The sequence below is a fragment of the Enhydra lutris genome, unplaced genomic scaffold, assembly GCF_002288905.1.
Source record: "Enhydra lutris kenyoni isolate GAN:26980312 unplaced genomic scaffold, ASM228890v2 scaffoldscaffold19, whole genome shotgun sequence".
Taxonomy (NCBI): Eukaryota; Metazoa; Chordata; class Mammalia; order Carnivora; family Mustelidae; genus Enhydra; species Enhydra lutris.
Window position 1 is genome coordinate 13403537 of NW_019154103.1, and position 144179 is coordinate 13547715.

At 37.8% G+C, this 144179-nt stretch overlaps 1 protein-coding gene, 1 non-coding gene and 1 pseudogene across 2 annotated transcripts; 2 read left to right on the forward strand and 1 right to left on the reverse strand.

Annotated features, from left to right (window-relative positions):
* Window positions 1-16876: 16876 nt before the first annotated feature.
* On the forward strand, window positions 16877-16949 carry TRNAK-CUU. The gene has a single exon. It is a non-coding gene; the product is annotated as a tRNA-Lys (tRNA).
* Window positions 16950-49849: 32900 nt separating this feature from the next.
* LOC111148249 lies at window positions 49850-110307 on the forward strand (annotated as a pseudogene).
* Window positions 110308-124918: 14611 nt separating this feature from the next.
* Window positions 124919-132464, reverse strand: LOC111148250. The gene is made up of 5 exons (XM_022504705.1): window positions 132459-132464; window positions 132146-132324; window positions 130826-130953; window positions 128907-128956; window positions 124919-125408 (listed from the first exon to the last, which is right to left on the reverse strand). The coding sequence occupies exons 1-5, from the start codon at window positions 132462-132464 to the stop codon at window positions 125346-125348; spliced, it is 426 nt and encodes a 141-aa protein (XP_022360413.1). The 3' UTR covers window positions 124919-125345.
* Between the last annotated feature and the right edge of the window lie 11715 nt (window positions 132465-144179).

Consider the following 144179-nt stretch of genomic DNA (forward strand, 5'->3'; position numbering starts at 1 on the left):
GAGGCTGTAATGCTTGCCTTATCTTTATCCTCTACCAAATCCCACTTCCTTCCCCTTCCTTCCAGATGTTGATTTGAAGCAGAATCTGCATCCCAGAAATTAACCTATAGCACAGAATGAGTCAAGGAGGGGTAGAAACAACTAAACTTAGAGGCCAATTAGATGTGGAGTTGAGGGAAATGAAAGAATCTCAGAGAACTCCAAGAATTCAAGTTGGTGCTGGGTGGAATATGGTAAAGCCAACTCACAAGGATTACATCCAAAGATGATAAGACTTTAGGTTCTTCACAAAGATCATATTGACACTTTTGTAAAATTTATTCATTATACATTTGGCTAGCAGAGGATGGGTGAGAATGAGGCTAAAGAGAAAACCTTTAGGGCCACAAAACACAAGCAGTAGCTACAGGAACAGATGAGTTTGAGAAGAATATGTACAATAAGGTAAGAAAATGAAGGGAAAAAGATTTATAAACAGGTCTGAATTCTTCAGTCATTCCAGCTGCAGCTCAATCTCCAAGTAACTATGTAATGATGGTTGTTCACTTTTTCTTGATGATATTCTTATTTGATGTGACCATCTTTACTGGAATATAAAGTTATTAAAGGAAGGGGCTGATTTTATTTATATTTTTAACCCAAAATACCTTAAATGAAATAGGGACTATTACTGAATGGATATGGTACAAATATTAAAATGGAGTATGACCCAACTGAAAATTGGAGCCTTCAATGCCCTCTGGGCTGAAGATGGTCGCTTTGAAGACTTCCAGGCCTGTGTGATACCCATTTCACTGCTCAATCTGTTTTAGCATTTCTTATATCAAAATATCAGGTAATGGTAGAATTTTGTGCCAAATTTCTGCTTAATGTCCAGTGACTGCCTTTATTTTATTCTGGCTCTTTAGAAAGTCTTCTTTTCATTTTGTATGTATCTTCCATTTCAAAGTCATCAGCATACAGTAGTCCCAAATGACTCTCTCAACAACTTTCAAGGATTCTCACAGCCAGAAGAACCTCTCAGAGGATCAGAAGCACAGCTAATACCAGCTTACAGATTCCTTATTACATCCTTACACATGAATAAAACAAGCTAGACCTATTATACAGCTGTTTTCTCTCCATTAGTGACTGGGAACTGATCTAAAAAAAATTATGTAAACCCAACACTCTACCTTATATAACCTTCTCTTGGCAGCTAAATTAGTCAAGTTACAGCAACTATACCATTCTCTTGTCCAAGACACCCTCACAATTCTAGGACTACATAGTGGGCAAAATTAGAATGTAGTCAATCCACAGTATCCCTGACAAGTACTGGGCAAGAGCAATTCAAAGTCTAGACTAGTTGTTTCAGTCAGGAGATTAACTGGCTTATCTCAACCCCAAGGGCAACCTTTGGCTCACATCCAGGAAGTCAGCAGTTTTCAGGTTAGCCCTAGTCTGATCAAGCCATCAGCTGCTTGCCTAATCCCAGCATCATAGAATTATAGAACAAGACTTTTTCCACACAATTTAGGGTCTGAGCTGACTATTTCTTTAAGGTTTAGCATGCCATCTTTTGAATTTTTTTTCCGCAACTAAATACTATCTGGAAATTTCATTGAAATGGTGTGTTCTTTGATAACACTACAGCAATTCTTTACCTAGAAAGGAAACTATACAAATAAATTAATGTTAAAATATCATAATTAATATAAATATCAATAATATTAACAATATTATTATGCTATTAATTTTATATTAATAATTAATATAAATAATAACATATTATAATTTATATATAATATCTTCTGGATATGACCTTATCTCTGTAAGCACTGCTTACAAAGTTCAACTGACTGTACAGATGCCTGGGTGGCTCAGTCGGTTAAGGTGCTGCCTTCAGCTCAGGTCATGATCCCAGAGTCCTGGGATCGAGTCCCGCTTTGGGCTCCTTGCTCAGTGGGGACCCTGCTTCTCTCTCTGACTCTGCCTGTTTGTGTGCTCTCTCTCTCTCTCTTTCTCTAACAAATAAATAAATAAATAAAATCTTAAAAAAATAAAATAAAAAACCCAAAGTTTAACTGACTGTAAAAAACCAAAATATTCTCTTGTATATCTTTATCATTTACAGCATTTTTCTTCAATGTCGTCTTCCTTTCTTAAATGGGCCATAGTGATTATTAAAAATACTGAGCCCTCTCAGTTTTGAGGACCAGTATGATGCAATGGAATGAATGTGATAAGTAGAATTGAAATTCAGACTCAGTTGAACTTGCACAAACCAATGATCCACTTCTGGGCTTTAGTTTTCTCCTTACAAAAGGTGGTAGGGTAAGTGGGGATGTCCTAGAGATGAGTCTTCAGCTCCCGCCCTCCAGTTCTAAACATTCTATCACCTTAAGGGAGCACAGCCCAGGGCAGAGGTAGTTAAAGAGGGTGTCAGAGAAAGTGTGAGTAAATGACTATGATGGACATACTTCATAATGTCATTGTTATGTGTGTCAAAAAATCAAAATTTCCAGAAAAAATAATTTTTACTTTTACTTTTTTACTCTTATTTTCATTGAGCCAAACCTCTGCATGTTTGTAAAACGTCAAGAGATAGTTTTTAAACATGCATTTAACCTCTTTGTGTTCAATAAATAAAGTTATTAAATCAAAAGATCAATGCTGAATAAAACTGCTACTATGATGGTCATTAATTATAGTTAATATGCTTGACCGCTTACTCTTTGCGGGGTATTGTGTTAAGAGCTTACTTAAATTAAAGTGCTTGGGTGGCTCAGTGGGTTAAGCCTCTGCCTTTTGCGCAGGTCATGAGCCCAGGGTCCTGGGATCAAGCCCCTCATTGGGCTCTCTGCTTGGCAGGAAGCCTGCTTCCCCCTCTCTCTTTCTGCCTGCCTCTCTGCCTACTGTGGTCTCTGTCTGTCAAATAAATAAATAAAATCTTTGAAAAAAAAAGAGTTTACTTAAATTATTTTGTTTAACTGATAAATATTAGTTCGTTAATGCTACCTTGGTGATAGTTATTATTTATATCCCTACTTTAGAGGGAGAAAAAAGAATTTAGAACTTAGAAAGGCTAACTTGCCTAAAAGATAACTTGCCCAAAGTCACACAGTAGCAAATGTGAAATTGTACCTCAAGTCTGTCCAGCTCCAGAATATAGGCTCTTAACCGTGGTATTTAATATTGCTAATATCCAATATTGCTAAATTCAAAAATTTATAAAATTATATACAATGGTTCTTTTTTAAAACAGAATGAAACCTATAAAACATTCATCAAATTGTAATGCTACCTTATGGGACTTTTATTGAGACTAGCTAAGGGTCTTTATGGACTCAAAAACTGAAAACTAACGACTGCAATTAGTTGTTCAGAATAAAAGCCAGGCTTGAAAGTCCTCCTTTGCATTGAATTTCAAATGTTCCACTTTGAATGAAACAGATGTTGAACTTTAGATTAGTTCAATCTGCATTAGGTTTATCCTGTGCACACAGTAAGATAGTACTAACATGGGCACTTGCGCTACTTTCTCTTTAGGGACACCTTTCCCCAGACCAGCTTCATCTGCAATTTAAAAGAGGTCTTTTCAAAGAAACAGAGGATTTTACTTAAAAGCACAAGAATTAGTCTAGTGGGTCTGAACTATGGTCCATCCAATATTCTGCCTCTTCTAGGAGCATACAGGGGAATGTCATGTGATAGTGGTCCTCTATCATGTGAAACTCAAAAGGTTAGGGATACACCCGGAGACTTCTTGATATTTTTCTGACATGTGTGAATTCAGATTAACCTTTCTGGAAGCCTATATTTTAGGTTTTCATGATATAAAATTTCTATGTAACCACTACCTTTTGAGTAAACTAACATAGGAAAGAAACATCTTTGATTTGTGGATTCCAGATTCTCTCACATGAGTTCAGTTGACTCCTGTTCTCCCTTTAAGGCTAGTCAAACCTATCCCAGTCTATTATAGATTCAGTTGTTTACTGAACTCCTATTCTCTATTAAAAGGGAAGTTAGCAAGTGTTAGGTGTTAAAGACAGATGAACACCAAACTGAGAGGCATAATCAGAAGGACAAAAGTAGAAACTTAAAAAGGATTAGCTCTGGAAGTCAGCAGTTATTGGAAGTATTTTATGTAGTGTGCAGTGCCTCTCCAAATGACTGAGCATAGTGTGGAGAAGTACATCAACAGGCTGGTGTGCTCCTAAATTCCCAAAGAAATCTATCAAATTGTCCAAGTATATTAAATCATCCATGCTAATTGGAAAATACAAATCACAATTCTGTTTGTTCTCTGAGCATAAAACAGAGACATTCATATACAGGTAGAAAATGGGAACATATCACTATGCCCCAAAACTTAGGCACCTTCTCAAAATAATCAGGAAAGAAGGTGTACAGTTATCAGACTTAAACCTATCTGGTTCCAGCTTTAAGAGTTTCCACCTATTTCTCACATGTCTGGATTCAGTGTACAGTCTATATTTACTTTATATCCTTTATGACTGCGTGAGCTTCAGCCATATAACCCCTTAGCCTTTGCCTCTCCAGTCTGTAAAAACGCTATTTTAGTCTCTCTTCATTTCTTTTTTTTTTTTTAAAGATTTTATTTATTTATTTCACAGACAAAGATCACAAGTAGGCAGAGAGGCAGGCAGAGAGAGAGGAAGGGAAGCAGGCTCCCTGCCAAGCAGAGAGCCCGATGCGGGACTTGATCCCAGGACCCTGGGACCATGACCAGAGCTGAAGGCAGAGGCTTAAACCACTGAGCCACCCAGGCACCCGCATTTCTTTGTTCTTTCCATTACAATCTGAATAGGAAATTTGGTCATTTAAAAATTTTCACGTTGCATAAATTTTCTTAGTAGGTTCTAACCGGCATTGGGAATATGAGGAAGTCCAGCGGGAACTGAGTTCCTTCCCTCAACCTAAAATCAATACACTATTGCATTGGTTCTGCCCAAACAACACACATCTAAATTCTCTAGGCTTCCCTCCAGAAATTTCTGTTTTTAGGTCTTGTCTCACCTCTATGCTAACCCTCTGGGGCTTGAGGCAAATACCAAAAGCAGTCCTATAGACAATAACATTTCCAACACTGCATGATGATACTGAGGTGGAGCCTGTGAATTTTCACTTGTCCAGGCACACAGCTCTAGGGGTCGTTTTTAGATAGATATCATAACACTTGAATATCCCCAGGCTATTCTCCAGATTGCAGCAGCATCTTCCTATCTAATCTACACATCTTATCTGCACTCCCCTTCTACAAACCTCTCAAATACTCCATTAATATTTAATTATTTTAAAGATACATTCACTTCTTTTTTGCCAGCCCAATTGTATATATAACCTACTATAAGATTGACATATATAATAGTATTTCAATGTGTTCAATTATTTGTGATATAATCTGTTGTATTTTGGTCATATTAACCTTTTTATTGTTAACATCGTGATGTGGCAGAGACTGGTTGACTGTTCCTTAAACACACCTCACCTTCTTTTTGGGCATGCACTTGGACTCCATTCCTGATCTTGCCTTGCATTTAGATGCAACCATGCTGATGGAGTTCTAGCTGGTAAAATGTGTTTGGTGGATTGCTCTTCCAGATAAGGCCCATGGTAATCTTTCAAGTACCTTCTTCCATGTTTTTTTCATTATGCTGCATTTATATAAATAAGCAAGACATCCTCAAAAGTCATACCTTGAGAATGGAGGAGCCCAAGAGATGAAAGGTGTCTGGATCCCTGAGTAACCTAGCCTATCAAGAGGAAAACCTATTTTTAACTTACATGAGTAAGAAATAAATGTCTACATAGTGTATGAACCATCATATATTTAGACTACATTACATATTCTTTATGAATTTTAGATTGAGTGTCTTTTGGCATGATTAAACAAAGTTTTGTTCAGTTTTTGAGTAAATATTTAATAAAAATAAGTATTATGATAAAAATATAATTAATATTTATTATTTATTTATTTATTAGTATTTATTCATTGGCAATGACCAATCAGTGATTACTCTAGGCACTTCACATAGCATAGCATGTTTAATTCCCTCACTACCCTTTCAATTAGACACAACCAGTGTGTTCTCCAGGATGAGCAAACCAATGACCAAAAGAGTTATTACCCAAAGTTACCAAAGTGGTGAGCTGAGATCGCCACCTGTTTGTCTAGCTTCTAACCTGTATTCTCCCCCACTACACCATGATCTTTTTCCCCAAGTTTTCTTTTTTTTTTTTTTTTTTACCCTTCTTCACTTAAGGTCCCAAATTATGCCATGTCCTTAAAATGAAAAGATGCCTTAAAGTATTTCTTGAGTCATGAGCAAGGAGAAGGAGGAGGAGGAGGAGGAGAAGAAAGTAGAGAAGGGGGAAGAGGAGGAGGGGGAAGGGGAGGAGAAGGAAATATACTTTTACATCTGTGCTTGCTTTTCCACTGGTCAGGACAACAATTTGCAGAAAACTACACTAACCAACTCCATGATGGAGTCCTCAGAATTAGTAAATAAAATGAGTCTATTATAAATGTTACTGACAATCCAAAAAGTACATAACATTATCCTAGAAAAGAATAAAAGATGGGTTAGAGCACTGATTATTCACTACATCTACCATGATTTTGCTAAAAATAAATAAAAATAACTACTAAGGTAAGACTTGCAGTTGTGTGACATATCTGAAGCATTACAAAACCTCTTCTGGTCTCCACAAAGATTCTCTTGAGTTTCTCTTTAAAGGATGTAACACATTTCTGCTGGTTGGCAAAAATCAGTTTGAAGTGTGATTTTTAACTTTTGTTACAGCTTTGGTGCAATGAGTAGTCAAAACAATTATTTTTAGTGATCTGGAATAATCATTTTATATTCAGTACTACTGTAGAAGGGCTCTAACTCTGTTTCCATTTGAAAATCTTTCCATTTCCTCTCTCAATTCTCCAGGAATGCATACATACCCAGTTTACCCACCCAGAGCTCTTTGTGGCCTAGGAAACAATGCTAAAATCCCAACTCCTTTTTTTAAAGGATTAGTTTTCAAAGAACGGTCCTCCCTTAACTACTTGTTTTTTTTTTTCCTCCTCAATTATCACTAACAATAGAAATAATCATAGCAGAAACAGCCTAAGTTTTCTACTGCACTACTGTAAGCCGAGTTGACTTCTCTTGCACAAAGTAAACATTCTGTTTTGGGCATCTAAAATCTTGCAACTCTTATCCTGAAAAATTCCATGAAAATGAAAAATCTTAATCAGTAGTAGCAAATAGGGGGTTGAAAGAGTTCTGAAATATAAGTACAAAGATATTTGGCCATTCCAGACCACCTTGTAGGTAACGCGTGTGACTGCAGTATTTCTTGGCCAGAGGTCATCTATTTTTTAGAATGCATTCCCTACTTTGTAAGAAACTGATAAATCTTGAGGGTGTCCTATTAAAGTTTAAAGAGGATAGAGTCAATCTTTTTGGTATTTCTTTTATAAACTATATAACGGTTTAAAAAGTAATCCTACACCTACAATTGAGTATTCTTTAGAAAATGAAAAACCCCCTCTCATTTATACATTTTATCCTCCCTCAATACACAAACAAAATCTGCAGTTTTCCTAGCTAACTGATTGAAGGTGGTCATGCAAAATAACAGTATTCATGCCCAATCAAGATAGTTCAGTACTCTCTCAAAAAAGTGAAGTATCTCACCAAAAATACCGGGCATGAAAAATTTTACAAATTTTATTGGTGGGTATTAACGTGAGCTAGGCAACATCATCAATATACACGAAATTCTTTCTAGATGTTTACATCTCTTACTCATCTTTCAGTGTCGCAACTGTATCTCTGACTCCTTCTCTGTGGGTGTGTGACACGAAAGCTTGTCTAAATTTATTCAGATGGCAAGGTTACTTGTCTGGGGAGCACCCTTAATACAAAAGAATAAGAACCCAAGGACAGAAAAATCTACATTCCAGACTATAGTGTTGTGGTTTGTCTCCACAACATTGATTCCTTCTACATCCACTTATTGGAATATTTTCCCCTCCTCTCCTCTGGTTCCATGTGGCCTAGAAGGAGTTTTGCCACTCTGATTCTGTGACTAGGGCCCATAGCCCCGGTGCAGTCAAGGATTTCCCTACCCAAGAGGCACCTGGGTGGCATAGCTGGTTAAGTGTCCAAATCTTGGTTTTGGCTCAGGTCATGATCTCAGGGGGGTAAGATGGAACCCTAGGTCAGGCTGTGGGCTCAGCACAGAATCTGCTCCAGATCTTCTCTTTCTCCCTCTTCTCCACTGTCCCTCTCACCATGCGTGCTCTTTCCCCACCTCAAATAAATAAACTTTAAAAATCTTAAAAAAAAAATTTCTCTAACTACAATGTTGATTCAGTAATGGACATCAGAATTAAGCCAAATGCTAAGAGTTTGAAAGGAAATAGGGTACACACCACCTATGAATACAGCTAAGAGAGGATAAAACCTAAGGAAAGAGAAATAGGATCTTAATGAGATCTTTTTGATCCTTATATACAGTTATATCTGCAGCCAGAATAATTCTGGAATTTTGTATCATGTGACTCAGGCTGAAGGCAGGTTTTCCATCCCATCATATGCTACCTAAATGATCTTAACTGACTCCTTTCCATAGCCTTTGTTTATTTCCTTAATGTTTTTAAATGACAGCACAGGAAAAATTTAAATGGCCTCCCTCTATCCAATGCAAATGATCAGAACAACAACAATACTAAATCTACCAGGTTTTCCACACCTGAAATGATTTCTGCCAATCCTTCAGGCTAGCAATTGCATGGTTGGTGGCTTCCCATAGGTTAAAGGCCCTTTCCACCAGAATCATGCTGGGTAGGGGACAGGCACAACATTCTCAAGACATCACTCATTCAAGTTGACAATTAATAGGGTTTAAAATGTGGTGTTACTGACCCCACATGTGCTGAAAATGTTAGCACTTCCACCTTCAAACTACTACTCTTAACTTGGGAATGAGATACTAAAAAAGAATAAAAAGAAATGCAACAAAAATGTGACATAAACACAAGACATAACCACTCAGCTTATGTACAAAGATGCGGTCAAATTCCATGTGATATACTATTTGTAGAAAAAATTTTGAAAGTATGTCATTTTTTTCAAATTTTTGATAAAAAGTTATTTTCTCTTTGAAAATGAAAATTGGTTTTATGTTCTTCTACTTGTCAAAGCCATTTAAGTAGATCAGGTTAGAGGTCCTAATTACAAGTTGTTGGCAGCCTATGTTTATTCTGAGATACAGTCTGACAGGTTATACTGTTTGTTTGTTTTAATTTAAAGATAATTTACTACCCATAAAAGGTAAAAGATTAATGGTCCTAGAAATTGAAATCAGTTCCTTACTCACCAAGTAGAGAGTGTCTAAGGAAATCTATGTTTCTATACCAATTTGTGTCACAGGTGAAAATGTATTATATATCCACAATAATTCAATCCTTGATCTTTTCTCTTGAGATTGCCCACAAGGGTGCTAATTGTATTGGCGACTTTTGTTACACACATTAAGAATTATTCTTAGTTCTCAACATCACTTTGTATAATATGACAGCTGGCAGACAGCAATGACTTTTTATCAATATTGCTGATACTACCATTTTTAAACCAGAACACTCTATAATCCATCGCCAATTCTACAACCACCATTTCTTCTTTCAACACAAAACTATAATTGTTTTACATTTACCTCTAAAGAATTTCGTCTATGCATGGATTGGTGCCTTCAATTAAATCTTCCAGTATAAAGATATTTATGTAGACACTGTTGAGCAATTTAGAAAAGTCTTCAAATTGCATTGGTATCATTATTACAAATAGACTTTAGTTAGCCAAAAGATTTTAGTGGTTTTACATGTATAACCTCTATAAGTAACCATTATTGTGAAGTAATAAATGTTTAAACTGAAAAAACAAAATTATAAAAAATAAGGCAGACATCTCAATAAGAAAAAGTGTGCAAAGAACATGAACAGGTAATTCCCAAAAAAAGACATACAAAGGTTCAGTTAGCATATGAACAAGTAGTTAATGTCATTAGTAATAAATGAAATACTTTCATATCTAGTATTAGTAAAACGACAGTGACAAATCATTTCTTCATCCCATCAGATTACCAAAGGCTGAAAAGAGCAATGATACCTAACACTAACACTAATATAGTGCTGGTGAAAATGTAAAATGTCAAAATAATTTTATAGGAGAATTTAACAGTATTTATAAAATTACTTTTTTAAAAGGATTTTTCATTTTTAGAAATTTATCCAAAGAAAACAATTAAAAATGGTGCAAAAATATTTGGACAAAAATGTTCATGACTACTTTAATAGGCCCTTATGCCATAAAGGGAACTGCCACTACACACAAACTGTGTTTGTGTATGTATGTTTTATCACCTTTGTATCTTCAGTGCCAAATGCAGTGTCTGGCATACCAGGGGGATTCAATATTTGTTTAATTAATTTAACTAAAGATTTACATTGTGAAAAAATTTTACTCCATCTAAATATCCAGCATTAAGGCATTGGGAAAAGAAATTATGATATGGTTTTACAATTAAATATTATGCATCTTTAGAGAATAATGTTAGTCAATATTTATTAACATGGAATGACAATTATAATAAATTATCAGTTTACAAAATAATATGGTTTAATTTTATAAAAATAAATTTTAGGGGCGCCTGGGTGGCTCAGTGGGTTAAGCCTCTGCTTTTGGTTCAGGTCATGATCCCAGGGTCCTGGGATGGAGCTCTCTGCTCAGCAGGGAGCCTGCTTCCCCACCCCTCCCCCTCCATCCACACCCCCACCTGCCTCTCTGCCTACTTGTGATCTCTGTCAAATAAATAAATAAAATCTTTTTAAAAAATAAAAAATAAATAAATTTTTAAATATTTCCAGAACATATTCTACACTGTAATGTTAAGAGTGATATGCATGAATTATGAGATTCACCTTTTTAAATTAATTCATCTGCATTTTCAAAACTTTCTACAAAGACTATGTATTAAAATCCTAGAGGAAGCTAAATGAATTTTTATAAATCATAAAGTAAGGGAAGTTTTTTTCTAAGAATAACAAAAGTAAAAACCTTAAAGAAAAAGATTGAAGTTATATAAAAATTGAAATTTTTCTGTTTTATATTAAACTATTACTTTAGTTTTAAGACTATGTGGGAAAGGAAAAGTCTTCTGAAAATATGTCAACTATATAAGGGCTCTTGGGTGGGGCGGTCAGGTAAGCCTCTGACTCTTAGTTTCAACTAAGGTCATGGTCTCAGGGCCCAGGGTTGTGAGATCAAGCTCTGGACTGGGCTCCTTGCTCAGCATGGAGTCTGCTTAAGACTCTCTCTTCTTCTTACCCACCCTTCCAACCCCTATACACTCTCTTTTTCTCTCTAAAATAAATAAATTTTTAAAAAATTTTAAATAAAAAATAAAAATATGTCAACTATATTTCAATAAAAAGTATAAAAAATGGAGGGACAGTCTCTCTTTTTAAAATTTATTATTATTATTATTTTTAAAGATTTTATTTATTTATTTGACAGATGGAGATCACAAGCAGGTGGAGAAGCAGGCAGAGAGAGAGGAGGAAGCAGGCTCCCCGCCAAGCAGAGAGCCGGATGCAGGGCTCGATCCCAGGACCCTGGGATCATGACTGGAGCCGAAGGCAGAGGCTTTAACCCACTGAGCCACCCAGGCACCCCCAGTCTCTGTTTTTTAGAGATATACTTTGAAATATTTGCAGATTAAATGATACAATGTAGGGGTGTTCTTCCACATAATCAGGAGTTGGGAAGAGGTAAAATAGAGGAATTGAGTGTAGGGAAGTTAAACATGATTAGGCACGGGTTGATTAACTGCCTATGAATATAGCTAAAAGAGGACAAAAGCCAAGAAAAGAGAAATAGGATCTTAGTGAGATCTTTCTGACCCTTATATCCAGTTGTACCTGCTGGGTACCCAGTTGAGTTGGGTGATGCACACATGAATGTATATAAATGTGTTATCTCTCGTTTCTTGTATATGACTTAAAGTTTAGTCACATGGAAATTTTAAAACAATGAACAAAAGTTACAGAGAAACCATGAACTGTGGAAAATATTTACAAAATGAATATCAAGAAATTAAACAAATTCTAAGTATATAATGAACTTATAGATAGATCCAAAATATTAAATTGGTAAGCATAGGAACTTAATTAACCAAAGGAAAAGAAGAAATGACAATGACCAGTAAGCATATGAAAATAATTACATACTTAAATAATATTAGATGTATCTAACAGTCAAAAAGAAATTTTATTTAAAATAGGATAAAATTTCTCAACTAATAATACTGTTTTAAAATGACAAAACCCTATTTCTGACTTGAGTAAAGTGGCAATTTGAAATATCATTGATGAGCATGGAAGTTGTCACAAAGTTTCTGGTAATACTTATTTAAAATCTTAACATTTACTTATCTTTAGCCCAGCAATTTTACTTCTAGGAACATAAACTAAGAAAAAAAATCACAGATGTGCACAAAAATTTATCCAGAGAAATACATCAAAGTCATATTTATAATAACAAAAGGGATATAAATAACCAAATATATAAAAATAGGGGCATTAACTCACTATGGTGGACTTATCAACAGAATTTTCTTTATCCTTTCCTTCATTTATTTATTCATTTCTTTTGAAAAATATTTAACCAAGTGTCAGGCACTGGTTAGGCACTAGGAGTACAATAATGAATAAAGACACATTTCATGCTTCACATGATAGAAAAAAGCTGGGGGTGGGGAGTTGTGGCCACTTGGGGTGGTAATCAAGGAAGCCTCACTCAGGAGGAGATGAAAAAGGGGAGACATAAAGAATAAGAAGAAATCAACCATGCAATGACTCAAGGAAAGATGATTCTGATCATTAAAATAATTCCATATTTAAAACATTGGAAAATGTTCATGTTAAATTAATGGGGAATAAGCAAGTGTCAAAGTTATATGTAATATAGTAATAATATCTATAAATATGTACATCACATATATGATTGGAAGGTTAGATACCAAAACTTTAGTGGCTATTTTGGAGTGGAAAAAACTTGAGTGATTTTATTTACAAATTTTCTATAATAAGAAAACAACATTTTCTACAATATGTATTGCTTTGTAATGAGGACGCAATAACTAAAAAAGAGTAATAAGAATCTTTGCATTTATGAAGTTATGGTTTCAAACACAGGTACTCCACAGTTGAAGGTATGTCAAGTATTGAAGCCAGAGGACATGTGTGACTCACCTTTCCTTAAATATTGAATATATTAGAATATTTGGAGAAACAATACAGTAATTCAGATAACTATGTAAATTTCTAGGGAGCTCACACTAAGATAAACAGACACATTATTTGTGTGATATCTACAGGAATACTGAGACCCATTCACTGAGCACACACTATATTGCCAAGGCACTTTGCTAAGTAGTAGACATCAAGAGAAAATACAACACAGGACTTCTAGGTTCATAAAATTTATATTCCGACATTTATCATCAAAGGATGATCTATTTATTATATTTTAAGTCAATTTTATTAATATTCATTCAGTAAATATCTACGGAGTGTCTACCATGTCAGACAATGCACTAGGTAATGCGGATATAGTAGGGAACAAATACTCCATATTTACTAAAAGTTAGACAAGTCCCAAATAAGGGAAAAAAATAACTTAAACCTAATAAATAGAACTACTCTCTAACTGCCTGAATTTCAAAACTTAAACTGTTCATAATATGTAATGTTATGCAATATATAAGAAAGTGATTTCCATATTTCTTTATATCTATTAAGCCTCAGCTAAATATAAGTGAAAATATTTTCCATCTTACTGATTTCTAAAATAATAGTATGGACCAGTATAGGATAAGAGGATAGTAATATTCTTTTTCACAAAAAAGACACTGGAAAAACATTCAAGTTGAAATGTTAAAAGAAAGCAAAAATCACCTGCTGCATGTTTTCCTTATTGTGATTCCCTGGGTAAGCCTCATTCTCCTGAGGGCTGCCAAGGAATACAACTAATAAAGCTAAGTGACTTGCAGAATGTTGAAAATGCTAGATGGTGATTGACTGGAGAAGCCATGATGTATAATTTATCCAAGTGGCAAGCAGCTGGAGCAAGGTCTAATGTAATTTTGGGCTTAATTATTTGGAAAAAAAGGTAAATGGTACATGAATGAAATCCATAAACGATACAAACCTGGGAGTTATAAATGCCAATGAGAAGAGGAAATAGTGCAGAGGTGTGGGGAAGAAACACGTATCAGGAGGCAATAGCCCAGAGAAGCTCCACGTGGAAATAGGCAGGAGATATGGAAGACTAACGCTGTATACTAGGCCTGTCAACTGGAAAACTATTTGCAAAGGTTTGCAAACCACAAACTCACTCTTGTACATATGTTACCCCACTGTTTATACTTTCAGGGTCAAGGTTTGTTATCTTCCGATATGGTTCCTGTTTAGAGTGTAGAGATGAATAGATTTTAATAGTCCAACAGATATATTTATTGAAGTAGGACCCTGAAACAAATAAATGGGGACTCAAAAGGGGAATTGGAGAGCAATACAAGGGAATCACTGTATTTTACATTTTAAGCATGCAAATATAGTGATTATGACATATGCTTATCTCTGATCATGGTTCAAACCTGTTTCTAAAATTCTGGATCTCCATCACCTTCCTAAAGAAAGTCTCACACAGCAACAGGTCTCCCAAATCCTTCACTGTCTTTAAGTTTAATTCTCTCACAAAGGGTTTTGTTTTGTTTTGTTTCTCAAATTGCAAGTCAAATTTTACAAGTATGCTAACTTAAATTCTTTCTCTCCATCATATGCCACCCTGTGTAGGACTGGATTTACTCCTGAGGCCACTGATTTCTTAATAGGCAGCATAGAACACCTCACAAGCTGGTGAGTACTGCTTCTCCCATTATGGTCTACCATAGGGGTGATTTAAGGATTTAGAGTAAATATTTTTTTCCAGTTTTCTCTATTAAAAATTGCTTTTCCCCCCTAAAATAGTGACATAAAAACCTTAATGTTTATTAATATGCACATCATATTTTAAAGAAGTTTTAAACAAAATGAAATATTAAAAACGGACTAGCACCTAGTTACAATGAATGTTATTCCATATCCTTCAACTCTTAGCTTCAGTATTTAACACTTATTCTTCTATCTTCACATCAAACTACCTGGTACATTTCCTGGTGTTACAACCTCCCAAGACAGGCCTTTGGGGTCTTCAGGATCAAACTTCTCTTTCATCTGTACAATCCTTCCCATACAGAAGCTTCAGGCTGGCCTCTGTCATGCTTCTGGAACTAATAGTGGTGAGAACTCCCACTACCTCATTGGCCATTATTTCCCTCTTTCCTCTCTTGGAGAAGTCAGGAAGTCACATTTTTGTCCCACAGAGTATGTATGTGTGTGTGTATATATATATGTATATGTATATATACATACATGTATATATGTATATATACACACACATACATATATTTGCACATATCTGTGATAAATACTTTCTTGATACTGATTACCTGCTTCTCTTCCTTCCCAGGAGCTCTTTCTTACCATCTCTCATTTCGCATTGGCCTCACCTACAAATAGTTCATCACCTTTCCAAACCAGTTCCAACTCTGAGAAACCTACTGAAATTGATTTGTATCCAAAGACTTGAAAGTTTAAGCAGGGTTGTGCTGATAAATTTTTAACAGTCTGTTCTGGGATGAAGCAGGCAGGGTAGAGGGAGGCCTGACATGTAGCTTTTGCCACTTCTATAGTATAAGTACTTCCACTCTGGCTGGAGTTGGAAAGAGGTGATAACATTTGGCCCATGCAAGTCACAACAGGTAGGCTCCAGCACAACCCTAGACCACTCGGCTTACTAGACTCAAACCAAAGATATTTCCACTATATAATTGCACTATATAGATTTTGTTCTCTAGATCTAACACAATTAGCTACTATCAAATCTATCACCTCTCAACATGATTCCATTACGCAGCACCCCTGTTTATCCATTAGCTGTATTACAATTGTCCCATTGCTAAGATTATTTCAAATTAAAGCAGACAAAGTGTTTGAAAAATATACATTCAGGTTTAACCCTGAGTTGAAGGAAGTAAATAAATTGTGGGAGGGAAATGGCTTGACTAGCAAATAATGGCTCTCAGGTTATATTTCCTCATGCTTAATATTAATGGATTAATCATGCACAATAAATTTTTCTTTGAGACTAAATGAAGTAACAAAAAAATCATTCAAACGTTGATTTTCATAACTTAGCATTTATAGCTCAAATTCTTCCTCTTCCATGAAGACATTCTACCACATCCTACCACAAAAAAGGTTTTATTTCACCACCCAGGTGATATATGCTTCGTGGTCATGGCAAGCTAGATATCTTTTGTATTCTCATCAAAATCCAACACGCAGTAGTTTGTTGACTGATAACCGATGTTAGCTAAATATGAGTGGTGTTGACTGAAACCAATGGTTCTCTTAATTTGTAGATAAGGTTTCTCTATTTTTTCTAAACCAAAAGTAGGACATACATGGTAACAAATAATTCTTTCTGATGTGCAAATTTTTCTTTTAAATGGAAAGTTGTAAAAATGTATGAAACACAAATCACACTTAGTCATCTGTTAACACAAAACAATCTTTCCTGAAAAAAAAAACGGAAGTTATACTGTTAACATGGAAAATATAGGATAGGTAGCATTCTAGTCATTTATTGCTGTGTAACAAATCATCCCAAAATGTAATGTTGTAAAGCGACAACACTCCTGGGGGGCCTGGCTGGCTCAGTTGGTAGAGCATGTGACTCTTGATCTTAGGGTCATGAGTTCAAGCCCCATGTTGGGCTCAGAGCTTACTTAAAAACAACAAGAAAAAGTAACAACACTCCTTTATTATGTTTCAGCATTCGGCTGGATAGTTCTGGTTTGGGATCTCTCTCTAGCTACAAGCACAGGATGGCCACAGCTGATAGCTTGACAGAGGGATGCTGCCTGAGGAGCTCTTTATCTGTTTCTACTCTCAGGTCCTTCCTCTCCGTGTGGTCTCACCAGGAGGTCTCTCCAGCAGAGCGGAATCAGGGTAGCCTTATTTCCCACATGATGTCTCAGTAAATACCTTAGGTTGAGCACCCTGAAATAAATTGGGAGAAGCTGCATGGCCTTTCCTTACCTAATTTTAGAGACCACACAACTTCAAGTCCACCATATTCACTTAGTTAAGGTAATCTCAAAGGGGGAGTGGAATAGACTCTCCCTCTATTGTTATGCTTTTTTTTTATATGAAGAATGACTGACATGCAATAAACTGAAGTGAATTTTTGTTTTGACAAATGCATAAACCCATAAAATAATTACCACCACCAATGTAATGAACTTATCCATCACTACTACAAGATTTCTCATATCATTTGGCAATCCCCCCCTCCCATCTCTTCCCCTCCAGTCCCAGGCACCTACTAGTAATCTGCTTTCTGTCAGTGTTGATTAGTTTGCATTTTCTGAATTTTATATACATTGAACCCTACAAGATGTGCTCTTTGTCTGGCTTATTTTCCTCAGCATAATCACCTTGAGATTCATTCACATTGTTATAGATATCAATAGCTCACAACAATGTTGTGCATAACAATAGTTATTCCCTTGTATGAATATTCCAGAATTCATTTATCCATTCAGATGTTATAGATGTTTGGGGTGTTTCCAATCTGGGGTTTAACAAACAAAGCTGTTATGAACATGTGTATATAGGTTTTGATGTACATTTTCATTACTCTGGGATAAATGCCCAGGTGTATGATAGCTGGGTCCTATGATAAGTATAAGTTTATCTTTTTAAAAACTGCCACTGTACCAGTTTACATTCTCACTAGCAGTATATGGATGATCTAGTTTCTCTATATCCTTGCCAGCATTTGATGCTATTACTATTTTTTTAATTTTAGGCATTCTGATAGATGTGCTCATTGTGGTTTTAATTTGCCTTTCCCTTAATAATGTTAACATCTTTTCATGTGCCTGTTGCCATCTCTAGATCTTCTTCCATGGAATGTCTATTTATATCTTCTGCACATTTTCTAATAGAATTTTTAGCATCTATCAGTCAGTTTCCAGGTTTAAATTATCTTTAAAATAAATAATATAAAACAAAATCTTCATGAAATAGCCATTTCCAGTGCTTTTCATTTCCATGTGGTCTTACTTTCTTTCTTCCTTAAGTAATTTCTTTATCATATCTTGTAGTGTGGGTCTGTGAGTCATTTTGTGTCTCTGAAAAACTTTATCTTTTAAAGTTATTTTTGTTGGGTATAGAATTTTAGGTTGACAGACCTTCCCCCCTTCTTTCCTTCCCATTTTTTTTTTTGTCTTTCACACTGAAAAGATGTTGCTTCCCTGTTTTCTTTCATGCATTGCTTCCAAAGAGAAAACTATTATCATCCTCACCTTCTTTCCTCTATGTAAAATACCTTTTTTTCTCTGCCTGTTTTAAGAATTTTTTTCTTACCACTGGTTTTGAGCAATTTGATTATGATATGCTTTAGTGTGGTGAGTCACATGCCCATTTCTAATCCAAATCCTGGCAAAGGAGAACAGAATTATGATGAAAAATTTAGAACAACTATGACTTATCTCATGGGGATATGCTCACTCTCTCTGAGCCTTTTTTTCCATGATAATGGGAAAAGAAACCAGGAAAAGAAGCCAGTTTTATTAACAAATAAAAGAAGGAAAGAGAAATTTGGAAAAGCAGAGTAGAGACTGAAAATCTTCATTATATCAAAGAACAAGACAGAAATCAATTAAGAGATCTTATATGTCTTGGGTGCATCGGTGGTATAGTAGGTTAAGCATCTGATTTTTGGTTTGGTTCAGGTCATGATCTCAGGGTCACAGGATTGAGCCCCATGTTGGGCTCCACACTCAGTGATGAGTCAGCTTGGGTTTCTCTCTCTCTTTCCCTCTGTCCCCTGTGTGCATGCACACTCACTCTCTCTCAAAATGAATAAATAAATCTTTAAAAAAGAGAGAGAGAGAGAACTTGTATTTCTAAATGTACATACCAGGTACTAAGAAATAATCACCCCGGGATAGGGAAGGAAAACTGAAACAAGATGGGATCAGGAGGGAGACAAACCATAAGGGACTCTTAATCTTACAAAACAAACTGAGGGTTGCTGGGGGGAGGAGGGTAGGGGGAGAGAGGGTATTGGGTTATGGACATTGGGGAGGGTATGTGATATGGTGAGTGCTGTGAAGTGTGTAAGCCTGACAATTCACAAACCTGTACCCCTGGGGCAAATAATATATTATATGTTAATAAAAATAATTTTTTTAAAAAAGAAAGAAATAATCACTGTGGATATGATGTATTTGTTTAGCTGACTTGGGATTAGAGTCAAGATAGTATATGCACATAAAGTAAATATTTTAGGCATCCAGGAAGAATCAGGCCTGGGTAGGAAAAAAGTCGGCTCTGTCTGTGTAAAGACAGCAGGCCTCAGTTTACATATTTTGTATAAAGAGATTTTTCTACTGTAAGAGAAGTGCTATATGACCTTCAAAAACAAGGAGAGCAAAGCAAGGGGCAGCATTATAATCTCAAATCAAAGTTCTAAAGAGGCACCCTGACCTTTAGTTCCTCAAATGGTGCCAGTACACAAGATGAGAAGAGTGTGTCCTTCTGTGTGTCCCTAGCAATTTATCAACCTCAGGGATGAAGAAGGAACTTATCTGAGAGTCCTATAGGCAATTGCATTTATAAATTTTGTCTTAGCCAGCAAAAAACAAAGTCCTTTATGATGTGGGAATTTCATAGCCAGATTGAATACCATAATCTAAACAAAACTGATGGTTCTTATCAAAGTCTTAATTATACTTCCTCAGAATGGTAAAATTATGAGAAAATGAAGACATAAGAGTACATCACAAAACATCATTCATGTACTCCATTCACTTCATTTCTGAAAGAATTATCTAAAAGGGGAGGAAAACACACTTAAAAGACTGGATAGGCCAAAATCTAGTTGAGGATGATGGTTTTACAGAAGGACTGTGCTTCTGTGAAAACAGAAAACAAACAAAAAAACTTAAAGTCATAATTCTTATGTGCATATCCTTCTGGTATTTGACTAGGGGCTGTGGTTTGATGCAACGTGAGAAATTTCAGGTTCTTACTAAAGTTATTCCGACACCAGCATTTCAGGAGTCCATTTATTTCACATACTTTCAGAAATAAACAACACATATGAACGTCCTCAGTGGCCCAGTCAGGAGGGATTTCTCTGCCCACAGATGATATTACACATCTCTCTGTTAACTCTGAAATCCAAATGCAAAATCCAGCCTTTAGGAAGATTACCATATGGATTTGTAACACCCTCTGAGACACTGGTTCTACAACCAAAAGACTAGAAGACACTTCCCTGTATGAGATTTTGGATGAAAAATACAGTATAGATATACAATGTCACTTTCACATGTTACTTTTCTTATGAGAAGACATAAGCACTAGAGTGAGAATGATGAACAGAATACCTCCTATCAATTTGACATATTCTTCATTTAACCATTTGAAGACACCAAAGCAAGAGAAAGGTCATTATCAAAAACATGGCATAGTATTTTTATCTGACCAGTGAACTGTGTTGCTCTGGTTCACACTGAGAACCGTGACCCAGCTAAAGGAGAGTGTCACACTTAAAATCTGGTTTGCAATGTGTCTTTCATTTCAGCAAATGACCTCCTTTCTGCTACATATCAAAGAAGCTGTATAGGGTTAGCTGACCTCTTAAAAGTGGGCGAGACAAAAGTCAGAGCTGCTACATCGGCAGCAGGGTTTTCAAGCGAGACTCTTTCCCCTCAACTGCAATAGGGTAAATCAGTCCACGGCACGTAGGTAAGAGACCAGCTTTTTGCTGGACAGTTTTAATAGCCAAAAGGTATGGGTTTTGCAAACTGCTTGAATCAAATTGAGAGTAAAGGCGAGCACGGCTAATAGTTACATGAGAACAAGAGACATAGATGAGGTGTGCCCTGAGCAAACAGGGGCATATGGTCACCCTACTCCCCCTCATCGAGATGAGGGCAGAATTATAGGAAATGTAAGCAAATACACAAAGCACAACCACTAACATTCTGCCTTGGTGGTCATTATACTGGCACAGACACAAAACTGAGTTTACATGTAGAAATCCCCGCCCAAGACAGCACTGGCTGATGTCATTTTTGTCATTATCACAGGAGGTAGAAAGTGTAGATGGGAGAGAGCAAGTCTACAAGTAGCACAGCACCTTCTGTAAATAATTATAACCGGAGATTACCATGGGGTAAAATGATACCTAAGGACAGAGCAGGTTTGGAGGCTTTCATTTGCTGCCTTCCACTTTGGTTACTTGTTCATTTTTTAACGGCTCCCAACACAGAGGGGGAAGAAACAATCTGTCCAGAGCAAGGGATTCTGTCCTTGTTCCAACTGTGAGTCTCTCGTGGGAATGAGAGCTCCTGAAACTCCCCTAACCAAACGGGGCATCCTTAGGGGGCTCCCATCAGAGTTATTTCAGTGAGCTCCTACTTTTTATAACCAAAACCATTTCCAAGGAAGAAGAAATCCAGGAGTTAATTCTTGTCTTAAACCCTTTAAATGTACAACACAAATGAAGACTAACTGAGAAACGCATTTAGCAAATATTTGGGGAAGAAAGAACACATCGTTTTTTATTGTTGTTATTGTTGTTGTTGAAATGTTTCCCACTACTCGCCCCCTCAAAAAAAAGAGGGGTGCGGGTGTGGAGGCAGAACAGAGGAAAGGAGAAAAGTGGCTTCAGCTCAGTGAAACACTAAAAAATGCACATGAATCAATTATGAAAAAGAGAAGGTCCCTTTGAATGAGGAAAAGCTGATTGGAATTAAGATAGGCTTTGTTCCTATCTGCAAGGTACAAGGAGGGGACTTTTCAGCGGAACAGAAAAGGGGGATTTGGGACTGTTTGGCTGCTTAATGCCATAGTGCTTCAGAGTCCATGTGAAAATTTGCTGCTGGCTATTAATCATCATTGTGCCCCTGCAAAGAAGCTGTTACAATGATGACTATATGTCATTATATTCCCACTGTAAGTAACGAATCAGAGAGCTGGGAAAGTTGGATAAGAGCGGCTGGCAAACTTTTAAGCGGTCGAATCTATTTAAATAAATTTACATCACATTTGCTACTTTCTCTGGTATGGGAATCATACTTTAAAATGAAACAATATGCTGTGTTCATGGGGCCTGGTCTTTTATTCCCCTGTCTCTGAGCCTACTTTCCAGGTCAGCCTTTGCCAGCGCTGACAGCACGCTTTTCTCATAGCCTCTCCTTCTCATAGCCTTTGGTTGCTTTCAAGTTCAATTTAGCACAATAAAGTTGTTATGCATGACAGTTTGGAGAGCAGAATAGGTGGTGTCTGAGCCCGCTGTGTCGCTACAAAGTGGGTCCATTCTCTGTGGGCCGGCTCAGTTACTGGAGCCTTACTGGTGGGATACAGCCATGGACTTCCAGACGTTCCCATCCTGACGAAAACAATTAGCTTCAAACTGCACGAAGCCGTGGGGTCAGCCTGTCTTTGACTGAGACTGCGCCATTTAATATGCTGCAGTGGATTTCAAATTTATGTTGATTTATCCTGTTGTGCTCCCCTTTTATGTGCTTTATTTACAGATGTGTAAAGAACAGGGAAAGTTGGAGTCCCACATGCTTCCAGAGTTTTATTAGAAATCGAAACCATTGTTTTATGTTTATTTTATAAAGAAATAGAGTTGAAACGTGTCAGGCTTAATTCCATTAGGCTGAACTGCCCAGAACAGAGCCCTGGGGTTTGGGAGACAGGATCTGAAAGGAAGTGTCTCCTTGGCTAAGCATCATCAACAAGCCAAACAACAAACAACCCTAAAACGCCACCATTGTCAGGATAGTTTTCTATTGTGGGAGATTACCCCTCCAAAATCCCTCTCTGACCTAAAAGTGACAGATCTTTCAATGGAAGCAAAAGGTACTTTTTCAACCATCACAGGCCACCATGTGTATTTGTGTATGTACATACGGATGTATCAGATCAATTAGTGTTTAGTATTCATTGACAGTCCACCCAAGTGCTTACTGTCCTTAGAAATATGATGCAATGTTCTGCTGTCAGGAAACAAATATTATTTGATTCTGACACTGCAGAATTGTCCTCATGCAGAGAACATCACCTCTCCTCCTATCCCTCTGAAGAGAATCATGTAACAAAGCAGACTTAGGTGTATTTTGAATTTTACCAGCAGACGGGTCTAGGCCAGATGTCTTCAGTCTCTGAGCTCTCCTAGTAAAATAAATCACAGTTGTCTTGATTACTGATCTCACTAATTATAGGGTACAACCACCAAATAAGCCTCCTTCGAGATTAGAAATTAACTGAAAGCGTATCTTAAAAGCATATTTCACTTTCTTAAAAGAGTTTATTATTTTTCTTTAAGCTATTTGTGAGACTTAAATTTTTTCTCACCAGAAAGGGCGGAAATCCTGATAGTAACCATGCTACATAATATTTTTCCTAACTATGTATTAGCAGAGAAGAGTAAAAATAAAAATTACACATGGAGAGATTCCCCAAAATAATTGTTTTTTAATATGCAATTTAATATAATTTCAAAATGTTCTTGACCAAAGGACAACATTAAAAGTAAAAATATATATGTGGTTTTAGCAAAGTTTGAAAATAAAAGTCAAGCGTCCTGGTCATCGCCCTCCTTCCACTATTATTTGAATATTATTTGGTGTCATTTTGGTAATAAGGTCCCATTTCAGATAGTTTGTGGAAATAGACCTGGAAAAAAACAAGAAAAACAACAAAAACGCATTATGAGAGAAAGTAAATGTGTCTGTGAGAAAAGCACTATATCCTGTATAATTTTCAAATGAAGTAATTTCTTTGCCATTTGAATGAGTGAATACTCAAACAAATGACCCAGATATTTTAGTGAGAACTTTGCATTTAAGCAGTCTTATTTTTCTTGAAGAAATATGTTGTAAGCATATTAAAAATTCTTTCATACAAGAGTAGTGAAAATAGAGGATGGTTAGATATTAGACTGGTAAGATACGCCTGGAAGTTTACACACACACACACACACACACACACACACACACAAACAAAATATGCAAAAGTGTACTGTGGTACAGGTTATAACACTTAACCTACATGTCTTCATCTGGATTTTGAAAATACAGGGTAACTTACTACAAAAGTTTGTTTCCTCATCTCAGAAGAAATTTCCTAGAAAAAAACTTGTTAAATTAACAAAAATCAATGAGAGATAGTTCTGGAGGGAAGCTTAAATGATTATAACATATCATAATGATTTTATATAATATTTACAGAGACCCAGAATTTTGGACTGACAGATTTCTCCTGATAAGCTTTACTTGAGGAAAAAGATCCAGTAGAAAAAGTTGTGAATAGGCTGACCATCATCACTTGTTAGCGAAGTTGCTTCTATTAAGCTGATATGGAAGGTGTCTCATAAGGAAGATGATCAATCTTCAGTGTTCGCTAGAGCAAAGGAAAGACAGGAAAAGAAAGGCAAAATGAAGAGCTCATTATAGGGAGTGGATCTGGGAGAAAAAAACAAAACAAAACACTGAGGCAGAAAGAGAGAAGACAGTATTCACCCTAACTGGCATCAGCAAATCAGCCAGATTTTACCAAAGTGCTTTGGCTGAAGTAAGTATTCATACAGTTTAAGCTTCAGGAGAATATGACCTTGAGTTTACTTATTTGCTTTGTAGCCTCAGCTAAGTTTTAAAAGATTTTTTAAAAATCTTCTTCATACTCATAAAATAAAATAAAATAATAAAATCATCATCATCATCATCATCCCCAAACACACAGGTTGTGGTGCAGACTACACAACATAGGTTAAGTGCCCAACACAACACCTGTCGTGTAGTAGATATCCTATAAATATTGCTTCCCTTTATCTTTTCAATTTTTTGACATAGCTCTTGTAATTCCCATCCTTAAATTCCTCTACTGATCAATAGTAAGTCAAAATTCCTGACCTAAAATCTTACAGAAATAGAGATATTCTTTGTAACAAATATTAACATAATGGATTCCTGATGGTTTGGATTTGAGAAAAGCTGCGCCTACATATCACTCATTTTTACTTGGTTGTATTTAGACTTTGCTCATCCTAGTTTGATCACTGAATAATTAACAAAGACCTGAAGAAAGGTTGCTCAATATCATGGCAATGGTTTCCTCCCTTATATGGACATGGGTTTAAAGAGACGACTTTCTGATAACTACAAGATAATCTCTGGAAAAAGTCTCCCAGGGCCTTAAATAGAAATCTGAGGTGCCCAGAGTAAAAAAGACACATGGCATTTTGAGAAAGAATTCTGCTTAGTGGTTAGTCCTGTTGCCCAAAAATAGTATGCTTTGGAGGAATAATGCTTTAGTGTTCACAATAAAAATGAGTGAATTCATTGACCTAAAATTCATTTATTTATAAAACAAATTCTCAGAGACAGAGAATCATGCTTTCCAAGTAACAAACTTCATTCTTGTTAAAAAAGTCATGGAACCAGGATAAGGTTGATGGTGAGGGGTGGGACGTGAGGAGAATAAGGACCTTTTCTCATTTATTGTTTGAGCTTTGTTTCACCAACACAACACTTAAAAACATTTGGAAAACTTAGGGCAATACTTTCAGAAGAATATATTCTATTTCTACTTATTATACGGTGGAAGTTTTCCAGATACTAGCAATGATCTTGACCAAGTGATTGGCCAAAATTATTTTTTCCCGTAAACTGCTGCTTAATTGAATCCTTATTTTAATACCAGCCTTATTTGAGACACTGCAATGTATTCTGTAGCATTAAATAGGCATATGTAATTTCACATTATATCGAATTGTAGAAATGGACTCAATTCTATGTTAGAGATACCATGTATGGTGGACGCATGATAAACATTTTTTATTAAATGCAGTATATGGACATAGTGATCCTTTTTTCCAAAGTCTATTATTTTTAATGTCAGTTGATCACACTACTTAATGAGTGTAATCCTTTGCATATTTAAAATATGCAAAACATGAAATAGCATTCTAACTTGACTTTTAAGCCCATCTTTCTTTACAAATATTAGTAGAAAACCAAGAAGAGATTAACTACATTATATTTCTGCCTATTTCTTTGTCTTTTAACTATGAAATAGTATGTATTTTCTCGCATCTCCTCATCATTGAGGTGATTTTTTTTAAGACCTGCAAATATTGAATTAAACATATATGTGTTAAATAGGCTATTTGTGCATCATACAACCTTTAAACAATTTTTTTGTTTTTATGGGCAAGCTCTTAATAAAGAGACATATGTGCTGTTTTATATATCCACATGCTTTACTACCATTTTTTAGATAAGCACCATAACTTAAGTTGTCTTCCGCACAAAGTTCTGGCAAGCTTCAATAGATTCATTAGTGGGTTTTTCTTTACAACCAACGAAGCTCAAAGAGCTCCTAACAATGGAGCTAATCACTGCCTCTTCCCTGACCCAAGCTTAGGTTTTCCCTCCTTTCATTCCAGACTCTTATTTCATTTCTGAGCAATTGGATTTCCGTGGCACTCCCAGAACAAATAAATATCTCCCTTTCCCCCTGCTTACATCTTTTGTGTATATTTTTTCTATACGACTGCCCGTATTTAAACTAGTGTGGTAATGGCAGGGTTGTTCAGGTAATCTTTCATTGGACATAAATGGTGTAGCATTAAAATGCAGATAATGTTACCTCAATTAGAGAATGCTGTGCAAAACTTGAAAAAGACGTAGCTAAATGTTTGGACTAAACAAGTAAGTCTATGTTGTTAGGAGTGGGGCTGGGCAAGTTGCATTTTCAATAGATCCCTTAATGAATAAATGTTAGACTGTATCAACAGTCCTGAACAGGCTTGTGGTTTGTGTGTGCATGAAGTGTAATGGTATCAATTGACTGGCTCTTTGTGGTTGCTATAAAGTACTCTTGAATGTGTCAATGGAGAGAAGGCCTGCAGACAATGAAGCCATGACAGCTGAATGTCAGCAGCGACCTTGAACCTAAACTGGTTTCACCATTCCAGTGACTCTAGCTACAGTGAAGACATGCACTGGAGCCGGACCTTCGGCATTGCCTGTCATTTTCTGTGTTCAGATTCCAAACACTTAAGTGACAATTTCACCACATTGCTAGACCTTGCTAATATGCATCAGTGAACGTTCACTTATTAGTGATGGGGCTAACGATATGTTCAGCATTTTAATCAGAACTGCATTGGCATTTAAAAAATACAAAAACAAAACAAAACAAAAAAAAAACCAACAACAACAAAGCAAAACAAAGCACCATTCTAGAAAAAATGTTTCATATAAGCAAACTCATCCAGAGAAGATACTCAAAACATGTCTTTTCTGCAGCAATGGATTCTTTGATATCGATCTTGCATTACACAGCATTACTGCACATACATTACCACACTCTTTATTGCTGCAAATAGCACATGATTAGTTAATTAAAATATGGCATCAAGGAATAATTAATATTTGTAATGCAGTGTTTCTTTAATGAAAAACAAGAGAATTCTTCTAAAGGTCACATTTACAGATTAAATGTGTCTTTAACATAAATGGAATGTTATTAAGCTAGGCTCAATATTCAGGAGAGAACTACAAAGCCTTTTGTGGCAAAACACTATTAATGAATTCAAGAAACTGAATCCCTTTGCTAATGCTGGAGTTGAGCAAGGTTAGAAGCCCAACCACAACTGAATGTTCTTAATATGTTCACTGTACTCTGCAGTAAAGAACTAAGGGCAGGGAAGGAAGGGAACTGGGTTGGGAGAGGGAAAGACTGGAGGAAGCAGAGGAAGAAAAGCAAGAGAGATAAGGGCAGAGAAAGAGAGAGGTAGAAAAGAGAGGAGATTTTGATTGGTGAGAAACATGTAACCATGTGTATGCAGCAGAGAACAGTAATATCAGAAACTGGCATGCACGTGCTGTAGGAAGGACAGCTAACATATTTTTTGGTGTTATTAATATTATACCACTATAAGCTCATTGCAATTCATTCTACAGAAAACATAACATTTGCAAAAAACAATGTAAATAAAAATATTAACTACAAAATTATGAACATAAATAAGTGCAAATTTGTTATTAGACACGTGTACTTCATTTTACTAGCTCATCTGTGAGTCCTAATCATCAGTAAAAACTGTCATGTGATATACTATTTTTCAAAGTAAATGAAAGTGAGACACAACTATCCTCTTGTTTCTCTGTGGTTATGTAAGTGCTTATATACTATAAATACTGAATTGCCTGATTAAATTTGTCCTTATAAGTCCCTTACAATGTACAGAGAAGGGAAAAAGTCTCTATAAGATATATCTGTCTTTCACTTGAAAAAGCTGAATGTTAGCACAGATTTTTCAGGAAGTTCCTAACAGGAGAAGGTCACATATGTTTTAAAATATAATAAGAAAATATCTTTAAAATGAACATGTTACTATGAGAAAATGCTTATTATCCAAAAACACTGTGCATAAAGTTTATTTATTTACTTAGTAGGATAATTATTTTATGTCTATTTTATCAGGTCATACGATACTATAGAAACAAAAGTAAATACATCATCTTGATTTCATATTTCAGTTAAAATATTTATGATGTGAAAAACCATATTATAAAGGTTATTAAGCTACCACAAAATAACCAATAAACACTTTTAAAACAGAAATTCAAATAACAATCTAAAATCATCAACTGTCCATAGCTTAAAAATGTGCAAAATTTAGCATATAGATAGGTTCTTTTTGGCCTTAAAATCAAAGTGCAATGAGGAAAATAAATAATGAAATAGAAATATTTCCTTGCATTAACTTTTATGTATGCATGTCCTGGAAAGAAAGATAATTCCCTTTCTAGTGTTTATAGATGTGTTTGCAAAGTTGAACATTCAATTTACACTTTCTTACATTAGTATTACCACTTGTAAGTGAGCTGATACTATTGGTTGGCAGCTATAAAAAATTATCTGCGTCATATACTTATTTTTAGTTTAATGTGCCTCTGTATTTTTATAATTTTCCCAAATATACGTTTTATACCAGAAAAAAGATACTGGCATCGCCCAGTTTTATTTTGTATCGTTGAGATTTCTATGAATTATACTCGCTAGGAAAATAGCATTTAGAAAGTTTTTATATTTATAATGTCACTCCAATGTATAGAGATGTGGTATAATTTTTATGAATGCCAGAGAATAAAGGAACTGCACAGACGCTGCCATTCATTATGAAGCGGCACCTCTGCAGACTCCTCTGGTTGGTCTCAGACTCAAAGGGGCCTCTTTCCTCTGCTCTATGGAAGAGCTCTCAAGAAACCAAGCTCCAAAGCTTGAAAAACTTAATGGTTGGAATGAAACCCTGTTTTTGCTGTTTCAGTTATTTTAAAGTAGGATGATAATTCTCAAATGAGATTTAATCTCCCATGCATATATAGGTTATGGAATTTAAGTTTAAATACAAAAGTAGTCAGAAATGAAATTCAGGTTAACAGGTCAACACAATGCCTACAGCTGAGACGCTCATTTTTGTTGGCCTACATACAGAGCAATCTTGACGAAACCCAAATGTATATGATGATGTCTGAAAATATATCCTTCATGAGATGGTTAAAGGATATATTTAGCAAACATCTATGTTATTTAAGAAAACATTCTAAGTAAATGCTCATACGATGAAGACATGATGGACTATTCCATGAATACATAGGTGACTATGGCTAGGATTTGTGATGAAGAAAGTTGTATAAGAAATTTGCATTAATATGGATTTATTTTTATGCTTTAAGATACACTCAATAAAGGTATATACGCCAGTAGGTTTTCCTTCAACATATGTAAACATAAAGAAAGATCATTTTAAAGTGTCCTTCACTCTCTTAAACACCCATGAAACTTTTATTCTCAAAAGAAATAAAAAAGGATGATGATAGGGTTGAACTTGGAATTATTTATTCTCAAGTTTTATGGTTTGCATATTTAAAATTCACCTTTACTTATTTGTGTAATTATTTGGCAAATGTTTCTTGAGACTATTATATGCCAGATTCCATGTTAAAAAGAAAAACACAACAGCAACACTGGATTCCTGTGCCAACTTTCATTCTTTTTGTTTGTTTTTAGGCCCTCGGCTTTTCACCTTTTCCAGGCTAGGAAGAAAGATGCAGAAGTTTCACACTGTTTGGTTCAATGTGGAACTCTGATCTGAGAACTAAGCAGCTATCCCACACTGGGCCTGGCCTCTCTTCCCCCACAACGATAAAGGGGCTCTGCGGCCCCGCCCTGCCCCTCTCAGGATGAAGCAACCATTCTTAAAGGACTACTCAGCTCTGAATTCATCCTGGACTCTATACATTCAGATTTCAATGCAACCACTACTCTGGCCTCTTATGTCTCAGATACAGTGCTAATTACTTTGTCAGATGATATTTTATGGATATTTATGTAATCTTGAGAGTCACTGTGTAAGGAAGGAATTTCGGAGGTTCAGTAAGACAATGCAACTGGGTCCAAATGAAGACAAGCAGCAATCTGAACCCAGATCTACTCACTCCAACACCAGTGCTCTTAAAGATTTCTATATGCCAAAATAACCATTTGATTCACACAAAGGCAAGCAGCATCTATAATTGAGTGAAAATATTAGTCGAACTAGAATTTGGGTAAATAGACTTTTTTAAGTCCCTAGATATAGACGCCTATAGACAAAAAAGTGAGTGAAGATACACTTATCTAGTATATACAAGCATGAACTCCAGTTAAGCCAACTGACTACATACCCATCCATCCCTTCTGTCAGTTACTCCTTGAAATAAAAACATACTCTTCCCTTTTGCAACAGGGGTGGAAACCAGAAGGGATTCTTAGTGGGACAGTGACTCTAATTTTAGCAAGTTAGGGGCTCGGATGCTACAGCAGAAATTGGGTTGCTGCTAGGGCCAGTTATGATTCCATTCCAGTGCACACCCCCTTTCCCTCTAGATAGTCGCACACTGCTAGAGGTCAAAGAGTGAGTGAGTGAGTGGGAGCAATGGAACAAGTTCATTCTTGTTAGAGCTCTGATCCAGGATGACATCTTTCAAAAAAGAGAACTCGGGAGAAGTTTATCCAGCACCCAAATATTCAATATTCCTATACATTTAATTTCTTTAGTTGCATTTGGATTTTTCTATTCTTACCAAGCAAAATTTTTCAAGGAGAAAGAGAAAAGCTGACTCTTTATTATATAGCTTATGTTTCACATAAAATCAATTCATTGTAAAGCAAAGTTTAATTAAATGCATGGTGGATACTTCCTGATCTAAATGAAAGGATAGTTTTTTCTTTTATTTTGGTTCACCTCAGTTATAAACCTGTACAAATTAACCTTAAGCTTTATAAAAATATAAAATTCTTTAAATAATGTTTTATAATCCAAAATGGAGCCAGACCACTGTCAATTAAATGTATGTAACAGTAATACCCATACCCCAATTACTCTCACCTAAACTCTACAACTTCAGTTCAGCTTCAGACCTTTTCAAACAGAAAACTAACTTGCATTCATTTTTGTCAGTAAATATTTAAATATATGTAATATTTACATATGATGATTATAGCATAATAAACAAGTATGTTTGTCATATTTTGCTTTTTGGGAACATGAGTTGTTTTACTCTTTTTAAATCATACTATTATCTTAAAATAATCCAAATAAACACATATGTGTTTTATAATGTCATACTGAAGATGATACGATTTCCAGAGGTAAAGATTCTTTTGTACATACTCTAGTTCCATGTCCTGTTGATACATAATTGATTGCATCATCTAAAATTGGCTGGACAGTTTCAGAAATGAATGTAATAGTGTAGTCACATTAATGCTGAAGTAATTATTAATAAAATCCTAAAAAGGAATGCTATTGATCAGAAAGAAAAATGTAGTCTCATTTTACTTGTTATCACAAAAAGTTATATTAATACTATTGTGTAACTAAACACATTTGGAGACATCATGCAAATCTACCTGTCATGTTTAATTATAAGCTACCGAGGAAACTGCTAATAACATTAACAAATAAAAATAGCATTATTCAGTGTTTAACTGCTCTTTGTCTGAGTCACCACTTGCAAGTACCAAGTGCCATTTAAATGATTAATCAATGAATTCGTGGTAACAAATTCTCTGAGAAGTTTTTGTGATGAGGTCAGCTCCTTACAACATGACCTCACATTTTAAGATGCAGGCACCTTAAAATGGTGACATCCATGAGTTCGAGTACTGAGAAGTGTATGTGCAGTAGGAATTATGAGATACTTCTGAGCATCTCAAGGCCCACGGTTGTTTGGATATTTTATATTCCATAAACATCATGTCATACAAATATAATAACCATAAACAGGAAGAATTCAGGGAACTCAGCACATAACACTAATTTGGTGGTATTTCCAGACACTAACAGAATAAAGGGGCTCCATTCCCAACATGCTGCACACATGGGTTTTCTTTAGGACATAGAAAGGAAAAAAGAAGGACTTATTTATATTAGGCCAATGTAAATTCAAGTAACATTTCTCAAAAGTTAAGGGATAGCTTGGCAGTAGTATCTGAGAGGCAGAGTCTTGCTTTATATCAAATGGCAAACTGTATTCATAGAATACAAAATCTAATTTATAACATCTTTCTCCGTCATCATTATATGACTATAGGTATAAATTTACATTGGGCTAATTCAATTTATATAAAATGAATCAGATTTTAAAGTATATTTTATTTTATTTATTGTTATTTTAAAGATTTTATTTATTTATTTGAGAGAGGGAAAAAGAACACAAGTGGTGGTGGGGAGGAGAGGGCGGGCTGAGGAAGAGGGAGAAGCAGGGTCCCGCTGAGCAGGGAGCCTGACACGGGGCTTGATCCCAGGACCCTGGAATCATGACCTGAGCTGAAGACAGACATTTAACCAACTGACTCACCCAGGCACCCCAGTATACTTTACTTTAAATAGTATATAGTATACTTTATTTTAAATGCCTTTCTCATAAAAAATGAGTTACTTAGTAATTAGGCTGCTTTGTTTGGGTATTGTCTTTTCACATGCCTACAGAAGGTTACCTTCTGAAAGAATACTTAGTTGTCCATATTTCTGTTTTTCATCTCCTCATTGAGTTTGCATGTAAATATTTGAGAATTTATAAAAATCAACTATTTCAGTCCCAATACAGATATTGAACACTCCTCTCTTCAGAGTCTACAACAAATTGCCTATCTACTTTCAACATGTATCCAAAGTTTCAGAGCCACATTATGAACCTTTCTTGGGTAGGCCCTATATATAAGGTATAGACTAGAAAGCACATTATTCCATTAAAGTGTTCTTGTTTCCTTTAGAATAATATCATTTAGAATGCACCTTAGCCATATTAAGTGGTTGACAGATAGCATAAACAAAAATAGGTTTTACATTGCAGCTGTACACAATACACCTTTGTACAGCTGACTGACTGCTTACAACAATAAAAAATAATTGTGGCATTCTGCTGTCAAACTTTCTGACTAGTTTATAGTGAACTTCAAAAATATGGTTCCTTTTTCTCAAATGCAATTAATTTGAGAATAAAAGTAAAGCGGTGCCATGAAACATAAATGTTGCACCCCAAAGAAGAGATTGTTTGTTATCCGATAACAATAGATAAAGTTCCACATCCCCATTTTTCAAAAGAAGGCAACGGTACCACTTAAGTATGCAAAGAAATGCTTCATGTGGCAAGAAGTACAATATGATTAATATAAAAAAATGAAAAGTATTTATTTACCAATTTTGACAGTTGTCACGGACATCACTGTTTCAAGTGGCATTTTTAACAAAACAATTTGCTGGCTGATAGTTACAGGGGAACTGAAAGATTTCTTTTTTCCCTGTGTATTTACAATATTAAAAAGAAAATGCATCCTCAATGTAACTTTTCTGCTTAGGAGAAAAAAAGAATGAGTTCTATAAAACAACCCATCCAGCGCAGTTTCTACAAGAACAAATGAATGCAAGTGTTAACAAGGCCTAATCTTCCCTTTTGTATTTGTTTCTTCATTAAGCTCTAACTATGCTCTAGCTCTTGTACCCTGAAGATTTGATGTGAAGATGGTATGACAGGCTTGGCTTCTGCCGATGCAGCTGGCACTCCTGATGCCAAAAGCCAGAGCCTGTGGTAGTGGGATCAGGAGAGAGTCGTTCGAGCACAGTTTGCCTGTCAGTTTCCCATCCGCCTAGCAGTGCAGCCCTCCCTTCCCGAGTCCCCTTAATGAGAAGTGGAGGACAATACCAGTATTGTTGTTTCTACTCGCAATCTTGTGGAAAGAACAATCGCTGTTTACCCAAGCATTTGTATTACCCAAACTCTGTCGATAATTACTTCTAGAGTCCCTGATTAACTCTGCTCTCTGCCTCAGCACAAAAAGCTATTGAGATAGACACCAGACAACTTTTCTTAGAGCCTTTTAACAGTTTACTGAATATGATTCAGTCCTCATATTTATCAGAATTGTGCCTACAGGATTTGCACTCAGCTCAAGAGCTTTCGAATCATGTAAGAAATCCATGTACTTCGGAAGGCTTGAAAATTCTCCATCGCCCCACCTTCTTGCTCCCTACCTCAAGAGAAGTTAAAAAGCACCCTACCTCTCCTTCCAGTTGACATACTCTTGTACCTTGGAATCTATAATGAATATAAGCACATTTCAAATAACAATGTTAATTCTAGTCAGCTTATTGTTGTTAACTTTTTATGATGAAATATGTAGGAGAAAATTTCTAGTTATTTAATTACTGGCAATTTTATGATATGCTTTTGTTTTCTAAGACCTAACAAAATGGAACTGTTGCTATGTCTATTTCCATGATACTGGTAATAATTTTAATCTGTCACATCACTCCTACCCCCCTTCATGTCCCACCCCACATGCAGTCTGCTGTTAGCACTATGCAAAACAGCATCATGAATATGCGTAATTATGGAGATTCATGGTAATTTTTCAGGGTTATCCGATGTGACGTTTATAGGACAGCAGCATACATCAATTTAAACGAGAGTGACAAATATCTTATCCTTTATATTTCTATAGTATTTTTAATATTTTCTTGGCCCCTCTCTAGGGAGTAGTGTGAAATGGTAAGAACTTGAATAATAAAAATGTTAAACAATCAAATGCTTTACTAGGATGGTTTTTAAAGGCAAGTTTAAAAATGATTCTTTACCTGTTGAAGTTTAAAAAGTATAATATAGTGAATTTTCTCTCATGCGATACTTTTTATCAAGCATCTTACACATTTCCAAACCAACAAAACATCGACATTTGCATGTACTATTTAAAGATGAGGCTGAATTGCTTAATTACTTTTAAACTATGACTGCTTGCCTGACAGAATTATTTGCCAAATAATGGCCCACCAACTTTATTAAGCATAGGCATTTGAAACAATAATCTAATTGTGGCATATTTGAATTTTATTCTAAGTCTGTTGCATCTCTTAGAGACTTGCATATTATCTTTATCTCAGTGACTAATTAGGACTAGCTTGACAATTTCATATTTACAGTGATTACCAAGTAGGAATCCTTTTCCTTGTTCTTTATGTTTGTCATGAATACTGTATAATACTAATTACATTGAAGATATAAAGAGCCCCACAATTTGATTGAGAGACATCTTGAGTTTAAAGTGAGCAAGTGTGAATTGTATCAAGAATTTTAAATGGTGGGGCAATTAATATCTATTTCTTATGCAGTCACTAAAAAAGACGAAATAACTGTATGAGCTCAAGTCATTATATCAGCCCAATTTTTAAGTGTATTAACAATAAAGTCATTAAAAATTGGCTTGATTGAAAATGACCCTCCCCATTCCAACCAACTGAATTCAGAATTCCTTTTTCTCAAGCATATACTTTCAGGTTGAGGGTCAAACTTTCACAATTAAATGTTTCTCAGTATTTTATTGTAACACACCATCGTGAATACTCTCCATACAATTAGCAGGGCCTACTGTGGAAGTAGACTGCTAATAGAAATAATAATGAAGGATACTGAGGCATTAGTATGCCAGATAAGGTTGATGAAACCTAGTTTGCATGATGCATATATAATTGTATGTTACATCTAAATATCACTGTATGTTGCTTTTAGAAATAATTACTTGGGAAAATATGTTTAACCCCTCCCCTTTTTTAAGATTCCAATCTGATTAACAAATAAGTTCAGTGGTGTATTAAGCTATGAGATAGCAGGGCTGTACATGAATGTGTTCTCTATTTGCATGTTTTTTAAAGTGGCACTTTCTGGAGACACACAATTGCTATGTCTATATACACATCTAAAGCAAAGTGAAGAATTGATGCAATCATCCAGATAATTCAAGAGAAAACCACTTTTGCCTCAATTATCTATTGCAAGCAGAAGTGAGGGGGTTAGCCTGAATTGTTCAAATAAGTGCTTGGAATCTCTTCACTTTGCACATGTAGACACATTTTACAATATTTATGTTACCATTTGTAATTTACATAAACATAATAGAGAAATATTGCTACATGAAAGATGACCAAAATCTTTTCACAGCAATAATTTCTACTTTTTGGTTTTACCTAATTTTTGGTAAAGAGTCTGCTTATTGTGCATGTTATGTACGGTAATTGATTTAAGACAAAACTGAATGGATTCATTTGTTCATTTATTAAATGCTTGGTTAATAATCTGATTTATATACATGATACTGATATCCACTATAAAAAGTTCATTGATAAAGTCTAAAACTTTAATAATACATACTTCTTTTGAGTATAATCATAAACTGATTTGAAGATGTAAATGTGATTCATATGTACCTTTATTTACAATAAAATGCAACATTAAAACAAACAAAAATTTTCCATGAATACATCCTATATTGTGCATGTTTAAGATTTCTTATGAATAAGTTAAAATCCATAAACAAATCAAATGCTGGAACACGTTTTCAAAAGTTCCACTGACACATTAAAAATTCAAATATGTAGCAGATTTTACAGTGTCTTCTCCACATGCACTGACAGAAACAATAATATATTTAATTGCTGACATTTGTATGATTTTACCTTACACTTATTAAGTATATAAAGTATACTTTCAATGCATTTGAAAAATCTGTTGTGTTTATTAATACATTAGGAATCCTAAATTTCTTCTGGGCCTGTTTAATCCCTACACATAGTCTTTACTCTGGCCCACATACAAAATGCCTTCCAGAAAATGTAAGGCAACCCTACCATGCTTCTTCATGTTGGTACTGTGTCAAAATATGTTTTGTTTGAATACTAGAAATTAAAGCTTTAGTTAAAATATTGCCAAAGTATTGGATTGTAAGTGTTTGTCTGGACACACAATTACTACTTAAATGTTAAAAGACACTGGAATATTTTATGGATCTATTAGGCAATGAAAATGAATTATGTTATAAATTTGGTAGATAGGGTTCATGTGTAGCATTCATTTATAATTTTCATGTTTTATATAAAAGTATGTAATTGATGCTTACTGTATAACCAAAATCTTCTCTGTCCTTATAAAAACACATGGAGCAGATGTAAAATTACGCATTTCATAGTATTTTACTACTCCAATATTGTTTTAATTTGTTCTAAAAACCAAGTATCTACCTCTAAATTTTATTTATGAAAAATCAACTTCCAGAATTAAATAGATATGTTTTATAAATACTCAGTTGGGCCCTGATAGATATTTCTCTTTAGAATTGCTAAACAGGGAAATATAATTATTTGGTGGCAAACATCTGTCTGGTAATCATATATGATAAATTCATAAGAAATACAGGAAAGATATTTATTTACTGTTACTGCTAAGCCAGTCTTTATTTATCTTAGAAGATTTTTCATCTATGAGTGGAAAACAAACTTTCCTTCAAGAGGTCTGTGAACCGAATAATAAATGTCAGGTCTAAATCCTGTATGAAAATCAGTCCGATTTAATCCTGGATATTCTTCAGCATGCAAATGAAGACTAGAGGTTTCCCTGGGCCCGCTGTCATACAGGCAGCCAATTTACAGACCCTGGCACAGTGTATGTGTTATGGGCTCGCCGGCTGCCCCTCCCCCCTAGCCTAAGACTTGGTCTCAGCTGCCTGCCTTTCACAGAAAACCACAAACCAAGGAAACATATCAGTAATAGCGCCCTGTAAATTAACTTGACATTTGATGCAGAAAAAACCCTAAAAGCTTACAAAAGACATTGAAAACAAAAGCCACTCAGGACCCACACTACATATATTGTGGATTTAAGAGATCTGGAAGGTGGTTATTCTATTGTAACCAACACATACAGCCTTCATCTTCTTTGTTAAGACAATTCAGTCATTCTTTGTTACAGGCATAGTATCCATCAAACAAGAAAACAATATTTTCCACCAGGAAAAAAAAAACAAAACCTAAAACTCCAACTGATATTATAATAATAATTCAATCAATGAGTCTCTTTTACATTAAAAAATAAAGCTATACATTCCTAATGTAAAAAAAAAAGATGCTAAAAATCTGCCTTTATGTTTCCTTGGTAAATAAGACATGTTGACACTGCTAAGATGTAAATAATGTAAGACACGTTGGAAAATGGTGTGAATCTTGCTGAACATGAAGTATTCACAAATATGTTGTGTCTTAAAATTTTGCCATTCAAGAGATTTAATTTTTTTTTTTTTTTTTTTTTTTTTGGTGCTTGGAAACCCTGGAATCCTTTTTATAGGAAAAAAATTGGGGGGTTCAAAGAAGGACTATTGATAAAATATTAAATGATTCTTTGACATCAGCTGCCGTGTGGAGCTAGAGTGAGGCACACAGCATATTTAAGCCATTAGACATGCAGGAATGTTAACATTATTATGCGTTATTGTGTCTGGCTATGTGCACCCCCCCCCCACTCTCTTCTTCTCAATCTCTCTCTCTCTCTCTCTCTCTCTGCTTCTCACTCACTTTCCCTCCCTTCTTCCCTCCTCCCCACCTTTCTCAGTGTCTCTCCTTCTACTCCCTCCCTCTGCAGGACCTGCTACACTGCATCTTACAAATGTCTGGACTTATAGTTTACAAGCACAGAACTGTACTGGTAAAAATGCATAATCTTAGCATCTGTGCTTCTTGATATTCATGGATTTATTTACAAGTCCCTGTGTTCTACTTTTTTTTGCCTGTTTCTATGGTTTATATTACTGTCATGCCTATATTCTTGTGGGAATTTCAAATAAGAATCAAGATATAACTGGCAAATACTCTGTAATGCAGTCTGCATTTCCATAATTTAGCTGTTTTTTAAAAGAGACAATTTAAAGAGGTTTATGGACTTAAGGATATATGAAGAGTATTCTGATTGGCTTTTTTTAGTACTTCAACTGCTTAAGGTTCAGTTTGTGTAAAATGGATGTAATAAAATAAATTTATGTACATATATGTGCTTGTGTATATGTAAATGCATTTAGAATGAAAAAGTTAATAAATCTCAGTCAAATTTACTGATTAAGTTCACTATATTCACATTTCGCAACATTAAGATATTTCACAAAAGGGTTCAAAGGTAAAAGGCTAGCATTTTATTTCTTCTTTAGATTCTATACTGCAAAAAGGCTTAAATATTTACAAAGCAAGTATTTGGGTTCCTGTGTTTCCTCAACCCTCAACACACATCTCCTCCCATTCGTGGAGCTGATTTAACAGAAGCCTTTTAGTACACATCACCAGCGCCAAAGAAATGTGGTGTGTTTTTTTTTTCCTCCCTTTTTTAAGCTGTAAAGACACAAATTCTTTGGAATAATTTAATTAGCACTAAAACCACAAATTTAACTTACTTTACAATAATGTTCAATTCTTTTCCCACCTATCTCCACCCCAAAATACAATTCCACCTTCAGATTATCAATGCGTTTATTTAGGGATTAATATTCTAGAGACTATTTAATGTAGTATTGAAATTTGAGAAGTCCATCTATATGCTTTGCTGTTTATAGCTCCAGTTTAATTACTGTGTGTTAAACTGCCTAGACAGTGAAATGAATTTATGAATATCTTCAAGACAGCCATAGTTTGGAACTGCACACGAGAGAAAACGGGATGGTGGGGGACATGGCATTAAATGATCTTTATGTCAGTATTCTTGAAAATTCACACTCGATGTAGGAAAATGTTAAATGTGAGAACATTATGATAAAGGCTTGTTATAGTCCTAAAGTATGGGATATGTAAAATAAAAAGATTTTCACATGTACAGTTTTAACACATGCTAAGCAGCACAGATTATTAAGCAAGATTCATTCCTTTATTGGAGAGGGAGGGGAGTAATTTACAGACAAGAGCTAAGCAATTCTGTTTAACACAACTCTGTCTAGTTGATTGTAAGGCATGTGTAGTATTTTTCCAAAGCCCGTCATCAGTAGTAAAGCAATTTACAGCTCAGGATATTTTTTAGAAGATACTCATTTTATTAAGAGTCAATAAGATAGGTTGTGCAGAAAGATATACATGTATTTGCAATTCATATTGTTGCTGTGTTCCTATTGTGTTCTGAGCTTCCATCATGGCTGGGAGATGGGAAGCTGGCATGTGAGTGTAGGAGGGTAAGAGAGAAAGCCCCAAATAAACACTTAGAGCATTTTCAAATTATCTCTAATTATAACCACGTTTCTTTTTTTTTTTTTTTCTGAGGTGGGTGGGGAAAGTGGTAGAATGAAGATGATTGTGAGTGCAGATCATATCTGTGCTATTAAATAATATTAATAATTCTTTTGGTCTAGGGGATGATGTTTTCATTCTGGACTTTCAAGCACCTCAGTCTACCCATTCAAAACGATGACAGAAAAATGAATCTGAATGTGTAGGCATTAAACATTTAAATTCTCTACTCCCTGGTCATTATACTGACTGTCATATTTTATACCTTCCCCTCCCCCACTATGCTTTTGCTGATTTGACTTCATTTACATTGGCTCATTATGCATCTGGTCTTTGTTCTACTGAACGGAATACAGTACAGTGACAAAGCAAAACTTACACGTCGGCCGAAATATTTTTGATTTAAAAATTAGGTTTCACTACTTAAATTTACATTTAACTTCCCAACATTGTTTAAACTGGAAGCAAGTCTTTTCTTATACAATAACTATAATCTATGTGCAATTATTTTAAAAGTGGTTAAAATTACCTCAAAATGTCATTAGGAAATGACATTTAAGACCTTTTATAACAAATATTCTACTGCTACCTAGGCAATATTATCCTATTAGAAGTATTAAGTTGTTCTTTCCAAGCCTCTGTCTGAATTTCTATATGGGCCCAAGGAGCAAGCTTTTATCTATTTTACATGAAGTTCATTGTTTAGAGCTGTCCCTTATGGGTCTTATTTTAATGTATCAAACAACAAAGGTAATGTCAATCCTTAAAAAAAAAAAAAAAAAAAAAAGATTCCTGCTTTGCATTTCTTGCAATTAAAAGGTTTTCTGATTTACAAACCAAATTTTCATCAAATTAAAAGGAAGTCCTAGCTGACCAATCAACATGGAAAAATATGAAAGTTACATTGAACTTTAAATGTCTATCCCCATGACAGTGTATACTGTCTTTTCATTTGTTAGAACCAATGGAGACATGGGATTAATCTAATACAGCCTAATTAAACACCCATTCACACATGAGGGTCTTTAATGGTACTAGAGGCACAAATGCTACTTTGTATGACAGTTATATTTGCATTTTTTTAAGTTAGACAACAGATATTTTTGAATACAAAGAAAATAGGAAAAAAATAAAATATGGGAGAGCATGCTTTTGAAATGGAAGCAATTTTGTGTTTTCTGCAAAGGTAATTGTTATATGCACAATTTAGGTTTCATTCCAGATACTGGGACCAAGGGGCTTTTCTAATTTTAGTTATTTATCAAAATGTATAATCATGGTTACAGTGGCTACATGTCTGGAGCACCATCTTGGAAGAAAAAAAATCATCATGTTTTCCCGGCTCTGTTAATAACTGTGTGACCTCTGGCTTCTCGCTTTATCTGTTCATGCCTTGACTTTTTTCATCTATGAAAAGGGAATATTTGTCCCTTACCTACTTCTATTGGGCTACTGCCAAGTTTAACTAGAATAAAATATTCTTCTTGGGAAGAAAATATGTTATGAATGTAAGCCTTTAGTTTTCTCATTGATTAACTTTTACCATACTATGAGGAAAGACAGTACAGTATATTTGTTTATATTCAGCCGAACTCTTACTTAAGTTTGGCACTTTTGGTTCTAGAGTTAATGAAAATAAAATATAAATGATTGGATTTCTTGAAAGTTGGAATAATCACCCACATCTTGGTGATTTTTATTATATAACCTTGTTATCATCTGCAAGATATTTTTATATGCATAACTGGTATTAGAAAATGGATTTTACATGGAAATAGTCAACACAGTAGCATGTAGAATGAGTGTAAGCCTGTTAAAAAACCTAGAAATTTGGTGAAAAATTCTTAATCTAGTGGTACCTCAAGAGAAAGTAAACTATTTGATCTATAGTGTTTTGAAAATACCTTAATTTTTCTGTTGAGTACTAAAATATTAGGTATTGGACAATATGAAACCCTGATGCAGAAATTCGTAAGATTTTATCATTTTGGTATTTATTAGTACTATCTAGAAGCACTCCCAAACTCAACCATTTCCAAAATATACACTGGATACAATTAACTCTATTTCCATTTCTAGGATTGAAATGATGTCACTTAACTTCTTCACATTTCAACTGAATCATCTATTAAGTGATGAGATTGAGCTAGATTACCAATAAGACCATTTCCAGATCCAAAATTAACATAGCCAGTATTTGGATATACCATTCTTAGAATTTTAGGCACATAAATATCATACCCAAATCTAAATGGTATTTTGTCAGGTATATGTCCATTTATTTGATGTATGTTTATTAAACACTGAACACTTGCCAGGAATTTGTTAAATTCTTGAAACCTAGAAAAGGAACAGATTTCGAGGCAAGAAAAGATTACCTTACTAAAGTCTGACTAAGATCAAAGTCTATGAGCATCTAATGCCTTGGCACAACAGAGTTAGATGTGCTTTAAAAATATTAGTGGGTATGGTCAACAGTATTAGTGTTCGCTAATATCCTCTGTCTGTCCCTGTAGGAGGATTATACTTCCCTGCCTTCATGAAATCAGGCTAGGTATGTGAATTGCTTTAGCTAATGACATATGACCATAAGTAAGAGGTATCATCTGCAGGGGAAGATTTAGGAATCAGTCCATATTTTGCTGTGCTTTCTTCTCCCTTTGTCGTGGTTACCATCAATGTTCTAAAGAGTTTCTATTCCACTAAAATGGGTACCAAAGTGTAGGCTACAAAGACAAAGACCAAAATGTCCAACTGATCCAGAAAGGATATTACAATAAAAAAGAAGAAAAAAACTTTCCTGTTAAGATACTAGGATTTGAGGCCCCGTGGGTAGCTCATAGGTTAAGCGTGTGCCTTCAGCTCAGGTCATGATCCCAGTCCCAGGATCAAGCCCTAAATTGGACTCCCTGCTCAGAGGGGAGTCTGCTTCCCCCTCTGTCCCTCACCCCACTGATGCTCTCTCTCTCAAATAAATTAAAAAAATATTTTTTTAAAAAAGATACTAGAATTTGAGGATTGTATATTACTGTAGTATAACTTAGCCCAGTGGTTTTCAGAGAATGGTTTGGGGTTTCCTGGGACTCCTGAAGCTCCTTGAGGGGATCCACAAGGAAAAAATTATTTTCATAATAACATGAAGATGTTATTTCCCCTTTTGCTCTCATTTCCTCACAAATGCAAAGCGAGTTTTCCAAGGTTCTACATGGTGTGTGATGTTGTAACATACCTGATGCAGAAATTGTTGTAAGACTCCAATGCATAGAGATTTGAAAAAAATGTATAATGATGGTACTGTCCTTGCTAAATTTTTTTGTTCTTGGAAATCTAGTAATTTTACATAAAAATTTACTATTTATATTAACATGCTATAGATTTATTATTGTTATTTTAAAATTTTATCTATTTTTAAGTTTTCTTGATTTAATTTCTAATATGAAAAAAAAAGATCAGTGGATATAATCTACTTCAACAAATGCTCTTTTGAAGTCCTCAGTAATTTTTAAAATAAAGAGACCAGAGACCAAAAGTTGGGACCTCTCCCACGTTATCTTGACTGATGCAGTAGGTTCTACCAGAAATAGCTTATTAGAACCAATTAAGTCCTGGCATTTGTGGAGTTTTGTGGTAAACAAACTGTAACTTTAAAAGTATGATTAGACAAGGGCGCCTGGGTGGTTCAGTGGGTTAAGCCTCTGCCTTTGGCTCAGGTCGTGATCCCAGGGTCCTGGGATCAAGTCCCGCATCGGGCTCTCTGCTCAGTAGGAAGCCTGTTTCTCCCTCTCTCTCTGCCTACTTGTGATCTCTGTCAAATAAATAAATAAAATCTTAAAAAAAAAAAAAAGCATTGTTAGACATAACAACTTTGAAAGAGACAGTGATTTCTCTGACATCAGCAGTAGCAACACCTTTCTAGATATGTCTCCTGAGGTAAGAAAACAAAGGCAAAAATAAACTACTGGGACCTCATCAAAGTAACAAGCTTCTGCACAGCAAAGGAAACAACCAATAAAACTAAAAGACAACCTACTGAATGGGAGAAGATATTTGCAAACAATATTATCCAAAATATATAAAGAATTTATACAACATATATGATAAAGGGTTATTATCCAAAATATATAAAGAAGTTATATAACTTAACACCAAAAAACCCCCACAAATAATCCAATTAAAAAATAGGCAGAGGACATGAACAGACATTTTTCCAAAGAAGACATAGAGATGGCCAACAGACACATAAAAAGATGCTCAACTTCACTTATTATCAGGGAAATGCAAATCAAAACTACAATGAGAGATCATCTCACACCTGTCAAAATAGCTAAAATCAACAAAATCAATGATGGCTAAAATAAAAAAGTAACAACAACTGTTAGGATGTAGAGAAAATGGAACCCTCACACACTCCTCATAGGAATGCAAACTGGTGCAGCCACTGCAGGAAACGGAATGAAGTTCCTCAAAAAGTTAAAAATAGATCTACCCTATGACCTAATAGTTGCACTACCGGGAATTCACCCCAAAAATACAAAAACACAAATTCAAAGAGATACATGCACCCTGATGGTTATTATAGCATTCCTTCCAATAGACAAATTATGGAAGCAGCCCAAATATCAACTGACAGATGAAGAGATAAAGAAAATGTGGTACATGCATGCACGCGCGCGCGCACACACACACACACACACACACACACAGGAATATTATGCAGCCACAAAAAAGAATGAAATCTTGCCATCTGCAACAACATGGGTGGAGCTAGAGAGCATAATGCTAAGTAAAATAAATCAGTCAAAGAAAGACAAATGCTGTATGATTTCACAGCTATGTGGAGTTTAAGAGACAAAACGAATAAACAAAAGGAAAAAAAGAGAGGGAAACCAAGAAACGGACTCTTAACTACGGATAACTGATGGTTAACAGAGGGGAGATGAGTGGGGGAATGAGTGAAATAGGTGAAAGGGATTAAAGAGTACACCTATCGTGATGAGCACTGAGCAATATACAGAATTACTGAACCACTGTACTGTACACCTGAAACTAATATGACCCTGAAAGTTAACTATACTGGGATTAAAATTTAAAACTTAATAAAATAAATGAATAAAAGTATGGTCAGAGTCGATCACATTATTTAGTTACTTAACAGAATCAAATAGAACTTTTTCATGATGTGTAACAAAAGAAGAGGCACTGCCTAATGCAACTACTATAATAATTAGTCTAGACACAATAAACTATTCTTTGGTAGGATTTGACAGAGTAGGTTTCCTTCTTTATTTTGTAGAAAGAGTAAGTGTAATTTCTTGCAATAAGTATGAAAATATATAAGCTACATTAGAAATCACTCTACAAATGTATAATTTGTCCCATTTATAGGGCAAGGGTAATAGGAAAGGGAATAGAAGCAAGATAAGTTGTGAGATATGAAATTCTGAAATCATGCTTTAGACAACCATTCAGACACATTGTAACTGACCGCTACAGACCATACCCAAGCAGAAACAATCGGACTTAAAAATATTTGGGCCTGTCATATAGGCCTGCAGTTTCTATATCAAGTTTCTATCCCTGGCATGTTCATCCACAAATATGTTTTCTTCTTTTTCAAGTGGTGAAGTGCATTCCTTCAAGCCCCTAAAGAGTAATGATGATATCGTCTATGGATTTCCCTCCATTCCTACCCAATGATCCTTCCTGGTACTCCATGTGAGGTTGGGATTCCATAAATGCAAGCAGGTTAAGTAAAACAAAATTGGGGCACCTGGGTGGCTCAGTCAGTTAAATGTTCTTTAAAAAAAATAAAAACATTTTAAAATAAATAAATAAATAATTTTAATAATCTCTAACTCTAAACATTGTCCAACAATTAAATAAGTAAGTAGCCTCGTAGGGGAGAAGTTTGACAATTGCTTTCTATCAGTTTACCCAAACATGTTATTATGAAGTCAGCAGTGTATGAAATATCAAAGGGTTATTCAAGATTAAACAGATCAAATCTAGCACCCATGTCCCACTAAAGAAACATTTCTGCTGTCTAGCATAATTCCTGGATGGGCTATGCTCTGTTTTGACTATAGTAGAGAGGCATTTTCATTTAAATATATTCCCCCTCCTTACATCAGAGAGTTGTAGAAACTTCTCAAGGAGTTTATTATCTTTTTTTTTTAAAGATTTTATTTATTTATTTGTCAGAGAGAGAGAGGGAGAGAGAGCGAGCACAGGCAGACAGAATGGTAGGCAGAGGCAGAGGGAGAAGCAGGTTCCCTGAAAAGCAAGGAGCCCGATGTGGGACTCGATCCCAGAACGCTGGGATCATGACCTGAGCCGAAGGCAGCTGCTTAACCAACTGAGCCACCCAGGCGTCCCAAGGAGTTTATTATCTTAAAACATAAAATATTTCTTCTATAGTTATCATTAGCCAATCTTTTAAAAAGTGTTATGAGTGTGTCTGTGTATATCATATATGCAGAATTTCTTAGTTTATATACATTGTCTACACTACATGCATTATCTGTCTTCTCGACAAGTTTGTGAGATAATTATGCTTACCCCCATTTTAATAAAAAAAAAAAAAAAAAAAAAAAAAACAAACGAACAAAAACCTCTACTAGAGTAAGAGATTTCTCCAGGAATAGATACCTAGTAAGTACTGGAAGGAGAATTAAAACCCAGAATCAATTCCAGAATTATATTGCTTTTTAACTAAGATATGAACATAATACTGAAGTTTATTTTTAACCTACTAGTAAAAAAGAAACTACTGTTTCCTTCAAATGATTTCTAAATTATATTACAAAAACCTAATTGTTTATCCACAGCTTTAGTGTAAATATAAAATGAGAATTTTTACATACACTAAGAAAAATCACTTTTTCTGAAGTTCAAAAATTTTTTTATTTTTTTCTTTACCATGTCCTCAATTAAATTTCTTCTTTTAAAAAATAATTCTATTTATAAATTTGAACAAAGTTAATTGAAATAGACTTGTCTTGAAAATAACTTAGAGATAATTATGTTCTAAATTTTTAAAAAAGAAATGTTATGGTAACAATTATTTTAAGATTTCTAGTAGGTTGGCTGATGGTGATTGTTAACACAATAGTTAATCCATTTGTATTTTTAGTAGGTATTATCATAAAAATAATTAAAAGGTCTTACATTCAGATTTTCTGAGAATTATTAAAAATAGTTTTGTGTGTCATAATAATTCTCTAAAAAGTCAGTTAAAACCCCTACCCAAATCTAAAACATGGAGTAATTTAAATTTAGATCCAAGCAATAAGCTCCATACCATGATTAATAAAAGCAATGGAATAACAAGTCACTTTTGAATTTCTTTTTTTTTTTCTTTTTAAAGATTTTTTTATTTATTTATCTGACAGAGAGAGATCACAAGTAGGCAGAGAGGCAGGCAGAGAGAGAGGGGAAAGCAGGCTCCCTGCCGAGCAGAGAGCCCGATGCGGGGCTCGACCCCAGGACCCTGGGATCACAACCCGAGCCAAAGGCAGAGGCTCAACCCACTGAGCCACCCAGGCGCCCCTTTTTTTGTTTTTTTACAAAGACTTGTATTTTTATTTTTATTCTTCACATTTTTTTTTGAAGGGAATTTTATCCTTTTAAAATTTTATTTTACTTTTTAATCAGAGCAAGAGTGTGAGCACAAGCAGGGGGAGGGCAGGCAGAGGGAGAAGCAGACTCTCCGCTGAGCAAGGAGACTGGATGCAGGACTCCATTCCAGGATCTTAGGACCCTGACCTGAGCCAAAGGCAGCCGGTTAACCTCCTGAGCCACCTAGGCGTTCCTCAAGTGTTTATTTAAATTCCAGTTAGTTGGGGTGCCTGAGTGGCTCAGTGGGTTATGCCTCTGCCTTCCACTCAGGTCATGATCCCAGGGTCCTGGGATTGAGCCCCACATGGGTTCTCTGCTCAGGGGGGAGCCTGCTTCCCCCTCTCCCTCTGTCTGTTTCTCTGTCTACTTGTGATCTCTCTCTCTCTGTGTCAAATAAATAAATAAAATCTTTAAAAAATTATTTAAATAAATAATAAATTCCAGTTAGTTAACATACAGAATAAACACTAGTTTCAGGTGTAGAATTTAGTGATTCATCATTTACATACAAAACCTGGTGCTTATCAGAACAAGCACCCTCCTTAATGCCCATCACTCATTTAACCCACCCTCCTACCCACTTTTTACTTTTTTCTAATGGCCGTAATCCTAAAAGTACAAGTTTTCATCCTTCTTTATCTTCAGAGTTTGATATAAACAACTGTGAACCCCCAAACTCTCCCGAAGAATGACAGGCCATTTTACAAGGTGTGAATGATACCGGAAGACAAGCACAGGCAGGACAGAGGGAAGCCAACTTTAAAATGGACTGCTATTACTGTCCCTTTCTCTCTGGAAGTTTGAAATTCTACCTCAGGTTACTACAGAAATATCTAGTGATTGTTGGGGTATTCTAATTCATATCTGACAGGAATATGCAAACCAAAGAAACTTAGTGGTCTAGATGTTATTTTCTTAATAACTCAAAATTCATTACATAACACCTCCTTAACATGATTTCTTTCTTTTCTTCCAAAGAACATCTTCTCTTGGCACTTCCCTCTGATTAGGATGGTTCCTCTCAGCCCTTTCCAAATAATATTCACTTAGTCTCTAGCAACCCCTTAAACTTACCTCATCTCTCACCCTAAAAGATGCCTCTTTCTTTGAATGGACACTACAACCTCAACAACATGTATATGTGTATGAAAACCACAAAGTAACATATTAGATTCTTGATATTTATAGATTTATCATTCCTGGCCTCCCCTCACCATTAGATACAGACTCCATAAAGATAAGGACCTTGTTATATTCATCAGATGCTCAAGAACTACCAAATAAATAAATAAATGAGAGCCAGTAACTCAATGGTCTACAATGTGTAATCGACAATGATGTTAGGTACGGTGGATATAGTGGGTGATGAGGCTAGTCCACAGAAGGCCAGCAAGCTCTTAAGTGAGTTTCAGAAGCACCTGATGTTTTTACGGTAAATGGTTTCCTTTGGTGACATTGTCAATCTCAGAATTCTCGAAAGCCCCTTCTATAGTTTTAGTGAAATTTAAGGGTCTAATACATAGTGCTTCTGTATGCAGGCAACACAGTGCAGAAGTATAAAAAGGATTTTGCCGCCAGAATCCTTCAGTTCAAGTCTCAGTTTTGACACTAACTAGCTATATGATCTTGGAAATAGAAGTATTTATATTTCCAAAACTGTAAGGCTTAAAGGATACACAAAGAACACAACACAATGCCAAACATAGTAGGTGCTTAATAATTATTTTTACTATCATAAAATTTCTAAGTGATCTCCAAAGCTGAGAATTTGGGCCTCTAACTTAAGATAAATACATTAATAAGAATGAAAGAATGACTAAAGAAGAATTCATTTGGGCTTAGAATTCAGTTTAGAAGAAATGTTTAGTGTTACTAGAAAGAAACTGGAGCTCTTGGAAGTTGCAGTATAAACATCTATAAATAAGAGTAAGTTAAGTACAGATTTTAACACTATTATTAGACAACTCTGTGCTGAGACTCAATCCCAGTAAAAACCAGCAGGAGTCAGGTACGTACATTTTAGCCCATTGCCAAGAAATCACTTACCTCTAGTGTCTGAATAACCAGTATAACCTCAAAGCAGAGTCTGCTTATTTTTGTTTTGAAAACATTAAATATTCCAAAACAAAGAATTATCCACCTCCAGCTTACACTCCAATTGTGAGAATTTTGTTTGCCTACATTTAAAAACAAACACAGAGTTTTTCTTAAGCCATACTTCAATTCTTCTCTTCAGGTTCAATTATCATATGTGGTAGAATCTTCAATGTAAAGAGACTGCTGCTTGAGCAGCACTTTATTGAAACAAATAATCTTTCCATATTTAAAGGGTCAAATCCTAGAGCATATCTGCAAATCTGTAAGAAATTTAAGTGAGTCTGCCACTCATAGGTATGCTGTGGTTGAAATTCAATGCCTATGAAGATAAGCTATAAAGAAATGACCTTCCCAAAGTCTGTTAACTGCTCCTATGAGAAAGGGAAAGTTACGAGAAAATGGAACTATCTCTAGGCTTAGTTTCATGCAGCGTGGATAACCAGAAGCAGAAGCTCTTCTGACGTAAGAATCAATAGTTTCAGAGGGAAAAGTCTCAGCCTTATCAGTGAACGATGACCATGTCCAAAGGGGACTTTTTAGCCCTTACCTAGCTTGTCTTCCGTCTTGCATGTAATGCTGTCGACCTCCTCAAATTCTTTCCTATTCCGTAACAATACTCTTAAGTTTACCTATTTCTCCAGACATTTCTTTTCAGTCACTTTAACGGATTCTTCTGTCCTAAGGGGCCAACCTCAGACCTCTTCTCTATTCTCAAATTATTTCAAGCAGGGTCAGAGAATCATCTGCCACAAAACGTCTTTTAGCCTTGTTAAAATTCAGATTCCTAGGCCTGCTTCCATACTCCTGAATTAAATGCTCTGGATATGGGAGGAAATAAATGGTTTCCTATAGTAGCAGTGTAAATCTCAGAATTCTCAAGAATTCAAAGGCCTCATTATAAGTCCTCTGTGAAATTCACAGGTCTTTTTTTTTTTTTTTAAGATTTTATTTACTTATTTGACAGAGAGAGATCACAAGTAGGCAGAGAGGCAGGCAAGCAGGCTCCCTGCTGAGCAGAGAGCCCAGTGTAGGGCTCCAATCCCGGGACCCTGGGATCATGACCTGAGCCAAAGGCAGAGGCTTAACCCTCTGAGCCACCCAGGCGCCCCCCACAGGACTATTTTATATAATGCTTCTATCCCGAGGCAACACAGTGTAGGAATAAGGGGAGAAGACTTTACAGCCAGAATGCTTGGGTTCAAGTCTCAGTTTTGGCACTTATTACCAATGTGACCTTGGAAATATAAATTCCACTCACCAAGATTGTGAGGTTCAAGAAATAATATATGTAAAGAAGCTATGTATGTAAAAGGCTTGATGCAAAGCTACATGTACTAAGTGCATTTTTGACAAGTTACCTGGTTGATTCTGATGCAGACCAAAGCTAGAGAACCATTGGGTGATATCACTCATTTCCAAGGTGCCAGATCCACTTGTAGGAGATTATTTAAAACTCTTCAGTGTGGGGTGGCTGGGTGGCTCAGTGGGCTAAAGGGATGGCTCAGTGGTTAAAGCCTCTGCCTTGGGCTCAGGTCATGATCCTAGGGTCCTGGGATTGAGCCCTGCATCGGGCTCTCTGCTCAGCAGGGAGCCTGCTTCCCCCTCTCTCTCCACCTGCCTCTCTGCCTAGTTGTGATCTCTGTCCGCCAAATAAATAAATAATAAAATCTTTTAAAAAAAATTAAACTCTTCAGTGACTTCCCATTGTACCCATTGTATACAATCCTGCATCATCTCACGTTTCTTTGCCTTTCCAGCTTCTTCTCTTGTTCTCCCTTCTGCTAAGAACTAGTCATACAGAAATTCCTACTGGTATTCTTTTTTGGCTCTCAGCTTTCCTACTGGCTCTTCACTGTTTCTAAAATAATTTATCTGTCCAGGCAATTTTGCCAGACTCACAATTTGTCCCATCTCAGCCTGGATTGGATGTCAGTTCCTTCTTGATCACCCAGGTTTGAGTTTGGTACTTCTATGAGATATCATGCACTTTAAGTTATTTGTTTCTATCCCCTAGAAGATATTTCCACTTCCATATCCTGGCATATATTAAGAAAGTGTACCAATGCAAGGTGCATTATTAATGCAAGGTGCATATTGATAAGGTGCATCAAAGCAAACTGATGGATGAATCAATGACTCACAGATTATGCTTCCAGATCAGATCTCTTCCTTAGGCCTTCATATTACATGGACATGTAAAAAACTAAATTCATTATCTTCCCTAGCAAAATATTTCCTCCCTCCCACCTAATTCTTCTTTTCAGTGAAACACATAAAAATTTGCCCAACTGCTAAAACTAGCCGGTTGAGGATTATCTAAGACTGCTCTATCTCCCTTATCCCCATATCCAATCTGTCATACTGCACATTAGCAATAGCCTGGCTCAGAGATTTTTCCAAAGTATGGTTACTGAGGTTTGATTTAAGAGGGTATTTTGAGTTCACATGTTTACCTTCCCTCTTTATTAAAAACCCATTGAAGAAACAGTAAAGAAGTACAAAAGGGAATAAATTGATAATAGGCCTAAGAACAGGAAGACCAGAGAGTTTGATGACTTGCTGTAAGACAGGAAGCACGTGGAAGCTATCATAATGGACAAATAGACTCCAAGGGAGCAGATACAAAGAATGGAAGTGGAGATGAGATTGATGGGTAGATGGGGAGCTGATGGCTTGAAGGCTACAGGTGCTGTTACCAACCTGGGCTGATCATAAAATTACATGAAGTTCTTATAAACTTAGAGAACCTCAAGACTATTCTCTGGGGACTTTGGTTCAGTGAGTCTAGCAATACGACTCAGAATTCTGCCTTTTTGATAAGGGTCTCAGGTGATTCTTGTGAAAAACAAGTTTAGGCAATACTGGAATACAGACACCTCTTTGTTCAGAAACCCCACTCCAACTGCCCCACCCCAGATATACAGGGCATTTGGGATTAGCATCTATTCCCCAAGCTTAAAATCAGATAATTTTTTTAAAAGATTTTATTTATTTATTTGACAGAGAGAGCGAGCACAAGCAGGAGGATCAGCAGGCAAAGGGAGAGGGAGAAGCAGGCTCCCCACTGAGCAAGAAGCCAGATGCCAGGCTTGATCCCAGGACCCTGGGATCATGACCTGAGCTGAAGGCAGAGCCTTACCTGACTGAGCCACTCAGGCACCCCCAAATCAGAAAATTTCTAAAGAAATTTTATAATTATCTGGGACATATAGCAGAGATAGCACCCCAAAATAAGGCTGCCCTCATTCTGGCATTTAGAATTGCCAAATAATGCCCTGCCTGAGCATCTTTAAAGTGAGTCCGCCAGTCTACATGCCCTAATCACATACAGAGAGCTCTGTAGTCCTCTCATTCAAGGAAGAGCCTTACTGTAGACCCAGATATAGTTAGCCATGTTAACAGCCTAGACTTTCACTCACACACATGAATAAAAACCTAAGCTCACCAAACATTTGAGGGAAAAAACAACAGCATGAAAGAGAAAGATAAAAATTGAGCAAGAAGAGCCTAAAAACCTAGCCTTCAAAACAATGTGGTAGATGCTGAGATGAACCAGACTCCCCTTCAGTTAGTTGCTGGCAGAGTTGCCAACAGAAAGCTCTAAGGTAACTGCATTGGCTGAGGACAGCCACCCAACCCACAATCATGGCCTGAATCCCATGACTTATCAACATGGAGACATAAAGTCCTGGCTCCCTCACCCCAACTTGGGGAAATTCTGTAGTGTTATCCCAGATTCAAAACTCCCTGAAACTCAGGGGCTCCTGGGTGGCTCAGTCAGCTAAGCATTCGACTCTTGATTTTGGCTCAGGTCACGATCCCAGGATTGTAAGATCAAGACCTGCGCTGGGCTCTGAGCTCCGTGCTTAGCTGGGAGTATGCTGGAGATTCTCTCCCTCTCCCTCTGCCCGCACCTCGTTCACGTTCTCTCTCTCTCCCTCTAAAATAAATAAATAAATCTTAAAAAAAGAAAAAAAAAACTCCCTGAAATTCAGGTGAGAGCTCCACAGAGATTGCATTGCAGCTCAGTTTCTCATACTGCCCAATCCTGTATCTTTCGCATTCTTCCCCCAGATGCTGATCCTAAGGATATGCCCTAATGAACCTTTTGCATGCTAATCTGAAACAAGAGATGATTTAGTAAAGGGAATTTTTTTATTTAAAAATAGTAGTTACTATCCTCAGGGAGATTTGAGATAATAATGCATGCATAAAACAAAAATACGCAGCTAGGAAAAGATGAGAAGGAAAATGAATAATTATGGAAATTTAAAATATGGTATTTGAAATAAGAACTTAATAGAAAATTAAAGGTTGAGAATGCATCACAATTTTATAGATAACAGATTTTAGAGATTTTCTAGAAAAGCTATTATCTTAGGAGGTTTAATATCAATATAACCAAATTTGAAAATGACTTTTTTTAAAAGAAAAGGGGAAACAAGAAGTAGAATATAATGTCCAGAGTTGGAGAAGGGTAGTCTTCAAACCAAAAGAACCACATCATGAGAAGCATAATTTTTTTTAAAGGCTTTCAACTAGACATACTTCATAAAATTTCTGTCACCAAGATTTTAAGATAATTTCTTGAAAACCTCCAGTGTGAAAGAAAAGGAGTTTAAAAGGAGTATAAAGGAAAGTGGAATCTCATTACTGATGCTAGAAGAAAATGACACAGTATCTTTAAAGTTTTGGAGTTAAATGATGTTGAATCTGTAATTTTATACCCAGCTGAATTATGGAGAGAGGGAGGGAGAAAAAAAAAAAAAATGCTTTCCTGCATACAAGTACCCAGAAAAGTTTTCTGATACCTTTATAAGGAAAAATACTTAAAGAAGTATTCCAACAACATTAAGAAAGAATGCAAAATGGGGAGGACATATTGTCCAAGAAATTGAGACTGTAAAATCAAGTGCAATGAAAAGAAATGTAGGGTGACAGTTATGTAGCAGTTGCAAGAAGGCATGAAGTTTACAGGACTATATGGATTCAGTGATCAGTGGGTGTTGGATAAGTTGAACAGAACGACAGTAGTAAGCCAAAGGTTTCAGTTCCTATATAACACCATTGTTCTTGGTGCACAACTAAGTGGGCAGTTAGCCCCTCCCTGTCTACAATGCCTAGGTAACACTGGAACCAAGGTAGTTTTCATCTTTCCTTGCCAAGAATCAGGTGTGAACTCTCCGTTCCTCCTAACTAACTGCAGGATATCTATTTCTAAGCTCTACAAATAATGCCTATGAAGCATTCTTCAATAGGCTGTGATGAGAAAGTATCCCCTCCCAAAGGCAACTTTTCCAATTGTCAATATATGCTAGAGGATGTGGGTCTGTCACACTCACTTTGGTATTCTGGTATCTATTCTGTTTGGCTCTCCACTGACACTATGGCAGGAAAAGTCCCTGTATTAGTAACAAATTACCACAAACTTAGAGATTTAAAAAAATGTATTCTCTTGCAGTTGTGGAGGTCAGAAGTCTAAAATCAAGGTGTTGGCAGGAATGTTTTCCTTCTGGTGGCTTTAGAGAATTCATCTTATCTTTTACAGCTATTCCAGGTGACCCAGATTTCTTAACTCATGCTCCTTTCCTTGCAATACCCCAATTTCTTGCTTCCACTGTCACGTCTCCTACCACTAATTCTGATCCTCCTGCTGCTCTCTTAAAAGACGCCTGTAATGGCATCAGACAGATCCAGGTAATTTCAAAATCATTAACTTAATCTTACCTGCAAAGTCCTTTTTACAACACAGAGTAACATTCACAGGTTGGATCACAGGGATTTGAAACACAAACATCTTTGGGGGGCCACTATTGGAACTACTACAATCTCATTTGAATATCCTAGCATTCAAGAGTTGGTGTTGTTGTTAAAATGTTTAATGTGTTGTTATTAATCTGTAACTGAATTTTATTGATGCTGCTCCATTAAATGGCTCGATCTACTAAATTATTCCTTCTTACTACTATTGCCTGAAGTTCAGTCTCAAATCATTTTTCCTGCCTGGACTACATTAATGATGAACTGTTTGGTTGTCCTGTCTTCTAGTCCATCTCCCTCCCTTTCCCATGGTTATTGGAGTTTACCAAAAAGCAATCTAATCTATATTCCCTGATGTAAAATAAAATGTATCCCCATGGCCTTCAGAATAAATACTAAACCCGTACATTCCCCAGATACATTCTCACATGCTGTTACATAAACTTCACATCCTTGCCTGAATGGGCCACATTCCATCAATTCTCCTCCTGCACTCTTCCCTCAGCTTGGAGGACTATGTCCTTCCTTTACCTAACTTACTTCTGTGTGTCCCTCAAGACTCAATTCACCCCTCTTAACTTCTCCTATGCCTTACCTGACCACATTCCTATGCCCTTCACTTCTCTTTACAGACTCTTCAGGACGCTGAAAAATCTTCAGTTGCAGCATTCATGACTCTGTATGACAAGTGTTGGTTTACTTGTCTGTCATTGTCAATTGCCTGTGAATTTCTTGAGGGCGTTGACAATGTCATCTATTTCTATGTCTTGGCAGAGGTACTGGCACATATTTATCCCTCAAAAGAGTATTTTTTGGATGAACGAATAAACTATGACATGCTTTGGCCAGTTGCCTTTTTATATGTTTATCACTATCCACTCTTTTTATCAAGTGTTTCCCAGATACTATGTAGACACACGTGTGCGCGTGCATACACATACGTACACACAAATCAGCACTTCTCACTATCTGTTCTTAACGCTGACTTGACAGAAATCAATTAGCAAACTAATGTTCAATGCTGCATAAACAAGTACACAGTATACACGTAAGTAAAAAAAGACTGAAGTCTTATCAAGGAGTCAGTGCACAAAATCAAAGAAACGAGATGGGAGGAAAAAGTTTTCCCAAGGTTTCTTCAAATTGACTTCTTTAAATCACAAGAAAGCTAACCTGATCATCATCATGTCTCACGTTTGTACAGCATGTCCTAGTTTTCATAAGTTTTAAAATCATCTCTTCATTTGATCTTCATGACTGTGTGAGACAAACAGGCTTGGTAGGTGTTGCTTCAATTTTAGAAATGTGAAAATAGACGTTTAAGGGGGGTTGAGTTCTTGAAAGGAATTCACAAAAGTTAAATGCTATAGAATGAAAAGTAGAACAGTGAACTGACAGAGGAGTTTGTAAAAATACTGATGACCAATCCTCACCCCAAACCAACTAACTGAATTCAACTCTCAGGGGGAGGAAGGGATGTCCCTAGTAGCGTCTGTAGGTACTAACATCTTACTGGATGTTCCTAATGAGCAGCCAGAGTTGAAAAAGCACTAGATTAGAACTCAGGTGTTCTGACTTTAGTTCAATGGATTTTAAACTACATAATGCCAATTCAAAACAGGTGGTCTATATTATATCGCCCTATTGGCATTAGGTTATTTTTGTTATATTATCTTGGGGAGGGGCAGTGGGAATGAAGGTTTGTATTAGGTTTCACTGATCTAATTAATATTTTCTGATTTTTTTCTGATTTTTTTTTAAAAAGGGTAGGACTGCCTACATTTAAATAGCATTCAAAACTGAGGTTCTAAGTATGTATTTTCCTGGCACCTTGAGAATTAATAAGGCTTACTATGGACAAGACGAGAAGCGGAAGGATAGGGAAGCAGGCATGCTACATGGCAACAAATGTGTTCCATGTCTCTTATATAACGTAACTGCATGATTCCTTATGAAATCCAATCCAAATGCTGTCACTCAATCATCTGAAGAAAGTTCTAAACTCTCGTTTATTCTCTATTTTTTCATTTGCACAGGTACATACTGACAGTAGCTTAGTTGATCACTTAAAATATTTGATCCTAGAAACTGAATGATAAATGTATCCTCATGTCACTGTCACAGAAGGCTGACTGGTAGGAAATGCACAACTCAAAAGGACATTCTGAGGGATAAACAACTGTTACACAGCTCTTGGAAATACAAATAGCTCTCATAAAAAATGTTACCATGCACACGCTTTCTGCCAAGGTAAACTGTAATTTACACTTTTACCGTAGGCATAATTGTTAGTTTATCTTTTTTGCTGTTCACACCCATCTATTCCTCCCTTGGGCCTCAAAGCCACAAGAATTTTCACAAAAATAATCTTTAAAACATATATTTACCCTCTTACTGACCCCTTAAACTAGCTCTTTATTACTCCAGGGCATTTTAAATTGTTCTAAATTTGTTTTGGAGGCTCTGGGTGTATTCTCTTCTCTGTAGGTATTCATAACCCCCATTAACTTTTGTGTGAATCGGATACATACATATCAAAATAAAACCGGGCCCTCATATGTTTAAATCATGACTAAAATCTATTTATAATAAAATAAAAACTAAGAACTAAAATAAGGAAGAAAACGTATGAAAAAAATGAGACCATGTTGTGCTTAATTAAAGAAGTTTACATTTATGGGTAACAAATAGCATAGCACCCCCTGGCACTATTTCCAATATGTCCTTGATCTCAGGTTATTTACTGTAAAGTGTCCACATTATAAAATGAAATGTGTGTAAGTAACTGTCTCACAAACTATGCTTGGCCCCCTGTGTCTTGGCTGTGTTGTAAACACAGAAGAGAAAAGGCAACATTTTGGCCAATATTAAGTCACCTGTGGGTAGAATTTGATCTTACTTATTGTCAGATTTTTAAATTATGTCATAAACACTCGCCAAATTTGCATATATACATGTATGCCCATGAAAATTGGGTAATGGAGTTCCAAACAGTCCAATTTTTCCTTATAAACCCAGATCTATATAGTGCATACCCTCTCTATGAACATTACTAGGAGGCAAATACAAATTTTACATACATATTTTGGTGCTCCTTTGAAATGTTTGCTTTGAAATACAGATATATCATACATGCAAATAAATACGCTAATTCATCCATGCATTTAATGATATGAAGTCAACTCTAAACCCCACAGCAGTAAGAAGTGCAATATTAAAATTCATTCCCATTTTACAAATAAACATCATGCATTTCTCAGATAAAATGTGAGAAAATATGAACCTAGGTGAGTTTCAAACATAGTTTAAAATAAATGGATCTTTACTGAAACATACGGTCATTCTCAGGAGATGTGGTAACATATCTCTTCAACTGCACTAAGATAGTATCTAGTCATTTGCTAAGTAAGTAATACTTTATTAAGTAAGACCCTTATGAAAGGAAAGCATCAAATGCAGCTTTCAGAAGCATCCAAGGAGCATCTAGGAAGTCAATACATTGGGTATTTCTTTCCTTTATACACAAAATTACAATGAAACTAGATTTGAAATAAAATTATAAAATTAACAGACATACAGATGTTTCCAAAATATGTGATTTTAAACAGTATTTTTTTTTTTTTACTCATAAGCCTATATGAATGGTACAGAAGTAGGCTATTTGAAAATCCTAAAAATCTTCACCTTTTCTTCATTCTCTTGGATTTCTGTGTTGGGAAAACTGGACATCTACATGCATAATAATAAAATTAGACTCTTTCCTTGTACTAGATACAAAAAGCAACTCAAAATGAATTAAAATCTTAAGTGTAAGACCTGAGACTAAAAATCCTAGAAGAAAACACAGGGGAAAGCTTCAGGATATTAATCATGGCAGTGATTTCATGGCTATAATGCCAAAAGCACAAGTGATAAAAGCAAAAACAGACAAGTAGGCCTACAACAAGCATAATATTTTTTAATAATTTTTTTCAAGCATAATATTTTTAAAAGATTTATTTATTGGGGCACCTGGGTGGCTCAGTCAAGTAAAGTGGCTGCCTTCAGCTTCAGTCATGGTCTCAGGGTCCTGGGATTGAGCCCCATGTCCCGGGGGGGGGGGGGGGGGTCCCTGCTCAGCAGGGAGTCTGCTTCTCCCTCCCTCTGCCCCTCTTCCCCACTTGAGCACTCTCTCACTCTCTCTCTCGCTCTCAAATAAATAAATAAAAATCTTTTTAAAAAGACTGATTTATCGGGCGCCTGGGTGGCTCAGTGGGTTAAGCCTCTGCCTTCGGCTCAGGTCATGATCTCAAGGTCCTGGGATCAAGCCCTGCATCGCATTGGGATCTCTGCTCAGCGGGGAGCCTGCTTCCCCCTCTCTCTCTGTCTACCTTTATGCCTACTTGTGATCTCTGTCTGTCAAAGTCTTTAAAAAAAAAAAAAAAGACTGATTTATTTATTTGAAGGGGAGGTAGAGGGAGGGGGACAGAGAAACCCAAGCACACTCTGCAATAAGTGCAGAACCCAATGTGGGGCTTGATCTCATGACCCTGAGGTCATGACCCAAGCCGAAACCAAGAGTCAGATGCTTAACTGGCTGTACCACTGAGGTGCCCCATCAAGCATAATTTTTAAATTTAGCTCAAGCTAGAGGGCTACTTGGAAAAGCTACCCAACCAGCAAATGATAGACTAGGGCTGATCAGGTCTTCACATATCGCAGCTGAAACATCCATGACAAAGTAAGAATCACCACCCCCATATTTATTTCCTAGGGCTGCCATAACCAATTACCACAAACCTGATAGCTTCAAGCAACAGAAATATTTATTTTCTCACAATTCTGGAGGCAGAGTCTGAAATCAAGATGTCCATAAGGCTGTGCTTCCTCTATAGGTTCCAGGAGCGGATCTGTTGCTCGTCCTTTCCTTCTGATGACTGTCAGCATTTCTTGGTTTGTAGTTTCTCACTCCAATCGCGGCTTCATCTTCTTGTGGCCCTCTCCTTTGGGGTTTTTCTCTTTTGTTTCTTTCAAGGACACATCATTGGATTTAGAGCCCTCTGGAATAATCTCAACATGACCTCATCTCAAGATCCTTAAATACATTTACAAGGCCCTTTTTTCCAAATAAGGTTACATTTACATGTTCCAAGGGTTATGTCTTAGACATATATTTTTTTATTTTTTAAAGATTTTATTTATTTATTTGACAGAGAGAGAGATCATGAGTAGGCAGAGAGGCAGGCAGAGAGAGAGGAGGAAGCAGGCTCCCTGCTGAGCAGAGAGCCCGATGCGGGGCTCGATCCCAGGACCCTGGCATCATGACCTGAGCTGAAGGCAGAGGCTTTAACCCACTGAGCCACCCAGGCACCCCTTAGACATATCTTTATGAGATCTAGAGTTAACCTCATTGCACTCTCTTTCTCAAAACATTTCCACGATTTCCATTTGCTTTTAGGATTAAGATAAAGTTTATAAATGGCCTAAAAATTCCTGAGTGGTTTGGCCCATTACTCATCTTATGCTTCCTCTCTCCTTTACTATCTGAATACCTGCAATGCTGGCCTTCTTTCAGTTTCTCCAGCTCCTCTCATCTGGGATGACTGTAAATGTTTTTTTCTTCTCTCAATAGAAAGCTCCCTCATACTCCAACCTACACAAACCAACAGAGCCATTTTTTTACCCATACCTCACCCACAGACAAATTGCTTTATTATACTGAGTATAGGGTTAATTTCCATAAAAGAACATACTTTGTAATTATACTTTCATTAGTATGCCCAGGTGATTAATGTCTATCTTCTCCTCTTGTCTGAAACTTCATAAAAGCATAGATAATACCTATTTATTTAGTTTGTATTTTTTTTCCACTTACTGATGTGTTTTAGGGATGGGCCCAACACACACTAGGAAGACAACAAGTTTGTTGAATGAATTAAAGAGAGAACAGATGAGTGACTCAATGAATATGTTTAGATATAATCCTTCTGACCCTTTGGGGTCATTCTAATAAAATGGATTAATTAGTACTGATGCAATACTGCTCTAAGTTTCTATAAAGAAACAGTAAGATTACAATACACTGGACTGATACAGTAACTACCACTACGTGGAGAATCGAGTCTTCAACTCGAGGGGAAAAAAAAAACCACACTCGTATCGATCAAATTTACAAATAACTGTCCTAACTTCGTTTCTTAGTGTAGGCACAGGCCACTAGGCAAGTCTGTCACTAATCTGTCTCTGTGAGGTCCCACTCTCTTGTAATCCACTATGAGAGAGCAAGCCGTTTCCTACACTGTATAAACAGTAACAGACTTCATATAAAATATAGTTCTCAGCTTTTGTATTTCTGTGGGAACTCCATTCTAACAACGGTGTTAGCTGAGAGAAGACAGGCTCACGTTAAATCCAAAGGCATGCAATATCCATGCTATAGCAGGGGCACCTTTTATTTTATGACTTAAATAAAAACATTTCTAAAATCACATATTCTATGATAACAAGATTCAAAAAGAGCCTAGGGTTATTGGAACACATGAAATTCAAGCTTGAAAAGAATTTAGTTGGTTTAAAATTATTTGAAGATCATATGAAAGTAAGGAATTTCCTTTCAGCTTCAGTTTAATACCTACTATCACTATGGGGATACACGTAGCTAACAAAAAAATCTTTCTACTACATGATTCATATTCCTACATAGAAAGTTGCCTAAACTCTATGTTCACTGAATGAAAGACTATGACTAAAGGATATTTAGTTATTCATTAGTTCAAATGTAACAAAAATCCGACAGAATTTTCAAAGTTAAAATAAACTAAAGCTGCATGTATTATAGCCCCTCTTGATATGAGGAAATAAATCTACTAGTATAATATATATAATTACTTTTGCATCCTGAAAATTATTAGAATGATTTATCTAGTCACTATGTGTATGCTACCAGTTATCCGATATATTTAATTCTGAATACTCTTAAAATGAAAGTCATTTAAAATGCTAAAATCAAAGAAGTAATCAGTGAAAGTTATTTTCAGTTAAAAATACACTGGAACTTGAAATTTATTTAAAGACTAGAGGAAATTCTACAAACATACACAAATACTTTAAGTGATGCATTATGTTCCACTATATTGTCAGACCTTATGGATTTAAAGAATGTTACAGCAACTTTAATACAAATTTTTACATCTAGTTCATTTTACTGATCACTAAAATAACACTCTAAGAATTAATTTTGAAAACTAAAATATTTTCAAATCTAAGTAATACAATAAATAAGGAGATAATCCAATATAGAGCACATTAAGTATAAACTTAATGTAATTTAAGTAACTCATTCAAAACTTTATTTCCTTTGCATTTTAATGTAAAGAATATTAATATTTCCTTGCTAAAAATTCTATTTGTAAATGGAGCCCATGAGAGGAATCAGGAATTTATATCTTACTTCTGACCCCATTGATTAAAATGCCCTTTAAAATGTTGGTGTTTACTTCTTGACACTGCCTCAGGGAATTTCTGAACTCAGTTCCTCAATCAACAATTCTCACTTATATGTGCAACAGGCTCTTAGAAAACTATTAACTGCCTCTGAATATTGACTTTACTTTGTCAGTGGATACCAAGAAACTATTTCTGCACCAAACTTTTAATCTGCACTTGCATTAATCTAGTCTTAATATCAAGTCCATTTCATAAGAAGGAAATTAATTCATCATTGAATCCAAGCCTTTACATAATTTTGTTACTTTCTAAAAGCAGGACAGCGTAAAGATTAATAAAGCTTAATTAATAAAACTAATTAATAAAGTAAAATTAATTAATAAAAGCTTAATTCTGTCAAGCCGTATTGTTAACTTAGTTTTCATACAATGATTCCACCAACTTGAGAACCATGAGGAAGTCTCCAAGATATTAGCTATTATTAATAAATACATATTTTCGGGGCACCTGGGTGGCTCAGTGGGTTAAAGCTTCTGCTTTTGGCTCAGGTCATGATCCCAGGGTCCTGGGATGGAGCCCCACATCGGGCTCTCTGCTTAGCAAGGAGCCTGCTTCCCTTCTTCTCTCTGCCTGCCTCTCTGCCTACTTGTGATCTCTGTCAAATAAATAAATAAAATCTTTAAAATAAATAAATAAATAAATAAATAAATAAATAAATATTTTCAAGTCAGTAACTTAAAGCACTAGAGGTACTCCACATCAAAACATCCTAAAATAAAGCCAAATGATTTCTCAATTAAATTATATTCCCAGATGTGTATAAATGAGAGTCAAATTAAACTAGAAATACAAAAATGCTAACAGTGACACAAACTATGAAAGGAATATTCAGTATCTTTGTCTCCTAATCTGGCTCTTCTCCTCCCAGCTTCTAACCACAAGTATAGTTCAAAATTCACTGATCTATCTTTTCCAGAACTCACCAGTCACAAAGCTTTAACTAACTCTTTTCTGCATATGACTCCAGAGTTTAGAACTTCAACCCTCAGCTCATGTCTTTATTCCAGTAAATTTTCTGTCTGCCTAACGGGCATTTTCATCATTCCAAATATAGACTGGTTTCTCCATATAACTTCTCTTCTAATGAATGGTACCACAATTTTTCTAATCATCCAAGCTCAAATTCTCCATATGTAACTTCTCTCCTTTCCTCACACCCCCTATATATTCGGCCCTCCAAATGCTTTGTTTGAATTGGTGGCCCCCATAAACCAAGTGTTCATGAGTTGCTCAGTATTCATTGCATCCCACACTGATTTTGGCACTGGGATATTAACAGGTGGAAAGTAAGCAAGGACTGAAGTACTTGCATATTGGGGGTTATTACTCTTGAAATGCTCTCTGTTGGAACCTTGAGGTACCTTGCAAAGAGGTTCAGCTACTCTCCTGGGGAGACCTTATAGAGAGAGATGTCCATTTGTTCTGGCCATTTAGATGAGGTGCCAGGTGCTTCAGAAGGTAGGAAGCCATCTTGCAATTCTAATACCAGCAGATACCAGGTGAAGCAGAAGACAACTGGGCTCAGCCCAGATGGTACAATTAAGGCAAGTTATTATTTTAGCCACTACATTTTGGGATACTTCTTGCGCAGCAATAGATTAAAGGAAGTATTTTTATAAAGCCATCCTCAAAAACACCAGTTCCATAGGGATCTCTATTCCCACTGAATGTTTACTGCACCTCCTGTACTGTTTTCTTGTTTCATCGTATCATGTGTCATCTTGAACTATGGAACTTCTTTATGTTTATATTATATGTTCTCTTCTCCAGCATGACTCTAAGTATCTTCCTTTCTAAATCTAGAACATCATGGACCCAATAATTACCCACTGAAAGAGGAGAGAGAACAGAGAAGAACAGAGGGAGGAAAAAAGAGAAGGGGACTAAAGGCAAAAAAGAAAGAAACAAGTGAAGTCAAATTGAACAAAACTGAACAGGAGGCCAAAGGCAAAGGACAGGGAAGAAATGTATTGACATTTTTGCACACTGAGCAAAGACAAAAGAAAAATTCTGCATAGATAACTATGACTATGAAATATAGGTCAAGGTAAATGCTTGGAACATTTTCTATTTTGCTTATAAGATGATGGGCAATAAAACAGAAATAACTGTCTTATAGAAACCTGGTTATTATGTGCTGACATTACTCCTTTTTCAGCACACGCTTTTATAAGTGAAGAGAATGCCATCAATGTAAGCACTATCAATATATTTCCACATATATTTCTCACATGCACTGGATTAAAGGAGACTGAGTTTGTGTTGAAGAGAAGTTACCAACAAAGTCTCACATTAGGGATGTGGTGAGTGATTATAATTGATGACAGTTTTAGCACTGTAGTAATGAGAACAAGGTAGATTTTTACCATTTCCCACTCCTATCTTTATCACTAAAATAGATCCAGGGTATGCCATTTTCTCTTCTTATTAGTCTTTGTCATAAGAATATGGCATCGGAATGTTAATGCCTGAAAGAACCCAAGGAAAACAAAGTTTTATAGCTTCTAGTCTCTAGTGTGTGGTAGGGCTGCTAAGAAAAAAAATTCAAGTACTTCAGAAATTTAGTCAAAATTGTTGCAAGATTTTTTTAAAAAACTTTTTTTAGAACAAGTGTCATTTATAGGAAGAACTAAATTATGAACATTAAATTATAATTTTTAGTAAATAGTCTTGAATCTCTTCTTTGTTTTGTAAGAAAGTTTCTTTAACAGTAATGAGCCAGAGAAACCTCACTTACAATGCTGTCATATGTCTCTGTTTTAAACAAAAAGGGAAAGTGGTTGGATCATATTTATGGCAGGTCTAAATTAGAATGAAAATAAATTTTGGCCAAGTCAGCTTGTATAGAAAGCATCTTGGTTACTCAGATTAATTAAGCTGAAACAGAGTAGAAGATGTAAGTTCCTTCTGTTCCCATGGGGTTCCTCTGTTTATCTGCCAAATTCATGAAGTCTTTACAACTTTCCTACTGAAGTAACATTTTAAAAAATTTAGTGGCACAGAGAGGCCTGTTAGGGCAATTCCAAGAGCACTGATTTAGAGCCAAAAGAGTCCAAATAATTTTTCTATTCACTCCCTCCTCTGTGGTCATCAGAAGGCCAGTTAACTTTTCTGAGCCTCAGTTTCCTTAACTACAAAAGTGGGCATGACCATGGGTAATGGGAATATGGATATTACAATAAATAATGTGAGAAATGCTCTGTGAACTCTACCGCACTGATTTTCAGAAGGTGGTTCCTGGACCAGCAGCAACAACATTCTTTGGGAACTTACTAGAAATGACAATTCTTGGGTCTCATCCCATATCTGCTGAACCAAAAATGCTGAAGTGGGGGCCCAGCAACTTCGGTTGCAACAAACCCCTCAGAAGATTCTGATGGTACTGATGTCTAAGAAGCACTTCCACTCACCAGTTTAGGCAAGAGTCTTAATGACCTAAGTCAGTGCATTGTTTTCCTTACCTGTAAATTGTGCCTACCTTATAGAATTGATGTGAAAATTTACTAAGTTAATATTTGTAAAGTGTTAAGAACAGTGCTGGGCAAGTGGCAAACATAAGAGTTAGCCATTATCCCATACTCTATTCACTGCTCTAGGCTCTGGGACCAAAGTAAACAAGATAGACAGAGTTCCTGTTCTCATGGGAAAGATAGAGGATATGAGCAAACGAATAGGCAATGTCATTTCAAAAAGTGCTAAGAACACGGGACATGGGGAGATGGAGAGGAGAAGGGAGTTGAGGGAAATCGTAGGGGGAGATGAACCATGAGAGACTATGGACACTGAAAAACAACCTGAGGGTTTTGAAGGGGCGGGGAGTGGGAGGTTGGGGGAGCCAGGTGGTGGGTATTACGGAGGGCACGCATTACATGGAGCACTGGGTGTGGTGCAAAAACAATGAATTCTGTTACGCTGAAAAGAAATTAAAAAAAAAAAGTGCTAAGAAATGCTATAGATTTTGTGATAGTAAAGACTGAATTGGAAGGGGGGTTAAGGGAGGTTCTTTTAGTTAGGCTGAGAAGGAAAACTCTAAGGAGATGACATCTGAGCTGAGACCTAAATGAAGACAAAGAGGCAGCCACATGGGAATTTGGGGAAAGAGCATCCAGGAGGCCACAGAAATGTAAAGGCTGTGGGGCATAAATGTGTTGCCTTGTGAAAGGAACAGAAAAAAGGATGGCATATGGAACAATAATGGGACAGAAAGTGGAGCGTGACATGGTCCAAAAGGTAGACAACAGTTATGGTATATGAGGCCTTGTTGAGCATTTAAAGAATCTGGGTTTCACACTCAGTGCTATTGGAAACCTTCTGGCATGTTTTAAGCAACGGAGTGGCGTGATCTGATTTTTAAAGACAATTTTAGCTGCTCTGTTGAAAATGGACTATGGAGCAGGCATAAGTGGAAGCATCAGGAGAAGTCAGGAGGCTCCTGCAGTAATATTGAGAAGAGCTGATGGAGGCTAGACCGAGTTGCAGTGGTAGAAGTGGGGAGAGGTGATCAGAATAGAGATCCATCCACTTTTGAGGCAGACTCAACAGGATTTGCCAACAAACTGGATATGGTCAGGGGAGGAAAAGAGGAAACATGCATGAGTCTAATTACTAAATCTATTAGGCCTGGTTTACAAGGACCTTTCAAATATCTAAAAATTTAGTCCTGAGTCAAAGAAGAAGTACTACAAAGAGCATTTTAGCTCAATTCTGCTACTAATTATTTGTGTGATCCTGAACATGTCTGGGTTCCTCAGCATCTCAGGTCACAGTCTTTGAGGCAGGATTTCAGAACATCTCTAACTCTGGGTAAGTAAAATGAAGTTCACTCTTCCTGCAGTCCCTAACAACATATTACAAGTCAAATCCACTGGCTGCTTCCCCAGCTCATGACTTCCACATAGAATATGATGTGTTGAACCCTTGACACTCTCTCTTCTCTTCAGCCTTCACAGATTCATTTTCCTTCTTTTACCTGGATTGTGCCTTCTCTTTTTCTAACCAGATTTTATCTTTTCTCTTCCCAATCCCAGTATGTGATTTTATAGGTTTCCCTTTCCAGCCTCTTTCTCATCTTACATCCATAGCTTTAACTACCCTTAAAGGTTAATGATTTCCCCAATCTACTGACCCAGGTCTATGCATCGATAGACTTACTGGGTATTCACATCCAGGAGTTTCACAGTCACTTCAACTCAATCATGTGTCTTCCTCCTGTTTTACCTACTTTGGTAAATAGAATCAAGAATCATTCAGTGACTAAAATTATAATAGTAATAACAAATTGTTCAAAATAAAATGGCAAACTTCCACTTTGAATCCTCTAGAGTCTTCCCCACAGTTAATATGTCACTGTCACTTCCTCTGCATTCTCACTGCTTTCGCCTTAGTTCAGACTGTTATCATCTCTCACCTGGACTATTTCATCAGCCTTTTACCTTCTCGGTCCACCTCCACATTACAGTCACAGTAATATTTCTAAAATACAATTCATCTGATTGTCTCACTCTCCTGCTTATAATCCTTCAGTGGCCTACACACTATGAGGTCAAACTCCTTAGAAAGGCTTTAAGAGTCTTTCATGATCTGGCCCTGTGTTAATCCATTTAGCTGCTGTATCAAAACACCACACACTAGGGAGAGTTAAAAACAGACATTGCTCACAGTTCTGGGGGCTGGATGTCTGATATCAGAGGTTCAGCATGATTGGTGGGGGCCTTTTCCAGGCCGCACACTTCTTGTGTCCCCACACGACAGAAGGGGTACGGAACTCTGTGGGGACTCTTTTATAAGAGCACTAATCCCAAACAAGAGTGTTCTACCCTCGTGACCTAATTACTTACCAAAAGCCCCACCTCCTAATATCATCTCCTTGGGGATTAGGACTTCAGTATATAAATTTGGGGACTTGTGATGGTTAATATTATGTGTTAACTTGACAAGGTAAGAGATGCCCACATAGCTAGTAAAACATTATTTCTGGATGTATCTGTAAAGGCATTTCTGAAAAAGATAACCATCTGAACTGGTGAACTGAGTAAAGCAGATGGATGTAGGTGGGCACAGTCAATCTGGAGGGTCCAGATAGAACAAAAAGGTGGAGGAGGGGCTAATTTGCTCTCTCTGCTTGAGCTAAGACATCCATCTTCTGCCTTCAGATGTTGGCATTCCTGGCTTTCAGACTTTGGGACTCAAATCAGGACATACACCACCAGATATTAAATCTACTGGTGCCATGATCTTTGACTTCCCAGTCTCCAGAACCCTGAAAAATGTCTGTTGCATATAAACTACCCAGCTTGTGACATCTTTGTATAGTAGACTAAAGCACTAAGACATAAAATTGATACCAAGTATGGGGTGCTGTTGTACTGAATACCAAAAATGTGAAAGCAGTTTTGGAAGTGGGTAACAGGTAGAGGGACATGTTCTGCAGTGCATGCTAGAAAAAAAACCTACATTGCTGTGAAAAAACTGCTAACAGCAAATCTGGTGAAGGTCTTAGGAGAAGAGGACATTGAGAATAGCCTCAATCTTCTTAGGGCATATCTAAATGGTTATAAACAGAATGTTGGTAGAAATATGGACAGTAAAAGCCAGTTTGATGAGGTCTCAGATGGAAATGAGTTCCACATATTCTGGCCCATTCCTCAGCCCCCAGGTACAGCTCCAGTAGGTCCTAGAATGTACAGCAAAGCCCAAGCCATGGCCACCTCCACTAGATTTTAAAGAATGGAGCCACCCACATGTGTGGCATAGTCAGTTGAGCATCAGACTCTTGGTTTCGGCTCTGGTTTGAGCTCAGGGTTTTGAGATCAAGCCCCACATCCGGCTCCAAGCTCAGAGGAGAGTCTGCTTGGATTTCTCACTCCCTCTCCCCCTATCCTCCCCCTTGTACTCACACTCTGTCTGTCCCTCTCTCTCTCACTCTCTTCTCTAAAATAAATAAATAAATAAATCATTTTAAAAAATGGAGCCACCAAGCACCCAACTCTGGCAAAGGGCCATTGCTGCGGTAGTACTACCAGAGCCCGCACTAGGCCAATTCCCAGGAGAGCCTTGGGACCTGCCACCCCCATTACCCCAGACCAGTAAAACACTAGCATATGATTCTAGCCTAGGAAAGTCGCATCATGAGCTGCACTCAGCAAAACTGCGAGGGTGGGAGCACCCAGAGCCTTGCCAGCCCACTTTTTACCCCAGTCTGTCTAGAAGACAGAGCACTGAGACAAGAAGAATTGTTTTCAAGCCTTGAGATTTAGTGTTGTTTGACCTATTAGGTTTAAGATTACCTTGGATTTGTTACTACTTCTTTCTTTTCTATTTCTCCCTTTTGGAATGGGAATGTATATCTTAACCCTATCCTACCACTATATTTTGGAAATATGTAATATGTTTGATTTCACAGGTTCACAGCTGCAGAGTATATACAACCTTCCAAAAAAGCCTGCCCTAGCCCCGCAAAGCCCTGACCCCTGACACTGTAACTGAGTCTTCAAAAGGTCATTCTGCTATTCTATCAAGCAAACTGCTTTAGGATGGAGGCAATATGATAGGACCAGAGAATTTCATCAATATGGGCCCAATGCTGTTCTTCTTTTACTAGGAGTTCCTTAATCTGAAGTAATGCTATGTAGAATATCATGATGATAGATGAGGTATTCTATAAGTCCACAGATGGTAGTTTGGGCAGAAACATTATATCTGGGATAGGCAAGTCTGCAACCAGAGGAAGTATCTCTCACAATAAGAACAAAATGCTAATCCTTCCACAACAAAAGCAGTCCAAGGTAATCAACTTGTCACCAGGTAGCGGACTGATTACTCTAGGCAATGGTACCACACTGAGGGATCAGTGCTAATCTCTGTGGCTGACACACTGGGCACTCAGCAGTGGCCATAGTCAGGTTTGCCGTGAAAGTCATGAGTGAAAGTCGATGTTGCTGAAGCCATGCATAACCTATACTCCTGTCACCATGACCATCTGCCTGATAAGCCCTTGAGAGATGACAGGGGTGGTTAGGGAAGAAGAATGACTGGAATCCACAGAATGGGTCTTCCCATTCACTTAGTTACTAAAATCCTCCTTTACTGGATGCCTGGGTAGTTCGGCCCGTTAAGTGTCTGCCTTAACTCAGGTCAACTGCTCACTTCAGTAGCTTATATACTTCGGCTCAGGTCACAATCCCAGGGTCCTGGGATGGAGTCCCTGCATCAGGCTCCCTGTTCAGCAGGGAGTCTGCTTCTCCCCCTGCCCCTCCCCACCCAGCTCGTGCTCACTCTCTCTCTCTTGCTCACTCTCGCCCTCACCAAAAATAAACAAATAAAATTTTTATTAAAATAAAATCCTCCTCTACCGAGGTGACCTATTGGTGAGCATTCACATGCAAGTATCTTCATGTTTTCTGTATAGTCTATTCACATACCTCTCTCCCAAATTTGTCACCACTGTTCCAATCATGTTTCTTCCAAGTCCTTGACCATCCAGCCAATACAACAGTATAGTCACACACCTGGTCATTCCTCCTTCCAAGCAAAGTGAGCAATGAGATATACTACATAAAGTTCTGTCCACTGAGAGCATTTCTCTTCACCACTGACCTTCAAGGATATTTCAAAAGGGGGCTGTAGTGCTACAGCTGCCCCCTTTCAGACGCTGCCTACTTATCATGCAGAACCATCTCTAAATTAGGCCTGAGTCTTTTCTTTCTCTTTTGGTTGACTGTAAGGAACTCTCCATGAGACCACAGGTGCACACTGGAAAAGAAAAGGCAGTGTAGTTGGGGGGCAGGGCGGGGAGAAGGACATTTAGGCCACTTCTTCATGTAACTTCCTATGTTTTCAGGGCCTGCTCAGGGCCTCATCATGTATAAACACTTCTTTGATAATGGGAGTGCTGCAGTGCATACTCAACTGCGTGGCTTGGTGGGCAGGATAACACCCAATTCATGATGGGCAGCTCAGGTTACATGATAACTTTGTGGCCTGTGGTCAAACATTCAGTCTCTCCTAAGTTCAGTAACAGGCCAGGAACTGTTTCTCAGAAAGAGAGCACTTAATAGAGGATGGCAGGGCCTTACTTCAAAAAAATCCTGAAGACCTACACTGTGATTCATTTACAGAGGTCTGTAAAAGACTCCAAATAGCATCTCTATCTGCCACTGACCCTTTAAGTACCATTGAATCTGCTGGATCATATGGCCTAAGTCACAGAGCAGCTTGTACAGCAGTCTGAACCTATTAGAGAGTCTTTTCTTGTTTGGAGATCTACTTAAAACCAGCAGTTTTCAGATTACTCAGTAAATGGGCCAGTGTAACACACTCAAATGAGGAATATGTTGCCTCCAAAATTCAGAGGGGCCAGATGAAACCACTTATCCTTCACCTTAGAAGGGATATCTCAACATACACCACTCCTAGTCCAAAATTTGTATTACTCAGGGTCATCCAGAGAAAAAGAACCAGTAGGACAAACAGAGAGAGAGAGAGATTAAGAGATATAGGAATTGGTTTATGTGGATTTTTTTTTAAAGATTTTATTTATTTATTTAACAGACAGAGATCACAAGTAGGCAAGAGAGGCAGAAGCAGGCTCCCTGCCGAGCAGAGCCCGATGTGGGGCTCGATCCCAGGACTCTGGGATCATGACCTGAGCCGAAGGCAGAGGCTTAACCCACTGAGCCACCCAGGTGCCCTGGAATTGGTTTATGTGTTTATGGTGACCAAGACATTCCATGATCTGCTGCCTGTAAGCTGGAGAACTAGGAAAGCTGGTAGTATAATTCAATCCAAGTCCAAAAGCCTAAGAATCCAAGGGGTCAATGGAGTAAGTTCTCAGCTGAGTCCAAAAGCCAAAGACAGGAGATCAACAGTTCAGCTCCAGCAGAGACACCTTATTTATCCTTCCTTCATCTTTTTGTTCTATTTAGACTCTCATTGAATTGGATGATGTCCATCCACACTAGAGAGGGTATCTACTTTATTCAGTTCACCAGTTTGAATATTAATCTCATCTGGAAACACCTTCAGAGACACACTGAGAAATAAGGTTTACTAACTATCTAGACATCCCTCAGCCCAGTCAAGTTGACACATAAAATTAACCATCACTGGTCCCTTCTGACCTTTCCATCCTCCATAAATGGAATTTCAGCAAGACCAAACTATCTGCAGCTCTTGAAATAAACCATGCTATTTCTCATGGTCTTTTTTTTTTTTAAGATTTTATTTATTTATTTGACACAGAGAGAGAGATCACAAGTAGGCAGAGAGGCAGGCAGAGAAAGGAAGGGAAGTGGGATCCCTGCTGAGCAGAGAGCCCGATGTGGGGCTCGATTCCAGAACCCTGGGATCATGACCTAAGCCGAAAGCAGAGGCTTTTAACCCACTGAGCCACCCAGGCGCCCCTCTCATGGTCTTTCTTAATACATCCTGAATCCTGTTTAGAATTCCCTGTTCCCTTATCTGTTTGGGTCTCCCTTAATTAGCTTCAAATACCAGCTCAACATCACCTGTCTGGAGGCCTCCCTAATGTACACTTCTAGGTAAAGTGGCTACTCATGCCTCCCAACAGTGCTGTGACTTTTGAAAAGCTTTGCTTTTCCCAATGCACTGCTAATATAATCACATGTTCTCTGTATCAGTCATGAGACCAGGGCAAGTAAGGGAAGGTGTTTTATCTCTGCATCTCCAACATCCAGAACAGTACAGGGTCGTGCTTAATACTCATTCATTCATTCAATAAATATTTATTGAATGCCGTATCTCATATAATTGAACAAAACAGACTAAGAGCCCTAACCCCATGGAGCTTACATTCTAGGGGGAGGGGGAACTGAGAGCACAGAGAAAATAAAAAATAAACATGTCAATTAAGTATCTAATATCTATTTAGGAAATGATAAAGAGTTATGAAAAGTGAAGTGGAATAAAGGAAAACGAGTGCCCTGAGGAGGGGGTGGAGAATAGGTTGCAGTACTGAATAGTAATAGCTAAGGATATTATTTACAATTGGCTAGTTATATTACAGCAGCAAACAACTCTCAAATCTCAGTAGCTTAAAACAACAAAGGTTTATTTCTGGCTCATGCAAAATATCCATTACAGGTTGGTGGGCATTCTGCCCATGCCATCCTCACTCAGGGATCCAGGCTAATAGAGACCCCACCATCTGAAAGGCTGACAATTGCAAGGACACAGGGAAACGAGCACTGTACACAAGAGAATGTACACAGGAGAATATACACAAGCTTTTAAAAACATCCACTTGGAAGCAACACATGTCACCTCTGCTCACATTTCTTTGGCCAGAACAAGTCAAATGCTCCTGTCTAACTTCAAGGGAGAAAGGAAGTGTGATCTGCCCAGTGGTAGAGGGGAGTTGGATATTAATGCATGGCAGTAGTGTCTATCAGAGTGTTCTGTTGAGAAGATGAGAGATGAGAGAGTTAAACAAGTAGAAACCTATGAGAAGAATTTTCTGGACAGAAGCAGCTAGTGAAAAAGAGCTAATGCAGAGCAAACCTGGAGTGTTTTACAAACACCAAGGAGGCAGTGAAGCTGGAGTGAAGTGTAAGAGGGACAGTACCAACAGGTGAGACCATAGAGGTCATAGGGGAGGGAGGGTAAGGGTGCGATCACAGAGAGGGAGGCCAAGGTAACTACCAATAGATGGGTCTGTCTGCTCTGAGAGTAAATCACAATCAACCCTGGGTTTAACTTGAACTGATTTTAGACTGTGTTCTCATCTCAAACCAGCATACCCTGGAAAAAAACACAAAATTACTTTTATCATTTTAGGTGGGATAATAACCATACATGCAGAATGAGGTAAGAAAAACTGACACAATGTGCATGAAATTGCTTCAAAGATATAAAATATTATTATTTATTCATTATTTAAAATCCATTTATGGAGCACTTACTACACATTAAGCAAAATGCTCAGGATTCAAGTGAATAATAAATTGGTGGGTAACTATTGACCATCATTTGAGAGTGAAAGTTCAAAGCAAAATGATTTAATAAGGCAATGAGCTACAATGCAATAAAATTAAAGAATGAGAACAGTGGAATAAGTAAATTTACCCAGACGTCACCCAGGAGGCAGGAAATTTAATTCTGTGATTTTTCCTACTTTTCCACTTCCATTTACTATTTACAAACCATACTCTATATAGTACCCATTTTTGAGGAGGGTAAAACTATAATAAATGCATGGAAAACAATGCTCACAGCACGCATAGACTGGCTGGGGAAACATTTCTATAGATAAAGAAACTGTTTCTTGACAAAATAGCAAAGACTGAGGATCAGTGTTCCCAGATTTTTCTTTTTGGACTTTTGGATTCTCTTTTGGACCACTCATATCATCTATTTTTCACTTCTCTGGAATTGTCTAGTATATTGAGGTTTAATTAATCTCTTTTCCATGATATTCTGAAATCTCCCCAAATTAGCTATTTCTTCAGTATTTGTTTTAATATTAACATTAGAAATACTATAAACTTTCTAGTACACATATAATTAAGATCACCTGGAAGACAAAAAAAGACAAACTTGATTACCATAAAATTTCAATGATTTTCATATCCTTTAACAAGTATTTTGTATGTGTGTATATGTGTCCCCACATGTGCGTCATGGTCCTCTTTAATATCTCTCTAAATTATATAGTTTCTCCCCTAAAAGTAAGGACAGCACAATATATGCTCTAATAGACAAACCACTTCATAAATTAGATTTCACCCTTGGCTTCCCATGAATAGTCTTGAGGGGTAACCTATAATCACATCTTTCTTCAAATGTACTGGTTTGAAATACTTATTAACAAAAACGGGTATAGGTAAAAGCACCCTTCTTTTGATTTGGGATGTTTTACTAATCTCATAGTTTACACTTTCAAATGGCTCAGTTTACGACATAAATTTTCTTTTTGATCTGTATACCTTAATTTCTTTAAACAAAAACTGTCTACTTTCTTGGTTCTTTGGTCATAGTGCCATCTCTGGGTAGCTATATTCTGCTGCTCCTCGTTTAATCTCCCTGTGCCCTTACTGCCAGTCCTTCCTTGCCCCACAGTCTCATCCACCTGCCCTCCAACCCGTACCTGTGAGCGTGAATCTTCACAGATGGACAACAGAGAAATATCCTCTTCAGATGGCTATACTAAAATGCCCAAGAACATGTCCTAAGCATATCCTGATTATAACAAGACTAGATTATTGCATTACTTAATGGTCACAGAGACACAAATAGAAGTCCTAAATTATGTTACAGGTGATGCTTCTAATAAATTAAAAACAACCCTAAAATTTACATATGTAATTTGTGAGAATTCGCAAAAAATTGGTGTGTGCACTGTATTTGAGCTTCATAAACATCTAGTTCTATTATCCTTCCTTAAAGATGAGGAAACTGGGACTCATAACTGAGACCTTCTAATCCACACTATCTACCAGGCCAAACCCTCTTAAGAAGGAGGATGGAAAGAGGAGGGTTAGGTAAGCATGGCCAGGGCTGCAGTGCTGGAGGGACAGAGTAATTAGGTTGCCAAGACACAAATATCACCATGTGGCTCCAGACTTCCCTACTATCAAGTCAACAGAAAACAAATTTTCAAATTTAACTTACTTATAGGATTGCTGCTTTCCTGCTGATTACCCATGTCTACTAAGAAGGAAAAAAAGCTACTGCAAGTAAATTAGGAATCAAATGTCTATGTTGATGACAAGCTCTAATAAGACAAGTCAAATGATTTCATCATTCTCTTGACCAACCCTAATTTTTGTCTTTTTGTAGAAATTCAATTGGGATTTTCCCACATAGACAAGTACAAATCAAAATTCCCAGAGCGCTTTACCAATGCATGTATTATTCAAGTTAAATTTAAGAGGAAATTCAGAATTAGGTTTACTTATTTAGATTGAAGACCATATTTCCACTTAAAAAATGTAAAAGATAGTGACCAGGAAAACAAACAAAAAAGGCCATAAGCACAAGCAAGAAATTGGCAAAGACAACAAAAGCACAAAAGACCATTCATTTATTTATCCATTCATTAATTCTTTTATTCTTTCAACAAATGTTTACTCAATATTTACCAAGGGTTAGGAACTGTGATAGAGAAAAGATACATAAGCCATGGCTTCTGCTGCTGAAAAGCTGCCATCTGGTAAGATCTACATCATTAAGTGAATAAGTGACCAGAGAACACTTAGCAAATGCTACAACTAAGTTACAAACCAAGTTCCATGACTATATACGAGAATGGAACCATTAACTCCATTTGAGGAGGAGTTTGAGGAAAACTTCCCAAAGACAGGAACATTTTTAGCTACAACTGGAAGTTTACAGAAGTGACCATTTTAAGTGAATATGCTTGGTGAATGAGAGTAAATGGGTTTACAGTCAAGGATAAGATAAAGGTAAGAATTTGTCTTTCCTCCTAGAAGAAGGTTTGCACCCAGGAAGAAGTTTGCCATAGAATTCGTGTTGAGATTAGATTCAAAACCAGCAAGGAGAACAATAAGAAGGAATTAACAATAAGAAAGCAGTTGAATGGATTAGGGCACAGAAATGTTCTAGATCAAAAGTCATCATAAAGTGGATTTGATCTTGAGGAAGAAAGTATCAACATCACACAGCTTCAAAAGTAGAAAAGCACAGGGCAATTACCTGGAACCATGGAACTGCAGAGCCCAAAGCCACTGATTTAATGTCTTAGCGTTGTTACAAACCTAAGCTAAAATGCATTGTCACACAAGAAGCTAAAGAGCTCTTGAGATTTTTTAAGACAATCCCAAGTTCTAGGAAGCTTCTCCCTAAAAAGGACTTTAGGGAGGACTTTAGGGGGTCCAGGAGGGTTGGCAGAAAACACCAGTGAAATCTTCACTCTCTCACATTTGAGTCTCCCCTTTTAGTCCACTAATGCATAGCCTTCAAAGAAAATCATTCCACTGTTTCACTTAAAAGAAGCACCACTCTTCCAGTTATGGAATGAAAAAGTCCCAGGAATAAAAGGCACAGCATAAGGAATATAGTCAATGATATTCTAGTAGCAATGTATCTGGGAAGATGGTAGCTATACTTGTGATGATGAACACAGCATGATGTATAAACTTGTTCAGTTACTTGAAACTAATGTAACATTGTATGTCAACTATATTGAATTTTAAATATTTTTAATAATAAAAAATAAAAATAGCACCACTAATTTTTAATTTAAGTATATCACTAAGAAGAATATTACTTAAGAAGTCCCTAAATGTTCCAAATTTATCTTATAAAATCCTGGAACCCCAGCACAGGTACCATTACAATTGTGACAGATATAAAATGAATCTGGAATGCTAGGCATGAAGGAAAAGAAAGTTTCTTAATATTTGGTAGACAATGATAGGTGGTATTTTTAAATTTCTGAAATTTAAAAAATAGAATGTTTCTTTCTTATTTACATTTATTGATCAGTTTTCAGAGTAATGATTTAGATCCCAAAAATGACCAATAAAGTAGGATTTTACAAAATCATTAACTCAGAGACTTTAATGTAGTTAATTTTTTAATCCATTGTAGTAATTTACATATATATGCATATATGTACTCATTATATACTTACGTATTAGTTACTGCTGACACAGCAACAATATTCCAGAATATTCTAAAAATAATCACTTTTTATTCTCTACCTTAACATAGTTTTTTTTATTTTTTATTTACTTTTATAAGCATAGATGCAAAAACAGGATTTTTGAATATTTTAATGATTTTACTGTTTGAAGTAATAAGATGTATGTTGAAGAAGTCCTTGAAAAAGAAAGTTGGGTAACCACTGATATGAAATGAACCAAAAAAATACTAGGTAGTCTCAAAACTAAAGAACAAGGCCTGAATAATCAGAAATAGCCAAGGGCCATGTTGGTGATTGTGCTATTATAAAGGATAGTTCTTTATAGTGGTTATATTTTAACACTTTGGAAATGGATCAAAAGTAGAGGTCAAAGTTCAAAGATCAGAGGTGAAGTAACATGGAAAACATAATAATGAGCTTTACTTTAATCACTTAATACATAAATTTAAGTCTGATTTTCTTTAAACAAAGGACTATTATTTGAAGAACACCAAAAGACCTTGTCAAAGAGAAGATTATTTGAAGTTTAAGTTCTAAACTCTTTCAAGGGTTGGGGACTCTGCAAAAGTGAAATGAGGAGAAACCTTATTTTTAATATCTTTGAAAAGGAGATTCTGCCTTTAGAAGAGTTCTCCAGAGTTCACAGGTTGGAAATCCGACCCATTATAACTAGTTTTGCATCTGGAAATTTTAATAATCCTTAGGATGACATGATGAACTAGATGAACCCTTACGGGCACTTCCACACCTGCATGCCTATGATGTCCTTTCCAAAATAAACCCTTGAAGTACCACAAAGATCAGTTTGAAGTATCTGAGAATAGCTGAAATCTATGCCCTCCTTTCAATATCTTTTGGGATATTCTTGGGTAAAATAAATGTCTACTATAGGTTTATAAGTGTGATAATATGTGCAATTGAATTAGGGGCAGTTGAAAGATAAATATATATTGATCTATTATACAAAATATTTTAAGGTAATTTCTTAATGTCTCAAAGCTGTATAATGGCTAAAAATCTATTTCTACTTACATATTTTAAAAAATCACTGATCTAGAAACTTCTCTTTGATCATTTAAAATCTCTTGCTCTCTTAAATAGAATATTAAAATATTTTTAAGCTCCCAGGAAACTCCTCAGTTCAGCCATTTTCAGCATAGGCTGAGCTGTATTTCAAATAGATGTACAGTAGCTATACTTTCTCAAAGATGTTTACACAAACATTCCAAGAAAAAGCAAACACTTCACACAAGATGGAATGAGGAAAAGGAAAGGTTTTATTTTAATATGTGTAGTGAAATCTCACTGAAGAATTTTTTTTAACTTTATTACTGTCACTTTGTTTAGAGCAACTCTTAAGAGACGCCTTAAAGATCTCTTTCACTTACCCACAGACAGATAAGGCCTTGAATGTGATAGTATACGTATATTGGAATTGGAATTGGAATTGGAAGCTATGGCTAGATAAGTGGATAAAACATTTTTCAGACATAAACATTTTTACAGAAGTATTTATGAGTGAAAAGATATGCTATCTGGGATTTGCTTTAAATCATACAATAAAATGAATGTCATTAAACCCATTAACATTTAACTGATTCTATTATCCTATCTTACCATTAACAATTGTACATTTTAAATTTTTTCTTGGCATTCTGGGTAAAAAAGATGACCTAGATTTGCATAAAGTATAAATCTCTCGATGTGAATGTAAATTCTAAATATTATAAAGAAATGTTTGCCAAGTCCTTTGTTACATTTTATAGATCAAAAAATAAAATCTTCCGGCGCTCCCTTCTACTTCCTAGATAGGATGCTGTCTGGTTCATGAATTGCTTAATAAGGCCAATTAAATCTTCAATAAAGAAACAAAAAACTATAAAATAAACTCTTCTGATAGATGTTTTGGCCAAAACTGATAGGAAGTTAATGTATTTCAAGTCCCTAAGACTACTGACCTTTCACAGAGCCATGTACAACAGATCTCAAGTCGCGGTACTAGCAAAAGACAGTTAACCATGCTCACAGCCAAATTTCTTATCTTCTACCACCCCCAAATTGCTTCTCCCAGAACCCCCACATCTCAACAAATAGCAACGCCAATGTCACAATTGTTCAGTGGAAGAATCTTAGAGTTATTCTGGGCTCCTGTAGTTTTCTCAGTTCTCCCAGCTAATCCATCAGCAAATGGGTCAGCTCTAATTACCTGGATCTGTTACCCAGATCTCTGACCACTTTTCACACTAGAGTTGCTACCAGTTTGCTTCAAGCCAGGATCATGTCTTACCTTATTACAACAGCCTCATAACTGGTCTGCCATCTCTCCCCCAGGAAAGAATAGAGGATATTTTCAAAATATTATTGATAATGTTCTTTTAAAAGTATATAACAGGGGCTCCAGAGTGGCTCAGTTGATTGAGCATCCGACTCGATTTCAGGTCAGGTCATGATCTCAGAGTCATGGGATCTAGCCCTACACTGAGCTCTGTACTCAGCAGGGAGTCTGCTTGTGATTCTGTCTCTTTCAAATAAATAAATCGTTTTTAAAAAAGTAGATGTCAAACCACATCACTCTCCTGCTCAAAATCCTTCAAGATCCTTCCAAGATCTTTTCTCTTTCTGGAGGCCAACTTCAAATGATCTTTCCTCCCATATTCCCACTTTTTAAAAAAATTCACTGACAATGAATCAGCATTACAATATCTACAAATCACTGTATTTCTCAAGCAAGAGCCAAGTTGAAAATTCCAATGTGGAAGACTGGTTTGGGGTGGACTATATTCCAAAAATCCATAAGAAAAGGAAAAAAATTGTTGAACACTCAAAATTCCAAGTATATCCACAATTCCAACACTCATGGGGTTATAGAACTCAATTCTATTCCTATATACACTTAAGAGAAAACTGACTTTGTAAAGAACATTTTTTACACATTAAGAGGCTACAAATAATTTTATGATTGTTTTACCCCAAATCTGTCCTTCCCTAGATTTTCAAGGCATGAGTTGCCACCATGCAATGAACATATATGTCTGTCCTGGTAAAGATCAAATTGGGGCGCCTGAGTGGCTCAGTCAGTTAATTGTCTGCCTTCAGCTCAGGTCATGATCTCAGTGTCCTAGGATTGAGCAAGGCACCCTGCTGAGCCAGGAGTCCGCTTTTTCTCCCTCTCCCTCTGCCCCTCCTCCCCTGCCTTGTGCGCTCCCACACATGTGCACATATCTCTCTTTCTCAAATAAACAAATAAATAAAATCTTTTTTTTTTTTTAAAGATCAAACTTGATTTGGGTCTCCCTGAGGACAGGAAAGGTAGCATCAACATTTGCATGTTTTATAGTTCACAGTCTCAAACACTGAGCTTATACTAGATACATATTGATCAGCTTTCTAGTCTAGGCTTTACCACTAGCTGAGTGATCTTGAATGTCAGCCAACGTCTCTGGCCCTATTTTTTCCTCTTCAAACAAAAAACAAATAAGATTGAGCTAATTGACCTCTGGGACTATATCCTACTCTAATATTCCAAAAGGCACAAATCTAAATACTAAAGTTTTGTTCATTCCCATCAGAGGTTAATCACACTTGTCAAATGTGTGCTTTGTTCAACACTTGTTTTTAAAAATTATACAGTTAATTTTTTATCATAATTTACAAGTATTATTTAACTGATAGCCGTTCTTCTCTGTTGACAAAAAATGGTGTTTGTTGATAGTACTGAGATGAATTTTGTTAGTTCTTACTCTGGTATTCTGAGTACTGGGGATGCCTTGGGTAAATCTTTTAAGTATTTTCACCTGTCTTATAACTCTCTTATTCACTCTATGATGGCTAAGGTCCTAACTGGCTTCTTAGATTTATGATGCTACTGGATATTGGCGATGGTGCTCAAGAATATGTGTTATATCAATAGAATAAACATATCAGAAAGAAAAGGAAAGATTGTGAGTTCTGGATAATGAAAAATTTCTTTGTAATACAATTTCATATTTATATTTGAAAGGTTGTATCTCCTATTTAATGAATTGTAAACTTTTCAAATTATTAGTGAAGTCACAATGTGAATTATTCTTTTGAGGCTGCTGAAAATTTACAGACTGTGAGAATGTTGGGCTTGATGACATGACAAGTCATTCATACACACAATCCACACTCTTTGACTGGTTTCTGGAAACATTTTCTAGCTTCCAACCCCACGCCTCTGAGAGAATCACTTAAAACTAATTTTTTAATCAACCTAAAAACATGCTTAATGCTACAATAATAACGTCATATATTTCTTACATTTTCAAGTAAACTAGGAAGGTTTTAAAGCCCATGGGGTTAAAAAGTAGCTTATGGATGAATTAGACCTGAGGCTATCCACATGAAAAATCCAGACATAGCCCACTGACATTTACCATGTAACAATAGTTAATACTAAACACTTACCAAAGGCCAAGAACTGGTTTTTTTGTTGTTGTTTTTTAAAGGTTTTATTTATTTATTTGACAGAGGGAGACATAGGGAGAGAGGGAACACAAGCAAGACTTTTTGAAAATACACTGAAATGTTGCCTTTGCAGTTAATAGAATTACATGTTTTATACTTTATATTTATTTAATCAAAATTGACATGTATAATCACTTTTCCAGCTTTACTGAAATATAAAGGAAAAATAAAATTTGACATAATTTATAAACATAAAAATAAATATAAAACAGCAATATTGGGGTTCCTGGTGGCTCAGTCGGTTAAGCGTCTGACTTCAGCTCAGGTCATGATCTAGGAATCCTGGGATCCAGCCCCACAATGGGCTTCCTACTCAGCAGGGAGTCGTTTCTCCCTCTCCCTTTGCCTCTCCCCACCATTCTAGCTCACTCTCTCTCTCAAATAAATAAAATCTTTTAAAAAAAATAGCAATATTATAATTGTAAAAAGTACATGAGAACATGAAAGTATTTTAGTAGTATTACTAAGTAAAAAATATTAAAATTTTACTGACAATGCTTCAAAAATTTATGCATCTATACTGAAAATCTATACACAAATGAAATCTACCCTTTTGTGTGAAGGTGGTGAGACTGTGTGCATGTGCATGTATGTTTAACATTGTCTTTACAATGAACACTATTGAGATAAAAGGCCTAACCCAAGTTTCTCCTTCTCCTCACTAAGCTTTTCCTTACATACCTCAAGAGTGAATCACCTCCTCTACCAGCACACTGTTCTTTCCTTGCCCTACAGCTAACATATGATTCCAACAAATTAAAATCACAAATAATGAAATAAATATATTCTAGTATCTTATTTGATTAAAAGTAATTAATGCCATGTAAAGACAAATGAATCTTAAATGCATATTGCTAAGAGAAAAAATCCAGTTTGAAAAGGCTATATACTGTATAATTTCATTTATATGACATGAAAGGCAAAACTACAGAGACGATAAATAGATCAGTTGGTCACCAGGGGCTTTGGGCCAGGGAGGAGAGTTAAGTAAAGAAGAGACTTTTTTTTTTAGGATGGTGATGCTATCTATATGATTCTGAAATGGCAAATATATGGTATGCGCTTGTCAAAACCCACAGAACTTTGAAGCACAAAGAGTGAACCTTAATATTTGCAAATGTTAAAAAAATCATCTAGAAGGAATGCAGATTGTGACAAAATTATCTAATCAAATCACAAATGTACAAAACAACCTCAATGAAGAGGATGGGACGAAAAAGTTGCTGACCTAAGTAATTCAGAAATGAGTGAATTCTCTAACTATACATAAATACTGTGCTCTAGTTGATAAAGTTATTGAAACTACTATACATGTATACTAGAATTGGAAAATTAAACAAAAGGATGGTAAATGGTAGTAGCCAGGTTTCCACTTTTGGAGCGAGTGATTATATACAGATAAGCAGAGAAAAGACTAGAATGATCTATGTGTTAATGGATTAACATTAAAGACAACATAAATTTCTGCTTAATTTAATATACATACAAATGGATTTATTTAGAAATATTATAGATATTTTTATATACAAGGGTTAACATGTACACATACATTTTCTTGCTTTTTCAGCTGAGAGGTTCTAGAAGCAAAGACATCCCAGGCGCAACAAGCATACCTAGTCCCCAGAACTTAATTTTCCAATAAAAGGAACCAGAGTTCCTTGGAGAAATGGCTGATTCTAGAACTCAAGTAGGAAATAAATAAGATGAGCCTGAAGCATCTTGCAGTGAAATAAAGTAAGAAAATATAACACATAAACACACACACACACACACACACACACACACAGATGGGGATATGTCAAAGGAACATAGGAATCAAATTAAAAAGCTCCCAAAGGCCAAAGCTGGAACAATTTGAGCAACAAAATAAAGTACTATTGAATTATAACTCCACCCAAATATAAATTATTGAATAAATAAACGGGGGATAATAGACAAATTTCCCATGCAGAAAAACTCCAAATAATTTATGTAGATACTTTGCCCTCAAAGAGGTGGATTTAATAATTTAAATTCAAGTAATTAAATTTAAATTTAATTAATTAACTAAACTTAATTAAATAAAATTTAATAATTCCCCACTCCTTAAGTCTGGAGTGCAAGCACATATAGTGACTTTCTTGCAAGTGGTACACTGTGAAAGGGGGAGGGAAAATTAACTCTATGGTTTAATTTTAATCCAAGCCAGGTTGTCAAAGTTAACATCAAGGTCAACAGTGATAAGTCGTGTTGATAGTACATAATTTTGATATGATGGGATGAAAAGGGTACTTTACTTTGTGGTCCTCCTTCCCAATACCCATAACTACAGTCTAATTTAGAGAAAAACATCAGACAAATTACAATTGAGGAACATTCTACAAAATACCTGACTAGTACTTCTCAAAGGTATTAAGGTCCTCCTCAAAAACAAGGAAAGGGCGCCTGGGTGTCTCAGTGGGTTAAGCCTCTGCCTTCAGCTCAGGTCATGATCTCAGGGTCCTGGGATCGAGTACCACATGGGGCTCTCTGCTCAGCGGGGAGCCTGCTTCCCCTCTCTCTCTGCCTATCTCTCTGCCTACTTGTGATCTCTCTCTGTCAAATAAATAAGAAAAATCTTAAAAAAAAAAAAAAAAAAAAAAACAAGGAAAGTATTAAAACCTGTCACAGCCAAAGGGAACCTAAGGAAACATGATGACTAAATTTAATGTGGTATCCTGGATAGGGTCCTGAGACAGAAAAAGGATATAAGGAAATCTGAATAAAGTTGGACATTAGTTAATAATAAGATATCAGTATTGGTTCATTACTTTGGCAAATGCACCATATTAACACAAGATGTTAGTAACAGAGGGAATTGTGTGGGGTTTATGGGAAATCTCTGTACTATTTTCACAATTTTTCCATAAATCCATAACTACTCTAAATTTAAAGCTTAGGGGCACCTGGGTGGCTCAGTGGGTTAAGCCTCTGCCTTCGGCTCAGGTCATGATCCCAGGGTTCTGGGATCGAGCCCCGCATCCGGCTCTCTGCTCAGCGGGGAGCCTGCTTCCCTCTCTCTCTGCCTGCCTCTCTGCCTACTTGTGATCTCTGTCTGTCAAATAAATAAATAAATAAATAAATCTTTAAAAAAAAATAAATAAAATAAAATAAAATTTAAAGCTTATTTTTTAAGAAGTGATTAATAGGGCACCTGGGTGGCTCAGTCCGTTAAGCATCTGCCTTTGGCTCAGGTCACGATCCCAGGGTCCTGACTGAGTTTTGCATTGGGCTCCCTGCTCAGCAGAGGAGTCTCCTTCTCCTTCTCCCTTTACCCTCCCCCCCGCTCATGCTCTCTCTCTCTCAAATAAATAAAATCGTTTTCAAAAAAGGAAGATGTGATTAGTAATTTCAGCCAACCATTCTGTCAATTATTATACAGTTATTAATTTCTCATCAGTTTCTTACAAAGGTATTAAAAATTGAGAGAGAAAACATTTGGAAGCAAAACATAATCTGCAAAGCCTTAGCTCTATTCATAAAGACAACCAGTTGTGTCTGCACAAACTTTACTAGAGGATTATAAAATGAAAAAAGTAGTACTTTCCTTGGGAAAGGAAAGAGACCAGATCTACTGCTTAACTGTGAATTTGAGGGCAAACAGGTTGATGGGAGAATTTCTACATGAAGTCTAGAGTAGTGGAAAGTAATGAAAATATTTATGTTTTACTGCAAATAATTCACTAAGTCTATTTTAGATTTTGGCCTCTTGCGGTAACCTTAAAATGCAAGGCTTGGATCAACCTCTTGCATCAAAATGGAAATAGGTGGCTGAGAAAAAGACTTCTGAACTTCACCCCTGACCTACTAAATCAGAATCTTAGGGTAAGAGGCCTGGTAATCTGCATTCTTAACAAGATTCCCCCAGGTGATTTTAACGTAAAGCACTGGAGAACCACTGCTTTAGTGAGTTGTGATAACCTACCCAGGGGGAAAAAATGCTTGTTTTTGTCAGACATAGAACTACCTCAGACAATCAGGATGTAATTCAGCATCCTGGAAGAAATAAAGAGCAAAACACCTTCTGTAATTTCATGAGCACTGAAAAATAATTTAAAATAATAATATAGGTTAATTTGAGGTTAATTTAAGTTCACAGAGATAACAGGACATTTTACTTCAAGTTCACCATGAAAATAAATCATATTAATAAAGAAAATATAATTTTTACTAAGTTCTGACACATATGCCTTAAAATATTTAGTTCTAGTTTCAGTACATTGAAATTAACCACAAATTTGACTTGAATTCATCCATTCTTTAATTGTGACTACACAAATATTTATTCCTTTAATGCTTTAATTCTAATGGTTGAATGATTTAATTTTAGGGTCAGGTTGAGAAAAAAGTATGCTTGTAGTGGTATGTCTACATGTGCATTATTAATGAGCAGAACACTCAGGGGATGTTCCTATAAAGGCAAACTGTTTCTAAAGAAAGTTCTAGTTACTTTTGGACTTTGTTTCATCTTATTATTTCTATATGCTATCGGGATATAAAATATGTTTAATTCATAAAAGTTTACTCTCTGTGATATCACTGAGTCTATTTACAATGAAGTAGTTGAAGGACTCAAGTTTATCTAAAGAGCATTAATTTTGGAGACATATTTTTTGTTTTTATTTTTAAACCAATCCTCACAGTTTCTGTAAGCAGGTGAGGATAATTATACCTGTTTTAACAACAAAAAAACTATAAATCATAAGCTCCAAATTTCGTAGGTATCCACTCAATCTTCTGATGATTCCCCAGAATATGCATAATCTCCATGCCTCTGCTTTTCTCGCAGTGAACACACTCTCCTCATAATCAGAAGTACTTAAGTCCATAAAAGAATTAATTAGTGAACAATTTGTGTTAGTCTGGACCTCGTGTTACTCTGAAAGAAAAAGCTTCCTGATTCTAACAGAAGGTTTCCAATGGAAAGAAAGTGTAAGACAGGAACCATAAGTAGTTTGTCTTCATCTAAGCATTGATCCAATCAACTTCGTAACTTTTTATCTTAGTTAGAAAACTGCAGAAAAATAGGTAACTGTTATCAACCTAGAAGAGAGACCAAAGTCTATCTTCTGACTGAAGTGTAAGCTCCTTGAATTGTAGGGGGCAGGTCTCATTTATTATTGAATTCAACAATACCTAACACAGTACCACATATGCAGAGCTCAATAAACGTTTGTGGATTTGAGATGATAAATTCATTTAATAAATCCTTATCCTATCTTCCTTGAAAACAACCGAAGAAGAGTTGACTCTTAAATTCTCTAAAAATAGGCCTCTCTTCACTTTAAAGCTGCCTAATTTTAAAATTTATAGTTATTTTTGTTTAATATAGTTTCTTAACATGACATGAGTGATACATACTCATTTTTTAGAGCATTCCTCAGTAAGCAAATGTATTTTAAAATCAGTTGAAATTTTTGGGGTGCCTGGGTGGCTCAGTCCTTAAGCATCTGTCTTCTGCTCAGGTCATGATTCCAGGGTCCTGGGATCAAGCCCCACATTGAGCTCCCTGCTCAGCGGGAAGCCTGCTTCTCCCTCTCCCACTCCCCTGCTTTTGTTCCCTCTCTCGCTATGTCTCTCTGTCAAATAAATAAATAAAATATTTTTAAAAATAAAATCAGTTGAAATTTTTAAAAAATGAGTTGAAATTTGATTCTAATTTGCTGAGTTTGAAATACAAATTTGTGTGTTTAACTAAATTCAACATTTCTATTGATTAGGGAAATGAAATAGAAGCTGGAATTTCTGAAAAAAAGAATTATGACCAAGGGAAAGATTTTTCACCCAGTGCCTAGACATTAAAAGGCTAGACTGGAATTATTCCAATTATAATAGTTAAGAAAAATCCTGTTTGCTATCTCTTATATTGCATAATAATACCACATAAAAATACTTGGGACGCCTGGGTGGCTCAAAGGGTTAAGCCTCTGCCTTCGGCTTAGGTCATGGTATCAGGATCCTGAGATCAAGCCCAGCATCGGGCTCTCTGCTTGGCAGGGAACCTGCTTCCCCCTCTCTCTCTGCCTGCCTCTGCCTGCTTGTGATCTCTCTGTGTCAAATAAATAAATAAAATCTTAAAAAAAAAAAAAAAACACTTCACAGAGTGTAGATACAATAGTAGGTGCTAACAAAATATGCAAATGCAAACTATAGGCAGCAAACCTTTGGAATTAAATTTATTTGCTCATTTCAGAATATTTCTATCTCTGTAAAAAAAAATCTGAACTTAGGAGCTAGCAGACATCAACTTGAGGCACTGACTGATAATAAAGTTATAAAAGTAAAACAGCTGAGTAGTTCTGAGTTTAATAGTATCACTTTAGAAGTTTAATATAATTTTTCTAAAAATTGTCCTTTTACATTAAAATTCTGCTGTTTTTCATTCCTTATTATGTAAGTATACCATGTTCAAGAAGGGACCTCATGTGCATCCATTGTTGATGGTTAATGGTAATGTAAGCACAACCATTTTGTAAGAAAATTTTGCTGAGTCTCTCAAATTTTCAAATGCATATGCCCTTTGTTCCAACCATTCCACTTCTAGGCATTGACTTTTCATAACTAGTTTGTACACCTGCATAAATTTTAGGTGTTCAAATATGCTATTCATTCCAACATTGTTTCTAATACTTAAAATCTAGCAATAATACATATTCCCATCAAGAGACATTTTGCTAAATACATGATGGAGCTGTGTGCTATGGACACAGGTGTTAACTAATATTATTACTTTATTCTCCACTCTTGTCTGGATGCTGACTGTTTATAACATAAACAATCTTAAAAGGCAAAAATAATAACACATTATGAGGTATTCATTCTATGGAAATCTATGCCATCCTAAGAGAATGGTATAAATCTATGTGTTTTGGGGTGCCTCAGTGGCCCAGTCAGTTAAGCATCTGCCTATGGCTTAGGTCATGATCCCAGGGATCTGGAATCGAATCCTTTATCCAGCTCTTTGCTCGGTGAGAAGCCTGCTTTCCCCTCTGTCCGCCTCTCCCCCTGTTTGTGCTCTCTCTCTGACAAGTAAATAAATAAAATCTTTTTTAAAAATCTATGCATATTAACTTTAAAATATACTGGTAATAGGCTGCTAAATGAGTCACAGAACACACAGAGTATGATTTATTCACATAAACAGAAAATTAAACAAAGCCTTTCTATGGAGAAGGAAGGGGTAGAAGTAGGAAAAAAACTTCAAGATATATACCAAACTATTTCTGGTGACCCTCTGTGGTTTGGAATTGGAGAGGAGGGTCAGTTTATCCAGATGTTGACTTTTTACAAATTCCTGTAATTTTTTTTTCTTTTTCATGGGAATTTATTACTTGTTTTTTAAATAAAAAGAAGAAAAAAATTAAGGGGCTCTACTAATGTGTCAACCCACATTTGTCCTAAAACTAATCAGTTCTAGAAATTCAGAAGAAAATTTAGAAAAATTACAGTCAGATTTTAAAAACAAAATATATGCCATTGCAACTGACAGGATATGTGGAAATCGTTTTATGAAACGGATTAAGGAGTGCCTGGGTGGCTCAGTGGGTTAAGCCTCTGCCTTCGGCTCAGGTCATGATCTTAGGGTCCTGGGATTGAGCCCCGCATTGGGCTCTCTGCTCAGCAGGGAGCCTGCTTCCCTCCATCTCTCTCTCTCTGCCTGCCTCTCTGCCTACTTGTGATCTCCCATCAAATAAATAAATAAAATCTTTTTAAAAAAAAGAAATGGATTAAAAATTCTACATTATTACCTTACCTTCTGTTATGATTACAGCACGGATGTAGTAATTGATACAAATAGGACATATTTAATCTCTCAGGTTTTGTTAATAAAACTAATAAATGACTAGTTAATAAGCACCCACAATGTATAATTTACTTTGCTTAAATTTAAACTTGATTTCAAACAAATACAGTGGACAACAGAGAAGAAAAGCTAATTGCAACTGAGCAGATACTTAAGTGCAGTTTCAGATACAAGGGGATATCTTCTGAGTTCGATTGATTTTTCATATATCTGACTGAGAAGTAATCGTTTTAACCTGCATTCTACCTCTCAGGAACTTCCTTAATGGCAGGATTATGCCTTATTCATACACCTACCTCTACCTAGCTCAGAGTCTGATACACAGAAGTGCTCAATACTTCATTAAATGGATTTTTTCCTGTAACTTTAAGTTGAATTTTTTATCTCCTTCTCACATTAATTCTTATAAAAGGATATTTGATCCAAAATCTTATCTTATAGGTGAACACTGATTGACCTAAAAGTTTTAAATTTTGAATCCTGAAGTCACATCATTACAGCCAAATTATGAATTTGATTAAGTGAGGATAAAGGACCTCATCTCATACTAATGATGCTGTCACCTTGCACCCTATTCTCTGGCCACACTTGCCTTCTTCCTATTGCCCACACACATCAAGCTCATTACCACAGTGGGGTCACTTCACTTGTTTTCCCTGCTTCCAGATGTCCACATGGCTAGCTTCTTTACATCACTGAAAACCAAACACAAATTTCACTTCCTCAGTAAAGGATCAACCAATTAAAAGCAGCTCTCACCAGTCCCAGCCCAACTCTGTGTCCCTCAGTCCCTCTTTGTACATCACCCTGTCTCACTATCTTCAAAGCATTATCCATTACCTGAAATTACCTTGTTCGTTTGTTTCTTTTTGTGCTGACTGCCATTCTCCCTGACTGGATGTAAATTCTATAAAAACAAGGGCCTTTCCTGTATAGGTTCATCCTTGAATCCTCCATGCCTAGAATAGTGATCTATTCACAGAAGGCATTCAAAATTCCAAAATTTTGAAATTGGAAATTCAAAATTGAGGATGCATCATAGTAAATATGAAACAGCAAGTATATGTCTGCACTGAGCCTTTCCTAGATTCCCTGAATTATTCCTGTCATGGCTGATACTTGACATTTCCAAAGAATATACCTCAGTTCCTCTAGAAGCATTAGGAATTTATAATTAGAACACAGCACACAATTTTATCAGTTTCCTCATTTGTAAAACTGGTACATTAATATGCACCTACTTCAGAAGGTTATCATGAAACTTAAATAATAACCACAAACCCATGTTGATATATGAATTCAGGAGACTTAGATTTCTCGCTCACTGGCCAACTACATGATTTAAATGTATACCCCAAAAAACGTATCAATTATTCAAACTATATATATTTGGGGGTGGCTAGTTGAGTCAAAACTGTGCTGGGTACCAAGAAGTATAAGACAAAATAAGTAGTAAGCTTCCTTTAATATATGACCTCAAATATATAAATCTGACCTGTTGAGCAGCATAGGCTTTAAGAAAGGCTTTAAGAAAGGCTGGGGATCCCCTCACTCAGGAAAACAGAAGTGGTTCATAATGGATAAGACTGAAGGTACACCAAAATTACTTCAGTAATTCTACTTCCAACTGTGAAATTGTATCACCTATCTCATAGACTAAGTTTCTACCAACAGAAGAAACAATGAATACTGAGCCACTTCAAGAAGAATGCCTTTTTTAAAACTACATTTCCTGGATAATTCGAATAAAAGGATGATCTGGATCTTACTTTACTTGCATTATGTAGGCAAATCTGCAACTTTATAGTTTAAAAATAAATAAGTCAGAAAAATATTTTGATCTTGGCAATGTCAAATGTGCCATCAAACCCCAGAGGCAAGTAGGGAATGGTATTTAGAGCAAAATGGTAGACCAGATTAAAAGGTGATTTGGTATCATATGGCCTGGACAAGATGAATGTCAAACAGTGTATCCTGGTAGTGTCCAACAGAAAAAAATTAATGTCCATGCTCTGAAGACTCCACAGCCAAAATGGAATAGTCCATTTTAATTTTCAGAGGAATTTGGTGAACAAATGACTAGATATCCACCAAACCTTGGTACTAATGAAAAATACAGTGCATTCGGAGAAAATCAATATATAGTTTGCCTGAAGGTATCCCAAAGGAAACATTCAGTTATTGAGGTTTAAACTACGTTAGCCCCAGAATAATAAAATTCTTGAATTGCAGGCGTTTGCAAGAACAGCAAAGGGGTTAAAGACATTTTATATTTTATCAAAGCTCTAAAACTGCTGTGCAGAGTTTTTATGCATTTCATATTTTTTCCTTGCTGCTTCTTCATGCAAAAGCCTTCATCAATTCCTCAGAGCACTGCTTCACTGTTTAGACCTACTTAATTTGCTCTTCAAATAAAATATCCTCATTCCCACTTCTACCTGGCCTCCACAGATTCACACAGTCACTGAAGATTGGGTTGGGGGGCCTGGGAGCATATCTTGAGGAACAGATATTTGTCACAATGTCTCAGTACTATAGACAGTTACCAAATTGTTGGGGTCTTTCGCTCATTTCTGTTTCATTTTTGGAAAATGAGCACTTTCTTTAGCCATGCCATATTTGGCTTTAATTTTCATTATGAATTTTTAGTTAGATAAAGAAAATGGGGAATTCTCTACTTTTAAAAATAAAATGGAAATGTCAAGATACACATACACATAAAGGGCTTGGACTGTCTTTACAGGAAAAGAAAACTGAACTATGGATTGGAAAATCAGCAACTCAGTCTGGACACAATCATAAGACCAATTCAGATAATAATCTAATAGGACCCTAGAAGTCCATACTTACTAGATGATTCTTTTGTATTCATTCAATAATCATGAGCTGAAGTCCTTCCTAGGGAGGAAAACAAAGTTTGGAAATAAATCTGACAGGTGGTTTAATACGCACAGTATGCTGTATTTCCCTTCTCTTACCAAATTATCAAACTATCCAGAGTGAAAGGGATGATTGAAGATAAGCATTCATGGACAAACTAATTTCCTAAAAGCAATACTTAAATATTTTTAAATAGTACCAATTTAATAATTTTCTTCTAGGGGTGCCTGGGTGGCTCAGGTCATGATCCCAGTGTCCTGGGATGGAGCCCCGCATCAGGCTCTCTGCTCAGCAGGGAGCCTGCTTCTCTCTCTCTCTCTCTCTCTCTCTCTCTCTCTCTCTCTGCCTGCCTCTCTGCCTACTTGTGATCTCTGTCAGTCAAATAAATAATAAAATAAAATCTTAAAAAAAAATTTTCTTCTAATTAAAAAAGTATTTGTGCATACTAACAAATACATTTTTGTTTTTTCCTACAAGTACAACAACACTTGCCATGAGAAAAAAGCCATTTAAAAAGCTGTTTACAAAGTTGGCTCATGATCCTCTTGTAGCTATCACTTACATAGTCTTAGGATCTATTGAATCAGTCAGGGTTGTCATATATAGAACTTATCACTAGGAAACTATTCATTATAATTTTCGTTGGCAGTGTGACTCTAAGCTACTTATTCCAATCTCTTATTTTTGAATTCTTTAAAATGTCCATGTTAGATTTTATTACAAAAATTACTTACAATTTCCAAGCAAAATTTTTAGTTCATTTTTAAGTTTTAAGCAAAAACAGTTTTAAGCAAAAACAAATAAACATATGGCACATTTAGTCATGGACTGTGACCACAAAGATAGAATGTTGTAACTACTCCAAGTATTGTTTGCACTATTTGCAAAACTAGACAGATGATGAGTTCTGAATATCAGCCCTGTGTTGGTCATTTGGCTTTGACCCAAAGAACTGAAAACATACCCAATGATCTGTTCATCAAACATCACTGAAAATGAAAATGCCTCTCCACCTTGGTCCCATCATTAAGACACATTTAAAGTTAACTAATCTATCCTCCAAGATGTCCACTACGCAATCATCCCCAGAAATTAACGTAACTTTTTTTATACACCACACATTCTTAGTAGAGTGCTCTACGGCTGGGTAGAAATAGTTAATTTCATCAAGGGCTTTAAACCCAAGCAGTGAGAAAATATTTTCTATCCCCTGGTGTGTTTGATCAGTAAATCACCTTTAGATGATATAAAGAGTAAACTACTAAGACATACATGCCTGACATGAACTTTGTACTGCTCTTTAGATACTATGACAGTGAAAAATAACACAAGACCCCCCAATCATTACAAATCATTTGAAAATCTTACTTGGTATTAAATCCATCCACTGACTTGGTTTATTATTAGTGAATGAAATATAAAATATTCCAAGGGGTGGTCCAGGTGGCTCAGCTGGTTGAGGGTCCAACTCCTGCTCTCCACTCAGGTGATGATCTCAGGGTCATGGGATTAAGCCCCGTGTAGGGGTTCAGCACTTACTATGGAGTCAGCTGGAGATTCTCTCTACTTCTCCCTCTGCCTCTCCCCCAACCTCCACTATAAATAAATAAATAATAACAAAATATTTTTTAAAATGAAGATATGATGAATTCTTTGGCAGTTTCAAAAGAACTTCACTAAATACTAAAAAAGTTAATTAACAAGAGACAAAAATTACCATCATCAAAATATGCAACTTCTAACAGACTATCCAAGTTTCTGAATGGTTTCTTCATTGCATAAGAACTTACAATTTTACTTAGCCATTTGGGCTACATTTAGATATTTTATCCCAGTAAAACATGACAAATTGAAGTTCATCAATATTATAAAATATCAGCACTGAAAATCATAAAAATGAAGCCCAAAATAAACTTTAAGACAGAAATTTAAATTTTAAAAAAGTCTACAACTGTATTTAAAAATATGGCATGAAATCTACATTAATACATTCCACGGAATTAAATAGCAAACTGGTTATAAAGTTGTTGCTCCCATCAAATTAATGAATGAATATTACCTGGTATATATTTATGAGGTAACTATGTGTTGTGTAGAGAAAGCAGGCATTGAGAATAAATACCCCAGTGCTGGATGTGATACTTTCTAGCTGTATAATAACAGGTCAGCTGTTTAATTCTTATGAGGCTGTGAGGAATAAATGAGATAATATGTGCAAAACCCATCGTTCAGAATCAGCTTTTAGTAATCAATAGTGCCTCTCTTTTTTTCAATTCCCTTTCCTTAAACTGTAATAGGTATTTCTTCCTTTTTTAGATATTCACAAATGACCAACACAGTTGGTAATTTTGGCAGCCATCTAGTTTTTAGAGCACTGTCCTGAATTCCTCACTGAATATCAAAATCCATGCATACACCTGGGCCATATCTATCCAAGATAAAGATTTTTATTCAGAGCATGTATACCTGCTCACTAGACAATACAAAATTATGAAGACCTACTTATTAGTATTTCTTAGAATTAATGCTTTGATTTCTTTTTTTTAAAGATTTTATTTATTAATATGACAAAGAGACACAGCGAGAGAGGGAACACATGCAGGGGGAGTAGGAGAGGGAGAAGAAGGCTTCCCGCTGAGCGGGAAGCCAGACATAGGGCTCGATCCCAGAATCCTGGGATCATGAGCTGAGCTGAAGGCAGACACTTAACAACTGAGCCACCCAGGCAACCCAATGCTTTGATTTCTGTCATTTTAATTTTTTACAAGTGTTTAATTTGTTTTTAAAATTCTATAAACAAAATTCAATGACAAATATAAAATATTGTGATTTTAATAATTTCTAGAAATATCTTCATATGACTTAATATTTTCAGACTGTTACGAAAAAGTAAGTAAACTGTATTGAAAAACTCAGTAGTCTAAATTAAAATCATTTTAGAATTCAATATTTAACTTAAAATTCAAATATAAATAAAACTATTATAGAAATGTAGGTAAAGTTTCAAGTAAACCAATCTAAAAGAAACACTCAGATCCAAAAATATGGTGAACTCTAGGTCAATCTTATTTATTTACTACAAAAGTCCCTGGCTAGAACACTGAATTTGGAATAACTTTGTGGATGAAGTTCTCAGTGTCTGCTTATTTTAAAAAAAAAATGATAGATTTTTTTCTGATCTTTCAGAGCCCCAATCATTTTTGCCCGAGCAATATTTTTCTAGTCTTTAAAATACTCTGTGGAATATAAAATAAGGTTAAAGGCAGCATTCTGTCTTTGAGGGCTTCCTTGGGCAAAAGAAGAAATATAAAAATGTTAGTTTTATATATTATGGCCTGAAGAAAGCCTAACAGCCAAAACATCACCTTTAACATGGTTTCTATTTCTGGGTAGTTGGTTGCAACCCCTCTTTTATTCTTTGGTCTAAAAACTAGTATGGGATTCTCTCTCAATATTTTAAATGTATTCTGGCTCTTTGGGCCTCATTAGGAAGTAAGTCAATATTACTGACTTTTTTCCTACTCATTGTACAACAGCAAATGAACACTTAGTCAAGTTGCAGAAGAAACAGCACAATTGGCTATTTTATATATGTTTAAAATTAATAATTTTTAGGGTATGCGTATTTTCAAACCGTTAGCTTAAAGAGTAGTCTTTCTCATTAAATAAAAGGCTTGGCCGACAAACCGTAAGTGACTCTTAATCTCACAAAACAAACTGAGGGTTAATGGGGGGAGGGGGGATGGGGGGGTGGGATTATGGACATTGGGGAGGGTATGTGCTATGGTGAGTGCTGTGAAGTGTGTAAACCTGGCGATTCACAGACCTGTACCCCTGGGGATAAAAAGATATTATATGTTTATGAAAAAAAAAAAATAAAAAAAAAAAAAAAAAAAAAAAAAAGGCTTGGCCATAACTATATAGATACTCACTAACTCACAATACACCCTAAACCTGGGATTGTTGTAAAAGAGAATGCACAAGCATCAATACAGCAAAAACTAGTTCTAGAACTACATCTCTTAAGCACAAAATGAGGTTTCAAGATAGATGACTGACTTTCTGAATTTAAACAATGTTCATAAGGAAGGCTGAACCCTTTTCAGTGTGTACAGTTAGTTTATCCTGGAACTGTATCCTTATCCCTTGTACCCCTTATCCTGGGAAGTTTAGTTGCCCAGGGGATATAAATGTGACAGTAGCAACAAAATGTTTCATAGACTATGACTTAACCATTTAAATGAACAATGATAAATTGAGTTGCACTATTTTTTGGGTCTGACTTAATTCTACATTAATGTAGTACAGTTTGATAATTACTAACAGGCCTGTGTGTATTGACCTTAATCAAAATGTTGTACTATTTCTTCAAAGACTTCCTTTTTTAAAAAGATTGATTGAGGGCGCCTGGGTGGCTCAGTGGGTTAAGCCTCTGCCTTCAGCTCAGGTCATGATCTCAGGGTCCTGGGATCGAGCCCCGCATCGGGCTCCCTGCTCAGCAGGGAGCCTGCTTCTCCCTTTCTCTCTGCCTGCCTCTCTGCCTACTTGTGATCTCTGTCTGTCAAATAAATAAATAAAATCTTTAAAAAAAAAAAAAAAGATTGATTGATTGATTGACTTTAGAGATGGGGGAGGTGGGTAGAAGGGGATGGGGCAGAGGAAGAAAGAATCTTAAGCAGACTCCATGCTGAGCACAGAGCCCAGTAAAGGGCTGGATCTCACAACCCCGAGATCAGGACCTGAGCTGAAACCAAGACTCGGATGCACCACCATGTGCCCCTCTCCAAAGACTGCTTTGAGAAATTAGCAGTTAAGAAATCAAATGACAACTGGAATTACTACACAAATAATAAGTTTCAGAGTGGACAAATTTGCTATCAGTTAATTCAACATGTAAGACTTGAGAAAATTAAACAATGACTACAATTAAAATTGAAATTTGATACTTCTTAAAATCAATCTACTATTGTTATTACTTTTTCCTTTGTTGCCTTCATTGTTCACAAAATATTTCTTGGTTATTCTTTCACATATTCTAAAAAGCTAAGGAGAAATTCAATAAAAATGAATATTGTATGAATTATAATTCTTTAATTCTTTCCCATATTTAGAAGGGATTTTTAGAGATTCCTAATAGATTATCGTCATTCAGTAGTTAAAATGACAATGTATTTCACATTTAAATACTGTCACACATTAAAGTGTTAAGTAACTAAAATAAAAAACAATTTATGATATCCTTAGAACATATTTATACCCCTGTATAGCACTACTGCAAAAAAATACGATTCATTCTCATTCTTATGAAGAAGGGCTTCTCTAAGAAGACGTGTTTTTATTTTTTTTATTTAAATTCAATTAGCCAACATAGAGAACATCATTAGAGTTCAGTAATTCATCAGTTGCATGGAACAGCATCAGTTGCAGTGCTCATCAGAAGATTTATTTTTTTTTAAAGATTTTATTTATTTATTTGACAGACAGAGATCACAAGCAGGCAGAGAGGCAGGCAGAGAGAGAGGGGGGAAGCAGGCTCCCTGCTGAGCAGAGAACCCAATGTGGGGCTCGATCCCAGGATCCTGAGATCATGACCTGAGCCGAAGGCAGAGGCTTTAACCCACTGAGCCACCCAGGCGCCCCACAGAAGATGTATTTTTAAAAACTGAAAGCTATTATTGTTTACGGATAATTCATTTTAAAATTGGAATTATAATAAGATACTCCAAAGGTCAAAAAATAAACTTCTTAACATTTTAAAATAATAAACATAAAAGGTCAGTAACATTACACATAACAAAAAATTAACTTACATCTCAATTACAACAATAGCAAAATTTCAATTAGCAAATCTCTGCAAAACTTTTTAAACATAGATGTGAACATTTCTACTTATAGTATGAGCCCATAAAACTCCTGTCATGAAGGTCCAATTTAATCTAATCATTGGTTCTATCATCACTGCCCCACAGAGAACAAGACTGACCATAAGATTTTGTGCTTGATTTGCCTTGGTTCATGATTACTATCATGAGAGTAACAAACGAGGCAGGCCATACAAATAGAATTTCATTTTGTGAAATGATTTCAAAGATAAAAGGATCAATTGCTTCCCAAGCTCTCCCTTACCGATCACCTGACACTTCACAATTAAAAACCTACCTAATAGGTTATTGTGAGAATTAAACAAGTTAAAATTTATAAAACACAGAACAGTAAATTAATGTTTGTTAAACAATTTTTATTCCTTTGATCTACACTGTTTTAAGAAATATTAAACCGTATCAGTCATTTTCATCTCAGGAATTAGTTTCTTCCAATCTTATCCCCAGAGCAAAAGTTAATAGTATAAAATTGGAGAAGATAAGAAAGAATTGGACATCTTTAAGGAGAATAAGTGTGTGGAAAGAGAAAACGACTGTGAAGAGAAAAGACCCAGAACAAAGAGGATCTATTACTAAAACCCAAGTTACAAACGTCCCTTACTTCACAATTTTGTTCAGTATCAAGCTGCCTTCCATGCTGTTAGGCAATGTCAAACTGCAGCAATATAGCCTGCTCAGTTCTTCTGCAGAGCATGCAGAAGCATGAATTCAAGTGTGTGTTTAAATTCAGAGGCTTAGAGGGGTCAAAAAAAAAATCTTAGTATATATTTGACTCAAGCAATGCTTGAGTGACAAATGTGGGTTATGTTAATTTCAACTTTCTTTTGATCATCAAAGCCACCTCTCCTCACATACTTAGACATAAAGCAAAAACAAAACTGTCACTTATTTAACATTATGGTTAATATGTTTGTACAGTCATAAGACCATATATGACAAATATAATTCCATGCCCATTTTCTTTCCATGAAATTAAAGATAAAAATATCACACATACACAGGCAATGAAACAAAAACAAACAAGAAGGACTACATCAAACCAGAAAGCATCTGTACAGGAAAGGTAATAACCAGCAAAATGAAAGTAACCTATACAATAGGAGAAAATATTTGCAAACCATATATCTGTTAAGGGGCTAATATCCAAACTATATAAGGAATTCCTACAACTCAATAGCAAAAAAACTAATAGCACAATTTTTAAAAGGGCAAATATCCTAAATAGACATTTTTCCAAAGAAGACATACAAACCGCCAACAGGTACATGGAAAGGTACTCAGTACCACTAATTATCAGGAAAATGCAAATCAAAACCACGATAAGCTATTACCTCATCCTATAAGATGGCTATTGTCAAAAACAAAGGCGGGGCGCCTGGATGACTCAGTTGTTAAGTATCTGCCTTCGGCTTGGGTCACAATCTCGCGGTCCTGGGATGGAGCCCCACATCAGACTCCCTGCTCAGTGGGAAGCCTGCTTCTCCCTTTCTCATTCCCCCTCCTTGTATTCCCTCTCTCGTTCTCTCTCTCTCTCTCTCTCTCTCTGTCAAATAAATAAATAAAATCTTAAAAAAATAATAAAGGAAATCAGTTTGGACACAGGTGTGGAGAAAAGGGAATCCTTGTGCACTGTTAGTGGGAATGTACACTGGTACAACTGCTATGGAAAACAGTATGGAGGTTCCTCAAAAAAAATTTAAAAAATAGGATATGGCCCAGCAATTCCACTTCTGGGTATATATATCCAAAGGAAATGAAATCGGGATCTTGAAGGGGTATCTGTACTCCCACGTTCACTGTAGTAATATTAACAATAACCAAGGTATGAAACAACCTTATGGACAGATAAATGGATATAGAAAATGTGATATATGTATCTAATGGAATATTATTCAGCATAAAAAAAGAAGGAAATCCTATCAATTGTGACAACATGGATGAACCCTGAGGGCATTATGCTAAATGAAATAAGCGAGACACAGCAAGACAAATAGTAATACGATCTCACTTATATGTGGAATCTAAAAAAGTCAAATTCATTGAAACAAAGAGTAGAACAGTGGTTTCAAGGGGCTTGGGGTCAGGAAAATCAGGATGTCAGTCAAAGGGTAGAAACTTTCAGTTTAAGATGAACAAGCTCTGGGAATCTGATGTATACCATGGTGAGTATAGTTAGTAATGCTGTATTATATACCTGGAAGTTTGCTAAGAGAGTAGATCTTAACTGTTCTCACCACACAGATGCAAAAAAAAAAAAAAAAAGAAATGTGACTATGTAAGGTTATGGATGTGTTAATTAACTTGATTGTGATAATTACTTCACAGTATATATGTATATTAAATCATCATGTTGTACACATTAAATATACACAATTTTTATTTGTCAATTATATCTCAATAAAGCTGGAAAATTTTTTCACACATAAAAATGGGTAATTCCTATTAAGAAATACAAGTGCTAAAATTATATATAGATTTAATTTCTAAATGTGTAAAGTTTATGTAATTTATAAATTATACCTACAAGATACCATAGCAACTGAATGCAAAATGAAATATTCAATTCATTTGGAAGATATTGGTTTTTTTTTCTGTTGAATGCACTGTTTTTTCCCTTAAACGAACTGATAATTTATGAATTCAAAGTGCTAAAGTTTTACTAACATGAAGCTTTTCTTAACTATTAAGACAGAGAAATAAATAATAAAATTCTCTAATGAGTTTTTGTTTGTTTAAATATAAGTAATATCCTGGCCCTGATTTTATAGCTATTCATTCCTCCTTTGTCCCTTCCTTTCTTTACTTGCTTTAAGTAACCTTCCAAGCCTCAGTTTCTGGCTCTGAAAAATGAGGCTAATATAAACTACAAAGTTTTCCTGAAGATTAAATAAGACAATGTATGTAAAGCACCCAGCACAGTGTCTAATACAATAAGGTTTCTTTTCTTCTCACCTCTCTTTCCTTGTCAGTTCTAGAAGAGTCAGAGTAATTGTAATGGATGAGAAAGAAATGGTTGCTTACATCCTTGGTTTGTTCCCCAATTTAGGCACTGGTTAACAATATATTTGATGTTCGAAGTTTTCTTTATAATATGCGATCGGGAAAACCAAAGACATTTATTTATTCACCTAACTGCCTAATGCTCTGTCTCCATTCTACCAGGGAATGCTCTGTGCTACTGCTGCTGTGAAATTTGCCTTTGGCAGCCACAGTTACTCCAAGATGAAGGATCTGAACTGAGGCACTACCTTTAGGACTACAGAGAAGCTGACAGCTTCACAGAATATGTGAATCTAACTTAAACTCTGACGAAGTTATTAAGGACAAATAGAATTCAGGAGATGTCAGTAGAACAGACACATCAACCACTAATCTGCTAACGGAAGAAGAGACCGACGGGACATCAGACCTCTGCTGTGGCTTCTCTTGTGGTTGCAGAGTCCACTGGACAGAGGGGAGGGATCAAACAGCATCTTCGTTTGATTCCATGACCTGTCCTGAAATTTTTCAATGATTCCTAAGTGTTTGGAAGTTGGCAAGAAGGTTACTGATGATGGTTTAAGCTAAAGTTTAGAGATTAGCTGATTCAAGGTCAGTAGAGAATCACTAACTACCTTGGCATTTTGAAAACTGGTCAAGTACATGAGGTTGTGAGGGAGACTGCTTACAAATTAAACCATAATTGTGAACTCCCTGTGTTCACAACAATGTTCATGAGATCCCTTGAGGCATAAATAAATACCTTTTGGAGGAAGGCTGTCCATAAATTTCCTTTAAGTCTCTGAAATACGAATTCAAAAAGAATAAACAATATGAACTCACTGAAGCCTAGCTTTTTACCAAAGATATCCTCAACAATTGAGGCCCTTAATGATTTATGTTTAAATCCAATCTTGGCATATATTTACCATTACATTTGAGAGAAAGTTGTGAAACAGCAGAAAAATGTTCCTAATTGTAATTTGAGGAACTTTCTTATAAGCAAGGTAATTTCAATTTTAATTTTAGAACAGTTTCCAAACCTCAAGAAACTGCCAGTTACATCTGGTTAGAGAAACTCAGGGAACGGGAGCCCAGTTTTTACCATATGTCTCTGTGCAACTTTTTACTTTTTATTTATTTAATATATATATATATATATATATATATATATATATATATATATATATATTTGAAGTAGAACATACAGTGTAATATTAGTTTATTAGTTTCAAGTGTACAAATTAGTGATTCAATAATTCCCTACATTACTCAGTACTTCCCACAAGTATAGTCGCCACCTGTCTCTGAACAACATTATTACAACATTATTGACTACATTCCCTATGCTGTACTTTTCATCTCTGTGATATTTTATAACTGGAAATTTGTACCTCTTAATCCCCTTTATCTATTTCACCCATTCCTCCATCTTCCACCCCTCTGTCAACCACCAGTTTGTGCTTTGGATTTAAAAATCTGGTTTTTATTTTTGTTTATTCATTTGTTTTGTTTGTTAGACTCCACATATAAATGACATCATATGGTATTTATCTTTCTCTAACTTAATTCACTTAGCATAAAACCTCCAAACTCCATCCATGTTGTTGCAAAAGGCAAGCTCTCATCGTTTTTATGGCCGAATAATATTCCAGTGTATGTATACCACATCACCTTTATTCACTCATCTATTTATGGACTTTTGGGTTGCTTTCATATCTTGGCTATTATAAACAATGCTGCAATAGGGATATGTGTATCTTTTCAAATTAGTGTTTTCATTTTCTCTGGGCAAATGCCCAGTAGTGGAATTACTGAAGCATACGTTATTTCTATTTTTTCTATCTTTAATTTTTTGAGGCAGGAGACCAGAATAGACATTCTTCCAAAGTTATCCAGAAGGCCAAAAGACACATAAAGAGATGCTCAACATCACTAATCGTCAGAGAAACACAAATCAAAACCACAATGAGATGTCACCTTACACTTGTCAAAATGACTAGAACTTTTAACTTCTTTAATGCATGTGTATGCACACCTATTTTTTAAAAATTGGTTGAAACTGTTAAACAACAGATTCAAATCAGAGTGTCGATTCCCAAACCTACATTAAGCACACATAATTAGAAAACAAGACTTCTCAAAACTATGATATAGGCAGTTAAGAAATATCTTGAAAGGAAAACTTATACTTGATAACTTCAATAAGTTAAAAAACTCATAATACACTGAAATAGAAAAAGATCTTAATCTTTTTCTTTTTTTTTCAAAGATTTTATTTATTTATTTGAGTCAGAGAGTGCATGCAAGCGGAGAGAGGGGCAGAGGGAAAGAATCTTCAAGCAGACTCTGCTCTGAGCCTGTAGCCCAACTCAGAGCTCAATCTCACACCCGTGAAATCATGACCCATGGGATCATGACCTGACCCAAGAGTCAGACGCTTAACTGACTGGGCTACCAAGGTGTCCCAATCTTAATCTTTTTCTCGATCTCAAAAGAGATTATGTCAAAGTTTTTGTTGCTATTAAACCTAAATAGGATCATTAATCTTATGTAAACAACCAGACAAGTATATGCACCTCTTCATAGACTTAGCCTAAGTATGCTTTCATTTGCCATTTTGAACACCACTTCCTCAGGTAAGCCTTGGCTGACCACCCAAACAAAAGTAAGCTCCATTACCCTGTTTTATTTATCACAGCACTTATAAGTATCTGATTATTTTCTTCTATTTTGTTTACTGACTATCTCATTCCTTTAAAATGTAGATTCCAGGGGTACTTAGCTGGCTCAGCTGGTAGAGCACAAGACTTGATCTCAGAGTCATGAGCTCAAGCTCAATTTTTTGCTTAAAAAATTGAAATTAAAATATAAATAAAATGTAGCTTCCATAATCAGAAGTAAAATCAGTAGGAGCAAGAACAGTACCAAACATGTAAGCTCTCAATAAATATTTACAGAATGAAAGAATAAGCTAACATTTTTTCTAAAAGAAATGACTATGAACTTGAGCATGTACTGGATTACTTGGTAATCATTTTTAATTAAATGTTTATGAAGCATTACTTAAATTCCAATTACTTCTAAAATTATATGAACACTTCCCAACTAGTTTCTCCTCTCTTTCTCTCCTTATTTCAATGTAACATTTTTAAATGGGGCAAATTACAGACATTTTGGGGAGGATTCTTCTTAAACTGATACACACACTAAACAGTAAAATCTAAATTGCCTTCAAAAAGGAATTACTGAGCACAACTGTTTCCAGATGTAAGCTAACCCATGGGAGACACCTGCTTACTTCTACCAATGTCAGAATCAGTACCTTGACTTACTATTCTCTACTCTCTATAATGTGCCTTTGGCAGACTTCACACATATTATACAACTTTAATCCAATCACAAATCTCTACTGATGCCTTCCCAAATAGAATCATACTTCTGTACCTGCCTATATAACTATCAAACCACAAACTCAACACTTTTCTCCTTGTCTTAATTCCTTCTTCTAGCTACTAAGTCTACTAAAATCATTTAGGGTTAAAATTTTTGAGTCAAAAAATCCTGTATTGCCCTATTGGAATGTTTCTAAATATGTCTGTTTTTCTCCATTCCCAGTTTCAATTCTCATCACCTTCTCAGATTACTGCAACAGTCTCCAAGGTTTCCCTATATCCATACTAGGCCCACTCTGGCCCACCTGAAAACTGATGACAGTGAACATTTCTCTAAATACCACTTTTGTCTGGGGCACCTCGCTGCCTTAGTCCTTAGAGCACTCTTAATCTCAGGGCTGTGAGTTCAAGCCCCACATTGAACATGGAGCCTACTTTAAAAATAAATAAATAAGAGGCACCTGGGTGGCTCAGTGGGTTGGGCCTCTGCCTTTGGCTCAGGTCATGATCTCAGGGTCCTGGGATCAAGCCCTGCATCGGGCTCTCTGCTCAGCAGGGAGCCTGCTTCCCTCCCTCTCTCTGCCTGCCTCTCTGCCTACTTGTGATCTCTCTCTCTGTGTCAAATAAATAAATAAAATCTTTTTAAAAAATAAATAAATAAATAAAGACTACTTTCCTCATTTTGTTTATGTGATCAGTTTTGCCTCATAAACACCTAATTCGTGTCCCTCCATTTTCACTACAACCACTTTAGTCCAAACCACCAACATCTCTTAACTATTATTTCAGCTTCATTACAAGTTTCCCTTACCTACCCTTCCTCCAATCCGTAGTACACACAGAATCATCTTTTAAAAATGTAAAGCCAAACATGCCACTCTCTTGCTTAAAAATTTTTCAATAGCTTTTCACCACATTTTGTTCAAAGCCCAGTACCCTACGAGGTCTGCATGATCCTGTCCTCCTACCTCTCTAACCTCATCTTGGACCATTCTATATTGTTTTCTGTCTATTTCTGTAGTCTAGTCACACTGACCTTGCAGTTCTTCAAACATGGTAGGCTTCACCCTATCTATTGACCTTGACATGTATTGTCTCCTCTATCAAGTTCTGCTTATCCTCCTTCCCCTTTGTTCAGTCCTCTCTACTCCTTTAATTCAACTCAAACATCACTTCTTAAGGCAAACATCCCTAACACCACACCCCTGTTCCAGACTAGATACCCTGTATCATGCTCTTTGTAGAACTAATTATAGCCATAATTAATCAATTGTATAGCTACTTGTTCAAAGTCTAGCCTTTCTGCTAGAATACAATTTCATGAGGTTGGACAAGAATTGGTTTGGGTTCACCACTATTCTCCCAGTGCTTAGCACAGTACTTTGCATATAGTAGATGCTCAATAAATATTTGTTGAATATATCAAAGAAGAAATCCGCAATAGCACCATAATTTTCATCTTCGTGTCTCTCTCTAATGGCCAAGTTTCAAGAATATAAGTAATCTGGCCTTATTCTACCTAACCACAAATATTAATCACCATTACTGAGTATAAAGCCCTTCTTTCTCACTCTCAAAAATATGCTTTGTTCATTGATGCATTCAGGTCATCATAAATCATTTTGGTTTTCTGGGCCACAATACTTTCCCTTCTATCTGTCTTAATTCTATAACTCTTTCAAAGCTCAAATACAAAGCTGCAAATATTACCTTCTTTACTAATCTTTCTTTTGGTATTGATAATGATTTATCTTTACTGTACATTCCTATAATATTATTAATGAGTATCCTAGAATTCAAGCCTTAACATTATTCACTAATTTTTCATATTTATTAATTTAGTCTCTTCAACTAGATGTTAGGTTTCTTAAAGTTAGCATCATTTCTTACACTTTTTTTTCCCCAATTTTATTTATTTATTTGACAGAGAAAGACACAGCGAGAGAGAGAATACAAGCAGGGGGAATGGGAGAGGGAGAAGCAGGCTTCCGCCCACTGAGCAGAGAGCCTGATGCGGGGCTCCATCCCAGGTCCCTGGAATCATGACCTGAGGCAAAGGCAGACGCTTAACGACTGAACCATCCAGGTGCCCCTCTTACACTTTTTCTGAGTTCTCTTCCAAAGCTTTCCATCTCTATATCTCCCAACCAGATACTCCCAAACATATAATTAGCTCTTCCCACTGTATACTCTGATAAAGCACTCAATAAATACTTTCTGGTTAACAGATTTTTTATTAGCGCAGAAATTCCTCATTGATTTCCTGAAATTTAGCTCTACCTTTAGTATAGTAAATAGTATGGCCACTTACACAGTGGAGACTTCTTTTCTAATTTCAAATCAGAAGCATGAAAATGACCTAGATAAAACACATAACATGAATTCTCTGCTTTGCTTTATGATGAAGTCTGTCGACAACATGAGTCTGGACCCAGAGTCCACAGTCAGTCACGATGTTCAAGACACATGACTTGAGAAGTCTATTGTATCTCCCAGGTAATCATTTGGTGGCTGTTTTGCACCAATCTAAAATCCACTGTAGCTTCCAAAAATGCATTCGCAGACTACAATAATACCTTAATAATACGAAAGAGTTAATGGGCTTAATCAAATGCAAATTGATTAAACTCCCAAATTCTAACATTTTTTCTTGGCAGTGCACCCTGCCGCCTGCGGATCCATCTCTTAATTCAACAGTGTTTGGACGCCATTTACTACAGCCTCTGGCCACCCTTTAACCTCTTTTCCAGTAGCAACTTCGGGAGCCATCTTCTCAGCCACCCCCTGTCCCCAAAATCAACCAACACAGTTTTTTAAAGCTTTGCTCCTTATTGCCAGTCAACCGTGAGCAGCTTCCAGATTGGACAGAATCATTCCAAAGAGGTGGAGGCTGCCGTCAGCCGCCTGGTCAACATGCGTCTGCACGCCTCCTACACACCTACCTTTCTCGGGGCTTCTCTCTCGACCAGGATGATGTGGCTCCGGAGGGCATAGGCCACTTCTGCCCAGTCGGCTGAGGAGAAGCGAGAGGGCCCAAGAGTCTCCTGAAGACGTAAAACCAGCGTGATGGGCGCTGCTGCTGCTCCGTCCTCTTTCCGGTAGTGCAGAAGCGGTCGGAAGATGAATGGGGTAAAACCCTGCACACCACGGAGGCCGCGGCTGTTGGAGAAGAACCGGAACCAGGTCCTTTGGGACCTGCGGGCCCTCGGTTCTACCTGCGCAGACGCCTTTCTCTGTGACTTTCTAAAGAACCACTTCCTAGGTCAAGAGGTGAACCTCATCAAGAACATGGCGACCACCTGTTTAACCTCAGAGACAGGCTGGCCTGCAGGCTGGGCTGGGCTGGTTTGTCTTCGAAAGGCTCACCCTCAAGCATGACTAGGAGCCTCCGGAGCCCAGCAGCCTTTAAGAGGCCCCTCTGGCAAACCCCTGATGCCAGGGCTTCTGCCTGAGCCTCTCCTTACAGCCACTAGGCCACTCCCCCGCCCCCTTTTTGATTTGAGAGAGAAAAAGAGAGTGCTAGAGAGCACAAGCAGGGGGAGTAACAGAGGGAGAAGGAGAGAATCAGGCTCCCCACTGAGCAGGGAGCCCCAAGTGGGGGCTCGATCCTGAGCCAAAGGCAGATGCTTAACCCATCGGGCCACCCAGGCGCCCAGACTAGGCAGCTTTTTAACCACCCTGGAACCTTTGCCCAAACCGTGGACCAAATGGAAACAAAAATCTTTTTGCGGGGATAGGGGAGGGGGAAAGAACATTCTTTCTTAATAGTACATAAACAGTAAAGGGCTGGGCTTTTTTGATGACTCACTTTTCTAACTACCTGGTCTTATGAATATGTTTAGTTGTTGTTTTATGAACTCAACAATCTACTACTGGTATTTTCTGAGAACCTTGGAACCTTATTGGTTAAGAGCCCAATAAACATTTCATTGATTTGAGTTTGGCATATTACATTTGTTACTTGGAACCCATGTTGTGTGAAAATGTGAAAAGAAATTTTCACTGATTATACCAAATGATATATTCCAATTTCTGTTCAAAATTATAATCAATGATTTAAATTCTCCATCTAACTATTGGATTGCAGGTTAGACACTCAGGTTAATTTTTAAGTCATAGGAGCATTGTCTAGTAACATAACCATATCTTTATTCATAATTCCCTAATATTCTAAGGAAACCAATGGAAGTTTCAAAAATGGTCCTAACATAGTCAAGAAGAAGGTCAGGTCCCAGGGAGACTGACTCACATCTATTTCTTCTATCATTAAAATTGTAAGCATTTCAGACCTTTTACAAACAGCACACTTTTTTGAATTACATATTTTAATCAAAATAAAATAAAAATATTAAAATTCCTTGTAAAATATTTCTTTGGAATATGTTTTTAATAATTCTGTGTTCTAGAATTTAGTTCCCATGTGTCCAGTTAACTTGGTCCTGTTCTATGAACCACTTGATATTCCCTATATCAAAGATAAAATCTCAAATATATATGTAACTCTCCTACAACTGAACTTTGAAATCTAGATTACAGGTTTCTTTGCAGTCATTACTAACCCCAAAACCAAACAGTGGTTTTACTCTGTCCAGGAAGGATAATCTCATCAAACCTAGGCAGCTTCAAGAGGACTTCCATGTTGGGAGAACCAGTCTATCTAAACCAATTCCTTAGATCCACTGGGCAACAGCTATCTCAGAAAGATCATTCTCATATTTAAATGTACTCATTCTTTGATTAACAAATAGTCATTGAGCATCCATTTGTCCAACACTGTCCAGGTACAGAATATTAAGCAGTGAACAAGACCAGTAAGTTTTCTGCTTACAAAGCTTAAATTCTGAGTGTCTATGCAGGAGGAAGTAGGGTGAGTATAAAAAGCAAATAAAGAATAATACTGGTTGTGAGGAAAATAAAATAGGTAATGGTGCACCTGGGTGGCTCAGTGGGTTAAGCCTCTGCCTTCAGCTCAGGTCATGATCTCAGGGTTCTGGGATTGAGCCCTGCATCGGGCTCTCTGATCAGCGGGAGCTGAGCTTCTCCCTCTCTCTCTCTGCCTGCCTCTCTGCCTACTTGTGATCTGTCAAATAAACAAATAAAATCGTTAAAAAAATTTGAAGTAAAAAAAATTTCAAATTAAAGAAATATGCCACAGAAAAGGCACATCAGGAGCACACTTTCCTTACACAGTATATATACATATATATATATTATACTAGGTAGATTATGTAACTAGATAGATAAGCTATACAGATAGAGATTCATAGCTACATTTTAATCCACACAATCCTTCTTAGACCAAACATTTCATGATATAGTTCACTGGCCCACAGTGAATAAAGGAAATAGTATCACATTTTTAAAATACTAGATTTCTCATAAAATTAAAATTTTATATGCTTAAAAGTAAGCAATTTTTTTACTGTAAATGCTTTATAAGCCAGTTTCTAAAGATAATTAAACAGAATCAGTAAAATGTTCTAAATAAACTCAAAATATTTGTTCAATTTCACTTCAGAATACATATACATATCTATAGATATATATATATACACACACACTCTACTCACTCATCTGTCCTGAGGTTTATGCAAATTCCAACTAAATTCCCTGTATAAATATATACAAAGCAAAATAGTACAATGAGCATAATTACTCATGATAAACACAAAATTTTATATAAATGATCCATACCTATTTTCTATATGGTTTATACACTTTCTAAAATGTATTTAGAATCACCTTTTTGGGGGCCAATCCTCTACTCACACAAATGTGATAGATAATATAAACTTCTAAAAAATAATTTATTACTGTTACATTAAATAACAATCCACATTCTGAAAAATAGTTACATTTCAAAATACATTAGTAAAGTCCACTTTTATTGTTAATGCATCCATACACATTTGTATACAAGGCTTCATAAATATACCACTGTATTAAAAAAAATACCCTCTTAAAGACATTTAAATTGGGAAAAATGTTTTTTAAGAAGCATACAATTAATTTGTGATCATGACAGGTATGTGTAGACTAGAGAATTAATGAAAAGCAAAGCATCTTAAACTAACAGGTTTTTAATGTTATCAATTTGATTTTTCAAGAAATATATGTCATTTACTTTCAAAATGAAATGATAGCAATACTTTCTATAGCCTATCAATTGTATTTAGAATAAGATACTCATAACTTTAAAACACAGCTTTTACTAGCCATCACTCGTCATTAAATGTAACTGTATATTCAAGAGCTTTCTAATAATAGCCTTTAATTAAACCAAGGACTGTTAGAGGGTTTCCGTTGCCCTTTGAAGTTCTTAATTATTACTTGTATCCAGCCTTTTATGGTACACTTAAGGTTAAATTAAATAATTTAAATATACCTTGAAGAAAAATATGAAGATTTTGCCTGTTTTAATTAAATCTCTGAATTTCAGGATTTGAAAATAATAACATATGTTTTGATTTTTTTCATGGCCGATGGTAAAATGCTCGCTATATTAAACAACAAAAAAAAAATGGTAGCTTTTTATGGGACTAATCGCTAAGCAGATGCATGTAAATGAGCTATTTTCTATGCATGGTTTCCAAAAGTGCTAATTAAATAGTTGGTATTCAAGGCTATGCTCGCTCATTGTTTAGTGACACACAAATCCAGCGATGTGTGCCAGCAGACATTTTAAGTTGAATGTTTTCTCCTCTACGGCCTTTGTCATGAAATGGTGGCACCATGATGAGAACACTAGTGTAAGCAAAACATTGAAATATGCTTTAATAATGTTTTAACCATGTAGTGACACTAGTCTAGTTTTCTAATGAATTTTTAATTTCTTTTTTCTTATAAGGGTGGTATGAGTTATCACTGATGCATATTAAATCATATACATGAGTCATTTTCTCTAAATTTGCATAAAATGGCTAAATGCTAATGCACCAAATGGAGCTTACTATATGTGGTACAGCAAATATTCCCTTGAAGATTTTCTGCAATCAATCTCCTGTATTTCATTAGCAACCAGATAAGGTGTGGTCTGCAGAATAAAAAAGAAAAGTGTGTAGCTCATGAACTTATGAGGCTTCAGATGATTTCTACATAGTGATTAGAGTGGATTCTGCAATTAGAATTTATGTAGGTAAAACACACACACACACACACACACACACACACACACACACACACCCCATGCTTCTTTTAAAGGCACAGTACAAGAGTTCTGAATACACACTTGCGATGTTAAACAATGAAAAGGTACCATTCGGTTATTGTGATTTTCTATAGCTATAATTAAATGAAGGAAAGCCATACTTTACATTTAGTGTCATTTGACTGTATAACCCTTACTCAAATTTTATAACTCAAGATTACAATCTCCCTACTATGATTATAAAAGAACCTAAAAAAATACACATCGGTGTATTTTTTTTTCCTGCTAACTTCTCCCTTTTTCTTTTGTCAAGTAGTGGTGAGGAATTTTCTACACTAATGTTTAACATTTAAACATAATTTCCTCTGTCACCAAAATACCCTTATTGAACTGGTATTAAAATCACATGCCATAAAAATTGCATCATGGTGATAGTATTATTGGCCAGACCAGAGATGTTTCCTTGAGGAATAGACTTGTTGTTTACTCTACTTATCAACCTTTTTCTCATCTCTCCATATTTTCACCATCTGGAATATTTTTTAACCTGGTGCAGAAAAAATTGGGGAAGGGGATGGCTATTTAAAAATAAATGTATGCTTTACCCTACAGTTATTTTGAATTAGTCTCGATAAATAATTAAGGAATGCATAATATATTATTTAGATGCCATGGTCTTAAGAATTTGAGTGGTATTTCAAGTACAATTATAGTCATTTATTTATCAGTAGAAAATTTACATAATCACACTTCAAAATCCAGTGGACTGGAGAGATATCAGAAAGACACCCATGAATGTGGTAATGACTCTGAGCATTAGATTAAGTTAATAATGTATTGATGCACATGATATTCTAATATCTAGCACTGCAGTATTTGATCACTAAAAATGATAAAAGCATAAAATTTTTCTCTTTTCAAACTACATTTTATATAGAAGTGTTCTTCGTAGTATAAAAAGCAATTTGAAAAATCAAAATTGAATTAGACGCTCTCTAATAAAATGGATCTAGTGAAGTTGAACTTAAATAAAGCCGAATTTCTTTTTTAAGATTTTTTAAAAGATTATTTATTTATTTATTTATTTGACAGAGAGAGAGAGATCACAAGTAGGCAGAGTAGCAGGCAGAGAGAGAGGGGGAAGCAGGCTCCCTGCTGAGCAGAGAGCCTGATGTGGGGCTCAATCCCAAGGCCCTGAGATCATGACGTGAGCCGAAGACAGAGGCTTAACCCACTGAGCCAGCCAGGCGCCCCCCAAATATCTATTTCTATTGGCCAAGAAAATAATTTTGTCTTAATAATAATTATTGGTTAGGGGTGCCTGGGTGGCTCAGTGGGTTAAGCCTCTGCCTTCAGCTCAGGTCATGGTCTCAGGGTCGTGGAATCGAGCCCCACATTGGACTTTCTGCTTGGCAGGGAGCCTGCTTCCCCCTCCCCCTCTGTCTGCCTCTCTGCCTACTTGTGACTTCTCTATCACATAAATAAATAAAATCTTTAAAAATAATAATAATAATTATTATTATTATTGGTTAGCATAAATTACTGTTCATTCTATTTTGAACTGACAATATAGACCTTAAGGCTGGTGTCCAGAAAAATTACAGAAATCCAAGTCTTCTCTCTTATTAGTGAACACCGCATGCAAATGGAGGTATTACCTATTGGAAAGGTAACACGTTTCTGTTAGCTCAGTCATGCTATGGATTCTTCCTTAGTAGCTAGTCCATCTGAGACAAATTTGGCAGAAATATATGCAGTATTTGTACTATGATGTTTGAATCACTAGAGTCCCATGTCATATCTGCAAACTCAGATTTTAGACTATAATTGAGCATGAAACTTGAGTGTGAAAATCTAAGCTACCCAGAAATTTCTAACTTTATTTGAGGACAGCTAAACTTGTTATTTTTTGTATTAATCTAAGTACCTACAAATTGTCATATGAGTTACTTTATAAAACAATGCAAATATGAATTCATCAGTTAATCCCTATTTCCTTGCTGTCTAGATATTTTCACTACCAGAATCACACAAGAGGCATGTAGTACAGACCTTAAAGATGAAGACCTATTAAATTATTTTTCTTCCAGTCTTTTCAAAGCCACTTTTCATGAATTTGTCATGGTGATAACTTTATATTTAAAGCTCCTAAATAGTTTTCAAACTATTCCAGACTGCTCAACATCCCCAACTTCAGATTCTTGTCAGCCACTAATTTAACTTAGTACATAGATCATATAGTTCAAGAACAATTCAATACATTAAAATGATACATATCGAGCAGCTTCTATGTACAAACTATGTGCTTTCTAAAAATAAGGCCTAAAATCCATTATTTGAGCTCCTCTCAAAGACTGTTAAATTCATGTGACAGTTTCGGGTACCCTCATAATGCTCACTGAATTAAAAATAAGGACTAAGTACACTTTTATTATTACTACACAAGAAATCTAGTCCTGACAGGAAGTAACTGCATAGATTCTGAATTTCAATGATATTAAATCTATTATTGTCCTCATGAAGGCATTACCTCCAAATAAATTATAGTAAGTTTTTTTTTTCATTAGATCAGGGTCGATAAATGCATAAATTAATTGCATTTGAAATATTTACTCAGGGAAAATATTTCTTAATCATACTTATTGAAATTCTTCAAATCCAGTACATTTCACTCATATCTATATGTGTGCATATGATTATATATGTAGATTATATTTTTCCCCTAAAAGGCAAAGATTTGAGAGATATTCTAGGTAATATTCTATAAATCATTTTTGTGGACTGATTCAGAGAAAGTGTTTATTATTATTATTATTATTACCATTATAATTATTATTTGCACACATTCTTTTTCCCAAGAGGTTCATTTACAAGTTTTCACCAATTATTATAGTGATTAGCATCTATAGTTATTTCCAGTCTCCCACTAGCAATTATATAAGATATAAACATTTTAACCTTGTCAAGTTTGAATCCAAAACTAAAAAAATAAAGTAAAATAAAATTTAAAAATTCCAAGACCCAGGTTGTAGTTAAAATTCTCCTGATAGCTTGTTTTCCCAGGGCCAGTGACTATGAAAAGAAACTCTGAGAACACAAGGTATCTGTCAGACAGCTACTTAGTGACAGAACCAAATGAATATTGTTAGGTGAGTGTTTTAATAACGCAGCATTTTCAAAGCATTTTCCCAAGATTATTTCTAATTGGTCCTGTCATAAAGTAGTCGAAAACTGCCTTAAAACAGTAATCAGTTTGAAACCAGTTGAGCAAGCCTATGACAGGAAGTTGTTAATAATATGCTTCGAAATTTACCTGTGAAATACTGAGCTTGACTACTTCTGTAAGAGAACTAAATGTAAACGGCCTTTGTAATGCAAATCGACCAGTAGCAAAAAGCCACCACCGTGGGAATCCCACAACCTCACCTGAGCTTGCTACAGACCTTGGTGCACCCTTTAGTGAATGAAATCAAACCTGCTTTACATGTAGGTAAGTGTCCTTTAGTGTCCCTAAAGCACAGCCCGTGGGCTATGGCGCGTACACGTACACCAGGAAGCCTGTGCCCTCGTCCCGGTGCTCGTGCCCACCCAGCAGCAAGATCGCCCGCAACTTCCCAGGACCAGTGACCATCACCTGAAGCGAGGACCAGAGTGGCTCCTCCTGTTTCCGTCCTCCTCGTGCTGCTTCAAGACCCTGCTTTTTCCCAACATCACCCGAGGGCCGCAGAGCTGGACCTGCGCCGGACGAGGTGGATTTAGCCCGGTTAGAGTTAAGATGGTATCATTAGCTGCGCACAGCGTGACTTCCCACTAATCCTCTCTGCAACTTACAACAAGTTTAAATGTCCATGCATGATGTTATTAACTGGCTTTAGTAAGTGCTTAAGACCCAGATCTCTTTTTAAAGTAAACTCTGAACAAGTTCTACTGTATCCACCCAACAGGGAGATTAATATTTCCTGCAAATCTGATAGGGGAAAGATGCGCGCTGAATCTCGAATGGGCCATGGGGCAGAAGTGGAAGTTGATCCAGGGAAAGGCCCAGAGCAGTGTGGTCACCAACCCTGGTTCCTGATTCTGAAAACTTTCTTCTCTAAGAGCTTCCCAGGATGTGGGGTGAAGGCTGTTCGGGGGGGGGGGGGGGGGGGGGGGGGGGGGGGGGGGGGGGGGCTTTTCCCGTCAGCTTTTCACTAGGTTAAAAAATGGGGGGGGGGAGACACGTGATATTGATCATATCCACGGAAGATTCCTGGACAGAACTTGAGAAACAGTATCAGCAAAAGAAAGCCCCTTAAACACAAGTTGCCTGCTAGCTTGAGGAAGGGCCCTGCGAAGGAGGTGGCCGCAGCTAGATCCCTCGCTCCAACCGACGTCCTGGCGTGACTAAACCCCGATGCCACCCCCATGCACAAGCCCAACTCAGATTCCTAAACAACCGCAATCCGGAGCTGGCGCAGAAGCAGGACCGAGGTCACTGGTGAGGGGCCGATGGGCGGGCAAATAAAAAAAAAAAACAGAGCAGCCCTAGCGGATGCAACTCAGCATGCCAGGCAGAGGAAGGCTGCCGGCCCCCCCTCTACGCTTCTCAAACCTTGGAGGGCGGGCGCGGGAACTTGAGCTCGCGCGAACTTATGAGGCCTCCCGGCCGCCTACCTGGGCCGCAGCGCGCCCCCCGCGGCTCCGCCGCTCGCCAGTTAGGAGCGCGCGCCACCCCCGGGAGCGCGCGCGCCGGCGCACCAGCTCCAGCCTCTCTGGCAGCTCTGGCAGCCCGTCTCCCGGGAAACACCAATCAGATGCCCGCTTCAGGAAAGGACTGCGAGCAGCCACAGCTGCAGGAGGACTCTGGCTGTTGGCGGTCACCGGGAGGCGTCGTGCTGCCCGGCGGCAAGCCTGCCGCCTTTGCCGCTGCCACTGCCTAGCCCAGCCACTTCCGCAGCCAGTCACAGAGCCGGCTGTCTCCTCTGTGCACCGCCCACGCCAAGCACCTTGCAATGCGACTGCTAAGCCCGGCTATTTTTAGATCTCAAGAATGCGTTGTGCGGGAGCTCAGCTAAACCCCAGTCAAACCACCAAACACAGTGATGTGCTTCTCTTTGAACAAATATGGCTCTGAACTCCATATTTCCCTGAATAAAGTCGATTATCTTCACTTTTTAAAGTCCTACCCCCTGTGGTCTGGCAGTTGGCTGTAAAGCCGAAAGCCACATGCTCCCACCTCAAAGATGGTCATCACCTTTCTAAGGAAGTGCACTAACTCTCATGGCCCTGATTGAGGGCAAGCAGACATTCTTTAGGAGAAATCATAACTGTATATTTTTCATTTCCATTCACCATCTTTAGAATTAATTCCACTATAAAGTCGAACGATTCCCAAAAGGGGTGAGATGGGTTCTCTACGCAGATGAGAATGAAGGTTTCTGCTGATTTCTGTACTAGTTTAACTTGTGCTAAGAAACCGACGAATACAAAACCAGGATAACAAAGCCATCCATTAAAATCTGGAGACACTGAAGAACTACCTTACATGCCCCATCACTGTAGGACCTGTTTAGCTGTCTCCAAGTACTAACGTTAAAACAATTGGGACAGTATTATAGATGTCTTTTTCCTCATCAACTTCTAAAGGACATCTTGTCTCTGTTGCCCACCTCCTCCACCCCCAGCATCCATCCAAATGCAGCATCATATATAAGGTGTGTTTTACGTACCCTAACATATTAGGGAAAAGCTAAGTCATAGCAAGACAGAGTGGGAAAGGGGTATGAATATTCTTAAGCCACAAGGGCATTTCCAGAGGTATAAACCCATGGGGGGTGGGGACTAGATGTACAGTTATACACTTTTTCATACATTTTCTAGCTACATTAGAAAATAAAACCTTTGGCTTTATCTCTCCATTTCTAAAAACTCAAAATTCTCAAAATGCTAAACGCTCTTGTACCATTTAAATGTAGTCTACAAATAGGAAGGACATTTAGGAACGTGAAATATATTTATCCTTATCTCGTATTCAAGTGGTTTCTTAATTTTCATCAAAGACTACACAAAATCAAATTATAATTCATATTTTTCCAAATGAGAAAATCATTTTAATTTAAAAACTAAACAGACCACTGGTAGAAATGTATTGTTTAAGAAGACTTAAAGAAAAGCCACTTTGAGAAAACGATTTATTTTGAATGTAAATAATGCTTTTATCTCATTATTATGCACTTTAATGGTAACTTCACTAGGGGGCTGATACTGGTGGATATGTCCACTCACATCCTGCAAGGATATTGCAGGAGTTTTCCTATGTATCTTTTTTACCTCTACCCAGTTTCCACTTTTGTTGTTGTTTTGGATTTTTCTGTATGAATTTGGTTTTTTGTTATATCCTTCATAATTCTATTATTGAGTGACTTTTCATTGTTAATTTTCTAGTAGAAAGTAGGACAAGGAAAATTAGTTGGTTATATCTTTATATTTTCTTTCACAGGTGTCACTTTATTGGCCAATTTTTAAGTATTTCATGAAAAGATTCTAGATGTCAAAACCTGCAGTTAATGTTCCTGTTTAGAAATACACAAAATAATACCTTTGACGTTGGCAACTCAGATGTATTATTCAGCAAAACAGCAATTACTCATTGTTTTGCACTTACATGTTAAGAACTATGCGACACTTGGTGACACAATAACAAAATTGCAAAGTCAATTATATTTAAAGTAGACATCCCAATAAAACATATACAACCAACTCCTTTTACTCTTTTTGAACTGTTTTGTTTTCTCTTTCTGACTGTTTACAGTTAAATCGAAAACGTGAATGTTAAATCCAAATATAATAACTGATTCACACACATCATGAGAAAAGGAAAGTTAGAAAATGGGGAGGGAGGGTAACACAAAGGGAGGTGTATTCCTGAGAGTACCAGAATCCAACTAGGGAGTTGCCAGAATGTTGCATATTTTTGGAAATGTACATCTATGATGTTCTTTTGCAATGTCAATCATAGTGGCAAACTCTGAAAGAGCAGTGTCTGCCAAAATTTCAAGCAAAATTTAGGTTGGATGCATACTAATAATTCTAAGCAGAGCTAAAGCAATAAAACCCAAGTAGAGTCAAGATCTTTACATCTAAGAAGGGAGGGCTTCAGGTGGGAGTAGTTGTTTGTTTTACTCTATTTTAAATTGCACAAGAAGCATTTTTGAAACTTGAACTTCCCAGTAATGAATTCTGCTTCTCAACCCAGGCTGCAGCCTGAACTGAAGTTCCCATCAGAAAATTAAAATGTTTGTCTGGATAAAATAACTTCTAAATGAACTCTCTATTTCTTTTCGTTTCTTTTTGTATTTTCTGCAATGTAGCCCCTCGCAATGATATTAGTTCTAGTGTGGGAAAATATTATAATTGAGATCTGGTAAGTTATTTGCAGACTTCAAGTTTTTCTTTACACTGTGCTGACATTTAGTACAGCCCTGGTGAGGAAAACAATACTACCATTCATAGCTCTAGACGTAGATTTCAATCGACTTAAGCGGGCACAATGAAACTTGGTCATTCACTGGTTACCCATATTGTGTTCTCAAATTTTCTCTCAGCAAAAGTATAATGACTCAGTATTGTATGGTTGCATAGACAAGGGCTCGGAACAAGAGACACTAGTTTTGTCTGACGGTGTGAGAAAGTCGTGAAGGGATCTTTTCTTCCAGATGGTGTTAAATTCAGCTGCCTTTTTAACATTGGCCTTGCACAGCAATCTGCTGCTCCCCTTTCACAAAGACTGCGCTTGGTTCCCACTAGTTAACATGCATACTCACGCAACCTGCAACTTCACTCCAACTGTTTTACAATGCAGTGGTATGCTAAATAAACTTGATCCGGTTTCTGCCAATGTTAAAACTAGCTTTCAAAGAACTACTTAACTGATATTTACACTTCTTTTGACTTATATGTACATGCCTTTGGAATATTTCAGATTTCAAAGGAATATCACCTTATTATAAGGTCATTGTAGAGATTACCTTGGACATCCTTCAGACCCATGTTCAGATATAGTACCTCTCTTCAACACACACAAATAAAACAAAATGTCAGAAGTTTGATGTGCAATAGAAAAAAGAAAAATTGGGACATGTTGCAGCAGGAATAGTGGAACAGCAAAAAATAAAATGAAAATAATAACATTGAAATGTATTTTTATTGATCGATAAGTCATGTAACATTAGTGTGGTACAAAGCAAGTTTGATATGACAATGGCAAACACATAATTATAATATTGTTTATTTTCCTTAGATGCTATATTTAACACATTTACATAAAAGACCAAGATGTAAGCAAAAGCTTCAGTAATTTGACTCCATTGAGTGCTTTCAGTAAACAATAGGTTTCCCTAGCAAACATCTTATTGCCTTAATTGAACCTCCTTGAGAAAGAAAACCACACACTTTGTAATGTAAATGTTAATTGTAGTAGACAATGGTCCTAGGTAAATAGCACCCCTGGACATGAAGTAAATGAAAGGAATACAGGCACTTAACAATGAAAGGTTGTTTGCACAAACAGTGCTTCAAATGTAAATAAACAAGGGTCTTCTCAACGGTCACTACAGTAGTAAAACTTTGGCACGTGTTCAGCAGCCATAATGAGAATTTACGTTAATAAAGTCTCTCAGAGTTTCTAACTGAAACTAACAGTGGGTTTACAGGGTTCTCCAGTCTAGAATCTTATAAGGTGCTGAAGCTACAAAGGAAAATGTAATGCTTTTGAAGAAAAATTCTGTATTTGGAATTTGAGATTGTCAGTAATCCAGGCCACATGGAAGAGAACAGGCCATTTTAGGCATTTTCTTACTGCGATGTTTGTATTTACGTTTAATGCCTATACAAATGTTTGCTTTGACATGTGGGAAAATGTAAGAACTTTTATGAAAAGATGGCAGTGGGGACCTCCAAAGCCCCAAAGTTCCTGCTAAGTATAGTCATTTTTAGATTCAATAAAAATGGCTGTATAGAATGCATCTCACTGGGACCATACCAAAACAACCTTTTATCATATTACTACTGTAATTAGCTTTCTGTAGGCTGGTGATTTTATAGTTTTACTTCCAGTGGGTGTCTACTAGCATAATTGGGCCAAGTTCCTAGATATATCATGTTACGGGGTAAACAGCCTGATGAAGTGATGATAATGTCCATTATAGAGTATGTGTTGTCTAGATATAATCCACCCAAAACAAAAGCCAAAAGGTGGTCACAAGGCCAAAAGTACAGACTGAGAATCTGACGTGGAGAGCAGGCAGAAATGGGACTTTTGGGGAGCTGCTTTCCACTAGCTTTTCTTAAATACTGAAAACCTTAACCAAAGAAGAAAGCTGAACTTAAGTATGGACAAATTAAACAGCGGTTATAAAATTAACAGAAACAGACAGTATGCAGCAACTGCAGACCAGTTGGTGCTACCATTTGGGAGGCTGCAGATGGCTGTGGGTGGGAAATGCCTCTACTTTCTTAGGCGATGGAGATGAGTATGGTGTGTGCACTTGATGTTTTTTTCATACCCCCACCCCCCCAACAGGGCTGTCTGTCATAGGCTGCCGGCCCGCTTTACCACTTGCCCCCGAGCGTGGGAATCGGAGCGTCCTGCCGTTCACATCTCCTGCATTCCGTTTATCGGAATCAATTAGGCAAGACAGACCCTCAGATTCCCCACCCCCTTTCCATTTTTGTCAGGTCTATATACGTCCTAATTATTTCAGTTTGGGATGCCAGAGCTGTTTCCTGGATAGACCTGATCATCCTTAAACAAAAAGAGAGGAGGCGCACACGTGGGTTGTGGCGTAAATGTCACTTTCATTTCCAATGCTAGGCGCAGAGTAAGACAGAACATTTTTTTAACACTTTGACAAGAGGGGAGGCGATCTCGTCTCCATCATGTCTTTCTGCTTCAGTAGCTTCCTCAAGGAAACCCTCTTGGAACAGAGAAGCATCTGTCCTTGTATTTTGAATAGAAGAATAAAAATCAGCCTTTGCTTTTTTTTTTTTTTTTTTGCATTTACTCTGCTAGCTGTATGTCCTCAGAGATACAAATTATTAACCTTCCATTATAAACTTTTCTGAAAGTCTAATTTAATATAATTTGATATACAACCCCAATACATACAGTCCTCAAGCATAATCTTCAAATTTTTCAGGGGTGGGGAACCTCAGAAGGAAATAGCCTACATCTATGTATTATGAAATCATTTTTAAACTAGACACCAGACATCTCTACAACAGCTTTCTAAGGAAAAAAAACAAACAAACAAACATAAAACAACCACCCTCATATAAACTTTTGTCTTAAAGCAGGACAAACTACACATGCATCTTTACTTATTAGCACCATACAATTCTCCTTTGCATCTGTAACAACCCCTCTCAAAGTATCTGGCACCTTCATATTGTGGCATCTGTGTGTCACTCAATTTCCTCTAATCCCACCTTTAGTCATAAGGAAAAAGAACAAAAGCAAAAACAAAAACAAAGTTAGATTCAATAAGTATTCCTGACCTTTCTGGTTTTTACTGTCTCTTGGCTGTAGTCTTTCATTCTCACATGCTCCCCGGCGATCTTGAAGGAGTTTTTACTTTCGGTTATCTAGCTTTATGAAGACCAATACACTCATACAGCTAGATAACCAAAGATAACAACTCGCTTCCCTCACACGCCTCTGTCTTCCTCTGGCCAGACTCCAGATCCCGATCTCTCTGGTAGCACCGAAGAGTAGTCCTCCAGGACACGTGTCGTACATAAGATTCCTTCTTGCATGTAAATATGACCTGGTTTCTGTTCGTGTGTGCGGCTAAAACATCCAAACGAGATCTGTTGCTTTCAAAGTTTATTCCGAACTTTTTTTTTTTCCTTTCAGCAAGTAATCTCCGGCAGCGTTAGCCAACAATTCATCTATTAATATCAGAAAATAAAACCAGCTATTAAGGTGCAGCAAGCGGTTACGAGTGAGCAGCAGCATCCGTCCCTCCACAGGCCTCTATTTGCATTGTAAATTGCTTCATTCTCACGCAAGACTCTTTAGCCTCCCTCTATAGAGATGTACAAAGCCAGCGGCAATTTCCAGCGCAGGTTAAGGAGGAAGGAAAAAAAAACATCCCATTCTATAGAAGAGGTGACAGCTGATTCAAGGATCTGCTCCTGATCCTTTTGGGTTAGGCACCGTGAGCTTTTTACCAAGCGGTGGCAGCTTGATTGCACATATCTCGTGTGTGTGTGTTTTAGGGGGAAGATCCTCGATTTCACAGGGCTTCTAGGCTGGGGAGGAGAAGATGCCGTCTTGCTGGCGTGCTGCTGCCCCCGGTCTGAAAGAAGGAGAAAAGGGCCATCATTGGAGGGGCTTTCACTGCCAAAATGTGGACCAGCCCGGCAAGGTCAAAGGTTCGAGACCGCGGGAGACCAAGGTAATGATGATGTCATGAGAAATCTCAAGTACACGGTTATTGATATGCATCAGTGATCAGCCAACTGCCCCACGCCTCCTGCCAGAGCAGCGGCTGCGGCGGCAGCGGCGGCGGCGGCGGCAGCCTTGCAACAAGCCCTATTTTCTGAATCAACAGCTCTTCCGCCAGCACTACCGACCGCTCCAGGAAAAGCAACCCGCGGCCTTTTACCTCCTCGGTGCTAGTGTAGATCGCTCTAATATCCAAAGACTGGAAGAAATCTCTCTCTAAGGACAGATAAAAGCATTTCAGATCTGGGGAACGTCTTTGCCTGCATTTCTCTTCTGGCAGATTGCATGGGCAGACAGATGGAGAGCACTTTGCTATTGCTTAAAGCAGGGCCTTGCTTTCTGGGGCTGGGAATCAGATCTGTATTACGCAGTGAGTCGATGTGTGATTACATTGACAATTTGCTCTGGTGGTGTGTTTTTAATGGCTTCACGGCTCAGGCATGTTTTGTATCTATGTGCCATGGCGATATAGGGCAGCGTATTTGGTTTGCTCTGTAAGTTCAAACGGAATGCTCTAAGCAGGCCGACTTCATCCTGATTTCTTAAAAAATGACTCTGCATGGGGTGTGTGCCTTCGAAGGTAGCACAGGTAAACAATGCAGCATTAGTTTCTACTGTTGTACGCAACTCTGCTGTAATAAAAACGCTGAGCCTTTGTTTATCATTTCAAAAATCAGTTTTCATAAAGGACAAAACGTACTAGTCTTCCTTATGAAATTATGAAAAAAGTATCCTTACCTCATGAAAACGACCAAACACCTGAGTGTTAAGAGCATAACTTTACCCCACCTTTCCCTTCCCCACCCCCACCTTTTTTCTATCTAGAGGGGGATATTATTTTATTAATTAGCCTCATTCCTTTTCTTAGGACTTTTCAAAGTGTAAATATGTCACTTTGAAGAGCTCTTTTCTTCTCCTCCGTTAATGGGTGATCTATGTCTAATGCATCTATGATACGTACAGTTCTAATCCCCAGCTGTCCCTCCACAGAATAGCTAAGGTGCAGTCCACGTAAGATGCATATTCACCATGGGTGAACTTTATGGATTGTTTCCCAAAATTGGGAGTCATGTTTGGTGTTGCTATTCTTTAAAATATATGCTACACGTGAATGGCATAAATCTTCATATTCATTTCACACATCACTAGTTTATCACAATACTCTCATTTCTTTAGGTGGACTATTTTGCCCAATGACTAAAACACTTTCAGAATTAATATATACTCTTTCATTAATTCAGTAATTTATTCTTATAAGACATGAGTGTGAATACGCTTACCAAGTTATGTACAGAACACATATGTGTAAATCTTATTTAAAAAGACTGACAAGAGAACCAAAATTGCTAAGAAAAGCCCCCAATCTACAGTTCATACAATAATATCACACCAATTAAAGATACAACTTAGAAACACAGATGCCAACTTTCCCTTAGATTTTTTTATTCACTTTTTTGGGTGAGCATTTGTGTTCTGATTATTTAGAAAAGACTCATCTACTTTTCTTATCAATCTTGGTATAAGAAGTGTGATCAGAAATGGCTGCATTGGGTTACATATAAAATGTACGTGCAGACTACAAACTAATTCAGAGAAACACACTTCCATGGAGTTACTGTTCCTTCTTGAACTACGAGGTCACAACATAAACTAATGGACAGAACTGAACACATGACTGAGGCACATGCCTCTTGGACATTATGTAAAACCATAATGAGCTTTGCTGCATTGGAAGATTGAGAGTATTTTGGCCTTGCTTTCCAAGACCTAGAAGCAGAATCATTAGTGATTTGGCATGTACTACATAAAGCAAGCATATGATCAGGTGAATTCAATTCTTTAAGTCAAAACCCTAAGAAATGCCAGATATTTTTAGAATATTTTTTTGCTTTATATACATCTGGGTGGGGGTTGGTGAAAGTGGAGAGATGTGATACATGTATGTCTGTGTATGTGTGTCACCCCATATTTGTGTGAATTCGCAAATTAATGTGGCTATATTCCCACATTTAACAATTAAATGCATTTTTAGAACCCAAGTGACTATCATGAAAGCCAAGACACTGAACATTTGAAGTGCTTCTACAATTAGAAGCTACAGAAAATACTGTCGTAGAATAGTATCTTCTAAAGCAATGCCACATAGTCATATCACCTGACTCCAGGACTGGCCCTCATACATGTCACATATACCGTAGATTCATTGTGAGAGCCCCCCAAAGTGAAAATAGCCAACATAAAGATTATGGGCAGTCTGTTCACTAGCCATATAGCCAATTAAACACTTTACCCCTCCATCCCCTTTCAAGGTATGGAGAAATAAAAGATACACAGCAAGGCTTAACACCGAACACCTGATTATTTTGAATATTCCCAAGGTCCATGGCATGGTTTATCATATACATTTCAAGGACTTTATTATCACTTAGGATTGTGAGCCAGTTGAAACAATTGGGCTGATTCCTAGCAATGCCTGCCATACATTGTTATGAGCAACTATTAACACCTACATGTTTTTATTTCAGATATTTTTGTTTTTCAGAAAGCCATTTCTCTGAGATACAGAATACCCTTTCTGAAATCTGCATATTGAAGGATATATTGAATTCAAATGGCTTGCTTGCTCATTCTCTAATAAATTCCCATTAATGGCTCGTAGATTAGGACGTGATTGTCATGCTTGTTTTCTAATCTTTTTATAGGTCTCCAGATGGCTGAAACATGAATTGAAACATCCTGGTTTTCTTGGGAATAAACAATCTCTGCTTAAGTTAGAAGTAGAAAGTTATGATTTTCCACATATTTGGATCAGAATTATGCTATTCCATAAATGCAAATAATCAGGTTTGCCACTCATATATATTTAGAACACCTCTCTGAGTCCTATTCAGACTACTGCAGAGTGTATAAAGAATTGGCCTATCACTAAATCCCTTTTTAATACTGAGTTTGTAGATTCTTATGTAAGTAAACCACAGTTCACTAATACAGTCAAGACTACCATTTTCTACATAAAAGCCATTTAATTTACAGCAGTTTGTATAGTTCAGGCAAGGTACTTGACTGGCTTACTTTCTAATAAAAGTGTCCTGTTATGTCTTCTGTATCCTGAAATTCATTTTTATAGGCCTTTACAGGTTATGTTTGCATTATTCTTGATATATAGTATACAAAGGCTACACACAGGGAAAAAAACTGCACATATGGAAACTTAGATTTTTCTGGAATCGTATCTGTTGGATGAACTGGGACATATGCAATACACAGGAGGCCTACCATCCAGCAAATGATATTCTATTTTGGCTTTGTATATCATTTTGATTTGACCAAATATAAAATTTTAAATTACCTTTGGTTGGTTGTATTGTCTATTCATTTTATGCTTCTTTGTAGTCTCATCTGAAAAATAGTCAAGAAAACAAATGATCACAGTTTTAATATATACATATAGCTATATAATCATGTTTAGATTTGGCTTCATTTTAAAGTATTGCAATTACCATGATCCTTTAAAATGCCAAGAGATTACAGAAAGCCCCAGTACAATGTATGCTGGGCTTCAGCACCCATAGGGTTAAATATGCTAATTTGCATTTAAATGGAGACATGCATGATAATAGGAATGCAAAATATGCAGAATCTGGAGGGGTTTGGGAAATTAATTTTTTCTTTCTTCTTTTCTTTTATTTTTAGCTTGGAAGGAAGAGGGACCCTTAAAAAACATTAGGGATTTGAACACTGTAACCTGCCATACAAAAGACGAGGGAGAGTTCTTCCATGTAAGAATTTCAAGACTGGAACAAAGTCATATTTTCTAAATGTTTAAGGAACTGGATTTCTAGGCCTTTCAAACAATGGGAATCCCTAGATAAACATCTAATCCATTAGAAAGATGCAAATAGTTTACTGTAAGGCCACAGCACGGTGAGATGTGCATTCATATCTATGGCTCCTGATTGGCTATTTCCTTCAGTAAATCAATGAATAATGTAAAACCTGATTGCTGTAAAGTGGTGGATTTTTTAATTCCCTTCCCCCATTCCTCCATGACTCGATATTCAAAAAGTCTTACTCTCTCAAAAATAGGTTGCTTTTCTTTTATGATTTTTTAAATGCTTATTGTTATTTTGGAGTAGTGGGGTGGGGCTACTGGTTTTGCAAAATGAAAGTACTGTGCTGGTTCAATTATGCTGACTATGGGAGCTCCGTTTCCGAGACAGCGCCCTAATTACTGGTGGCAAGGTGGAGAAGGAGGGTGCTGGGAAGAGCTGGGCACCAGGAGAGGGAGGAAACTGGATCCGACCCTGCCATTCTGGGCCCAAAGCAGCCACAGCCCCAAAAAAAGCCCCGGGCCATGGCCGTGACTTGACAGGGCCTCCGGTCTAACTTCTGATCAATACCATTGCTGCCCTGACCCCTCAAGACAGTCCCCCATTCAAGCAGCGCCCGTACGTTTGCAAGAGAAAACGCGGCAGACACTAATGCAAATACAGTGCGTGGGTTCCCACCTCCCGGTGTTCCCTCAGACAATTCCAGGCCACGGAAGGAAGATCTTGCCTCCCTCAGCGGGGTCTGGGCTCCAAGCAAACTGCAGAGACCGGCTCCCCTCAGATACCAGAAGCATCTGAAGCTGAAATGTTCCACGTCCCAATAACTAGCCGCGATGGCTGTATCTTGATGAATCTGAACTTGGGATAACCCTGTAAAGCGGCCTCTCGCCTCCTAGAATCCAAAAGGCTAGAGAAAAGGGAAGTGGAAATCCACTACATCTAGTTAGCTAGTGTACCTTAAGTTTCCACCATAACCCAGTCAGATCCTCACTTCGTTGCCAGATGATTGCAACTTTGAGGTGGTTAAAAGAATCATTCAAAATGCAAATCTTGAATCCAGGAACGCAAAATACAATTGTATTTAGCCTTTCGTTTATAAGAAAAAAGTGCCGCTAAACAACAACACAAAACTACATACAAAATTCCCCTTTTCAACGCTAAATTTTCCTGGCATCTCTCTGCAACTGGGGGTCAAACCGCTGGATAATTAACAGTTCTGGCTCAGACGACTCCAGAGATCAACAGGTTTAGCATCCGAGACTCACAATCAATTAGCTGTAGCAAAGCCCCGGACTGGCCCTCGGAGCGGCCCGCAGCGGGGCTCTGCGGTCACCGGCTCGGGGACGAGGTGAGGAGCGCGGGCGCGGGGTTTGCAGCGGTCACTGCTGGCCCGGTGCCGCCGACCGAGTTGCCGCCTGCGGGCCGCCACGATACTCACTTGCTCTCCTCCTGCGCCAGGCGGTGTTGCCCCCCAAATCCAGCTGGGCAGGAATCGAGGCGCCGGCCAGAAGACAAGATCCAGAGTCACAGAGCGGCCGCAGTACACAAACAGGCTCCTTTCGGCGTCTCAAAAAAAGAAAAAAATTTTTTTCAGATCATTCCTCTCCACAGCACATTTAAAACTGCCGCTCAATTCCACACGGTGATTCTTGCTTGATTGCGTCTAAAATAGTTTAAACGGATATTCCCTTCTGGGGAGAGAGAGAGAAGGGCGCAAAAGACGAAAGAGGAAAAAAGCCAACTTTTCCCCCCCACGCCAGGCACTTGCTCCCTGAGCCTCGGAGTGGAGAGTGAAGTGGTGTGTGCGAGGCTTGGCAAGTTTTTGGGGGGGCTGTCCAAGGTCTAGTCCAGCCCCCTCTGCCGAGGAGGACGTGCTCTGAAACTCAACCAATTTCCCCACTGCTTTTGTTACTGATGAACTGAAGCCCTATTGTTCATCCATTGCCACGGTCTTTTTCAGTCCCCACACTACGTTCTGCGTTGCCAGAGATAATGAATTTGCACCCAAACCTCTCATAGTCCCCTCCTGACAGACGGAACAAATTAGAAATGTCTCGTCTGAAGGAAGGCAATGGCTACATTTTCCTATTGTAGGATGTAAAGAACACATTTCTTTGGAAACTTCTCTTGCCTTTTCTACCTTTTATTTTTCTCTTTCCTCTTTTTCTTTTTTCCTTCAGTTTTTTTTCTCTTGATTTCTTTAGACTCTCTCTCTCCTGTTCTTCTTCTTCTTCTTTTTTTTAAAAGAATAGGCCCGTCTTGTTTTTCCAGTGCACCATTTTATGTAACTTGTGGATCTTTTCTACCTTCCTCCTCTCCTCTCCTTTTTTCCTTTAAGAACTCCCTTTGCAATTTTATTTACAAACTTGGAGAATGACCTTTTGACTTGCAGACTTTTTTTAAAAAAAGAAAGGTCTTTTGGTTCAAGTCCCCTTCCTTACTCCTCCTCCTCTTTTTGTTGTGGCCGTCAAATGTGTTTGGCTAAAGACAAGCAATACGTTATAAGGATTTTTATTCTTTAAACTCCAGAGCTATTCAAAACGTACCAGGGACTCCCTATAGGGTTTTTTATTTGAGGGGGGAAGAAAAAGCGTGTGAGTGTGTGTGTGTGTGTGTGTGTGTGTGTATGTGTGTGCGCGCGCGCGCGCGCGCGTGTGTTCCAGGCAAAGGCAGAGAGATGTGGGAGGGTGTGGGTGGGAGTGTGCAGGGAGAGAAGGGTGGGGGCCTTGAGGGAAAGTGGGCTTCCTGGAACACGAGCCGGGAGGCTGTCAGGGGTGTAGGCGCGAGAGGGAGGGTGCAAGAATCCGTCTCGCCGAGGGCGGCTTGCACCCCTAGGCCTGCTCGCGCTCCCAGCCGGCCGCAACCTGGGCGCGGGTGTCTGCGCGCGCGGGCGCTTGTTCCGAGCCTGCGCGCGTGCGACCGGGGGCGGAACGGGGGCTATAAAAATTCAGGCGAGTGGCCCGTATGTAAATGCGGCCCGGGGGGAGCGGGGAGGTGGTAATGAGAGCTGCAGGCGCTCAGTCCCGCCGGCGGCCCCCAGCTTTCCCGCCAAGTGCAGCGGGAGGACAGACAGCCATGCGTGTCCTTGGCGGGAGGGCCCCCGCCCGCGCGCGCGCCCGCCCCCCGCGCACACGCACACATTCCCCTCGCAGGCGTGGGGCCCGGTGGCCACGAGCATGTCAGGAAAACAAAGCTAGGGTTGCGAGGTGGAACGAAGAAACCGCAGCCTTGGCGGCCAAGGGCAGGACTGGGAAGCCAACCAACACCGCGGCCTCCGGCGCTCCTTCCTTGGCAACCCGCGGCTCGGCCCTCCGCCCCGGACTCCGCATGGCCCCGGCCCAGAAGAGGTCGAGGATCATTTCTTAGCTACCTAGGAGTGGGTGGCGAGCAGAAGCGGGGGCGGCTGTGCATTGGGAGGTGCCAGCGGCTCCCGCCCGGTGCGCAGGCACGCACACGCCGGCGCGCGGGGCTGGGTGGGGGGCGGGGGTGGGGAATAGTCTGAAGGCCTCCCTGCCGCGTAGCCAAGAGTCGCTACCTCCTCGCTGAGGCTGCTGAGCTCCGAGATAAAAACACACCAGGCTGAATGAATCCGCAAGGCAGCGCCCTGGGCTGCGATCAAGGAACGGCTCACACCTCAAAAGACCTCCTCCCACACGGTGTAAGAGGAAGGGCCTGGCTGTTCAGAGACAGCCTTCTCCGATAGACATACCCCGCCTTCCCAAATGCGTGAAACTCGAACTCCAGCCCAGGAGCTCTGGCCTAGGTGGCCCTGAAGATAAGTCCCAGAGGTGGCCTTGGAGAAACACCGATCTCGCTCTCATCTCGCTCGCAGCATCTCCATCACACACACACACACCCACACACACACGCACGAGACACCTCGTCACATTATAACACAGGTTAATAGCATGGCAGTTTATGAAGCCGACGGGCTTAATGAGTGCACAGGTGAACAGGTACCAAACCGAGAAGCTCCCACCAGTCGGCTGGGCGATTTACATCTCCCTACTGGAAACACGTGTAGCTTATCGTGTTTTAGAAATGATTTGGTGTTGTCTGCGGTCTCCCCCTCTTCTTGTAGAGAGAAGCCAAACAAACAAACAAATCATGTTCCATTGTCAGAGTCGTCTCTCTGATAGCTACCGGAGCCCTGGTCTAAAACATTGGGGGATCTGATTTGGTCTGGTCTCTGTTGATTTTGGTTTGTTGTTTTTGAGTGTTTTGTTTTTCTGGGGGAAGCAAAAGAACTTGTATTTTTGGCGCCGGAGGCGCAGGACCAAGAGCTTGTGTGTACGGCCGGAAGGCTGGCGAGGCTGAAAGCCAGGCGGTGGCGAAAGAAGACGGCGGCTTGTCCTCCGCCGGGTCGGTACGGGGCCCCCTGGCCTCTTCGGCCTGGTTTTGGCCGCTGCCGCCGCCCGCGCTAGCGGACTCCGCGGGCTGCCGCTCCGTGTTTTCCCCCATCCCGGCTTCACGTTCAAGGTTTAGCTGCGAGGTCACGTCCATTGACGTCAGCTCCCTGTCTCCCTCTACGTCCGGCTACATTTACATACATCAAGGAAATTAGGGCATTAAAAAAATATGCAAATCCTGCGCGGAGAGGAGCCGGTGCATTCCTGGCGCGATCGCCTTTTATTGAAGCTTTTAATTAAAGGGGCCAGTTGGCGAGCCCCTGAAACAACCGCCAAAACCCCCAAAAGAGAAAAATAAACGCTGTAGCCTTCGGGAACGGTTGTTTCGGCTCCTGTTCTGTGGGCGGCTGAGGACCGCCGGCTGCCTGGCTCGGAGAAGAACAGGTTAGAGGAGGCAGCTCCAGCCCATGCATAATCAGGGCTCCGCGGCGCCTCCATTCTTTCCTCCTCCTCCTCCTCCTCCTCCTCCTCCTTTCCTCCTCCTCCACCTCTCCTCCTCCTCCTCCTCCTCCCGCTCCTGTTGGTTCCAGCGTGTATTATTTTTAATACTGATGCATATGTAAAGATATATTTGCATTTTTTAAATCGCGAAAAGTTCAGGTTGTATCGTTTTATTGATTTCCTCCTTCCTTTTTTGCTATCTTGTTATGTCTGTCTCTCTTGTCCCTTTCTGTCTGTATTTTTTGGCAAGTGTCTGTTGCGGTCTCTTGCTAGATAATATGCACAGTTGCTTCCCTGCTTCTGTGTATTTAAGGCTCCAAATATGCACATCTGTCATGTATGTAATGCCAGCTGTATAACCTCTTGGTTTGATCATAAAAGAGAAGACACTTTTTTTTTTTTCCTGACATACCCCCTTGGTTAGCTGTAATGTCCATCGCTCAAGGCTCAAAGTTTGATTATCTAATTAACTTCATATTAACAAAAACACAGTTCGGGCCAGCGCATTTGAGATAATGTATGTATAAAGGGAAGTGACTCCAAAGATTTCTAAAGAATTTTTGTGCTGATTAACTGAGAGTTGCGGCATTTGTTACCTATTGCCTTATAGCATTTCTTATCGCAAAAAAAAAAAAATCTATTTTAAAATGTGTAGACAGAGCAACGGAGAGCCTTCTGCAAGGAAGACATTTTCAACCATGTTCTATGTTTTACCTTATCTGCTGCACTCAAAATTTACTGAGTTTCATTTTTACCTTATGTGACTGGAAACAGGCACATTTTCTCGATTGAAAAGCATCCTTAATTCCTGACTTTGAAATGAAAACAAATAAACAAAACAGTTGACTATATTAAGCCAGTTGATTTACCCTAAACTGTATAGGCCTTGAGTTAGATATCAAGCTATGGTAATCTTGTTTATAGGGTCAGATTTCCCTTTGGCAATACATCTATTCAACACAATGGCTTTTGGAAAATATATATGTATGAAGTCCACTTTTAAAATTCCCCCAAAGCTATCATTTTTAAAAGACTGATTCCATAATTGCATAGCCACAAAGAACAGCAAGTATGCACACATGCAGCTTATTCAATTAAACAAGTCCAAGTACATGCACAGGTAATTAGTTTTCTTATGAATGACTTACCTGCACAGATACTCAGGGCAAGCTTCACCCCTCCCCAATGCCTTTCATGTATAAATATTCACATGTATTTTCTCCCATTTTAAACCTACAGCTGTATGCCATCTTTCATGCTGGACTATCCAGCATCCATTTTTAGCACCCTTAATTCTTATGGCATTTCCAGCCCTACCTCTGGCTGTAGTTTTCCCAAGCCTACACCAAAGTGCTCATATGATATGTCACCCAATAAAAAGTGGTCAGATGGCTACACGTAAAACATTAAAAAACGGAAACACACTCATCCTTTACGTTTGCCCTTACCTTGCCATACATAGCAAGATTACCTTTCCTAAAGTACATTTTCAGCACATTTTATGCAGGATTTCACAACTGGCTGCAGAATTGCCGGTTTCTGGGGGGCACCTGGCTGAGCGAAACAATTCGGCAGGTTAAATGTCTCTTCGAGTTTGGCTGCAATTCAATCGTGCGTGGCGGTTTGTTCCTGCCTAGACTCTCGAACATACCTGCCTGCCTTTATGCAGGGATCAGGACAAACACACCCGCCACCATTCAGGGCGTAGAGTGGCGGTGCATATATTTAGATGGTACTAGCAAGGAATGTGTGCATGTACGGATGTCTGTGCATGCATGTGTGTACAGACGTGTGTGTGCGTGCGCGCGCGCGCTGTGTGACAAGGGACACAGAGAGGTACACCTCTTATCTCTGATCTCTCAGTAATCTCCTTTTCTGTTTCTAATCTCCCTTATTGGCTCATGGTAGTAACCTGAAGCATCTCAACCATCACCGTCACTGCCGTGTGCGCGCTGTGGCTTACCCCTGGGGCCGGTGGCTCGGTGGCTCGCTTGTTCAGTGGGTGTTGTGGCGGAGGGTGGGTAGCGCCGCTGCCGCCGCCGCCGCGGGTCCGGGTGCTCTGTCCCAGCCCGGCAGCCGAGCGCGCGGTGCCGGAGCCCCCTCCCACCCCGCCCTCACCCCCATCCTCCCCTCCTCTACCCTCTGCGCCTCCCCCCACTCCGCCCCGCATTACCATATGGAGGCCGAGTCCCTGCGAATCACAGCAGCAGCGGGCGGCATTTGAATAAGCCCCGCAACCCCAGGCAGACCCCAACTCCTCAACAAGATGCGTGCCCTGCATCAAGGGCCACCACTCCAGCCGGTAACCTGGCAGTGACCGACACCTCCCCAAAGTGTCCTGGGTGCGCGGGAGAGAGGTTCTGGCCTCCCACTTGCTACTTTTATATTAACTTGACTGATAGGATCAGACAATAAATGGGGGGGAGAGGTGGAAAACGAGAGAGAGATACACACACGCACAGAGGAAGGGGAGCAGAATGGGGGGGGGCGGAGAAGAGATGGGAAAGGAAAGAGGAAAGGCACTGCGGTGTGTGTGGGGGGTGGCGCCACAAGGGAAAGGAAGACAGAGACTGAGGAAATGGGGAGAGGGCAGAGAGGGGAGCCCAAAGGTTTGGGTGAAAAGGGGTAAAATAGGGAGGCAGTGGGGAAAAGAGGGGAGGGGAAGAGATACCCAAATATCTGATTTTGGACTTTCCAAGCTAAAAATATCACCTCACTGAACTTCACAACCTCCAATTAGACACGTGTTTCTCCCCCCTCCCACATCAATGAATGATTAATTTGCTGTCTCAATCATAAATAATTATTTAAAATTGTATAACAGATATAGGATTTAACATAAAGCCGCCAATTTTGTGAAACATAACAAAAGGCATGACATTTAAAGATGATATTGGCCACCTCAAGGTAAAAATAAAGGCTTGCCTTGAATACTCAGGCATTTCCCCAGCCATGTCCCCCAAAACAGTGAGACCAAGGCCCAGAGTCAGGAACAAGACGTGTTTCGAAATATTTTGGACTTTAAGTAAGAATTATTATTTCATTCTCTTTGATATTTGATTGATACATTTTTCTTCTTCACCAACTGATCGTGTTTACCAAAATATATAGATCAAATGTGGGGTTTAAAAATTTTTTACTGCAAAATATCCCCAAGTTTTAAATGAAGATTTTGGCTTTTAAACGTTAGTTTAAATACAAAGCCAGTTCCATTTTGCATCCTAACTCAGTAACTCGAAGTTCTGAATTTAGCGTTTTCAGTGCGGTCCCCCCTCCCTATCTTCAAATCAGAACAGTGATTTCCCTGTATAAAACAATCAGAATTATAATAAAATCTCCAGTTACCTACTGGATGCACCCATTGTAAATATCCCTCTCGGTATTCATAAGCCAAACCTCCTCCTTTTGAGACACACACAAAAAGAACGCTTCTGATTAATAATCTCTTACGCGGCACACCGAGGCGGGAGGCAGGGAGCCGCAGGACGCCAGAGAAGGGCGCAGAATTCTCAATACCTAGAATTTCAATACAGATTCCAAAGACGTGCTAACTGCTAGGTTTCCGAAAGGCGATGATATTTGGCAAGCAATGCTTTGGGAGAAGCCAACCACATCCAAATACTGACTCCTTCCTGAGCCAGAGGAGAGGGGCGGTCGCGATTACCCGGCATTTCTGCGTGCAGACGTGTGCACAAGATGGTATGTAGCTCACGCAAGTGGCCAGGCCCAGGTTTCCTTCTTTTCCTAATTGTTTGGAGGCAAGAAGTTGAAACCAATCCACTCTTTGTGTGGCTAGCTCCCTCGAAGCTGGGATTTCAACCTCATTTTTAAAGCCACCGTGGAGCCGGGGTTGGAGCCCCGGTTGAATCCCCCAGCTGGGGATTTTACCAGGATACTCCCTGTGCCCGGTCGCTGCCCACGGCACGTGAAGAGAAGAGAAAGGAGGGAGAGTTTGTGGCTTTGAGCAGCTTCCGTCGGGGCCCCGCGTTCGCCCCAACAGACCCCTCTCTTCCTTCTCTCCCCCAAGGCGCTCCCGTAGGCCGGTCATTGTCGCTACGGCCATGGCCAGGTGAGAGAGGGGACAGTCCCAGATGGGTAGCGGCCCTCTCTCGGGAGCTCTGGTGGGTCTGTGAACCTGCCTGGCGCGGAAGGCTGAGTGGCGCTGGGGGCCAGCGCGGGGCTCCTGGCTCCGGCCAGCAGGGGAATAGCGACACCTACTGGCCGCGTGGGCACGACATCGGGGCCGTCGGGGCGGCCCTGGGCTGGGGGTGCCCGGCAGCGTTGGATTTGGGAGGCCACAAGAATCTGCACCCAAGGCTCGGCCTGCCCCTCTAGGCCTCGCCTGCCTCCGGGAAGGCAAAGCCTGAGCTTCTAGAGACTCAAGGGGATTGTAGGATGGGACTGAACACTCATGCGGGCACACAGGCTCCACCCCCCTGAGGTTCTTTCTTCTGGATACCGAAGGGACCCGCAGTGCAGTTGACTACGGTCTCCTGGTTTTATGAGAGACTCAGGCAGAGGCTGGAGCCCTGACCTCTTCGGGTTCATGACCCAGGCCTCTTCTCCACCACCCCTATTTCAGCGCTGACTAAAGATGGTATCTTTGCAAATTAGGAACCTAGGAGAGTTCATTTTCCTCCCTTAAGAGGGGAAATGTGCGAGTCAAGGACACAGACTCACAGTCAGTGGCTGGCTCCCGGAACGCAGACCCGCCGAGCCTTCCTCCTCGCCAGCCTCTTGCACCTTGAGAGCACCCTCACCGCTCCCGGGGATTGAGATTGGGTGGTTTTTCTTTAAGAATTACGATCTTCTTAATTACGCCGGAAGTAAAAGCAAATTTGGGGTGGTGGAGATATTTTCGAGACCTAAGGGTATTTATAGATCTTGCTACATATAAATAAATGTAAATGCTTCGATTGTTGGCTTTGGTGGGGAAGGGTGGGAGAGGATGCCAAGGGATGGCGGGGACTGAGGAAAACCTAGTAAGTATGAGGATGGGAAGAAACCAATTCACGTATTGCAGATTTACTTTCTCTTAGTGTTTTCTGTTCAAGCAAATGGTCTTTTCTTATGAAAAGGAGGTGGTCCCAGCAAAGGGTGGAGGAAAGAGGGATCTTAGCCACTTCTCTCTTAGATACCTCCCGTTTCCTGCCTTGGGTTCTGAGTCTCACCTGGGCCTAAGAAACATGATTTAGTGTGATTCGGGTGTTAACTCACCTAAGTATTAAAATATATATTTCTTTTCCTAGAGAGACTGGGGTATTTGAACTAATATGCATCCTAGAAATTTTCTATTTAAAATATCGCTCATTAAAATTGCAGAATTAAAAAAAAAACTTCTATAGAAAGTTCGAGTTCATCCTGAAAATTATTTTACTTAGCTTTAGATACTCGTGGAAACTAGGGTTTCTAAAGTGTTTTGAGGGGTGCCTGGCTGGCTCAGTTGTAGCACCTGTGACTCTTGATCTCAGGATCCTAAGTTCAAGCCCCATATTGGGTGTGGAGCCTACTTTAAAAATAAATAAATAAATGAAGTTGAATAAAGTTAAAATTTTTAAAATAATAAAGTGTTTTGAGGAAAAGGGGGAAAGAAGTCTTGTTAGGGCTAGATTTTTGTCTGCATTCTCTACCATTGCAGTTTTACTAATTCTGATTTATTTAAATAAGATTGGAATCTCTTAGTGCCTCTAATGTGAAGAGTTTTAGATTCAATCTCTTCCTCTTTTTTATTTGAAAAACTCTCTAAAATGCTCAAGAAGGCCACTTCTCAACTGTTTGCAATATTTTCTTCTTCTTTTTTATCCTGCAAATGTATCTGAATGTGTTCTGAAAACATATGAATTCACATCCCAGAGCAGGCCCTTAGCAGTTTGTATAGCGTATGAACAAACCTGTATTATTAATAATGAATAAAATAGAACTATATCCTAATGGCATTTCTCTCAATGAATTCTGCACCCCACTGCACATATCAAACTCAACTTTCTTCTCCTAAAATGGAAACCTTCATAGGAAAAGAAAATGATCACAGAAAAATTAAATTACACTGGGCACATGACAAACACCCATCAACCAAATCCACTTCAGAGGTGGCTCTGCGTATTGAACGCATCTTGGAAAATGTAGGGGTTGAAATGTTTTTCCCTTTCTTGGGAAGAATTAGGTTTCTAGAATGCAACTTTATTTGTGACTTGAAAATCTTAGCTAGAATGAGTTCTCATTGTTGCTTGATATTCTTCAGTTTTATTGAATCTAAAAATTATTGGCTTATCACTAAGGAAAATAGAAAAATAGGACTTAAGTGTCAAAATGGTGGAAATTCTCTGTATACCTAATCACAATCAAAGCATTAGCATATTAAACCCTAATTATATTGAGAACAGAAAATTAGGCCAGTGAAATTGTTTCTTATTCCACAACATGAATACCTACATACTATTATATTATATACAATATATATTTCATATAAATATAAATTCTATATTCTATCTCTCTCTCTATATATATATATATCCATGGTTGTTACAGTGATGTGTGTGTGAACTAAAGGTGGAGATGAGGCTTTTCATTCTATTTAGGTCTTCCTTATATTTCTCTTTTAACTCCTGTTTCTTAGCTAGAAAATTAAGGAATGAAGACAGGCTAAGCTATCATTAGACTGTATCTATGTTCCTTTGTCACACCTGCCCTCCTCAGGGCTCGCCTAGGGAGGATGTGTGTGTGTGTGTGTGTGTGTGTGTGTGTACTTCCTTTCCTGCTTGTTGAGAGCATGAAGGAAGAAAGGGATGCACGGATGAGAACATTGCTCAGAAAGGCACATCACTGTATGTGAAAAAGAGATGGATACATTAGAAATCCAGCTAAATCCCAGCTAGTTGGTTATCTGGGGAGGGGAGGCTTATGTGTTGTAGCTGGCAGGCTGATTGCAAAAATCGTTTGGGGAGAAAGGAGAGGCTCCCTGCCTCTGGAGTGGCCTCCCTTTCAACTACGGTGAAATCTGCAGGGGCTCAATGACGTTTGGCTCCAGGGAGCCAAGAGCTCCAAGTTCACCTGTGTGCATCTGGTGGGAGACAGGTGTTGTGTTTGTGTGTGTGTGTGTGTGTGTGTGTGAGAGAAGAAGGAGGTGCTTCATCAAAAATTCATCTGAAAATATATTGGTCCTAAAATTCTGCCATGTCATCAGTTGGGGTCAGGCGCCAAGGTCAGTAACATGTCCCAGGTTCACTCATGGACCGCGGTAACATTATTGCTTTTGATGGTACGAATATGGCTTCTTTCATGTCTTTGGTTCTTTATGGTACTTCCTTAAAATGGGGCGAGGCTCTAGCCTCCCCCTCCTCCCTCCTTCATCCCCGCAAACAAAACCATTCTACCACTTGAGCCATCTGCCGCAGGTGTAATGGATGGCAGGGGGCCGACCTAACCACACTTTAGTCTCTTCTAGGTCGTCACCGCTCTGCACCAAACAAATGAGTCCTGTTTCGCCACTAGGGTGCCGAGGTGGATGGTGGATGCCGGCCCCCGCCCCTGGCAGCATTCAGCGCTTAGAAACCAAACCAGCTGACAACACACGAAACACACAGGCACAGAGAAAACGCCGAGCCGACGCGTGCTCCCTCTGCCCCCTCCCTCTGCTCTCTGCACACATGGAGGACACGTACACAATCTTTACACGTTTAACAGCCCTCGCGACTCTGAATTGTTGGTTACTTATGATGGCCTTCCCGACCGCACATAGCCCTTGGTGTGTCTGTATGTGTGCGCGCGAGGATGTGCGTGTGTTTAAAACGCTTATTGGTAGGTAATCAGCACCTGATCAGGCATAGTAATCCAATAATCTTTTGAATACATACAATTTTTCGTTAAAAGTAATTTTTTTTAAACAGGAAAAAAAATGAAAACTATCAATTTCTTGCGCAAATCTCTGGTTCCCAATTTAGGTTCCAGGGAACCGCAGAGCTGCGCAGCCCCCGCCTTGCCAAACTTTCCCTTTCCGAGATTTGAACGAGGCGCAGATTGCCCCTTCATGACAGAGCAGGATCTCATTTGCACGCGAACGTGTAAAAGAGGGAAGCTGTGGGAACGCGCAGCACAGAGAGGGAAATCGGGTAGCTGGCAGCCTCTCGTAGTCGCTTGGAACCCTGGCAGGACGCACAGGGTGCCCCAGGGCAAGAACCCGGGGTTCAGCCTCCGAGGCGCACAGAATCCTCTTGGCCCCCGCCCTCGGGCTGGAACCCTGCCCGCCGCCCCCACCCCCAGCCCGCCCGCTCTCACCCCACCCCCATTTTCATCATTATTTGAGTAGCCCCAGGTAATGGTACCCATCTCTCGGGCCTGGGATACGGGCAAAGGCTGGACCCTGCCAGGAATCGAACTCCGCTGTCCCCAGAGTACTTACCTCGAGCGAGGCTCTGGCAAATGGTGGCCCAGAAGCGTCAAGTTTCCTCTCCCAGCCGTTGTGCCAGATTCCCCTCCTGCCTGCAGCTCCTCTCGGCAGGCTCGTGTGTGTGTGTCTCTCTCTGTCACACACGAGGATTACTTGTGACTTTTAGAAGCAAAAGCTTGCTTATTCAGAAGAGAAAGGGAGGGGGGAGAGGGAAGGGAGGCGGGAGGGAGGAGAGGGGAGAGAGAAATAGGAAGGAGGACGAAGAGGAGGTGGAGAATCAGAGGTAGTGAAGGCTTAGGTAGAGGAGGAGGAGGAAGAGGAGGAGGAGGTGGAGGGATGGGAGGGGTAGGGTGGAGTAACCTAAGATGGGCTGGGATGGGACGGCGAGGAATAAATTGCTCCCCACCCAGCTGCCGTGCGACGCCCCCAGCGTCCCGGGGGAGCCGGTGCGTCAGATCGCGGCTGGCCAAGGCGGGGCAGTACAAAAGCGCCGCGGGACCCCCTTCTCAGGCTTCTACCCAAGCTGACTGAGCGCCAGAGGCCGCTCCACGCTTAAGCTCGGACTGTGGAGGGCTCTCCTCCGCCCGGACAGGGGTGGCTATCTAGGGATTCCAAGCTCCACGGAACTTTGATTTCATTGCCGGGCACCTAGCCATCTTCGCCTGCGTCTCAGACAAGAGCTGGAAGCCCGCACAGTCCCCGCGCGTCCTCACCCAGATCTCCGGCGCCCACCTTAGCCAGAGCCCCTGGTGCGGGCGACGCTCGCACGGGCTGCTTCCCCACCGCCCAGGCTCAGCCTCAGTCCCGCGTCTCTGTTCACATTTGGGGCACCCCCTCCGCTTGTTTTACGGGGAGGGTTTTGTGTGTGTGTGTGTGTGTGTGTGTGTGTGTGTAGCGCGCGCACACACTCCAGGCTAGAAAGAAGGTGAAATCCGGCACGAAAAAGTAGCTTCGGTCTCCTGCAGCTTGGAGCCCACGACCAAGTAGGATCATATCCAGTATTTGAGATTCAGCAGCAAGGACCAAAGCGGGAGCTCACTGGATCATTTCAACCGAGTTTCTTATACTGCAAGGATTGTCTGTTATTATTATTAAACACGAAAATAGGCTTTAAAAATAAAGGAAAATTGCATAGAAAGAAGGGGGATGTTTTAGCAATAGTCAGGAACCAAAAGTTGTTGAAAGGGTTTTCTGGGACAAGAGCATCTATAATGGGTAAAGGTGGAAGTCTCAGACTGGTACAAAACCGTTTTATTACGTGACGGGATTAAAAAATAGGAGCATGCTTTTCCGCACAGACGACCCGTTAGTTCTGTTAAATGCATTAAGCCCGCCCAATGGAATGATTACATGGCAGCATTTAATGTACAAACACAGGAATACTACAGAGGGTGTGCACAAGCGTTTATAGAATTCTCTGTATATACACATACACATTTATAAAGAGAAAAGTTTGAACACCAGCACCCTAAACTAATAAAAAAGTGTGTTTTCTCAAAGTATTCTTTAAAGAAGGTAATTATCCTCCACATTTCTTTGCTGACCTGTAGACGCGA

Excerpts from the sequence above, each read along its gene's own strand:
- LOC111148250 (XM_022504705.1), bottom strand. Across the intron at positions 128,957-130,825 it reads CTGGCGCAGGAGGAGAGCAA|ATGAGACTACAAAGAAGCAT; the intron begins GTGAGTATCGTG and ends ACTATTTTTCAG. Across the intron at positions 125,409-128,906 it reads GACAATACAACCAACCAAAG|ACCGGGGGCAGCAGCACGCC; the intron begins GTAATTTAAAAT and ends TCCTTCTTTCAG.